Source organism: Pseudopodoces humilis, chromosome 19 (genome assembly GCF_049639895.1).
Source record: "Pseudopodoces humilis isolate 2021_Gansu_Grassland_sample_001 chromosome 19, ASM4963989v1, whole genome shotgun sequence".
Taxonomy (NCBI): Eukaryota; Metazoa; Chordata; class Aves; order Passeriformes; family Paridae; genus Pseudopodoces; species Pseudopodoces humilis.
The window spans coordinates 1,960,949-2,078,116 of NC_142218.1; the positions used below are offsets into that span (position 1 = coordinate 1,960,949).

Consider the following 117,168-nt stretch of genomic DNA (forward strand, 5'->3'; position numbering starts at 1 on the left):
CTCTCACATGGCCAAGGCCAAACACCTTTCAATTAACAGCAAACTTGGTCTTCTCACCCCTCCTGCCAGCTCCAGATATTTAGAAATCTGAACAAGGATTTGGACACCAGAAATTGCCCAAACCATGCAATGTCAATAGAGACAGTGTGGACATGGAGAACTAAAGCTTCCAGGGCACGGAACTCCAGCATGGAGGAAAATCAGCAGCCTCAGTGCTAACTGGCTTTGACATGGCTACAACATCATTTCCTCCTTATTCAGAAGAATGCAATTAGGAAAGTTAAACTGGAAAAAGGTGCTCCTTAGAACTGGTAACACCAGGTGCAAACATAGCTGGGAAATGGCCCTTTGTGGCATCTGCCATTCTCACCAGAAAATCCTTCCTTTCCTTCTCCTGGCCCTCCAATTTCCTCCGAAGATATTCCATCTCCTGACGAACAGTCACAGCCTCTTCCTTCAGGGCAGTGGCCACTTCCTTCAGTCCTGTTCTTAGAAAGATTTTCTGGTGTTCTGCCCTCCATATTGCTGCAGGAGGGAAGGGGAAAGAGAAGGGGAAAAGCAAAGCAAAGTAAACTGATGGGCATCCTGCAGAGACAACATTCACTGTTTTCTCTGCTTGCCGTGGTTTGCCAGGCCTTAAGCCCACAAGATCTTCCAAAACTGAGAGAAATGAAGGAAATTTCCAGGCAGAGAAAAAGCAGGAATGGCAGGGGCAAGGGGCAAGGGGAATAGCAAAGTGTGTTTGCTCTTGGCCTTGTGCAGAGTGAGCAATCCAAGAGAGACAAAGCAGCAGGGATGCCTGTGCAGCCCTGCTCCAGAGGGGCCAATAGCCTGGAGGCTCTGGCAGGGCCTGGAGCTGGAGAGAATTTGCCTCAGGCATCCAGCTCCAGCTGCTTAGCACAGACACAGCACCTGAAAGGCACCAGCTGTGTATGGGATCAGCCACAGCAGAGCCAGTTGGCACTGTCAGCCACAGCATCGTTCTCAAGAAAAGGCTTTCACAGGCACTTGGATGGATAAATCTCATACTGGTTGTTTTTCCTGTCTGCCATCTCTGGGCACAGGCCTTTACCTCTGCATGGGATCAGAGATCCCCGCTGGTGGAACAGGATGGGGCAATGGATGGGAGAGGAGTTGTACCTTGCTGAGTTTCCTCCAACAGTGTCTGCAGCTCCTGATTGCAGGCCTTGATTTGGTTGTTGTCAGCCTCAGCCATCCTCAGCTCCATCTCCATGGCCTCACAGTGTATGGCCATGGCCTCTGCTCTTTCCTCAGAGCTCTGGAGCCTCAGACGCAGCTCAGACACCTCAGCCTCCAGCACATGCACAGCGTCCCTCAAGCTCTGTTCTCCTGCTCGGGACTTTTCCAGCTCCTGCAGCAGCTCCTTCTCTCGAGTGTCCTGCTGAGCTGCCTTCTCTGTCACTGCATCCTGCATAGCCTGGATCTGGAAGATGGATGCAGAGAGCCTCAGGGACTGGGCTGCTCCTGAGGCAGCAGAGCGGGCAGTAGGGAGAGCATTGAAGGAGAAATGACTTCAGGCAGAAATACACCAGAAACAGAAGGTGCAGAACCAAGGATTCCAGTGGAGACAAAGGTAGAGAAAACAGGGAAAGGGAGGCAAGAGGCACCATTGAGGCTGCAGCTCTGAACACGGGCTGAACTGGCTGTGGTGGAAGTGCCCTGCCCAGCCTGCCATAGCCACGTCTGTGTCCCCACATTGCTCAGTGCCTGGCACAGGCAGCAATCCTGTCAGGGACAGCACTGCTAACAGAGGGACAGAGAAGCTCCAGAGGAGTGTGCTGCTGCTTCTCCTCCCAGATTTCCTGCTGGGACCCAGGAGAGAATGGGAGAAAACATCGGCAGCAGACACCAGATCCAGCCTTGGCCTGAGGGTGCAGCCACAGCAGCCCTGGGCAGAACACGGCGGCAGTGGATGCTGCTGGGAGGGGAAAGAGGTTGGGGCCCCCATGCCAAAGGTGGTGTTGTGTGTCCCTGGAGAAGAGGATGGAGTGCACAGCTTACCTGGGTGTTGAGCTCCTGCAGTTGTCCTGCACGGCTTGAAGAGAGGTGTTCAGCCTGCTGAAGAGCAGAATGAAACTGAGACAGCTGATTGTTCAGTGCCACGTTCTTTTCTTCCAGCTCTGTGAGGTGCATATTCCTTTCCTCCAGAGACTGAATCAGCCTAGAAGGGAAGCATGCAACTCATTACTAATGGTATCACATTTTATAAACTCCTATGATTTGCACCATCTTGGAGAAAACTGCTCTGTCCGATGAGGTTTGTCTAAACAACTTGGCTGTTTGTTCCCCCTGCAGTCACAGCCCAGCATGTGCCCACTCTGCTTTTGTTCCTGAAAGAACAGGGAGTTCCTGCCTACATGGCCTACCTTCTATTTGAGATGGGAATGTGAATACAAACCTAACAAAGTCCTGCAATGAAGACATTAGGGGAGAGGGAGAATTTTCTTCTGACTAACCAGGCTCCAAGGGGAAGAGGTTTGGTCAACATGGAAGAGACATTTCCTTCCCCCATCTTGTATGTCCAGGTGGGAGGAGCAGCACCCTACAGCCAGGGGATGTCTGGGAAGTTCCCTGAGATTTACCAGCACCCATCCTACTTTCAGCTGGAGGAACAAAGGCCCAAGGCAGAAGTGGCAACAGAGGCTTGGAGCTCAAGCTGATGGAAGATGCAGAAACCTCCAGGCAAGCAAGAGTGCTCTGCCTTTCCTTTGTCTTCTTCTTGGAAGAAGAATCCTGTGGCACTGAAGACTGGCTTGACTTGATCAGCTGGAGGAGCCCCCCTAACCTTGCTCAGGTTTCTTGCATTCTTTGCACAGTCAGTAACACCTGTGAGTGTGGAGGGTGGCAGGGACCCTGCTTGAGCCCCTCCAGGCACTGGGGGGCATTTTATCAGGAACAATGCACCAGAGACATTCTTGTTTCTCGGGTGCCTCCCAGGGCAATCTCCCAGGGCTGGATCAGCACCCTAAGAAGGTTCAGCCCAGCAAAGGCATCAGATGCCAGGCTGATCAGATCCCAAAGGATTCAAGTTACAGCAGCCAAGGTGGAGCTGATGGATGTAGCCAGCTCTTTACACTGCAGCTCCAGCACTGTTAACACACCCACCTAACCTAACCTAACAGCACAACACTCCCTAGAGGGAAAGAGCTACCCCAAAAGCCTTTGTCTTCAGAAAAAAACTAACTGAAGGCTTAAAATGTTAGAGAATGAACACAACATACAGATCATGAGACGTGTCTTCATGGAGAGTTCAGAATCTGCCACTTAGGAAATGCTGCCAGAGCCCCAGGCAGGTGCAAAGATGGCAAAGAGGGAATGCATTCACCACATTGCAGAGTCCCACAGGCTTTCATTCACCTGTCATTTTCTCTCTTTAGGGAAGTTGCAAAAGCATGCAGTTCTGAATTTTGCATTGCCACTTCTTCCCATTGATTCCATTCCCTCTCCATTATCTGTAGCTGTACTTGGAGCTCCTTCTTCTCTTGTTCTGCCCCCTCCAGCCTCTTCTGGATGTTTTCAGTCTCCAGCATCTTCTGCCGTAACTGTTCCTGCGCCTCACTCACATCGTGCTGGGCTCTCTGGACTGTGCTTTCCAGGAACTCTCGGGAGGCTGCCAGCTGAGATGTCAACTCTTCCACCTCCAGTCAAACAGAACAAAGCAGTCAGAGGTGACAGCCACAGCCTGCTACTGTCAGCCACAGTAGAGGCCATGAGGAAAGGGAAAGGACAACTTTCCATTTCTCCCTGTCCTGAAAGCACCAGATTCACAATGGATATGGACAACAAGTCTCTCTAAGTGGCCCGCTATGGGCACCTAAAACAGCACCTCCCAAACCAAGAAGAGGCCAGCAGGAGTCCATGCTGATGGTTGCTGGCCAACAGCCCAGAGGACTGGCCCAGCTGTCCAGGAGGCAGCAGCTGAGATTCAGTAGAGCACTGAGTGTCCTCCAGAGCAGCTGCCATGGAGCCCCCACAGCATGAGGCAGCCCCAGGGATCAGCCCATCAGCTGCTGCTCTGCCATGGAAAAGCAAGAAGGCTGCGGAGTCCTCCCTGGGTGACTGCAGTGCCACTGCTGTTTCACTCACCTGCTTTTGTACAGCATCCCTCTGCTCAAGGAGGACATTCATCGCCTCTCTGATGCTCTGAAGCTCTTCATTGTGCCTCCTCTGCTCTGCCTGGATTTCAGTATGAGCTTCCTGCAGCTCAGCTTGCAGCTTTGCCTTGATGGTCTGGCAACAAAATGCAGAACAAATTCTTGGGACCTGCCCTCAGGCTCAGATTTTTGCACTTGCTGTCTCGAAATCCCATTTATTCAGCTACTCCTTCTGGCTTCTCGACCCAGCTCTACTTGCACTGCAAGCCCTCCTTCCTGGGGCTGAGCTCTGGAGCTTACCAGGCTCTGTGCTCCCACAGCCTGAGGCAGCCCTTGCCCCCTCAGTCCCAAGAGCTGCCTTTTGTGCCCTTGTCCCTGCCCTGCACTCCATTCCCTGCCTACTCAGACTTACCTGTCCCTTGTCTTGCTGCTCTTTCACCTCCTGCCTGAGCTGCTGGACCTGCTGGCACGCTTGGCTTAGATCTCCCTGAGTTTGGACCAGTGCCTCTGTTAAAGCCCTCTTTTCATTCTGCTCTTCCTGCAGCACCTGCACAGAAGCAAAGAGCAGAGGGTTTCACACTTGCCTGCAACATCTGTGTGGCAAGAGGCAAAGACGGATGGGCTCACGCGCCCTCAGAGCACTTGGCTGCTGCTCCCCTGGGCCACTGTCTGCCCTGGGGAGCCACAGCTGCCCAGGAAGTGACTTAAAACACAGCCCAGAAGACATCTCTGGGTTCCTCTTCAGAAATACTCCAGACAAGTAATTAAACAAATTTTTCTCATCCTTCTCAGCATTCCTCAGGAGCCCTGTGCAGAGCCAGCCAGTGCCACCTCGCAGGCAGCAGAGGACAAGGAGCACCTGTGCTCTGGGCTCAAAGGTTCACAGCATCTGCCCTATGCAGCTCTGATACCCTGGGCTGCAAAAGCCTCTGCCACTGTTACCTTGGAGCTGCTGTGTCAGGCCCTGCTGCCTTGCCTGGGACCTGACAGCTCCTTGCCAACAAACATCCCTACTCCAAACGCGATGTTGTGACCCAAAAATACTGCATCTTCCACATCTGCCAATACAATTTACTCTAAGCACCAGCAGTGCAGCTGCTGCTGCTCAGATCTCCTGGTACAAAACTCTGCTGGGTTTAGTCCATCGCCCTGCTCACCTGCTCCATTCCTTCCCACACCAAATCCAAATCCCCACGTGTTGCCATGATCTTGTGTGGGCACAGGAGAAGCAGCTCCCCATGCCCAGCATTTGGCCTGCAGCTGATTTGAACAGCAAACTCCAGAGCTGAAGCAGTCATTCTGGGCGTGCCAGGAAACAATCTGGCAGTCAATGGTCTCTGGCTGGGGCCAGGCAGACAGACAAGGCTGCCTGCTGCAGCCTGGGCTGCTTTGGCCAAGCAGGCCTGGACTGACAGGGATATAGAGTCCCACTTCTTTATGGGAAACGTCACTGGAATTCTTCAGGGACATTGGAGTGGACTGAAGGTCAGTGCCTCTGCCTACCTGGAGATGAGACTGGCCCATGCAGTTGTCAGGAGATTTTCTCTGCAGGATTACAAAGTTTTTCTTCAGAGTGCCTTTGGCCATTTCGCTCTTCCTCAGTGCAGAAATCTGCAGTTGTCCATTCTCTGTCCCTTTGATTTCTTCTGTTCCTCTCTTCTTCAAGGCAGCAGCAGTCCCATGGTCCAACTCTTCTTGCATGTCTTCCCTCTCCACTTCCAGTTCCTGGGTTATCTTCTTCCGTCTTTGGATGTCAGGTGCACCCATTTCCTTCTTCATTTCCAGATCTCTCAGCTGCTGTTGGTACAATTCCCGTTCATGCTGCCAAAACAGGGAGAAGAAGACTCACTCATTGCCTCTCTTGGTTTGCTTCTCATACCAGATCTGGACTCCTGCTGCAGGGGCAGGCACGTGCTGCCCCTCTCTCTCTCTCTGCCTCTCGGGCTGCTGCAGACCTTGGCTGGGCCCCCCTTGACGCTGCCTCTTTCCCAGCTCGCTCAGCCCATCCCAGCTTCCTTTCTGCCCTTCCCCGACCTCTGGCAGCTCCACTCCCGTGTTCCTTTGGGCACGAGCTGCCAGAACTGCAGCCAGGATCTCAAGTCAATGCTAAGCAGGATTTAGGCAGTGCCATGAGGATGTGCTGTCCATCAGGAAGGAAGGAGAGCAAACACCCTCAGCTTTTCATTCCAAGGCCTTGGGGCAACAGGAGTGCTTTTCCAACACTCCTGTGTAGAGTTTCCAGGGCAGCATCCCCGAGAGCCCCACTGCCCTCTCTTGCAGCACCAATGGCCAGATCAGTCTGTCATTCCCTGCTGCCACTCAGGACGAGTTCTCCCCTTGCAGGCACACGTCCTGATCTGCATCAGCACTTGGCTTTCCTCTCTTCTCTCCCCACTGCCTGCTCTCACATGGCCAAGGCCAAACACCTTTCAATTAACAGCAAACTTGGTCTTCTCACCCCTCCTGCCAGCTCCAGATATTTAGAAATCTGAACATGGATTTGGACACCAGACATTGCCCAAACCATGCAATGTCAATAGAGACAGTGTGGACATGGAGAACTAAAGCTTCCAGGGCACGGAACTCCAGCATGGAGGAAAATCAGCAGCCTCAGTGCTAACTGGCTTTGACATGGCTACAACATCATTTCCTCCTTATTCAGAAGAATGCAATTAGGAAAGGTAAACTGGAAAAAGGTGCTCCTTAGAACTGGTAACACAGGGTGCAAACATAGCTGGGAAATGGCCCTTTGTGGCATCTGCCATTCTCACCAGAAAATCCTTCCTTTCCTTCTCCTGGCTCTCCAATTTCCTCTGCAGTGATTCCATCTCCTGACGAAGTGTCACAGCCTCTTCCTTCAAGGCAGTTTCTAGAGAGGTCTTCTGCTGTTCTGCCCTCCATACTGCTGCAGGAGGGAAAGGGAAAGAGAAGGGGAAAAGCAAAGTAAAGCAAACTGATGGACACCCTGCAGAGACAACAGCACTGTCTTCTCTGCCTGACTGGGTTTGCCAGGCCCTAAACCTCCAAGAGCTCCCGAAACTTACAGAAATGAAGGAAACTTCCAGGCAGAGAAAAAAGCAGGAATGGCAGGGGCAAGGTTCACAGGAATAGCAAAGTGTGTTTGCTCTTGGCCTTGTGCAGAGTGAACAATCCAAGAGAGACAAAGCAGCAGGGATGCCTGTGCAGCCCTGCTCCAGAGGGGCCAATAGCCTGGAGGCTTGGCAGGGCCTGGAGCAGGAGAGAATTTGCCTCAGGCATCCAGCTCCAGCTGCTTAGCACAGACACAGCACCTGAAAGGCACCAGCTGTGTATGGGATCAGCCACAGCAGAGCCAGTTGGCACTGCCAGCCACAGCATCGTTCTCAAGAAAAGGCTTTCACAGGCACTTGGATGGATAAATCTCATACTGGTTGTTTTTCCTGTCTGCCATCTCTGGGCACAGGCCTTTACCTCTGCATGGGATCAGAGATCCCCGCTGGTGGAACAGGATGGGGCAATGGATGGGAGAGAAGTTGTACCTTGCTGAGTTTCCTCCAACAGTGTCTGCAGCTCCTGATTGCAGGCCTTGATTTGGTTGTTGTCAGCCTCAGCCATCCTCAGCTCCATCTCCATGGCCTCACAGTGTGTGGCCATGGCCTCTGCTCTTTCCTCAGAGCTCTGGAGCCTCAGACGCAGCTCAGACACCTCAGCCTCCAGCACATGCACAGCGTCCCTCAAGCTCTGTTCTCCTGCTCGGGACTTTTCCAGCTCCTGCAGCAGCTCCTTCTCTCGAGTGTCCTGCTGAGCTGCCTTCTCTGTCACTGCATCCTGCATAGCCTGGATCTGGAAGATGGATGCAGAGAGCCTCAGGGACTGGGCTGCTCCTGAGGCAGCAGAGCGGGCAGTAGGGAGAGCATTGATGGAGAAATGACTTCAGGCAGAAATACACCAGAAACAGAAGGTGCCGAACCAAGGATTCCAGTGGAGACAAAGGTAGAGAAAACAGGGAAAGGGAGGCAAGGGACACCCTTGAGGCTGCAGCTCTGAACACGGGCTGAACTGGCTGTGGTGGAAGTGCCCTGCCCAGCCTGCCATAGCCACGTCTGTGTCCCCACATTGCTCAGTGCCTGGCACAGGCAGCAATCCTGTTGTTGCCATTTAGTTCAATAAACTGTATTAGTTAGCATTAGTTTGACATTAGTAGTAGTTATGCTAAGGCTTGGTAGGCCACATGTAACCTGCAGATGAACTATACGGCAGATATTGCAATGTAAGCAGTGTAACTAGGAGATAATCTAGGAATGTACTTTTGGCAAAGTTTAAATGTCAGAGAGATAATCGTACCAGGTAGTGAGAGAGAATTAAGAAATTATGATGATGAAGAAATCGTGTAGAAAACATATAAAAACCCTGTGATTTTTCTGTGAAATGGGGCTCTGTCTTTGGACGCTAGTCCACAGGCTCCCGGGCCCTCAATAAAGCACCGCATAAACGACTTCGGTTGTTTGTGTTTTCTTCGGATCGGGCAACACTGTCAGGGACAGCACTGCTAACAGAGGGACAGAGAAGCTCCAGAGGAGTGTGCTGCTGCTTCTCCTCCCAGATTTCCTGCTGGGACCCAGGAGAGAATGGGAGAAAACATCGGCAGCAGACACCAGATCCAGCCTTGGCCTGAGGGTGCAGCCGCAGCAGCCCTGGGCAGAACACGGCGGCAGTGGATGCTGCTGGGAGGGGAAAGAGGTTGGGGCCCCCATGCCAAAGGTGGTGTTGTGTGTCCCTGGAGAAGAGGATGGAGTGCACAGCTTACCTGGGTGTTGAGCTCCTGCAGTTGTCCTGCACGGCTTGAAGAGAGGTGTTCAGCCTGCTGAAGAGCAGAATGAAACTGAGACAGCTCATTGTTCAGTGCCACGTTCTTTTCTTCCAGCTCTGTGAGGTGCATATTCCTTTCCTCCAGAGACTGAATCAGCCTAGAAGGGAAGCATGCAACTCATTACTAATGGTATCACATTTTATAAACTCCTATGATTTGCACCACCTTGGAGAAAACTGCTCTGTCCGATGAGGTTTGTCTAAACAACTTGGCTGTTTGTTCCCCCTGCAGTCACAGCCCAGCATGTGCCCACTCTGCTTTTGTTCCTGAAAGAACAGGGAGCTCCTGCCTACATGGCCTACCTTCTATTTGAGATGGGAATGTGAATACAAACCTAACAAAGTCCTGCAATGAAGACATTAGGGGAGAGGGAGAATTTTCTTCTGACTAACCAGGCTCCAAGGGGAAGAGGTTTGGTCAACATGGAAGAGACATTTCCTTCCCCCATCTTGTATGTCCAGGTGGGAGGAGCAGCACCCTACAGCCAGGGGATGTCTGGGAAGTTCCCTGAGATTTACCAGCACCCATCCTACTTTCAGCTGGAGGAACAAAGGCCCAAGGCAGAAGTGGCAACAGAGGCTTGGAGCTCAAGCTGATGGAAGATGCAGAAACCTCCAGGCAAGCAAGAGTGCTCTGCCTTTCCTTTGTCTTCTTCTTGGAAGAAGAATCCTGTGGCACTGAAGACTGGCTTGACTTGATCAGCTGGAGGAGCCCCCCTAACCTTGCTCAGGTTTCTTGCATTCTTTGCACAGTCAGTAACACCTGTGAGTGTGGAGGGTGGCAGGGACCCTGCTTGAGCCCCTCCAGGCACTGGGGGGCATTTTATCAGGAACAATGCACCAGAGACATTCTTGTTTCTCGGGTGCCTCCCAGGGCAATCTCCCAGGGCTGGATCAGCACCCTAAGAAGGTTCAGCCCAGCAAAGGCATCAGGTGCCAGGCTGATCAGATCCCAAAGGATTCAAGTTACAGCAGCCAAGGTGGAGCTGATGGATGTAGCCAGCTCTTTACACTGCAGCTCCAGCACTGTTAACACACCCACCTAACCTAACACGCAACAGCACAACACTCCCTAGAGGGAAAGAGCTACCCCGAAAGCCTTTGTCTTCAGAAAAAAACTAACTGAAGGCTTAAAATGTTAGAGAATGAACACAACATACAGATCATGAGACGTGTCTTCATGGAGAGTTCAGAATCTGCCACTTAGGAAATGCTGCCAGAGCCCCAGGCAGGTGCAAAGATGGCAAAGAGGGAATGCATTCACCACATTGCAGAGTCCCACAGGCTTTCATTTACCTGTCATTTTCTCTCTTTAGGGAAGTTGCAAAAGCATGCAGTTCTGAATTTTGCATTGCCACTTCTTCCCATTGATTCCATTCCCTCTCCATTATCTGTAGCTGTACTTGGAGCTCCTTCTTCTCTTGTTCTGCCTCCTCCAGCCTCTTCTGGATGTTTTCAGTCTCCAGCATCTTCTGCCGTAACTGTTCCTGGGCCTCACTCACATCTTGCTGGGCTCTCTGGACTGTGCTTTCCAGGAACTCCCGGGAGGCTGCCAGCTGAGATGTCAACTCTTCCACCTCCAGTCAAACAGAACAAAGCAGTCAGAGGCGACAGCCACAGCCTGCTACTGTCAGCCACAGCAGAGGCCATGAGGAAAGGGAAAGGACAACTTTCCATTTCTCCCTGTCCTGAAAGCACCAGATTCACAATGGATATGGACAACTTGGTTAAGTCTCTAAGTGGCCCACTATGAGCACCTGAAAAAGCACCTCCAAAACCAAGGCTAGCAAGAAAAGGCCAGCAGGAGTCCATGCTGATGGTTGCTGGCCAACAGCCCAGAGGACTGGCCCAGCTGTCCAGGAGGCAGCAGCTGAGATTCAGTAGAGCACTGAGTGTCCTCCAGAGCAGCTGCCATGGAGCCCCCACAGCATGAGGCAGCCCCAGGGATCAGCCCATCAGCTGCTGCTCTGCCATGGAAAAGCAAGAAGGCTGCGGAGTCCTCCCTGGGTGACTGCAGTGCCACTGCTGTTTCACTCACCTGATTTTTCTCATTCTTGTCAGCATTCCTGCTATACCCTCCCTGTGCCCACAAAAGAAAAGTCCTACAATCTCACTTTGGCACTGAACACCTACCAGCACACACCAGAAGGGGAGTGGTAAGAGAACAGTGAAGAATCTCTGAGGTATGTTAGAAAAACAGAACACAAGAGCAGCACAAAAATCTCAGCTTAAAGCTGATGTTTCTGCCTGGCTTCCTGTGAGAGGGCTCATTCCTGGTCCCAAAGACAGACCCGATCACCTTTCACCTGCCCAAATTCAATGGAGAAGACATGGAGGACATGCTCCACACAGCCCCCATAGCCTGCCATCTCCACAGCTCCAGCCTTGCAAAAAATTACACCAGTTCTCCCTTCAGAACCATTACCTGTCGCTTGGCATTTTCAAATCTAGTTTGTTCGTCTTGTTGTTGGGCCTGCAGGGTGGCAACTTTCTGCCTCAGCTCAAGCAGCACCTTCTCGTGTTCCCGCTCTCTCTTTGCCTTCTCTTCTTCCCATTGCTCCAGCATCTCCTGTAACTCTGCATGGTGTCTTTCCTGCTCATTTTTCTGAGGAGGGGAGAAAAATTTTCAAGATGAAGTTGCAGGCAAGCTCCTTGCTGAAAGATGTGAAGCTTCATCCATCCCACAAACCCCAACCTGAAAAGACAACAGCACTGGCTTTCTGCACTCCAGAAACCACGTCCTGTCAGGGAATTTAAAAGGAGGCTCAGCAGCTGCAAGAATCACAGCCTCATGGAATCATTTCTGTTGGGAAAAACCTTCACAAGCATTGAGCCCAAGCACTCACAAAAGGAGGTGTCACCTTCCCCTCCCTGATGCCCCAGCCACAAGGACTGAAGGACCAGGGGCCTGTTCCATTGGCTTCCAAGCCAAACCTAATCCCTGTGTGTCAGTCATGGAGGCACAGCAAGAAAGGACCTGAGTTCCCACTCCTGCAGCCAGAAGCACTGATGGCATCTGCTCCATGTTGGCATCTGCTCCACGTTGGCATCTGCTCCGTGGCAGGAGGGACTCAGGGATGATCCTGCCCTGGGCTGTCACACTTTGGGTGGGCACTGCCCAACCTGCTCTGGAACTCGTCTCACGCCCTCACTGGAGCCGTGGCTGCATTTACTGTCCCAGCACCATCCTGGGGGGCTTCACACACCTCCAAGTCTGAGCTGCTGGCTCTGCTGCCCAGCCCAGCAGCAAGAGGCCTCTGGCAGAGGATTGCTGCCCTTTCTCACCCTCAGGCTCTGCTTGTGCTGAACCTTCCCACAGGCCCAGCTTGGACAATTCAGAAGCATATTGTCCCCTACCAGGTCTTGCAGGAGCTTGTTTATTTCCATTTGCTTGGCTGTTCCCTGAAGCCTGAGGCTTTCTTCACACCGATTCTCTGCCTGCAAGAGCTGCTGAGCTCTCTCTTCTTGTTCCTTTCTCCTGAGAGCTCTCTCTGCTTTCAGCTCTCGTTGCAGGAGTTTCACTTGTCCTGCAAACATCACCAACAGCAGGAGTCAGAGTCTTTACTGACTTTACTGACCTCAGGCCCTTTCAGTGCCTCCAGCCCCACCACTCCTCAGAAGCCCTGTGGACAGAAGTGGCTTTACAGGGTGCTGAGCTTCTCTCGGCAGGGGTGGCACCACAACAAAGCACACGAGGTCCTCACCTTCTACCACTGCCTTGGCCTGTGTGACTGTGAGCACTTGAGCCTTCAGATGGTTCCTGCTCATCTCCAGCTGAGATATCTGCTGCTGAGCAGCAGACAGGCTGGATTCCAGGATGTCCTTTGCTGACCTACAAGTTGCAAATACAGAGAGACATGAGCTGCTTGCTCCTGACACCCACAGCTGGTTATTCCAGGACAACAAGGCTCAAGATCCCCACACATCAGTGTGGAAAATGGGTCACATGGAAACTCGTCCAGAGAAGGCACTTTTGTGCCATTTCCATAGCAAAGCAGGGCCCTCTGAGGGAGTGCCCTGGCCTTCCTTATGGCCTGGCACAGCACACACAGCCCAGCCCAACTCGACCTCAACAGCCAAAGCTTCACTTGCTGTTCCTGACCTATGACACTGGGGAGCTGTGCCTGGACAGGATGGGCTGACGAGCAAAGGCTCAGCCTCTGCTCACAGCCCTTCTGTCATCAGCACTTGCAAGCTGCTCTGCAGGGGGACAGAACAGACTCCTGTCCTGCCCGACTCCTGACTTTTTAATACTCTTGAAAATGGACATAAAGGTACATCATCTTCCAGACACCGTGTATTTAAGAGACTTCAGAACTACTTGGCATGGTGCAGAAAAATCTCATGGTCATGGCAGCACTTGTAAAAAATACCAACACCCTTTTGTCTGAACAATAACTACCTGAATTCAGAGACTGCTGTTTAAACTCATGCAAGGTCAAGGAGTAGGCTTGCCACCTTTATTTTAGTGTTGTTGGCTAAGCAGGCAGTAGCCCAAGTGACTTGTCCTTCTTTACAGAGTGAGAGGGACCGTGCAAAGGGACCTTGGTGGGTTTGGCAGGTGGATGCCCATCAACAATCAGCAAGAATCCCCAGAGGTCGTTGAGGATTCCAAAGAGCTTTCCCTGCTGCTCTCTAACCAGCTCCAGCACCTGGCCCACACTTCTCAAGAGTGGGCTTGGAAGCAGAAAGCCTCAAGACTTTCAGCAGGAGCCTCTGGCTTCACCCAGAATGGCAGCAAGCAACAAGGGAAAACATACAGGACTTCCCCTTCTAGAACAAAACACACCCAACGTCCCCAGGTAAGAGCCTGGAATGCTCAAGATGGAGCTTCAGTTCTGAAGACCAGGATCTTGTGAAGCTACTTGGTAAGGAACGAGGGATGTTCAGTGAACCAGGGATGCTCACAAAAAGGAACCAAACGCAAGAGAAACTCGAGGTTTCGCTCAACATCTGCATGGTTTAACTACTAATGAATTCAGGGCTGGGTGGCTTGCTTTTGACTTCCCCCAGGAATGTGCTCAGCAGCACAAACAGGAGCCCAAGGCTCATGAGATCTTTATTGGCTTTAGATGTCAGAAAAATAACCTTCACATTGTGGCATATTTATTTTTATTTGGAGACATTCCCAGTTTTTGTCCATGGATGTAAAAACATCTGAAAGACTCTGCTCCCTGCCTTTACCTGGTCTCTGCCAGCTGCTTGGCAAAGAAAATTTCTATCAGGATCTATTTCAGCACTGGACATTTTCAGGAAGGTTGGGGAAAGCAATTTTGCTCCCTGAAGCACAGGAAAATATACAGGATTTCCCCAGCTAGAACAAAACCCCCATCAAAATGTCACCTCCTCACTTGTTCAGAGCAGCTCTCTGCAACGAGGGGATGCTTGGCAGGGAAGTGGTTCTTGTGGTGAGCAGACATTTAGTGACTGATGGAAGTCTGGCTGATGTGGCCAATGCAGCTGTCTTGGTGCAGCAATTCACACCAACAATACCACTTACTTGTCTTACACAGAGAAGGTGTCTAATGGCCCTTGCTGCTATTCAAGCCAGATGACCAAACCGTGTTTTTGAGCTCTTTTCTTCAAAAGCAAAATCTCTGCTGTGTATTTGCCAAACCTACCACATACCCCAGAACGGAGACTGTCTGAGAGGGACCATCACAAACAAACCCTTCTCTTGCAGCTATCCTGTAACACCCAATCCAAACCTCTCCTGGCACAGCTTGGGGCCGTTTCCTCGTGTCCTGTCCCTTGCTCCCTGGGAGCAGAGCCCAACCCTCAGCTGCTGCACCTTCCTGTCACAGGAAGTTGTAGAGAGCAAGAAGGTGCCCCCTGAGCCTCCTTTTCTCCAGGCTGAGCCCCCCCAGCTCCCTCAGCTGCTCCTTGTCAAACCTGTGCTCCAGACCCTTCCCCAACTCCATTCCCTGCTTCAGAGGCTCTGTGGCTGCCCAAAGCAACAAATTTTGCAGAAGCAGGCAACACTTTGCTGATGAACATGCATATCCCTGGCTAAAAAATGTGTGTGTCATCTTGAGGCAGGTGTGCACAGCAGTGTCCCTGTCTTCTACTGCCAGAAACAGCATCTGGGCTGATCTGGCTGGCACAACTCCCACTCCCACAGGTGCTGCCTAGCAGTGAGGTGTCCAGAGCCATGGTAACATCATCCCTCCTTTGCTCCAGCAGATCCCTCTGAAGCTGCAATTCCTCCAGTGTCTGCCTCTTGACTTCCAGCTCGTTCTGCAATGAGGGGTCTTCTCCCTCCAGTGCAGGCTCCACTGTACAAGAAGGGCCAAGACAAGTTTTCAAGGGAAAACCCGTCCCATTTCCTAAACCAACCTCCATCCTGTCCTGCTGCTGGGCCTTTTCCACCTGGGCTGCTGCTTCCTTCCGCTGCTCGGTGTTCCTTTGACGCAGCCACAAGGCTCCTGGCTCTGGGATTCCGATGCATTGCTGCAGCTTTTCCCTGGACTTCCCAACGTTTTTGCAGCAACTGCAGAGACAAGGCTCAGTCAGAAGAACAAAGAGGCCTCAAGAGTCACCGATCCCATTTCCAGCACTCCAGGCTGGAGCAGGGGGCAGTGGGCTAAGGAAGACCTTGCTCTTTCCCTCCCAAGGAAATCCTCCAGAGGCAAAGGGAAAGGAAGGCAGGATTTTGCCTTCCTTCAGTGAGAAGCAGTGGCTGGGCAGGGGCACGCAAAGAACAGAATTCAGGGAAGTGGTATGGTGAGAAGAAGGAGTCTTCTATTCCAACATGGCTGTGCATGTCCCACACAGCCTTAGGAGTCACAGTAGAGCATGAAAAACCCTGACAGGACTTTGCTCAAGAGCCACACATGGTAGGGCAGGTGATTTCTTCACCCAGGAACCTCTGAACTCCCAGACCTGGAAGCAGATTGCCTCTGGAATGCAGGAGGAGGAGGAGGAGAAGGAAATGCTCACCCTCTGATTTCTTCTATCAAATTCTCCATCTCCTGATAGTGGCTTGTGGGCATTTGGGTTTCTTTGTCCATTTTATCAATACGTTGCTGCAAGCGCCCACAATTCCCTGTGAGTTCCCGAAGCAATCCAAAGGGATGCTGTTTATCTGTGGATGTCAGAGATGAGAGGATGCTGCCAGGATTGTCAGTGTAGATGATGGAATGGGCCATGCTGTCACCGTCGTCTATCAGCGCCTGAAAGCCCACATCCAGCTGTTAGTCAGGCATTCTCTTCCTATTCCAAAGTACCACTGAGATGCCTCTTCTGATCCCACAAGAACCAGTGTCCATTCAGTTTCAAAATCCCAGCCAGCTCAGCACAGTTTACTCACCTCAGGGGCTCGGGAGGATCGTCCCTGGTGAGAAAGTCCTTGAGCTCCCTGCAAGAGCACAGGGAAGAGCACACTCAGACTGCATGCCTGCCCCCAAGGCAGTCACCTCTAAGTGCTTCCCAGCCTGTCCCAGAGAGCAGCAATTCCAGCTGAGCTCTTCCTCCCCTCCTTGGGAATATTTTCAGCCCAGTAGTTTGACAGCAGCACAAACAAACATGCTGAAATGTGTCTCATCATTTCTAAGGACACCAAAATGGGCATTGCCCGGAGACCCATCCAACCTGGCCTTGAACACTCCCAGGGATCCAGTGGCAGCCACAGCTTCCCTGGGCAACCTATGCCAGGGCCCCAGCACCCTGACAGGGCAGAATTCCCTGCAAATATCCTATCCATCCCTGCCCTGTCTCAGTGGGAAGCCATTGTCCCTCGTCCTGTCATTGCAGGCCCCTGCCTTAAGTCGCTGTCCAGCTCTCTTGCAGGCCCTTCCTTCCTGCGTTGATAGGGGCTCTAAGATCACCCTGGAACCTTCTCCCACCTGGACAACCCCAACTCTTGCCTCCTTTGCCCTTGGCACAGGTGCTCCAGATTTTTGGAGCATCTTCTTATTATCCCCATGGCCTCCCCTAGGCCACTGGGGATCATCTCAGAAATGTCTGAGAGAAACCCATGTTTGCCTCTGGGAAGCGCTGAGGCTGCACTGTAAATTAGGCTGAGGGGAAGGCGATGACCCTTGTTTGTGCCCATGGCCTCAATGGTGGGACAAGGATGGAGGAGGAGGAGATGTGGCTGTGCTCTGGGATGGCCAGGTGTCCCCCATTCCCTCCCAGGCCTGACCCCACAGCAAGCACCAAAGCTGCTGGAGCTCTGGAACAGCAACTGTTAAACCCTTGTTATTCCCAAAGGGAACCCTTCCCTGAGGCACAGCCCAGGCCCACCCAGGCCCCTGCAGGGCTTGGCACAAGGAGAGCAGTGGCTTTCTCACTCACCCGTCGTCGCGAGTCCATCCGCTCCTTGGAACGAGCAGTGTCCAGAGTGCAGTGTCCAAAGGCCCTTGGCCTTTGCCGGGTCCAAACCCAAATATTCAAACGTTCTTGGCCTTTGCCCGGTCCAAACCCAAATATTCAAACGTTCTTGGCCTTTGCCCGGTCCAAACCCAAATATTCAAACGTTCTTGGCCTTTGCCGGGTCCAAACCCAAATATTCAAACGTTCTTGGCCTTTGCCCGGTCCAAACCCAAATATTCAAACGTTCTTGGCCTTTGCAGGGTCAATAGCACACGATCCAAGTGCTGTTGGCCGTCGCAAGGTCCAAGCCCAAGCTGGGCAGCTGGGCAGGGACCTGGCTCATAACATGAGTTCCAAGTTGCTGCTCCAGGCAGCACCAGTTTTAAGGCTCAGCATTCTCAAGACCCGCATGCTTTTTTGGGATGCGCTTAGTTCCTGAGTCCCAGGAATTCTTCTGTCTTCCCTGACCAAGGGGAGATGTAAGGAAAAGCCTAAAAAGGTTCTTGGTGTTTCTAAGTATTCATGGAAAGTAAAGCTTTTCCTTTAGAACAGCCACCTGAGGAGGAAAAATGGTGTTTCAGGGACTTTTCAAATTCCTGCACAGAAATGCCTAGAGTTGCAGTGTTTAAGGCTCATTGTTGTAGTATGTTTATTCAGTTCTGTTACAATTGTTAGTATTTCGTCTGTTTGATATGTTCCTGGCTCTCTCCCATTTACTGCTTTGGTTGGTTCCATTTGTCTGTTATGTAAACCCCTCCCAGTTTTTCCGAATGTTCCCCGTCAATCACCTCTACCCTGCCCCAGCTCCCCATCCATCACTGTAAAGCCCACCTCTCCTTCCAGCTCCTTCCATGTATGTCATCCCTTCCTCAAAACACTATTGGTTGTTACGTTGTATTCCCGCCTTCTTTGTATCCCCATTGGTCCCTGCTATTGTAACCTCCTCCCCTTACCCCTCCCTCCGCGAGCTCCCATTGGACCCTGGGCACTGTGGAGCTCGCCCAGAGCTCCGGTGCGGCCGAGAGCAGCGTCAGCTCATAAAATGGACTAAGAATCCTGAGACAGCCACAAGTGCATTTTCTTTGCTCTGCTCTCTGTTTGGTAATATATCGGTAGGTCTTCTTGGCAGAAGAAAAGTCCTGCTGCTTACATCAAAGATTCCTCACTAGGGACAGACCTTCAAGAACCAAATGGATCTGCTTGGAAAAGCTTGGGCAGGTGTTCTTTGCCCTCATCTTTGATAGCGTTTGTCTGTGTCCTAGGGAGGATTTCTGTGCCCCAGTTGACAGGAGCTGCCTTCTGAGCAGGGCACAAATCCTCTGTGCACAAGAGCTGCACCTGCCTTCTCCAGGGCCTGTCTCTCCAGAGACTGATGGCCCAAGGATGTCCCTGCCAAGTCAAGATTCAGAGACTGATGCAGCTTCAAGTCTCTGCTTCCACAAGAGCAGCTCTGGGCTCCTTGAGCACAGCTGCAAAGGAGCAGGACAGCTCCTGGTGAAGGTCTGACAGCCCCTGGCTGGTCCTTGAACAGCTCTCAATGTAGTTCTGCCGGTGCTGTCGGTCTCGGGCCAGCTGTGACTGCAGCAGGGACACCTGAAAGAGGCACAAGGCCCGGCTCAGACAAGCCCACGCTGGCAGCAGCATCCACAGCCCCACGGTACCGGCTGTCAGGGCAGACACAGCCTCCAACTGCAGCCCTCACCAACACTCTGCCCTTGGGGAAGGGGAAAGGAACAGGCTCCCAGACTGGCCCTGAACAGAGCTCAGATGATCAACAAGTCCGGTCCAAGGCTGCCAAACCCTTCCCACGTACATCCCTCAGCCCCCACAGGTCTAGCAGAGAGAGTTCCAACAGCAGTGAGGAACCCAACTCTGATTTCCAAAGGACACATTTGGGCCACTGAGCCCTTGCTCCACAGGCTCCACAGTGCATCAGCAGGAGGGCTACTGCTGCTCCCCTGAGCTGCTGGAGCTTCTTTCAGAAGTTGACCTATTTTGGTGGTCAGACTTGGAGACACTGAACGTAAGGGACTCTGGGGGGAACACTCTCCTAAAAGTTCTGATTCTTCTTCCTTCAGGTTCCACCTGCACATTGGATGGGAGAAAGGGTCACAGAAATCCGTCAGCAAACATGGAGCAAAAGAACCTCTGGACATCAATGCAAGATCTCTGCTCTGAGACCCTGAATTGCACCAGACAACACTGGGGGCAAAAAGCTCTCGCTGGGGGCTGCGCAAGAGAGGCCAGTGTGTGTCCAGGGACACGGGGCCAGGGAGGGAGACAGTGCAGTGAAGGCACCTTTGAGAAAGCCATGGGCTGCCGCAAGAGACAGAACAAACAAAAGGGTGCGCCCACAGCAGGGACAGGGAGAGGCAAGGAAACAAGCAGGGCAGTGCAAAGCACTGCCTGGGCAAACGTGCTGTGTTCCAGAGGAGCCTGAGGCTCTGTGGAGGCACAGAAAGCCCATTTTACCTGCTCAAGGGTTCTCCTGGGCTCAGTGGTTAATTCAGGAGACTCTGTCTTTTCCTCTGCTGATGCAAGCGGTAGCTGAGGTTCCAGCCTGGTCTGTGAGACACGTAACAGCTGCTCCTCTTGTGCTCCAACAGCCTGCTGGGGATTCAGAGGGGAGATGATTGCCTTATTTCAAACACCACAAGAGCTGTCCCTCAGAAATCTCCATCTTGGCAAGCATCCTCGAGGCACCAGCAGTGCAGCTGCTGCTGCTCAGATCTCTTGGTACAAAACTCTGCTGGGTTTAGTCCATCGCCCTGCTCACCTGCTCCATTCCTTCCCACACCAAATCCAAATCCCCACGTGTTGCCATGATCTTGTGTGGGCACAGGAGAAGCAGCTCCCCATGCCCAGCATTTGGCCTGCAGCTGATTTGAACAGCAAACTCCAGAGCTGTAGCAGTCATTCTGGGCGTGCCAGGAAACAATCTGGCAGTCAATGGTCTCTGGCTGGGGCCAGGCAGACAGACAAGGCTGCCTGCTGCAGCCTGGGCTGCTTTGCCCAAGCAGGCCTGGACTGACAGGGATACAGAGTCCCACTTCTTTATGGGAAACGTCACTGGAATTCTTCAGGGACATTGGAGTGGACTGAAGGTCAGTGCCTCTGCCTACCTGGAGATGAGACTGGCCCATGCAGTTGTCAGGAGATTCTCCCTGCAGGATCACTAACTTTTTCTTCAAAGTCCCTTTGGCCACTTCACTCTTCCTCAGTGCAGCACTCAGGAGTCGAGCATTCTCTGTCCCTTTGATTTCTTCTGTTCCTCTTTTCTTCAAGGCAGCAGCAGTCCCATGGTCCAACTCTTTTTGCATGTCTTCCCTCTCCACTTCCAGTTCCTGGGTTATCTTCTTCCGTCTTTGGATGTCAGGTGCACCCATGTCCTTTTCCAGGTCTCTCAGCTGCTGTTGGTACAATTCCCGTTCATGCTGCCAAAACAGGGAGAAGAAGACTCACTCATTGCCTCTCTTGGTTTGCTTCTCATACCAGATCTGGACTCCTGCTGCAGGGGCAGGCACGTGCTGCCCCTCTCTCTCTCTCTCTGCCTCTCGGGCTGCTGCAGACCTTGGCTGGGCCCCCCTTGACGCTGCCTCTTTCCCAGCTCGCTCAGCCCATCCCAGCTTCCTTTCTGCCCTTCCCCGACCTCTGGCAGCTCCACTCCCGTGTTCCTTTGGGCACGAGCTGCCAGAACTGCAGCCAGGATCTCAAGTCAATGCTAAGCAGGATTTAGGCAGTGCCATGAGGATGTGCTCTCCATCAGGAAGGAATGAGAGCAAACACCCTCAGCTTTTCATTCCAAGGCCTTGGGGCAACAGGAGTGCTTTTCCAACACTCCTGTGTAGAGTTTCCAGGGCAGCATCCCCGAGAGCCCCACTGCCCTCTCTTGCAGCACCAATGGCCAGATCAGTCTGTCATTCCCTGCTGCCACTCAGGACGAGTTCTCCCCTTGCAGGCACACGTCCTGATCTGCATCAGCACTTGGCTTTCCTCTCTTCTCTCCCCACTGCCTGCTCTCACATGGCCAAGGCCAAACACCTTTCAATTAACAGCAAACTTGGTCTTCTCACCCCTCCTGCCAGCTCCAGATATTTAGAAATCTGAACAAGGATTTGGACACCAGAAATTGCCCAAACCATGCAATGTCAATAGAGACAGTGTGGACATGGAGAACTAAAGCTTCCAGGGCACGGAACTCCAGCATGGAGGAAAATCAGCAGCCTCAGTGCTAACTGGCTTTGACATGGCTACAACATCATTTCCTCCTTATTCAGAAGAATGCAATTAGGAAAGTTAAACTGGAAAAAGGTGCTCCTTAGAACTGGTAACACCAGGTGCAAACATAGCTGGGAAATGGCCCTTTGTGGCATCTGCCATTCTCACCAGAAAATCCTTCCTTTCCTTCTCCTGGCCCTCCAATTTCCTCCGAAGATATTCCATCTCCTGACGAACAGTCACAGCCTCTTCCTTCAGGGCAGTGGCCACTTCCTTCAGTCCTGTTCTTAGAAAGATTTTCTGGTGTTCTGCCCTCCATATTGCTGCAGGAGGGAAAGGGAAAGAGAAGGGGAAAAGCAAAGCAAAGTAAACTGATGGGCATCCTGCAGAGACAACATTCACTGTTTTCTCTGCTTGCCGTGGTTTGCCAGGCCTTAAGCCCACAAGATCTTCCAAAACTGAGAGAAATGAAGGAAATTTCCAGGCAGAGAAAAAAGCAGGAATGGCAGGGGCAAGGGGAATAGCAAAGTGTGTTTGCTCTTGGCCTTGTGCAGAGTGAACAATCCAAGAGAGACAAAGCAGCAGGGATGCCTGTGCAGCCCTGCTCCAGAGGGGCCAATAGCCTGGAGGCTCTGGCAGGGCCTGGAGCTGGAGAGAATTTGCCTCAGGCATCCAGCTCCAGCTGCTTAGCACAGACACAGCACCTGAAAGGCACCAGCTGTGTATGGGATCAGCCACAGCAGAGCCAGTTGGCACTGCCAGCCACAGCATCGTTCTCAAGAAAAGGCTTTCACAGGCACTTGGATGGATAAATCTCATACTGGTTGTTTTTCCTGTCTGCCATCTCTGGGCACAGGCCTTTACCTCTGCATGGGATCAGAGATCCCCGCTGGTGGAACAGGATGGGGCAATGGATGGGAGAGGAGTTGTACCTTGCTGAGTTTCCTCCAACAGTGTCTGCAGCTCCTGATTGCAGGCCTTGATTTGGTTGTTGTCAGCCTCAGCCATCCTCAGCTCCATCTCCATGGCCTCACAGTGTATGGCCATGGCCTCTGCTCTTTCCTCAGAGCTCTGGAGCCTCAGACGCAGCTCAGACACCTCAGCCTCCAGCACATGCACAGCGTCCCTCAAGCTCTGTTCTCCTGCTCGGGACTTTTCCAGCTCCTGCAGCAGCTCCTTCTCTCGAGTGTCCTGCTGAGCTGCCTTCTCTGTCACTGCATCCTGCAGGGCCCCTGTCTGGAAGATGGATGCAGAGAGCCTCAGGGACTGGGCTGCTCCTGAGGCAGCAGAGCGGGCAGTAGGGAGAGCATTGAAGGAGAAATGACTTCAGGCAGAAATACACCAGAAACAGAAGGTGCAGAACCAAGGATTCCAGTGGAGACAAAGGTAGAGAAAACAGGGAAAGGGAGGCAAGAGGCACCATTGAGGCTGCAGCTCTGAACACGGGCTGAACTGGCTGTGGTGGAAGTGCCCTGCCCAGCCTGCCATAGCCACGTCTGTGTCCCCACATTGCTCAGTGCCTGGCACAGGCAGCAATCCTGTCAGGGACAGCACTGCTAACAGAGGGACAGAGAAGCTCCAGAGGAGTGTGCTGCTGCTTCTCCTCCCAGATTTCCTGCTGGGACCCAGGAGAGAATGGGAGAAAACATCGGCAGCAGACACCAGATCCAGCCTTGGCCTGAGGGTGCAGCCGCAGCAGCCCTGGGCAGAACACGGCGGCAGTGGATGCTGCTGGGAGGGGAAAGAGGTTGGGGCCCCCATGCCAAAGGTGGTGTTGTGTGTCCCTGGAGAAGAGGATGGAGTGCACAGCTTACCTGGGTGTTGAGCTCCTGCAGTTGTCCTGCACGGCTTGAAGAGAGGTGTTCAGCCTGCTGAAGAGCAGAATGAAACTGAGACAGCTGATTGTTCAGTGCCACGTTCTTTTCTTCCAGCTCTGTGAGGTGCATATTCCTTTCCTCCAGAGACTGAATCAGCCTAGAAGGGAAGCATGCAACTCATTACTAATGGTATCACATTTTATAAACTCCTATGATTTGCACCATCTTGGAGAAAACTGCTCTGTCCGATGAGGTTTGTCTAAACAACTTGGCTGTTTGTTCCCCCTGCAGTCACAGCCCAGCATGTGCCCACTCTGCTTTTGTTCCTGAAAGAACAGGGAGCTCCTGCCTACATGGCCTACCTTCTATTTGAGATGGGAATGTGAATACAAACCTAACAAAGTCCTGCAATGAAGACATTAGGGGAGAGGGAGAATTTTCTTCTGACTAACCAGGCTCCAAGGGGAAGAGGTTTGGTCAACATGGAAGAGACATTTCCTTCCCCCATCTTGTATGTCCAGGTGGGAGGAGCAGCACCCTACAGCCAGGGGATGTCTGGGAAGTTCCCTGAGATTTACCAGCACCCATCCTACTTTCAGCTGGAGGAACAAAGGCCCAAGGCAGAAGTGGCAACAGAGGCTTGGAGCTCAAGCTGATGGAAGATGCAGAAACCTCCAGGCAAGCAAGAGTGCTCTGCCTTTCCTTTGTCTTCTTCTTGGAAGAAGAATCCTGTGGCACTGAAGACTGGCTTGACTTGATCAGCTGGAGGAGCCCCCCTAACCTTGCTCAGGTTTCTTGCATTCTTTGCACAGTCAGTAACACCTGTGAGTGTGGAGGGTGGCAGGGACCCTGCTTGAGCCCCTCCAGGCACCGGGGGGCATTTTATCAGGAACAATGCACCAGAGACATTCTTGTTTCTCGGGTGCCTCCCAGGGCAATCTCCCAGGGCTGGATCAGCACCCTAAGAAGGTTCAGCCCAGCAAAGGCATCAGATGCCAGGCTGATCAGATCCCAAAGGATTCAAGTTACAGCAGCCAAGGTGGAGCTGATGGATGTAGCCAGCTCTTTACACTGCAGCTCCAGCACTGTTAACACACCCACCTAACCTAACCTAACAGCACAACACTCCCTAGAGGGAAAGAGCTACCCCAAAAGCCTTTGTCTTCAGAAAAAAACTAACTGAAGGCTTAAAATGTTAGAGAATGAACACAACATACAGATCATGAGACGTGTCTTCATGGAGAGTTCAGAATCTGCCACTTAGGAAATGCTGCCAGAGCCCCAGGCAGGTGCAAAGATGGCAAAGAGGGAATGCATTCACCACATTGCAGAGTCCCACAGGCTTTCATTCACCTGTCATTTTCTCTCTTTAGGGAAGTTGCAAAAGCATGCAGTTCTGAATTTTGCATTGCCACTTCTTCCCATTGATTCCATTCCCTCTCCATTATCTGTAGCTGTACTTGGAGCTCCTTCTTCTCTTGTTCTGCCTCCTCCAGCCTCTTCTGGATGTTTTCAGTCTCCAGCATCTTCTGCCGTGACTCTTCCTGCGCCTCACTCACATCGTGCTGGGCTCTCTGGACTGTGCTTTCCAGGAACTCTCGGGAGGCTGCCAGCTGAGATGTCAACTCTTCCACCTCCAGTCAAACAGAACAAAGCAGTCAGAGGTGACAGCCACAGCCTGCTACTGTCAGCCACAGTAGAGGCCATGAGGAAAGGGAAAGGACAACTTTCCATTTCTCCCTGTCCTGAAAGCACCAGATTCACAATGGATATGGACAACAAGTCTCTCTAAGTGGCCCGCTATGGGCACCTAAAACAGCACCTCCCAAACCAAGAAGAGGCCAGCAGGAGTCCATGCTGATGGTTGCTGGCCAACAGCCCAGAGGACTGGCCCAGCTGTCCAGGAGGCAGCAGCTGAGATTCAGTAGAGCACTGAGTGTCCTCCAGAGCAGCTGCCATGGAGCCCCCACAGCATGAGGCAGCCCCAGGGATCAGCCCATCAGCTGCTGCTCTGCCATGGAAAAGCAAGAAGGCTGCGGAGTCCTCCCTGGGTGACTGCAGTGCCACTGCTGTTTCACTCACCTGATTTTTCTCATTCTTGTCAGCATTCCTGCTACACCCTCCCTGTGCCCACAAAAGAAAAGTCCTACAATCTCACTTTGGCACTGAACACCTACCAGCACACACCAGAAGGGGAGTGGTAAGAGAACAGTGAAGAATCTCTGAGGTATGTTAGAAAAACAGAACACAAGAGCAGCACAAAAATCTCAGCTTAAAGCTGATGTTTCTGCCTGGCTTCCTGTGAGAGGGCTCATTCCTGGTCCCAAAGACAGACCCGATCACCTTTCACCTGCCCAAATTCAATGGAGAAGACATGGAGGACATGCTCCACACAGCCCCCATAGCCTGCCATCTCCACAGCTCCAGCCTTGCAAAAAATTACACCAGTTCTCCCTTCAGAACCATTACCTGTCGCTTGGCATTTTCAAATCTAGTTTGTTCGTCTTGTTGTTGGGCCTGCAGGGTGGCAACTTTCTGCCTCAGCTCAAGCAGCACCTTCTCGTGTTCCCGCTCTCTCTTTGCCTTCTCTTCTTCCCATTGCTCCAGCATCTCCTGTAACTCTGCACAGTGTCTTTCTTGCTCATTTTTCTGAGGAGGGGAGAAAAATTTTCAAGATGAAGTTGCAGGCAAGCTCCTTGCTGAAAGATGTGAAGCTTCATCCATCCCACAAACCCCAACCTGAAAAGACAACAGCACTGGCTTTCTGCACTCCAGAAACCACGTCCTGTCAGGGAATTTAAAAGGAGGCTCAGCAGCTGCAAGAATCACAGCCTCATGGAATCATTTCTGTTGGGAAAAACCTTCACAAACATTGAGCCCAAGCACTCACAAAAGGAGGTGTCACCTTCCCCTCCCTGATGCCCCAGCCACAAGGACTGAAGGACCAGGAGCCTGTTCCATTGGCTTCCAAGCCAAACCTAATCCCTGTGTCACTCATGGAGGCACAGCAAGAAAGGACCTGAGTTCCCACTCCTGCAGCCAGAAGCACTGATGGCATCTGCTCCATGTTGGCATCTGCTCCATGTTGGCATCTGCTCCACGTTGGCATCTGCTCCGTGGCAGGAGGGACTCAGGGATGATCCTGCCCTGGGCTGTCACACTTTGGGTGGGCACTGCCCAACCTGCTCTGGAACTCGTCTCACGCCCTCACTGGAGCCGTGGCTGCATTTACTGTCCCAGCACCATCCTGGGGGGCTTCACACACCTCCAAGTCTGAGCTGCTGGCTCTGCTGCCCAGCCCAGCAGCAAGAGGCCTCTGGCAGAGGATTGCTGCCCTTTCTCACCCTCAGGCTCTGCTTGTGCTGAACCTTCCCACAGGCCCAGCTTGGACAATTCAGAAGCATATTGTCCCCTACCAGGTCTTGCAGGAGCTTGTTTATTTCCATTTGCTTGGCTGTTCCCTGAAGCCTGAGGCTTTCTTCACACCGATTCTCTGCCTGCAAGAGCTGCTGAGCTCTCTCTTCTTGTTCCTTTCTCCTGAGAGCTCTCTCTGCTTTCAGCTCTCGTTGCAGGAGTTTCACTTGTCCTGCAAACATCACCAACAGCAGGAGTCAGAGTCTTTACTGACTTTACTGACCTCAGGCCCTTTCAGAGCCTCCAGCCCCACCACTCCTCAGAAGCCCTGTGGACAGAAGTGGCTTTACAGGGTGCTGAGCTTCTCTCGGCAGGGGTGGCACCACAACAAAGCACACGAGGTCCTCACCTTCTACCACTGCCTTGGCCTGTGTGACTGTGAGCACTTGAGCCTTCAGATGGTTCCTGCTCATCTCCAGCTGAGATATCTGCTGCTGAGCAGCAGACAGGCTGGATTCCAGGATGTCCTTTGCTGACCTACAAGTTGCAAATACAGAGAGACATGAGCTGCTTGCTCCTGACACCCACAGCTGGTTATTCCAGGACAACGAGGCTCAAGATCCCCACACATCAGTGTGGAAATTGGGTCACATGGAAACTCGTCCAGAGAAGGCACTTTTGTGCCATTTCCATAGCAAAGCAGGGCCCTCTGAGGGAGTGCCCTGGCCTTCCTTATGGCCTGGCACAGCACACACAGCCCAGCCCAACTCGACCTCAACAGCCAAAGCTTCACTTGCTGTTCCTCACCTGTGACACTGGGGAGCTGTGCCCAGACAGGATGGGCTGACGAGCAAAGGCTCAGCCTCTGCTCACAGCCCTTCTGTCATCAGCACTTGCAAGCTGCTCTGCAGGGGGACAGAACAGACTCCTGTCCTGCCCGACTCCTGACTTTTTAATACTCTTGAAAATGGACATAAAGGTACATCATCTTCCAGACACCGTGTATTTAAGAGACTTCAGAACTACTTGGCATGGTGCAGAAAAATCTCATGGTCATGGCAGCACTTGTAAAAAATACCAACACCCTTTTGTCTGAACAATAACTACCTGAATTCAGAGACTGCTGTTTAAACTCATGCAAGGTCAAGGAGTAGGCTTGCCACCTTTATTTTAGTGTTGTTGGCTAAGCAGGCAGTAGCCCAAGTGACTTGTCCTTCTTTACAGAGTGAGAGGGACCGTGCAAAGGGACCTTGGTGGGTTTGGCAGGTGGATGCCCATCAACAATCAGCAAGAATCCCCAGAGGTCGTTGAGGATTCCAAAGAGCTTTCCCTGCTGCTCTCTAACCAGCTCCAGCACCTGGCCCACACTTCTCAAGAGTGGGCTTGGAAGCAGAAAGCCTCAAGACTTTCAGCAGGAGCCTCTGGCTTCACCCAGAATGGCAGCAAGCAACAAGGGAAAACATACAGGACTTCCCCTTCTAGAACAAAACACACCCAACGTCCCCAGGTAAGAGCCTGGAATGCTCAAGATGGAGCTTCAGTTCTGAAGACCAGGATCTTGTGAAGCTACTTGGTAAGGAACGAGCGATGCCCAGAATAAGGAACCAAACCTAAGAGAAACTTGGTTTCACTCAACATCTGCATGCTTTAACTACTACTCAATTCAGGGCTGGGTGGCTTGCTTTTGACTTCCCCCAAGAGTGTGCTTGGCAGCACAAACAGGAGCCCAAGGCTGACGAGAGCTTTGCTGGTTTTAGATGTCAGAAAAATAACCTTCATATTGTGACTTTTTTTTTTTTTGAGACACTTCCATTTTATGTCCATGGAATGTTAAAACATCTGAAAGGCTCTGCTCCCTGCCTTTACCTGGTCTCTGCCAGCTGATTGCAAAGCTCTTGTCGCTGCTGCTCCAGAGCTGCCAGTTGTCCCTTAAGGGCAGCCTTCTCCTGGCCCAGCAGCTCCTTCTCTCTGCGCACCTGGGCCAGAGCGTGCCCTTGGCCAGAGGATTGCCGGCGCAGCTGCTCCAGAGCCCTGCTGGATGACTCTTGCTCCTGGGAAACCTGGAAACAGGACAAGGTACAGCTTGAGCCCTTCCTCAGGAGCCCTGTGCAGAGCCAGCCAGTGCCACCTCGCAGGCAGCCAGAGGACAAGGAGCACCTGTGCTCTGGGCTCAAAGGTTCACAGCATCTGCCCTATGCAGCTCTGATACCCTGGGCTGCAAAAGCCTCTGCCACTGTTACCTTGGAGCTGCTGTGTCAGGCCCTGCTGCCTTGCCTGGGACCTGACAGCTCCTTGCCAACAAACATCCCTACTCCAAACGCGATGTTGTGACCCAAAAACACTGCATCTTCCTCAAGTGACACTTGGCAAACAAAATTTCTATCAGGATCTATTTCAGCACTGGACATTTTCAGGAAGGTTGGGGAAAGCAATTTTGCTCCCTGAAGCACAGGAAAATATACAGGATTTCCCCAGCTAGAACAAAACCCCCATCAAAATGTCACCTCCTCACTTGTTCAGAGCAGCTCTCTGCAACAAGGGGATGCTTGGCAGGGAAATGGTTCTTGTGGTGAGCAGACATTTAGTGACTGATGGAAGTCTGGCTGATGTGGCCAATGCAGATGTCTTGGTGCAGCAATTCATACCAACAATACCACTTACTTGTCTTACACAGAGAAGGTGTCTAATGGCCCTTGCTGCTATTCAAGCCAGATGACCAAACCATGTTTTTGAGCTCTTTTCTTCAAAAGCAAAATCTCTGCTGTGTATTTGCCAAACCTACCACATACCCCAGAACGGAGACTGTCTGAGAGGGACCATCAGAAACAAACCCTTCTCTTGCAGCTATCCTGTAACACCCAATCCAAACCTCTCCTGGCACAGCTTGGGGCCGTTTCCTCGTGTCCTGTCCCTTGCTCCCTGGGAGCAGAGCCCAACCCTCAGCTGCTGCACCTTCCTGTCACAGGAAGTTGTAGAGAGCAAGAAGGTGCCCCCTGAGCCTCCTTTTCTCCAGGCTGAGCCCCCCCAGCTCCCTCAGCTGCTCCTTGTCAAACCTGTGCCCCAGACCCTTCCCCAGCTCCATTCCCTTGTTTTAGAGGCTCTGTGGCTGCCCAAAGCAACAAATTTTGCAGAAGCAGGCAACACTTTGCTGATGAACATGCATATCCCTGGCTAAAAAATGTGTGTGTCATCTTGAGGCAGGTGTGCACAGCAGTGTCCCTGTCTTCTACTGCCAGAAACAGCATCTGGGCTGATCTGGCTGGCACAACTCCCACTCCCACAGGTGCTGCCTAGCAATGAGGTGTCCAGAGCCATGGTAACATCATCCCTCCTTTGCTCCAGCAGATCCCTCTGAAGCTGCAATTCCTCCAGTGTCTGCCTCTTGACTTCCAGCTTGTTCTGCAATGAGGGGTCTTCTCCCTCCAGTGCAGGCTCCACTGTACAAGAAGGGCCAAGACAAGTTTTCAAGGGAAAACCCGTCCCATTTCCTAAACCAACCTCCATCCTGTACTGCTGCTGGGCCTTTTCCACCTGGGCTGATGCTTCCTTCCGCTGCTCGGTGTTCCTTTGACGCAGCCACAAGGCTCCTGGCTCTGGGATTCCGATGCATTGCTGCAGCTTTTCCCTGGACTTCCCAACGTTTTTGCAGCAACTGCAGAGACAAGGCTCAGTCAGAAGAACAAAGAGGCCTCAAGAGTCACCGATCCCATTTCCAGCACTCCAGGCTGGAGCAGGGGGCAGTGGGCTAAGGAAGACCTTGCTCTTTCCCTCCCAAGGAAATCCTCCAGAGGCAAAGGGAAAGGAAGGCAGGATTTTGCCTTCCTTCAGTGAGAAGCAGTGGCTGGGCAGGGGCACGCAAAGAACAGAATTCAGGGAAGTGGTATGGTGAGAAGAAGGAGTCTTCTATTCCAACATGGCTGTGCATGTCCCACACAGCCTTAGGAGTCATGAAAAGCCCTGACAGGACTTTGCTCAAGAGCCACACATGGTAGGGCAGGTGATTTCTTCACCCAGGAACCTCTGAACTCCCAGACCTAGAAGCAGATTGCCTCTGGAATGCAGGAGGAGGAGGAGGAGGAGGAAATGCTCACCCTATGATTTCTTCTACCAGATTCTCCATCTGCTCATAGTGGCTTGTGGCCATTTGGGTTTCTTCGTCCATTTTATCAATACGTTGCTGCACACGCTTACAATTCCCTGAGAGTTCCCGAAGCAATCCAAAAGGATGCTGTTTATCAGTGGATGTCAGAGTTGAGAGGATGCTGCCAGGATTGTCAGTGTAGATGATGGAATGGGCCATGCTGTCACCGTCGTCTATCAGCGCCTGAAAGCCCACATCCAGCTGTTAGTCAGGCATTCTCTTCCTATTCCAAAGTACCACTGAGATGCCTCTTCTGATCCCACAAGAACCAGTGTCCATTCAGTTTCAAAATCCCAGCCAGCTCAGCACAGTTTACTCACCTCAGGGGCTCGGGAGGATCGTCCCTGGTGAGAAAGTCCTCGAGCTCCCTGCAAGAGCACAGGGAAGAGCACACTCAGACTGCATGCCTGCCCCCAAGGCAGTCACCTCTAAGTGCTTCCCAGCCTGTCCCAGAGAGCAGCAATTCCAGCTGAGCTCTTCCTCCCCTCCTTGGGAATATTTTCAGCCCAGTAGTTTGACAGCAGCACAAACAAACATGCTGAAATGTGTCTCATCATTTCTAAGGACACCAAAATGGGCATTGCCCGGAGACCCATCCAACCTGGCCTTGAACACTCCCAGGGATCCAGTGGCAGCCACAGCTTCCCTGGGCAACCTATGCCAGGGCCCCAGCACCCTGACAGGGCAGAATTCCCTGCAAATATCCTATCCATCCCTGCCCTGTCTCAGTGGGAAGCCATTTTCCCTCGTCCTGTCATTGCAGGCCCCTGCCTTAAGTCGCTGTCCAGCTCTCTTGCAGGCCCTTCCTTCCTGCATTGATAGGGGCTCTAAGATCACCCTGGAACCTTCTCCCACCTGGACAACCCCAACTCTTGCCTCCTTTGCCCTTGGCACAAGTACTCCAGATTTTGGGAGCATCTTCTTATTATCCCCATGGCCTCTCCTAGGCCACTGGGGATCATCTCAGAAATGTCTGAGAGAAACCCATGTTTGCCTCTGGGAAGCGCTGAGGCTGCACTGTAAATTAGGCTGAGGGGAAGGCGATGACCCTTGTTTGTGCCCATGGCCTCAATGGTGGGACAAGGATGGAGGAGGAGATGTGGCTGTGCTCTGGGATGGCCAGGTGTCCCCCATTCCCTCCCAGGCCTGACCCCACAGCAAGCACCAAAGCTGCTGGAGCTCTGGAACAGCAACTGTTAAACCCTTGTTATTCCCAAAGGGAACCCTTCCCTGAGGCACAGCCCAGGCCCACCCAGGCCCCTGCAGGGCTTGGCACAAGGAGAGCAGTGGCTTTCTCACTCACCCGTCGCGAGTCCATCCGCTCCTTGGAACAAGCAGTGTCCAGAGTGCAGTGTCCAAAGGCCCTTGGCCTTTGCAGGGTTTAACCCTTAATGTCTAAAGGCCCTTGGCCTTCGCAGGGTTGAACCCCAGGGTCAAAAGGCCTTGGCCTTTGCAGGGTCCAAACCCAAATCTCCAAAGGTTCTTGGCCTTTGTAGGGTCAATAGCACACAGGATCAAAGTGCTGTTGGCCGTCGCAAGGTCCAAGCCCCAATGCTCATGAGCTGTCGACAGCTCCAGGGTCCAAACCCTAATAACCAAGAGCTCTGGATTGTTGCCGGGGTGCAACCCCCAACATTCCATGGACTGTTGACGGTTGCCAGGGTCTGGATCCAAACATTCCAGGGACTGTTGGAGCGGCCCTCCCTGGCTCTCCCCCCATCCCAGCTCCCTGCTGGCCCTGGCACCTGCCCTGCCTCCCCCATTTCCCCACAGCCCTGCTGGGCAGCTGGGCAGGGACCTGGCTCATAACATGAGTTCCAAGTTGCTGCTCCAGGCAGCACCAGTTTTAAGGCTCAGCATTCTCAAGACCCACATGCTCTTATGGGATGCACTTAGTTCCTGAGTCCCAGGAATTCTTCTGTCTTCCCTGACCAAGGGGAGATGTAAGGAAAAGCCTAAAAAGGTTCTTGGTGTTTCTAAGTATTCATGGAAAGTAAAGCTTTGCCTTTAGAACAGCCACCTGAGGAGGAAAAATGGTGTTTCAGGGACTTTTCAAATTCCTACACAGAAATGCCTAGAGCTGCAGTGTTTAAGGCTCATAAAATCGATTAAGAATCCTGAGACAGCCACGAGTGCATTTTTTTTCTGCTCTGCTCTCTGGTAATATATCACTAGGTCTTCTTGGCAGAAGAAAAGTCTTGCTGCTTACATCAAAGATTCCTCACTAGGAACAGACCTTCAAGAACCAAATGGATCTGCTTGGAAAAGCTTGGGCAGGTGTTTTTTGCCCTCATCTTTGATAGCGTTTGTCTGTGTCCTAGGGAGGATTTCTGTGCCCCAGTTGACAGGAACTGCCTTCTGAGCAGGGCACAAATCCTCTGTGCACAAGAGCTGCACCTGCCTTCTCCAGGGCCTGTCTCTCCAGAGACTGATGGCCCAAGGATGTCCCTGCCAAGTTAAGATTCAGAGACTGATGCAGCTTCCAAGTCTCTGCTTCCACAAGAGCAGCTCTGGGCTCCTTGAGCACAGCTGCAAAGGAGCAGGACAGCTCCTGGTGAAGGTCTGACAGCCCCTGGCTGGTCCTTGAACAGCTCTCAATGTAGTTCTGCCGGTGCTGTCGGTCTCGGGCCAGCTGTGACTGCAGCAGGGACACCTGAAAGAGGCACAAGGCCCGGCTCAGACAAGCCCACGCTGGCAGCAGCATCCACGTGTTTTGCTGTTTAAGTCCTTGGTTTAAGTCCCTGATAATCTTTTGTACACTAAGATCGAATGAAAGAACCACATCACGAATCCCACCTTGCGGATCGTGACACTCAGATTGATGAGTTTGGGAGACTAAAGCATGTACATGTCTATTGATACTTTTCTCGCTTTGCTATTGTAGCAACTGCACATGCAGGAGAAAAAGCTTTGGATGTTATTCGTCATTTTCAAAGAGTGTTTGCTATTCTAAGAGTACCTCAAAAAATAAAAACTGATAATGGATCTCGTTATATATCTCAGAAAACACAAGATTTTTTGGCTGCATGGGGAATTGTATATGATACAGGTATTCTTCATTCTTCTACTGGACAAGCTACTGTTGAACATGCCTGTGGCACTCTGAAGCATCAGCTTCAAAAAGAAAAAAGGGGAATGCAAGGAGAAACCCCCCAGGCACGACTGCACAAAGCAGTTTATGTGTTAAGCTTTTTATCCTATAGGGAGAAAACTTCTTGACCTCCTTTATTTCCTCGTTTCTCTACTTTGACTTCAAAATCTGAGTTGCAAAAGCCTGCTCGGGTGCAGGTGAGGTGTTGTAATGCCGTTAGAAAAGATGGTATGACGCAAAGAATGTACCCCCGAAAATGTAGAATTGTAAGCTTCTTTCCCTTATCTCTTTCTCCCCAGTTCCCCTCATTGGTTGTGTGAATGTAAGCCACCCTCTTCCCCCTGCCTTCAAGAAGGGGTGCTTATCGATAGCTCTTGCTCTTTCCCTCCTGCTCTTCTCCACGAGACCCCAAGAAATAATGCTGCACTTGCATCTCAGCTAAGGGAAAGGGCCTCGTTTTTAAGTTCTTCTTTTCTATGCTATGCTATCTCCCCTGTTTCCCTGGCTGCAGCTGGGCGGACAGTGGTAACAGAGAAGCAGGGGGACATAGAAATTATAGCAGAGAGGGATTTGGTAAGTGGCCAATGGAGTGGTGCTGTAGATTTAATAACCTGGGGAAAGGGTTATGCTTGTGTTTGCACAGAAAATGGACCACGCTGGATTCCTGCTCATTGTGTCAAGCCTTCTTTGGAGCACACAGGAAGGAACAGGATGGATGGCTCCGCAGCCAAAACGGAACGTGTGAGTGACACTGGCTAAAGCCGTACATCAGGATACGCTGTGTTTAGCAATCGCCAATCCTGAAAAGCCATGCTCTACATGTCTTGTTGGTGTTCCTCCTAACAACTGGCCTTGTCCCCCACAAGCTTTTAATTGTAAATCAAGAAATCCTGTACATAATGTAGACTCCTGGGATAGCATTTAGGCCCTCTTGCCTCAGGTTACAGCTGAGCCACAAGAACTAGAATTGCTAGGATCCTTGCAAATGGATGCTTGTGTAATGTTTAGTTACAGGGACAAAGACAAGACCACAAGGGGGTTACCTCAGAATGTAAATGCAACCTTAGACGTATATAGAAATGCAAGCTGATGGTGTAACTCTACCTCATGCCGTACATCACGTGCCTCTAATGTGCCTTTGCAGCTGCCAAAGGGTGTGTTTTTAATCTGTGGTGATCGTGCTTGGTTTGGTATTGCAAGTAAAATAACAGGAGGTCCCTGCAGGTTGGGGCAATTGACCTTATTGACACCCAACAGAACAATGATAGATCAAGAGGTAAGAAGAACATGATCACTTTGACACACATTCACTTCTTAGTGTCAGGATGCTGTGGCCTTTTGGGGACCTGGTTCTGTTATTTCTGCATCTGTTTTGGCACCTGGAGTGGCTGCAGCTCACACTTTAACCTCAATGCATAGACTTGGTTGTTGGCTAGCCAAACAAAGCAATGACACATCTGTAGCTTTAAGTGGGTTATTAATGGATGTAGATAGCATTAGACATGCCACTTTGCAGAATGCAGCCACTATGATTTTCTGTTATTGGCACATGGTCATGGATGTCAGGATTTTGAAGGAATGTGTTGTATGAATTTATCAGATCACAGTGAATCAATCTACAAAAGCACTGCAAACTTGAAAGGGAGAGTTAATGACACGTGAATGAAGGATGGATAGATGATCTTTTCAAGGGCTGGGCCATCACTGGGTGGCTTGGATCTTTGTTGAAGACTGGATTGCTAATCTTGTTAGTGATTGTAGTTGTTGCTTTGTGTCTCCCCTGCCTGCTTGGATTTTAGCAAAGGGCCCTGCAAAAATCCTTGACAGCTGTGTTTGTAGCTCAAATACAAAAAGGGGGAAGTATGGCTGGGCTTAGCAACTGGTCTGCAGGCTCATCAGTTGGGTTAGCAGAAGAAGAAATTGATAAAATACAAGTTTATCCATAGCAAGGAAGAAAGCAAGGCCTTTAGCATGCAAACCAATAAAACAGATACATAAGGGATAGTTGCAGTGAGGGGAGAGTTATGCCTTAGGAGAGCATATGTGCCTTAATAATCTGTTGTAAGCTCTTGCCAATTAATTATTGACATTAATTGCTTTGTACCAATAAAATACAATGAGCTATTGCTTTGTCCAATGAATATAATGAGCTCTTTTGGTGTAACTAATGACTTCAGACCACGTTTTGTTAAGGGTGTAAACTTGAGATAATGTAATAAAGAGGAGCCATTGTTGTCTCTGCTCAAGTGTGTGGGTGGGTGGGTGGGTGGGTGTTGTGTGTCTGTCTCTACAATGACCCAAGGTGACCTCCAGAAGTGCCTCCAAGCTCACCCAGCCTGAGATTCTGTGACTCTCAGAATAAAGCAGGTTGCAGTTTCCTAAGGACAAATGAAAAAGCTCCACACATGGCAGGAGTCTCCTGACCTCACCAAAGTGGATTATGTCACATGTCTCCCTTCTGCAGAGTCCTCCCTGGAGTGATCATGTCCCTCAGTGTCACTCCTTGAGGCTGAGAGAAATCTTTGCCCATGATCATTGGTCTGGGTGATCAATCTCTAATTCAGAATTGGTTTTCCGGGCTTGAATAGAATTGCTTCAAAGTTGCTTCAAATATAATGCACTATACTGGAAGTTATAGTTATATACCCTGTACTGGGTAGTAAGTAATTCGGATAAAGATCTTTTCGTTTAATTGTGATCATAACAACCTCTTTATTTGTCTATAAATATATCCTACATCCTATGGAACACAGTTGTATAAAGGTTCACTTACACCTATAACTATCCTTTAAACATAAACTACTGACAAATTCTAAGGCTAAGACTACATCCAACTGCACTCTGGCTCCTCTCTGAGAAGTTTAGGAAGCAAGGAGATCCCTTCTGCTCCCTGTGACTCAAGGGGAGTGTCTCGTGCCTGCTCCCTGCACAGCTCTCCAGGTGGTGCTGTCGGTCTCAGGCCAGCTGTGACTGCAGCAGGGACACCTGAAAGAGGCACAAGGCCCGGCTCAGACAAGCCCACGCTGGCAGCAGCATCCACAGCCCCACGGTACCGGCTGTCAGGGCAGACACAGCCTCCAACTGCAGCCCTCACCAACACTCTGCCCTTGGGGAAGGGGAAAGGAACAGGCTCCCAGACTGGCCCTGAACAGAGCTCAGATGATCAACAAGTCCGGTCCAAGGCTGCCAAACCCTTCCCACGTACATCCCTCAGCCCCCACAGGTCTAGCAGAGAGAGTTCCAACAGCAGCGAGGAACCCAACTCTGATTTCCAAAGGACGCATTTGGGCCACTGAGCCCTTGCTCCACAGGCTCCACAGTGCATCAGCAGGAGGGCTACTGCTGCTCCCCTGAGCTGCTGGAGAACTCTTCTCCTTGAGCTGCTGGACAGCCAGCCCAGGCCTGAGGGGAATGCTGTGCTTGGGCTTTTTTGGTGCTTTCTTGAGGCATTTTAGCACCCAAAGCCCCATTTTACACATCCCCATTTCTAAACTATGCATTAAATATGGCTTTAACTGAATTATATGTGCCCACATTTATTATGCTTCTACAGCATTTAATTTTGAGGGATTCTCAAATGGGTTTGGGGGGTTTTCTTGTTTTTGCCAGGTTTTAGTGCAGTCTGCCTTTTCAACCTTCCACTGTTTAAATATATCTAAAAGATAGCCTGAAACATTTCATACTTATTGGAATTTATTCCATTTTTGTCAGTTTTGTTGAAATTTGGAGGAGGTTTTGAGGCTTTTCCCAGCCAGCCAATGACTGAGGGCAGTTTGGCTGAGGCGGGAACCCTCAGCCCCGCCCCCGTCCCGCGCAGCCAATCCCTGAGGGCACTTTTCCCTGCCCGCGGTTTGGGCGGGAGCCGCCCCCCCCATTGTCAATCACTGAGGGGGTTCGGCTGAGGCGGGAACTTCTCCCCGGCCTCCCCTCGCCGGTCACTGCCGCCCCTCCCTCCCCTGCCTCCCTCCCAGTGGCTCCTTGTGACTCTGAATTTTCCCCAGCTGCCCCAGTCTGGACTGGTTTGGACTGGCTTATTCTACCCGCTCCCCAGGTAGAGGAGCTCCTCTACCCCCAGCGCCCAGAGCATACAAGTCATGTCGCTAGAGCTTCCTGACCACAAAGGAGACAGAGGAGTCCTGTAAAAGTCCTGTGATTCGAACAAAGGGAAAGAGTCCATTAGGCGTGTCTCCAATGGCATCTCTCTGAATCAGCTGGAGCAAGAAGCCTTCTTTTCTTCTCATTCCTTTTCCCTGTTGGCTGGGGTACTTGGAAGGTGCTCGGGACTTCCCGATCCACCTACCCATGTCCCTCTTATTATGTGCCCTCTGTAAAACACATGACCCATGATCATTACAACTGGCTAAATCAATTGATATTTTTCAGTGAGCTTTACTAATGGACATGGGCTGCTCCTCAGCCAAGGTCATGCTAAAGTTCTGAACTTTGGGAAGAAGAACAAAGACTTTATAGGATTGTGAGAGATGAGGTGATATTTGCTGAAGCCAAAAGGTTATTAGGTGAAAGAATTATGAAAAACGAGGTTCACTCTCCTGTAACATTTTAAAAGGTTTAATAAAGACAATAAGAGACAGAAAATAAAGCAAAGAGTAAGGGCTGGATGTCGGGATTTACCGGAGCCGCGGAAGACAAGCCTCATGCTCTCATGGTCAGCAAGTCTCGTTTATTAGCAACTCTAAAACCACTTATATAGCATCAGTAATTAGGCTCATACATAGTGCAAAGGAAAGCTCATTATTGGATATTTCTTTTAAGGTCAACCCCACCTAATTCTACATTCCTGTGATCGCTCATCTATGCTGAATCCACATTCTTCTGATCACAGCATCCTGTTCTCAGTTAACAGTTATCACTAAGGCCTTCCTGACTTTGCAACATCTCACACCAACTGTACTCCATTGTCTAACTCTTTCCCAGCTAACTGCTGCATGGGAATATGACCTTTGCTCTCTAGCCATTCCTCCACAATTCCCCTGTTTTCTTTTAAGGCCATCATTGCCACTTGGTGTTTTTCAAACATCGACATTACCATTCGTTGCAAACATTGCATTAAACAGGGTAAGATAATCATGATGGCTAGGATTGCAAGGAGAAAAACTAACCCCATTTGCACCAGATTCTTCAACCACCCAGTAATGCCTAGGGACTGTAACCATCCGTCTATTCCCCATCCTTCTTCTACCCTCAAGTGTGTAGTTAACTCTTGTAACTTTCTGATTTGTGCATGTATGGAAACAGAATGATCTGATAAATTCATACAGCACATCCCTTCAAATTCATCACAACCATGTCCTTGCGCTAATAACAAAAAATCAATAGCAGCTCTATTCTGAAGCGTAGCGTGCCTGATTGAGTCTACATCTAGCAAAAGGTCAGACAAAGCCTGCGATGTGGCGTTAGTTTGTCTAGCAAGCCAACATCCCATTTTCCTCACTGTACTCAAGGCTTGTGCGGTCCCAATGCCAGGGACAAGGGACCCAAAAATTGTTTGCACTGGGCTCCAAAAGTCTGCTTTATCATCACAATCTTTGGCAAAGGCGTGGACAAACCTTTTCTCTCTATGCTTTTGGTATCGATGCAGGATCATTGATGTGTTAGGTGTTAAGAGAGTCAATCGGCCTAGTGTGCATGGTCCACCTTCCATTCGTGAGGGGATTCCTGCCCAAGCTCGATCTCCACATATTAGGAACACACCGCTTGGCAGCCTAATAGGCGTGTTAGAGGATTTGGAGATGTTCACTGCAGTATAGTTACACCATACTGAGTCATTTCTATAGATCGACAGAGATGAGTTAACACTTATGGGTAAAGATCTATTGTATCCCACTCCTCGAAAAACACTCGTCCAATTAAACTTCAAACAAGCATCTGCTAATATGGATCCTAAAATCTCAAGCTCTTGCGGCTCAATAGCTAGTGAAGGAAAATGGGGCATAATTTGATCCCACTGATCTACATAGCTCTGGGGATTAGTAGAGTTACAAAGGTATGCTGCTGATGGACAAGGCCAATTATCTAACGGAAGGCCTACAAGGCAGGTGGAAAAGGGGTTGCCTGTAGAGCTAAGAGCTAAACATATTGCTTCTTGACCAGTTTTGTTAGCTAGCGTAACCCAAACATTTTCTTTGGGTTGTGATGGTACATAAACACAACTGGTCAACGGTAGTATCACAAGCACGAGTAAAAGCCATATCATAATGCTCTGTTGTTTAAGGGGTTGCCTCATTTGATCAGCGGCAGTTTTGATAGGGCCCGGAACGTCGATCGAAACGACGGCAGGTACGTTCCCAGCGATCTGGAGGCACTTGCCAATTTCTCGGAATTCGGACATCTTTTCCACAAACAGTATCAAGTATTACAGAATTACTATCTGCGATGATACGATCTACTGTGTGCCTCACTCTCCAAACTAACTCCCTGAGACGTAGATCTTCCCTGTTCTCAATTCTTTGAACTGCGGTGCCAAATGGTTCTCCCACTAAATCAACTAATGCTCTCTGAGGGGAAGCCCTTTGCCACTCAAAAGAGCAAACAAGGCACCAATACCCTCGTCCAAGCGCACGCTGTGACAACCAAAATGTTTGATCACACCCGCCACACTTAAGTTTAACCCACGCACTGTGTTCAACTGAGTAACAATGAAAGCAATGCCTGGGGAGATAGCGTAAATAATGATTGTTCAAAGCTGGGAGCACAAAGTCCTCTATTTCGCGTTCCGACTCAAACAGAATCCGGGTGCCGAATCTTTTCTCAATCCGTAGTAGGAGAGGTGAGATGGCCTTCTGAAGTCGGAGCGACCTTCGCCTGTCTGGGCTGCTCACCGGGCGGCTCATCAGGTATAGCAGCACGTGTCCACCTTCCGGGTATCCACTGTGGACCTGTAGGGGTGGAAACACACACATAGCCCCGTCCCCAATAAAGGACTTGAGCGGGATTCTGCCAGATGCCAGTCTTGGGGTCCCTATATTTGACAAATATAGGGGGCGAGGGCAATGGATCTCTTTGAAAGTGTACAATAACGGGGGGCACGTCTCTATCCCCAAACAGACATAAATGGTTTAAAACAAACAGACTTCTTAGCAGTCTCTCCGCGGGGCTTTTGATGTCTGTGTATTTTTCTAAATAGCGCTTCAAGGTTCCATTGGCCCTTTCTACGACTGCTTGCCCTGTAGAGACATGTGGAATGCCTTTGGTGTGTTTGATACTCCAAAAGTCCATCAACTTTCTAAATCTCTGACTACAATATGCTGATCCATTATCTGTCTTTATGTTTCTGGGAATGCCCATTATAGCAATACAACTATTTAGATGTTTCTCAACATGCTTAGCTTGCTCTCCGGACTGAGCCGTAGCCCAAATATAATGACTATAGGTGTCAATAGTAACATGAACATATTTTAGCTTGCCGAATGATGGTACATGAGTAACGTCCATCTGCCACAGTTCATTGGGCAGCAATCCCTTTGGATTGACTCCCATGCTAAGTCCCACTCCTTGATTATGGTGACTGCAAACAGGGCAAGTCTTCACAATGGCTCGTGCTTCGCTGAGTGGTAACTGGAACTCACGGGCCAGTCCTTTTGCATTTTGATGGAAAATGTTATGACTTTCTTTTGCTGCTATGGTGCGTGGAAGAATGTTTTGCTGCTGCACCATTACTAATCTATCGGCTCTGGCATTCCCTTCTCCAAGACCTTCTTCCCATTTATGGCTACGAACGTGGATGATAGAATAAGGATACTTTCGGGCTTGTAAAGTTCGTTGCAATTGCATAAACAGTTCAGCCAATCGAGGGTTGGTGACTTCTTTAACACTTGCATCCTCAATTCTTGATGCCACTCCGACGACATACATGGAATCAGAAACTACATTGACAGGCTCTTGGAATGTCTGAAATGCCCATATGACAGCTAAAAGTTCTAGGGTTTGTAAATTATCACGCAAGGTTGCTAGAATGATGTGGTGATACCATTGGCCGCTTCTGTTCCAAGTAACTGCAGCTTTCCTGGAGCGTTTTCCTGCATCTGTGAAAACTGTAACTGCACCTTGGATGGGTTGATTTTCTCTTAATGGTCTGGTAATCCATTGCCACTCTCCAAGCCAATGCAGAACCTTGGGAGCTAAGGGTCCTGTGGTGACACAACTGGGAGCTTGCAAAAGCGCCTCCGTAAGGTCTACTGAATTAAGGAGAAACCAGTCAAGAGTTGCTTTTTCCATGGGTAACTGAATAATTGCGGGTTCTCTTCCACTCAGTTCAATCGTGCGCAGTCTGCCTTTAATGATTAAGGCCGCAAGCCGTTCGATTTTTTGGGTTATTGTTTTTCTTTGTTGCAACTGAGGGCTAAGCCATTCCAAAACCCTTGTCTCCCCTGTTTTCTTTAACTGAGTTATGGCTCCCATGAGGTGATCTTTATTATTCCAGATAGTGAGGCTGACTGGATGAGCTGGGTCGTAACGGCTGACGAATCCAGTGGAGATACACCACGATATGTCTTGCAGGGCGGCGAGCTGGGATGTCGTTAATGTTACTGGGGCGCAAGGATCCGTGCCCTTTAGCAATGGTTGCAAGGTATCTAATAACGTGTTAGGAATGCCGACAATCGGTTTGAGCCATTGAAGATCACCTAATAACTTCTGCGCCTCGTGAAGAGTGGTTGGTACATCTTGGATAGTAAGCTTTTGCGGCCTTACTTGCCTTTCGGTAATTGTCCAGCCTAGGTATTTCCATGGTGGCTGCATCTGAAGTTTTTCTTCGGAGACTTTGAGACCATATTTCTGCAGCAGAGTTATAACAGCATGCACCTGCTCTGTCGTAAATGGAGACTTCTGAGCAAACAGTATATCATCCATGTAATGATAAATGATAGTGTCTGGCATCACTCGTCTAACAGGTTGTAGTGCTGTATCAACATACAACTGACACAAAGTGGGCGAATTTCGCATGCCCTGGGGCAGTGTCGTCCATTCGAATCGCTTGTCTGGTTCTCCTCTATTTAAGGAGGGTAAAGTGAATGCAAATCTTTTCGTATCCTGGGGATGTAATGGTATTGTGAAAAAACAGTCTTTCAAATCTACAATAAGGATGAGCCAATCTTGAGGTAGCATGGCCGGGTTGGGGAGGCCAGGTTGCAAGGCCCCCATGGGCTCCATTTGCTGATTAACCGCACGTAGATCTTGTAGGAGGCGATAATTGCCTGACTTCTTCTTGATGACAAAAACAGGCGTGTTCCAGGGACTTGTGGAAGGTTTGAGATGTTTTAGTTGCAATTGTTCTGCCACTAAGCGATGCGCTTGTTCAAGATTTTCCCTTTTTAAGGGCCATTGCTTAACTACCACAGGTGTATCGGAAATCCATGTCAATGGTAGAGGGAATGTCCAAGCAATGGCCGTCATGATAAAGGGGAGTCTGTGAGTACGTATCCCAATTGCGACAAAACATCTCTTCCAATAACGCAGTCAACCTCCGGTGGGAGCGGGGTAAGTGAAAAAATAGCCGTTGCTTGTTTTCCTTCGATTTCTGCGGTGATCAAAGGGGAACGTTTAGCAAGTCGGATTCCTCCTATACCGGAGACTGTAGTGCTTGCTGATAAAAGAGGCCACATTCTAGGATATTTACCAGTGTCAATGATACAAGTATCTGCTCCGGTATCTAGCAAGGCCTTTTCAAGGGTAACGGTTTGCCCTTGATAACGGAGATGGCATGCTTTTTTTGGTCGCGTGGCAAGGTCAATAACAGGCAGAGCAATGTCCCCTGAGGAACCAAGGCATTTTGTCCGACGTGGCTCAGTAGATCGAGGTGGTATACCAGCAGTCAAGTGTGGTAGGGGTACAAACTGCGCAATTCTTTGTCCTTTTGGAATGGTAAGTGGGGGAAACTGGGTACTAACGATGATAAAGAGTTCTCCTTCAGTATCAGCATCAACTGCCCCTGGCTCGATGGAAAGACCTAAAACAGAACCTGAGGAGCGGCCTAATATCAGTCCTCCAGTTGGTTGTCCATTAACAATCAATGGTCCATAGATACCAGTAGGAATAGTATGTGGACCATTATTGTAGAGTGTGGTGTCTACTGCTGCTGCCAGGTCCAATCCGAGGCTGCCTGAGGTTGCTGGCAGAAGTTGACCGCTTGGCTGTCGGAGGCAGGGGCTACTTGTGTCTCCGCGCGGCCCGTTTTCGCGCTGGCTCTCGAGTTTCCCGGCCCCCGGCGGCAGGCATTGTTGTTATGAGTGCTGGATTGACATTTTCCGCACCACACTCCCGACACATTGCATTCGCGGCGGATGTGCCCCATCCGTCCACATCTGAAGCATTTCATTCTTCCTCCCGCACCGGGGCGCCGCTGCAGTGTCGCCGCTTGGAGGGGTGCAAGGGCAGCTAAAACCTGACTCTGGGCTGCTAGAGTTTGTTCTTTAAAGGCCTGTGCCTGGTGCTGCAGTCCTTCTCTTATTTTTTGCAGAGCTTCTACCATAAACACCTGAGTGCCACTTGGCATAGCTGCAGCCTTATCTAACAAATCTTGGACATTCCAATTTCCTGGTGCTGTGGCTATTAAAGATCGAGTTGTAGCATTTCCATTCTGTAATATACACTGTTTAACTAACGCGTCTTGCATATGCTCAGCTATACCTGCCTTGGCCAGGGCTTCAATAATTTTGTCCACAAAGGAGCCAAGGGCTTCATCTCTACCTTGCTTAATCCCCATATACATGGGGATACCCCCGGGTGCCCTGATCTTATCCATAGCTCTTTTTGCAACTGCCATAGCTTCTCTCAGTTTCTCTCCCCCCAAGGCCGCCTGTTGCTCTAAGCGAATATGGGCTCCATTGCCCATAAGTTCATCTACAGTGAGCCCTGCGAGAGGATCACCAGCGGGGCGAGGAAGTGCAGCACTTGCAGCTGCCTCCTCCCTCCATCGAGTCTCAAACATAAGTCTCTGATGAGGGGTATATATGAGACGAGCCATGCCTCTAATGTCAGCGGGCAGCAGGACGGCTGAATTAAATAGATACTCAATCATCTGTTTCGCAGGCTCACTTGTGACTCCAAATTGTGCCACCGTAGATCTTAATTGAGACAAAAGTTTCCAATCGAGCTGCGTAACTTCAGCTCGCTGCCCCCCCCCCGCAAAGGGTGAAATATCACAGGGAAAGCAAGTGGGGGGGCTATTTGCTCCTGAGCTGCTGCTGCCAATTCCGTATCTCCCTCTTGCAGACCCTGCCGTGCAAGCGCCGCCCATGCCTCACGCCTGCCCCGTGCCATAGCCTCCGCGAGATCTGATAAGGCCCCGGGGAATGGCTCCGTGGCTGCGGCGTTAGATAATGCACCCGGAGGAGGCGGCGGCGGGAGCGGCGGCGGGAGCGGCGGGTGATCCGAGGGGACAGGGGGTGCAGAGGGAGTCGCAGACTCCCTAGAATCTGGCGGGGGCAGATTTACAGAAGCAAATATCGGTGGATTCGGAGCTGAAGGGTCGATATAAGCCTTATTGCGATCTTGTGCCACGCGGGCATTATCGGCAGCTCGCTTTTCTGCCTGACACATGAGTAACTCATTCTGCACAATCTTCCATAATTTGCTCATCTTTTTTGCTACTTTGTCATCCTCTAAAACTAACTCCCAGAGGCGATCACCATACCTGCGCCACTCATGTAGTTCGTGGACTGAGTGAGGGTTAGTGAAAAACCCATAGGAAACAGCATGGGTTAACAGGAGAGGTAAATCTTTCTCTAAATCTAAACCCTTAATGTCCTGCTTCTTCAAGAAGGCGGTGAAAAGATCATACGCCGCTTGCCTGTCCATACTCACCGGTACCGTTGCAACCCCCCAGGCGTCGGCAGCGCGTAGCGGCAGAGCCCACCGATGTGGCGCTCAGGGCGACAAAGCGCCGTCCAAGGGACCCGCCCCCAACGCAGCTCTGAGGAGGGAAGGGAAAGGCTGTTCGGGCGCCAGATGTCGGGATTTGCCGGAGCCACGGGAGACAAGCCTCATGCTCTCATGGTCAGCAAGTCTCGTTTATTAGCAACTCTAAAACCACTTATATAGCATCAGTAATTAGGCTCATACATAGTGCAAAGGAAAGCTCATTATTGGATATTTCTTTTAAGGTCAACCCCACCTAATTCTACATTCCTGTGATCGCTCATCTATGCTGAATTCACATTCTTCTGATCACAGCATCCTGTTCTCAGTTAACAGTTATCACTAAGGCCTTCCTGACTTTGCAACATCTCACACCAGCTGTACTCCATTGTCTAACTCTTTCCCAGCTAACTGCTGCATGGGAATATGACCTTTGCTCTCTAGCCATTCCTCCACAGCTGGATGCCTTGGCTCTCTGCCAAGAGCACACCTGGTGCTTTGGAAACACCCTTTACATACCATTTGTACAGTATGGACTATATGCATATTCAGACTTTTCTAGGAAATGTTTTGCATGGCCACTCTTTGGGTCCACCTTTCTAGAGCATGCGTGTTTCTTGACTTTGTGCATTTAATTTCTCTCTTACCGTCTTTGAATTTGGGCCATGGCTTGTTCTTCCACAGGCAGTAAGTGTTGAGAGCAGCCTGGGCCCCCTCATCTTTTCACTGGAGGTTATCCTGCCCGTTCTGACAGGACTTAAACCTAACGTCTAAAATTCTTCTGACCTACGCCTCAGTTCTAGTTAACAGCAGGAGAGTAAGAAAAAGACATAGCAAAAGCTATTCTAACATTATACATGTACCATTCATCTTAATACTTGTGAAAAGCCAATATCACAGTATGTATTTATAACAGAATGAAAGTTGCTGGTTCTGTGTGTTGCCATTTGTGGTTTGGATATGTTCTGCTTGGTTTGTTGGGTGCTGTTGTGGGCTGGGAGAGGGGAGGGGTTGAAGACCTGATGACAAAGGAAGTAGAATGAGAGAGGAGGGGACAGAAAAGTAGGCAGTTGGGAGAGAATGTAAAGTCCAGTGTACCCAGCTGTGATGGATTAGCATTTAAGAAAACAAAGGGAAATACCTAAGGAAGTTTAGGCTGCTGGAGGCCGATGGGAGTTTTTCTCCTGGCCAATAACTGGCCATTTCTGACAGCTGACAGTAGTTTTCACCATTGAAAAGTGAGATCAACCTGTGAACACCACCTTAAGACCTAAGCCCGAGAATTTCTGGTTCTCTTTGGTTTCCGGCTTTTGAAGAAGTAACAGGGTTTCAGTTCAGCCTCCTCCTCCCCCGACCCAGGCCGGACAAGGCCGCGGTGGGGAGCAGGGCTGGCCAGAGTTCTGCGCTTCCCGGGGAGGATGGAGAGTGTGAAGTGTCAGGAGCCCCTTCTCAGAGGGCTCGCTGGGCCTTGTACAGCAGGCCTGCTGGGCCAGGCCGGTCCCTGGCTTGGCTGCAGTTTCTGCCGCTGCTGAGTTTCACCGGAGACTGCCGAGTAAAGAGGAGAAAGCCATTGACCTGCAGCGGGCTGAGACAGTGGCCACACTCTCCAGGCAGCCATGAAAAATCTTCCATCGCAGACAGCTCCAGCCGCCGCTCCGGCAGAGATCACAAGACCATCTACAAGGCCTGGGCAAGATTTGAACCCTTTCATTACCCAGATGAGACTTGCAGGTTAATATTTTTTTTTTTTTCCCTGAGAGAGGGGAAGAGAGAGTGTGATCAACAGGTAAAGAGGCAACATAAACTATCAAAGACAGTGAAAAAAGGAATTAAGCTTCAGACGGGAGAGAGAAATAAGGAGATGCTTTAATAAGCTGAAATATTCTTTTGCTAAAACTATAGAGATGGACAATAGTGTTCTGAAAAAACTCCTTTAATTCATGAAAGAGTATTTGGGGGGGAATAGAGTATTTCAAAGTGTGGATTTAAGCAAATAGTGAAGTAGTTGTGATCTTATGTGATGCTGGAACAGAAATGGAGAAGTGAGAGTTGTTAAAAATCTGCAGCCTTTATGAGGCAAAGAGAAAGCTTCTGGTTCCAGAAATGCTTACAGAGACAGATGAAGAGAACTTTTGCCTTTGAATAACTCATCCTTGAAATGACACCCCCTCTTGACTCATTAGCCCATAACACACCTCAGAGTGGTGTGAAATGGGAGGAGAGAACTGATGGCAGAGTTCTCCGGGTGGCTGGCATCAGAAAAATAGAAAACCATTAGAAAACGTTTTTCTTCTGAAAAACTCCATAAATCAGCAGAAGAGAACTTCTTTTTCTCTACAAAGACTGATGAAGAGACTATAGCAAAGTTGGGACTCTTTTAACCACCAAGGTTTTGTCTCTATGTTGTCATGTGAACGAGACAATGGTTGTGTGGTTAAGAAAAAGAGTTCTAGAAGTTCCAGTCTGGTTTCTTATTCTTGTAGCTAGGTTAAGAAACCTTCTTTGTTCCTTGTAAGTTTGAAGCCTGTTTTGCTCTTGTTCTAACCCATATCTCACAGCAAGAAATAAGTAAGTTTTCTAGTGATTTTTTAGCTGATGCTTTAAAACCACGGCAGGCTTAGAATGATAATGTGCAGTCACCATCATTGGCAACTATCATTGCAATATCTTTCCTTTTACCAGGGGGAATGGCTGCCATAAATGCAAAAAAATATAGCTCCTCTTGCCTGTTGGGGAGAAAAACAGCTTAATTTGATTTTGAAAATGTTGAGTGAGTTGCTAACTGATGTTGATAGTATTAGGCATGCTACCTTGCAAAATCACGCAGCTGTAGATTTTTTGTTCCCTCGTTCCTGCTGGTGAGCAAAGACTTGCAAGACGTGGTTTGCTCTGGACCCTACACCTGCCCCCTGCGCAGTGGAATTCATCACAATGATCATCAATCTCCTCTGGTTTTGGCCCTGTGCCCCTCGCTTTGTAAAAGACTAGAAAATCACACCCCAAATTTACCTTCCTTTGAGGTCTCCCCAGCGGACAGAAGACTCTGCGTCTTTGGACGGCTGAGTGGACTTTGACGTTGGTAGCTATAATCCCCTTACTCTCTTTTTCTTATGCTTTGCTTTCTCCTCTTTTCCCTCTATCGCATATTAGTGCTGATGAGCACTCAATAAACTGTGTGTTTTGCTGTTTAAGTCCTTGGTTTAAGTCCCTGATAATCTTTTGTACACTAAGATCGAATGAAAGAACCACATCACGAATCCCACCTTGCGGATCGTGACACTCAGATTGATGAGTTTGGGAGACTAAAGCATGTACATGTCTATTGATACTTTTCTCGCTTTGCTATTGTAGCAACTGCACATGCAGGAGAAAAAGCTTTGGATGTTATTCGTCATTTTCAAAGAGTGTTTGCTATTCTAAGAGTACCTCAAAAAATAAAAACTGATAATGGATCTCGTTATATATCTCAGAAAACACAAGATTTTTTGGCTGCATGGGGAATTGTATATGATACAGGTATTCTTCATTCTTCTACTGGACAAGCTACTGTTGAACATGCCTGTGGCACTCTGAAGCATCAGCTTCAAAAAGAAAAAAGGGGGATGCAAGGAGAAAACCCCCCAGGCACGACTGCACAAAGCAGTTTATGTGTTAAGCTTTTTATCCTATAGGGAGAAAACTTCTTGACCTCCTTTATTTCCTCGTTTCTCTACTTTGACTTCAAAATCTGAGTTGCAAAAGCCTGCTCGGGTGCAGGTGAGGTGTTGTAATGCCGTTAGAAAAGATGGTATGACGCAAAGAATGTACCCCCGAAAATGTAGAATTGTAAGCTTCTTTCCCTTATCTCTTTCTCCCCAGTTCCCCTTATTGGTTGTGTGAATGTAAGCCACCCTCTTCCCCCTGCCTTCAAGAAGGGGTGCTTATCGATAGCTCTTGCTCTTTCCCTCCTGCTCTTCTCCACGGGACCCCAAGAAATAATGCTGCACTTGCATCTCAGCTAAGGGAAAGGGCCTCGTTTTTAAGTTCTTCTTTTCTATGCTATGCTATCTCCCCTGTTTCCCTGGCTGCAGCTGGGCGGACAGTGGTAACAGAGAAGCAGGGGGACATAGAAATTATAGCAGAGAGGGATTTGGTAAGTGGCCAATGGAGTGGTGCTGTAGATTTAATAACCTGGGGAAAGGGTTATGCTTGTGTTTGCACAGAAAATGGACCACGCTGGATTCCTGCTCATTGTGTCAAGCCTTCTTTGGAGCACACAGGAAGGAACAGGATGGATGGCTCCGCAGCCAAAACGGAACGTGTGAGTGACACTGGCTAAAGCCGTACATCAGGATACGCTGTGTTTAGCAATCGCCAATCCTGAAAAGCCATGCTCTACATGTCTTGTTGGTGTTCCTCCTAACAACTGGCCTTGTCCCCCACAAGCTTTTAATTGTAAATCAAGAAATCCTGTACATAATGTAGACTCCTGGGATAGCATTTAGGCCCTCTTGCCTCAGGTTACAGCTGAGCCACAAGAACTAGAATTGCTAGGATCCTTGCAAATGGATGCTTGTGTAATGTTTAGTTACAGGGACAAAGACAAGACCACAAGGGGGTTACCTCAGAATGTAAATGCAACCTTAGACGTATATAGAAATGCAAGCTGATGGTGTAACTCTACCTCATGCCGTACATCACGTGCCTCTAATGTGCCTTTGCAGCTGCCAAAGGGTGTGTTTTTAATCTGTGGTGATCGTGCTTGGTTTGGTATTGCAAGTAAAATAACAGGAGGTCCCTGCAGGTTGGGGCAATTGACCTTATTGACACCCAACAGAACAATGATAGATCAAGAGGTAAGAAGAACATGATCACTTTGACACACATTCACTTCTTAGTGTCAGGATGCTGTGGCCTTTTGGGGACCTGGTTCTGTTATTTCTGCATCTGTTTTGGCACCTGGAGTGGCTGCAGCTCACACTTTAACCTCAATGCATAGACTTGGTTGTTGGCTAGCCAAACAAAGCAATGACACATCTGTAGCTTTAAGTGGGTTATTAATGGATGTAGATAGCATTAGACATGCCACTTTGCAGAATGCAGCCACTATGATTTTCTGTTATTGGCACATGGTCATGGATGTCAGGATTTTGAAGGAATGTGTTGTATGAATTTATCAGATCACAGTGAATCAATCTACAAAAGCACTGCAAACTTGAAAGGGAGAGTTAATGACACGTGAATGAAGGATGGATAGATGATCTTTTCAAGGGCTGGGCCATCACTGGGTGGCTTGGATCTTTGTTGAAGACTGGATTGCTAATCTTGTTAGTGATTGTAGTTGTTGCTTTGTGTCTCCCCTGCCTGCTTGGATTTTAGCAAAGGGCCCTGCAAAAATCCTTGACAGCTGTGTTTGTAGCTCAAATACAAAAAGGGGGAAGTATGGCTGGGCTTAGCAACTGGTCTGCAGGCTCATCAGTTGGGTTAGCAGAAGAAGAAATTGATAAAATACAAGTTTATCCATAGCAAGGAAGAAAGCAAGGCCTTTAGCATGCAAACCAATAAAACAGATACATAAGGGATAGTTGCAGTGAGGGGAGAGTTATGCCTTAGGAGAGCATATGTGCCTTAATAATCTGTTGTAAGCTCTTGCCAATTAATTATTGACATTAATTGCTTTGTACCAATAAAATACAATGAGCTATTGCTTTGTCCAATGAATATAATGAGCTCTTTTGGTGTAACTAATGACTTCAGACCACGTTTTGTTAAGGGTGTAAACTTGAGATAATGTAATAAAGAGGAGCCATTGTTGTCTCTGCTCAAGTGTGTGGGTGGGTGGGTGGGTGGGTGTTGTGTGTCTGTCTCTACAATGACCCAAGGTGACCTCCAGAAGTGCCTCCAAGCTCACCCAGCCTGAGATTCTGTGACCCTCAGAATAAAGCAGGTTGCAGTTTCCTAAGGACAAATGAAAAAGCTCCACACATGGCAGGAGTCTCCTGACCTCACCAAAGTGGATTATGTCACATGTCTCCCTTCTGCAGAGTCCTCCCTGGAGTGATCATGTCCCTCAGTGTCACTCCTTGAGGCTGAGAGAAATCTTTGCCCATGATCATTGGTCTGGGTGATCAATCTCTAATTCAGAACTGGTTTTCCGGGCTTGAATAGAATTGCTTCAAAGTTGCTTCAAATATAATGCACTATACTGGAAGTTATAGTTATATACCCTGTACTGGGTAGTAAGTAATTCGGATAAAGATCTTTTCGTTTAATTGTGATCATAACAACCACTTTATTTGTCTATAAATATATCCTACATCCTATGGAACACAGTTGTATAAAGGTTCACTTACACCTATAACTATCCTTTAAACATAAACTACTGACAAATTCTAAGGCTAATACTACATCCAACTGCACTCTGGCTCCTCTCTGAGAAGTTTAGGAAGCAAGGAGATCCCTTCCGCTCCCTGTGACTCAAGGGGAGTGTCTCGTGCCTGCTCCCTGCACAGCTCTCCAGGTGGTGCTGTCGGTCTCGGGCCAGCTGTGACTGCAGCAGGGACACCTGAAAGAGGCACAAGGCCCGGCTCAGACAAGCCCACGCTGGCAGCAGCATCCACAGCCCCACGGTACCGGCTGTCAGGGCAGACACAGCCTCCAACTGCAGCCCTCACCAACACTCTGCCCTTGGGGAAGGGGAAAGGAACAGGCTCCCAGACTGGCCCTGAACAGAGCTCAGATGATCAACAAGTCCGGTCCAAGGCTGCCAAACCCTTCCCACGTACATCCCTCAGCCCCCACAGGTCTAGCAGAGAGAGTTCCAACAGCAGCGAGGAACCCAACTCTGATTTCCAAAGGACACATTTGGGCCACTGAGCCCTTGCTCCACAGGCTGTGCATCAGCAGGAGGGCTACTGCTGCTCCCCTGAGCTGCTGGAGCTTCTTTCAGAAGTTGACCTATTTTGGTGGTCAGACTTGGAGACCCTGAACGTAAGGGACTCTGGGGGGAACACTCTCCTAAAAGTTCTGATTCTTCTTCCTTCAGGTTCCACCTGCACATTGGATGGGAGAAAGGGTCACAGAAATCCGTCAGCAAACATGGAGCAAAAGAACCTCTGGACATCAATGCAAGATCTCTGCTCTGAGACCCTGAATTGCACCAGACAACACTGGGGGCAAAAAGCTCTCGCTGGGGGCTGCGCAAGAGAGGCCAGTGTGTGTCCAGGGACACGGGGCCAGGGAGGGAGACAGTGCAGTGAAGGCACCTTTGAGAAAGCCCTGGGCTGCCGCAAGAGACAGAACAAACAAAAGGGTGCGCCCACAGCAGGGACAGGGAGAGGCAAGGAAACAAGCAGGGCAGTGCAAAGCACTGCCTGGGCAAACGTGCTGTGTTCCAGAGGAGCCTGAGGCTCTGTGGAGGCACAGAAAGCCCATTTTACCTGCTCAAGGGTTCTCCTGGGCTCAGTGGTTCATTCAGGAGACTCTGTCTTTTCCTGAGCTGATGCAAGCGGTAGCTGAGGTTCCAGCCTGGTCTGTGAGACACGTAACAGCTGCTCCTCTTGTGCTCCAACAGCCTGCTGGGGATTCAGAGGGGAGATGATTGCCTTATTTCAAACACCACAAGAGCTGTCCCTCAGAAATCTCCAGCTTGGCAAGCATCCTTTGCCCAAGTAGGCCTGGACTGACAGGGATATAGAGTCCCACTTCTTTATGGGAAACGTCACTGGAATTCTTCAGGGACATTGGAGTGGACTGAAGGTCAGTGCCTCTGCCTACCTGGAGATGAGACTGGCCCATGCAGTTGTCAGGAGATTTTCTCTGCAGCATCACTAACTTTTTCTTCAAAGTCCCTTTGGCCAATTCACTCTTCCTCAGTGCAGAAGTCAGAAGCTGTCCATTGTCTGTCCCTTTGATTTCTTCTGTTCCTCTTTTCTTCAAGGCAGCAGCAGTCCCATGGTCCAACTCTTCTTGCATGTCTTCCCTCTCCACTTCCAGTTCCTGGGTTATCTTCTTCCGTCTTTGGATGTCAGGTGCACCCATTTCCTTCTTCATTTCCAGGTCTCTCAGCTGCTGTTGGTACAATTCCCGTTCATGCTGCCAAAACAGGGAGAAGAAGACTCACTCATTGCCTCTCTTGGTTTGCTTCTCATACCAGATCTGGACTCCTGCTGCAGGGGCAGGCACGTGCTGCCCCTCTCTCTCTCTCTGCCTCTCGGGCTGCTGCAGACCTTGGCTGGGCCCCCCTTGACGCTGCCTCTTTCCCAGCTCGCTCAGCCCATCCCAGCTTCCTTTCTGCCCTTCCCCGACCTCTGGCAGCTCCACTCCCGTGTTCCTTTGGGCACGAGCTGCCAGAACTGCAGCCAGGATCTCAAGTCAATGCTAAGCAGGATTTAGGCAGTGCCATGAGGATGTGCTGTCCATCAGGAAGGAAGGAGAGCAAACACCCTCAGCATTTCATTCCAAGGCCTTGGGGCAACAGGAGTGCTTTTCCAACACTCCTGTGTAGAGTTTCCAGGGCAGCATCCCCGAGAGCCCCACTGCCCTCTCTTGCAGCACCAATGGCCAGATCAGTCTGTCATTCCCTGCTGCCACTCAGGACGAGTTCTCCCCTTGCAGGCACACGTCCTGATCTGCATCAGCACTTGGCTTTCCTCTCTTCTCTCCCCACTGCCTGCTCTCACATGGCCAAGGCCAAACACCTTTCAATTAACAGCAAACTTGGTCTTCTCACCCCTCCTGCCAGCTCCAGATATTTAGAAATCTGAACATGGATTTGGACACCAGAAATTGCCCAAACCATGCAATGTCAATAGAGACAGTGTGGACATGGAGAACTAAAGCTTCCAGGGCACGGAACTCCAGCATGGAGGAAAATCAGCAGCCTCAGTGCTAACTGGCTTTGACATGGCTACAACATCATTTCCTCCTTATTCAGAGGAATGAAATTAGGAAAGGTAAAATGGAAAAAGGTGCTCCTTAGAACTGGCAACACAAGGGGCAAACATAGCTGGGAAATGGCCCTTTGTGGCATCTGCCATTCTCACCAGAAGATCCTTCCTTTCCTTCTCCTGACTCTCCAATTTCCTCCGAAGATATTCCATCTCCTGACGAACAGTCACAGCCTCTTTCTTCAGGGCAGTGGCCTCTTCCTTCAGGCCCGTTCTTAGAAAGATTTTCTGGTGTTCTGCCCTCCATAATGCTGCAGGAGGGAAGGGGAAAGAGAAGGGGGAAAGCAAAGTAAAGCAAACTGATGGGCATCCTGCAGAGACAATGGCACTGTCTTCTCTGCCTGACTGGGTTTGCCAAGTCTTAAGCCCACAAGATCTTCCAAACCTGAGAGAAATGAAGGAAACTTCCAGGCAGAGAAAAAAGCAGGAATGGCAGGGGCAAGGTTCAGAGGAATAGCAAAGTGTGTTTGCTCCTGGCCTTGTGCAGAGTGAGCAATCCAAGAGAGACAAAGCAGCAGGGATGCCTGTGCAGCCCTGCTCCAGAGGGGCCAATAGCCTGGAGGCTCTGGCAGGGCCCAAAGCTTGGTGGAATTGAGCTGAGGCATCCAGCTCCAGCTGCTTAGCACAGACACAGCACCTGAAAGGCACCAGCTGTGTATGGGATCAGCCACAGCAGAGCCAGTTGGCACTGCCAGCCACAGCATCGTTCTCAAGAAAAGGCTTTCACAGGCACTTGGATGGATAAATCTCATACTGGTTGTTTTTCCTGTCTGCCATCTCTGGGCACAGGCCTTTACCTCTGCATGGGATCAGAGATCCCCGCTGGTGGAACAGGATGGGGCAATGGATGGGAGAGGAGTTGTACCTTGCTGAGTTTCCTCCAACAGTGTCTGCAGCTCCTGATTGCAGGCCTTGATTTGGTTGTTGTCAGCCTCAGCCATCCTCAGCTCCATCTCCATGGCCTCACAGTGTATGGCCATGGCCTCTGCTCTTTCCTCAGAGCTCTGGAGCCTCAGACGCAGCTCAGACACCTCAGCCTCCAGCACATGCACAGCGTCCCTCAAGCTCTGTTCTCCTGCTCGGGACTTTTCCAGCTCCTGCAGCAGCTCCTTCTCTCGAGTGTCCTGCTGAGCTGCCTTCTCTGTCACTGCATCCTGCAGGGCCCCTGTCTGGAAGATGGATGCAGAGAGCCTCAGGGACTGGGCTGCTCCTGAGGCAGCAGAGCGGGCAGTAGGGAGAGCATTGAAGGAGAAATGACTTCAGGCAGAAATACACCAGAAACAGAAGGTGCAGAACCAAGGATTCCAGTGGAGACAAAGGTAGAGAAAACAGGGAAAGGGAGGCAAGAGGCACCCTTGAGGCTGCAGCTCTGAACACGGGCTGAACTGGCTGTGGTGGAAGTGCCCTGCCCAGCCTGCCATAGCCACGTCTGTGTCCCCACATTGCTCAGTGCCTGGCACAGGCACCAATCCTGTCAGGGACAGCACTGCTAACAGAGGGACAGAGAAGCTCCAGAGGAGTGTGGTGCTGCTTCTCCTCCCAGATTTCCTGCTGGGACCCAGGAGAGAATGGGAGAAAACATCGGCAGCAGACACCAGATCCAGCCTTGGCCTGAGGGTGCAGCCGCAGCAGCCCTGGGCAGAACACGGCGGCAGTGGATGCTGCTGGGAGGGGAAAGAGGTTGGGGCCCCCATGCCAAAGGTGGTGTTGTGTGTCCCTGGAGAAGAGGATGGAGTGCACAGCTTACCTGGGTGTTGAGCTCCTGCAGTTGTCCTGCACGGCTTGAAGAGAGGTGTTCAGCCTGCTGAAGAGCAGAATGAAACTGAGACAGCTGATTGTTCAGTGCCACGTTCTTTTCTTCCAGCTCTGTGAGGTGCATATTCCTTTCCTCCAGAGACTGAATCAGCCTAGAAGGGAAGCATGCAACTCATTACTAATGGTATCACATTTTATAAACTCCTATGATTTGCACCATCTTGGAGAAAACTGCTCTGTCCGATGAGGTTTGTCTAAACAACTTGGCTGTTTGTTCCCCCTGCAGTCACAGCCCAGCATGTGCCCACTCTGCTTTTGTTCCTGAAAGAACAGGGAGTTCCTGCCTACATGGCCTACCTTCTATTTGAGATGGGAATGTGAATACAAACCTAACAAAGTCCTGCAATGAAGACATTAGGGGAGAGGGAGAATTTTCTTCTGACTAACCAGGCTCCAAGGGGAAGAGGTTTGGTCAACATGGAAGAGACATTTCCTTCCCCCATCTTGTATGTCCAGGTGGGAGGAGCAGCACCCTACAGCCAGGGGATGTCTGGGAAGTTCCCTGAGATTTACCAGCACCCATCCTACTTTCAGCTGGAGGAACAAAGGCCCAAGGCAGAAGTGGCAACAGAGGCTTGGAGCTCAAGCTGATGGAAGATGCAGAAACCTCCAGGCAAGCAAGAGTGCTCTGCCTTTCCTTTGTCTTCTTCTTGGAAGAAGAATCCTGTGGCACTGAAGACTGGCTTGACTTGATCAGCTGGAGGAGCCCCCCTAACCTTGCTCAGGTTTCTTGCATTCTTTGCACAGTCAGTAACACCTGTGAGTGTGGAGGGTGGCAGGGACCCTGCTTGAGCCCCTCCAGGCACCGGGGGGCATTTTATCAGGAACAATGCACCAGAGACATTCTTGTTTCTCGGGTGCCTCCCAGGGCAATCTCCCAGGGCTGGATCAGCACTCAGGGCCTTAAGAAGGTTCAGCCCAGCAAAGGCATCAGATGCCAGGCTGATCAGATCCCAAAGGATTCAAGTTACAGCAGCCAAGGTGGAGCTGATGGATGTAGCCAGCTCCTTACACTGCAGCTCCAGCACTGTTAACACACCCACCTAACCTAACCTAACCTAACTTAACCTAACCTAACCTAACCTAACAGCACAACACTCCCTAGAGGGAAAGAGCTACCCCGAAAGCCTTTGTCTTCAGAAAAAAACTAACTGAAGGCTTAAAATGTTAGAGAATGAACACAACATACAGATAATGAGATGTGTCTTCATGGAGACTTCAGAATCTGCCACTTAGGAAATGCTGCCAGAGCCCCAGGCAGGTGCAAAGATGGCAAAGAGGGAATGCATTCACCACATTGCAGAGTCCCACAGGCTTTCATTTACCTGTCATTTTCTCTCTTTAGGGAAGTCGCAAAAGCATGCAGTTCTGAATTTTGCATTGCCACTTCTTCCCATTGTTTCGATTCCCTCTCCATTATCTGTAGCTGTACTTGGAGCTCCTTCTTCTCTTGTTCTGCCCCCTCCAGCCTCTTCTGGATGTTTTCAGTCTCCAGCATCTTCTGCCGTGACTCTTCCTGCGCCTCACTCACATCTTGCTGGGCTCTCTGGACTGTGCTTTCCAGGAACTCTCGGGAGGCTGCCAGCTGAGATGTCAACTCTTCCACCTCCAGTCAAACAGAACAAAGCAGTCAGAGGTGACAGCCACAGCCTGCTACTGTCAGCCACAGTAGAGGCCATGAGGAAAGGGAAAGGACAACTTTCCATTTCTCCCTGTCCTGAAAGCACCAGATTCACAATGGATATGGACAACTTGGTTAAGTCTCTAAGTGGCCCGCTATGGGCACCTAAAACAGCACCTCCAAAACCAAGGCTAGCAAGAAGAGGCCAGCAGGAGTCCATGCTGATGGTTGCTGGCCAACAGCCCAGAGGACTGGCCCAGCTGTCCAGGAGGCAGCAGCTGAGATTCAGTAGAGCACTGAGTGTCCTCCAGAGCAGCTGCCATGGAGCCCCCACAGCATGAGGCAGCCCCAGGGATCAGCCCATCAGCTGCTGCTCTGCCATGGAAAAACAAGAAGGCCACAGAGTCCTCCCTGGGTGACTGCAGTGCCACTGCTGTTTCACTCACCTGCTTTTGTACAGCATCCCTCTGCTCAAGGAGGACATTCATCTCCTCTCTGATGCTCTGAAGCTCTTCATTGTGCCTCCTCTGCTCTGCCTGGATTTCAGTATGAGCTTCCTGCAGCTCAGCTTGCAGCTTTGCCTTGATGGTCTGGCAACAAAATGCAGAACAAATTCTTGGGACCTGCCCTCAGGCTCAGATTTTTGCACTTGCTGTCTCGAAATCCCATTTATTCAGCTACTCCTTCTGGCTTCTCGACCCAGCTCTACTTGCACTGCAAGCCCTCCTTCCTGGGGCTGAGCTCTGGAGCTTACCAGGCTCTGTGCTCCCACAGCCTGAGGCAGCCCTTGCCCCCTCAGTCCCAGGAGCTGCCTTTTGTGCCCTTGTCCCTGCCCTGCACTCCATTCCCTGCCTACTCAGACTTACCTGTCCCTTCTCTTGCTGCTCTTTCACCTCCTGCCTGAGCTGCTGGACCTGCTGGCACGCTTGGCTGAGATCTCCCCGAATTTGGACCAGTGCCTCTGTTAAAGCCGTCTTCTCATACTGCTCTTCCTGCAGCAACTGCACAGAAGCAAAGAGCAGAGGGTTTCACACTTGCCTGCAACATCTGTGTGGCAAGAGGCAAAGACGGATGGGCTCACGCGCCCTCAGAGCACTTGGCTGCTGCTCCCCTGGGCCACTGTCTGCCCCGGGGAGCCACAGCTGCCCAGGAAGTGACTTAAACCACAGCCCAGAAGACATCTCTGGGATACTCTTCAGAAATACTCCAGACAAGTCATTAAACTAATTTTTCTCATCCTTCTCAGCATTCCTCAGGAGCCCTGTGCAGAGCCAGCCAGTGCCACCTCGCAGGCAGCAGAGGACAAGGAGCACCTGTGCTCTGGGCTCAAAGGTTCACAGCATCTGCCCTATGCAGCTCTGATACCCTGGGCTGCAAAAGCCTCTGCCACTGTTACCTTGGAGCTGCTGTGTCAGGCCCTGCTGCCTTGCCTGGGACCTGACAGCTCCTTGCCAACAAACATCCCTACTCCAAACGCGATGTTGTGACCCAAAAATACTGCATCTTCCACATCTGCCAATACAATTTACTCTAAGCACCAGCAGTGCAGCTGCTGCTGCTCAGATCTCCTGGTACAAAACTCTGCTGGGTTTAGTCCGTCGCCCTGCTCACCTGCTCCATTCCTTCCCACACCAAATCCAAATCCCCACGTGTTGCCATGATCTTGTGTGGGCACAGGAGAAGCAGCTCCCCATGCCCAGCATTTGGCCTGCAGCTGATTTGAACAGCAAACTCCAGAGCTGTAGCAGTCATTCTGGGCGTGCCAGGAAACAATCTGGCAGTCAATGGTCTCTGGCTGGGGCCAGGCAGACAGACAAGGCTGCCTGCTGCAGCCTGGGCTGCTTTGGCCAAGTAGGCCTGGACTGACAGGGATACAGAGTCCCACTTCTTTATGGGAAACGTCACTGGAATTCTTCAGGGACATTGGAGTGGACTGAAGGTCAGTGCCTCTGCCTACCTGGAGATGAGACTGGCCCATGCAGTTGTCAGGAGATTCTCCCTGCAGGATCACTAACTTTTTCTTCAAAGTCCCTTTGGCCACTTCACTCTTCCTCAGTGCAGAAATCTGGAGTTGTCCATTCTCTGTCCCTTTGATTTCTTCTGTTCCTCTCTTCTTCAAGGCAGCAGCAGTCCCATGGTCCAACTCTTCTTGCATGTCTTCCCTCTCCACTTCCAGTTCCTGGGTTATCTTCTTCCGTCTTTGGATGTCAGGTGCACCCATGTCCTTCTTCATTTCCAGGTCTCTCAGCTGCTGTTGGTACAATTCCCGTTCATGCTGCCAAAACAGGGAGAAGAAGACTCACTCATTGCCTCTCTTGGTTTGCTTCTCATACCAGATCTGGACTCCTGCTGCAGGGGCAGGCACGTGCTGCCCCTCTCTCTCTCTCTGCCTCTCGGGCTGCTGCAGACCTTGGCTGGGCCCCCCTTGACGCTGCCTCTTTCCCAGCTCGCTCAGCCCATCCCAGCTTCCTTTCTGCCCCTCCCCGACCTCTGGCAGCTCCACTCCCGTGTTCCTTTGGGCACGAGCTGCCAGAACTGCAGCCAGGATCTCAAGTCAATGTTAAGCAGGATTTAGGCAGTGCCATGAGGATGTGCTGTCCATCAGGAAGGAAGGAGAGCAAACACCCTCAGCATTTCATTCCAAGGCCTTGGGGCAACAGGAGTGCTTTTCCAACACTCCTGTGTAGAGTTTCCAGGGCAGCATCCCCGAGAGCCCCACTGCCCTCTCTTGCAGCACCAATGGCCAGATCAGTCTGTCATTCCCTGCTGCCACTCAGGACGAGTTCTCCCCTTGCAGGCACACGTCCTGATCTGCATCAGCACTTGGCTTTCCTCTCTTCTCTCCCCACTGCCTGCTCTCACATGGCCAAGGCCAAACACCTTTCAATTAACAGCAAACTTGGTCTTCTCACCCCTCCTGCCAGCTCCAGATATTTAGAAATCTGAACATGGATTTGGACACCAGAAATTGCCCAAACCATGAAATGTCAATGGAGACAGTGTGGACATGGAGAACTAAAGCTTCCAGGGCACGGAACTCCAGCATGGAGGAAAATCAGCAGCCTCAGTGCTAACTGGCTTTGACATGGCTACAACATCATTTCCTCCTTATTCAGAAGAATGCAATTAGGAAAGTTAAACTGGAAAAAGGTGCTCCTTAGAACTGGTAACACAGGGTGCAAACATAGCTGGGAAATGGCCCTTTGTGGTATCTGCCATTCTCACCAGAAAATCCTTCCTTTCCTTCTCCTGGCTCTCCAATTTCCTCTGCAGTGATTCCATCTCCTGACGAAGTGTCACAGCCTCTTCCTTCAAGGCAGTGGCCTCCTCCTTCAGGCCCGTACTTAGAAAGATCTTCTGCTGTTCTGCCCTCCATACTGCTGCAGGAGGGAAAGGGAAAGAGAAGGGGAAAAGCAAAGTAAAGCAAACTGATGGACACCCTGCAGAGACAACAGCACTGTCTTCTCTGCCTGACTGGGTTTGCCAGGCCCTAAACCTCCAAGAGCTCCCGAAACTTACAGAAATGAAGGAAACTTACAGGCAGAGAAAAAAGCAGGAATGGCAGGGGCAAGGTTCACAGGAATAGCAAAGTGTGTTTGCTCTTGGCCTTGTGCAGAGTGAACAATCCAAGAGAGACAAAGCAGCAGGGATGCCTGTGCAGCCCTGCTCCAGAGGGGCCAATAGCCTGGAGGCTCTGGCAGGGCCTGGAGCAGGAGAGAATTTGCCTCAGGCATCCAGCTCCAGCTGCTTAGCACAGACACAGCACCTGAAAGGCACCAGCTGTGTATGGGATCAGCCACAGCAGAGCCAGTTGGCACTGCCAGCCACAGCATCGTTCTCAAGAAAAGGCTTTCACAGGCACTTGGATGGAAAAATCTCATACTGGTTGTTTTTCCTGTCTGCCATCTCTGGGCACAGGCCTTTACCTCTGCATGGGATCAGAGATCCCCGCTGGTGGAACAGGATGGGGCAATGGATGGGAGAGAAGTTGTACCTTGCTGAGTTTCCTCCAACAGTGTCTGCAGCTCCTGATTGCAGGCCTTGATTTGGTTGTTGTCAGCCTCAGCCATCCTCAGCTCCATCTCCATGGCCTCACAGTGTGTGGCCATGGCCTCTGCTCTTTCCTCAGAGCTCTGGAGCCTCAGACGCAGCCCAGACATCTCAACCTGCAGCACATGCACAGCGTCCCTCAAGCTCTGTTCTCCTGCTCGGGACTTTTCCAGCTCCTGCAGCAGCTCCTTCTCTCGAGTGTCCTGCTGAGCTGCCTTCTCTGTCACTGCATCCTGCATAGCCTGGATCTGGAAGATGGATGCAGAGAGCCTCAGGGACTGGGCTGCTCCTGAGGCAGCAGAGCGGGCAGTAGGGAGAGCATTGAAGGAGAAATGACTTCAGGCAGAAATACACCAGAAACAGAAGGTGCAGAACCAAGGATTCCAGTGGAGACAAAGGTAGAGAAAACAGGGAAAGGGAGGCAAGGGACACCCTTGAGGCTGCAGCTCTGAACACGGGCTGAACTGGCTGTGGTGGAAGTGCCCTGCCCAGCCTGCCATAGCCACGTCTGTGTCCCCACATTGCTCAGTGCCTGGCACAGGCAGCAATCCTGTCAGGGACAGCACTGCTAACAGAGGGACAGAGAAGCTCCAGAGGAGTGTGGTGCTGCTTCTCCTCCCAGATTTCCTGCTGGGACCCAGGAGAGAATGGGAGAAAACATCGGCAGCAGACACCAGATCCAGCCTTGGCCTGAGGGTGCAGCCGCAGCAGCCCTGGGCAGAACACGGCGGCAGTGGATGCTGCTGGGAGGGGAAAGAGGTTGGGGCCCCCATGCCAAAGGTGGTGTTGTGTGTCCCTGGAGAAGAGGATGGAGTGCACAGCTTACCTGGGTGTTGAGCTCCTGCAGTTGTCCTGCACGGCTTGAAGAGAGGTGTTCAGCCTGCTGAAGAGCAGAATGAAACTGAGACAGCTGATTGTTCAGTGCCACGTTCTTTTCTTCCAGCTCTGTGAGGTGCATATTCCTTTCCTCCAGAGACAGAATCAGCCTAGAAGGGAAGCATGCAACTCATTACTAATGGTATCACATTTTATAAACTCCTATGATTTGCACCATCTTGGAGAAAACTGCTCTGTCCGATGAGGTTTGTCTAAACAACTTGGCTGTTTGTTCCCCCTGCAGTCACAGCCCAGCATGTGCCCACTCTGCTTTTGTTCCTGAAAGAACAGGGAGTTCCTGCCTACATGGCCTACCTTCTATTTGAGATGGGAATGTGAATACAAACCTAACAAAGTCCTGCAATGAAGACATTAGGGGAGAGGAAGAATTTTCTTCTGACTAACCAGGCTCCAAGGGGAAGAGGTTTGGTCAACATGGAAGAGACATTTCCTTCCCCCATCTTGTATGTCCAGGTGGGAGGAGCAGCACCCTACAGCCAGGGGATGTCTGGGAAGTTCCCTGAGATTTACCAGCACCCATCCTACTTTCAGCTGGAGGAACAAAGGCCCAAGGCAGAAGTGGCAACAGAGGCTTGGAGCTCAAGCTGATGGAAGATGCAGAAACCTCCAGGCAAGCAAGAGTGCTCTGCCTTTCCTTTGTCTTCTTCTTGGAAGAAGAATCCTGTGGCACTGAAGACTGGCTTGACTTGATCAGCTGGAGGAGCCCCCCTAACCTTGCTCAGGTTTCTTGCATTCTTTGCACAGTCAGTAACACCTGTGAGTGTGGAGGGTGGCAGGGACCCTGCTTGAGCCCCTCCAGGCACCGGGGGGCATTTTATCAGGAACAATGCACCAGAGACATTCTTGTTTCTCGGGTGCCTCCCAGGGCTGGATCAGCACTCAGGGCCCTAAGAAGTTTAAGGACAGCAAAGGCATCAGGTGCCAGGCTGATCAGATCCCAAAGGCTTCAAGTTACAGCAGCCAAGGTGGAGCTGATGGATGTAGCCAGCTCCTTACACTGCAGCTCCAGCACTGTTAACACACCCACCTAACCTAACCTAACAGCACAACACTCCCTAGAGGGAAAGAGCTACCCCAAAAGCCTTTGTCTTCAGAAAAAAACTAACTGAAGGCTTAAAATGTTAGAGAATGAACACAACATACAGATAATGAGATGTGTCTTCATGGAGAGTTCAGAATCTGCCACTTAGGAAATGCTGCCAGAGCCCCAGGCAGGTGCAAAGATGGCAAAGAGGGAATGCATTCACCACATTGCAGAGTCCCACAGGCTTTCATTTACCTGTCATTTTCTCTCTTTAGGGAAGTTGCAAAAGCATGCAGTTCTGAATTTTGCATTGCCACTTCTTCCCATTGATTCCATTCCCTCTCCATTATCTGTAGCTGTACTTGGAGCTCCTTCTTCTCTTGTTCTGCCCCCTCCAGCCTCTTCTGGATGTTTTCAGTCTCCAGCATCTTCTGCCGTGACTCTTCCTGCGCCTCACTCACATCGTGCTGGGCTCTCTGGACTGTGCTTTCCAGGAACTCTCGGGAGGCTGCCAGCTGAGATGTCAACTCTTCCACCTCCAGTCAAACAGAACAAAGCAGTCAGAGGTGACAGCCACAGCCTGCTACTGTCAGCCACAGTAGAGGCCATGAGGAAAGGGAAAGGACAACTTTCCATTTCTCCCTGTCCTGAAAGCACCAGATTCACAATGGATATGGACAACAAGTCTCTCTAAGTGGCCCGCTATGGGCACCTAAAACAGCACCTCCCAAACCAAGAAGAGGCCAGCAGGAGTCCATGTTGATGGTTGCTGGCCAACTGGCCCAGCTGTCCAGGAGGCAGCAGCTAAGATTCAGCAGAGCACTGAGTGTCCTTCAGAGCTGCTGCCATGGAGCCCCCACAGCATGAGGCAGCCCCAGGGATCAGCCCATCAGCTGCTGCTCTGCCATGGAAAAGCAAGAAGGCTGCGGAGTCCTCCCTGGGTGACTGCAGTGCCACTGCTGTTTCACTCACCTGATTTTTCTCATTCTTGTCAGCATTCCTGCTATACCCTCCCTGTGCCCACAAAAGAAAAGTCCTACAATCTCACTTTGGCACTGAACACCTACCAGCACACACCAGAAGGGGAGTGGTAGGAGAACAGTGAAGAATCTCTGAGGTATGTCAGAAAAACAGAACACAAGAGCAGCACAAAAATCTCAGCTTAAAGCTGATGTTTCTGCCTGGCTTCCTATGAGAGGGCTCATTCCTGGTCCCAAAGACAGACCCGATCACCTTTCACCTGCCCAAATTCAATGGAGAAGACATGGAGGACATGCTCCACAGAGCCCCCATAGCCTGCCATCTCCACAGCTCCAGCCTTGCAAAAAATTACACCAGTTCTCCCTTCAGAACCATTACCTGTCGCTTGGCATTTTCAAATCTAATTTGTTCGTCTTGTTGTTGGGCCTGCAGGGTGGCAACTTTCTGCCTCAGCTCAAGCAGCACCTTCTCGTGTTCCCGCTCTCTCTTTGCCTTCTCTTCTTCCCATTGCTCCAGCATCTCCTGCAACTCTGCATGGTGTCTTTCTTGCTCATTTTTCTGAGGAGGGGAGAAAAATTTTCAAGATGAAGTTGCAGGCAAGCTCCTTGCTGAAAGATGTGAAGCTTCATCCATCCCACAAACCCCAACCTGAAAAGACAACAGCACTGGCTTTCTGCACTCCAGAAACCACGTCCTGTCAGGGAATTTAAAAGGAGGCTCAGCAGCTGCAAGAATCACAGCCTCATGGAATCATTTCTGTTGGGAAAAACCTTCACAAGCATTGAGCCCAAGCACTCACAAAAGGAGGTGTCACCTTCCCCTCCCTGATGCCCCAGCCACAAGGACTGAAGGACCAGGGGCCTGTTCCATTGGCTTCCAAGCCAAACCTAATCCCTGTGTCAGTCATGGAGGCACAGCAAGAAAGGACCTGAGTTCCCACTCCTGCAGCCAGAAGCACTGATGGCATCTGCTCCACGTTGGCATCTGCTCCATGTTGGCATCTGCTCCACGTTGGCATCTGCTCCGTGGCAGGAGGGACTCAGGGATGATCCTGCCCTGGGCTGCCACACTTTGGGTGGGCACTGCCCAACCTGCTCTGGAACTCGTCTCACGCCCTCACTGGAGCCGTGGCTGCATTTACTGTCCCAGCACCATCCTGGGGGGCTTCACACACCTCCAAGTCTGAGCTGCTGGCTCTGCTGCCCAGCCCAGCAGCAAGAGGCCTCTGGCAGAGGATTGCTGCCCTTTCTCACCCTCAGGCTCTGCTTGTGCTGAACCTTCCCACAGGCCCAGCTTGGACAATTCAGAAGCATATTGTCCCCTACCAGGTCTTGCAGGAGCTTGTTTATTTCCATTTGCTTGGCTGTTCCCTGAAGCCTGAGGCTTTCTTCACACCGATTCTCTGCCTGCAAGAGCTGCTGAGCTCTCTCTTCTTGTTCCTTTCTCCTGAGAGCTCTTTCTGCTTTCAGCTCTCGTTGCAGGAATTTCACTTGTCCTGCAAACATCACCAACAGCAGGAGTCAGAGTCTTTACTGACTTTACTGACCTCAGGCCCTTTCAGAGCCTCCAGCCCCACCACTCCTCAGAAGCCCTGTGGACAGAAGTGGCTTTACAGGGTGCTGAGCTTCTCTCAGCAGGGGTGGCACCACAACAAAGCACACGAGGTCCTCACCTTCTACCACTGCCTTGGCCTGTGTGACTGTGAGCACTTGAGCCTTCAGATGGTTCCTGCTCATCTCCAGCTGAGATATCTGCTGCTGAGCAGCAGACAGGCTGGATTCCAGGATGTCCTTTGCTGACCTACAAGTTGCAAATACAGAGAGACATGAGCTGCTTGCTCCTGACACCCACAGCTGGTTATTCCAGGACAACAAGGCTCAAGATCCCCACACATCAGTGTGGAAATTGGGTCACATGGAAACTCGTCCAGAGAAGGCACTTTTGTGCCATTTCCATAGCAAAGCAGGGCCCTCTGAGGGAGTGCCCTGGCCTTCCTTATGGCCTGGCACAGCACACACAGCCCAGCCCAACTCGACCTCAACAGCCAAAGCTTCACTTGCTGTTCCTGACCTATGACACTGGGGAGCTGTGCCTGGACAGGATGGGCTGACGAGCAAAGGCTCAGCCTCTGCTCACAGCCCTTCTGTCATCAGCACTTGCAAGCTGCTCTGCAGGGGGACAGAACAGACTCCTGTCCTGCCCGACTCCTGACTTTTTAATGCTCTTGAAAATGGACATAAAGGTACATCATCTTCCAGACACCGTGTATTTAAGAGACTTCAGAACTACTTGGCATGGTGCAGAAAAATCTCATGGTCATGGCAGCACTTGTAAAAAATACCAACACCCTTTTGTCTGAACAATAACTACCTGAATTCAGAGACTGCTGTTTAAACTCATGCAAGGTCAAGGAGTAGGCTTGCCACCTTTATTTTAGTGTTGTTGGCTAAGCAGGCAGTAGCCCAAGTGACTTGTCCTTCTTTACAGAGTGAGAGGGACCATGCAAAGGGACCTTGGTGGGTTTGGCAGGTGGATGCCCATCAACAATCAGCAAGAATCCCCAGAGGTCATTGAGGATTCCAAAGAGCTTTCCCTGCTGCTCTCTAACCAGCTCCAGCACCTGGCCCACACTTCTCAAGAGTGGGCTTGGAAGCAGAAAGCCTCAAGACTTTCAGCAGGAGCCTCTGGCTTCACCCAGAATGGCAGCAAGCAACAAGGGAAAACATACAGGACTTCCCCTTCTAGAACAAAACACACCCAACGTCCCCAGGTAAGAGCCTGGAATGCTCAAGATGGAGCTTCAGTTCTGAAGACCAGGATCTTGTGAAGCTACTTGGTAAGGAACGAGGGATGCCCAGAATAAGGAACCAAACCTAAGAGAAACTTGGTTTCACTCAACATCTGCATGCTTTAACTACTACTCAATTCAGGGCTGGGTGGCTTGCTTTTGACTTCCCCCAGGAGTGTGCTTGGCAGCACAAACAGGAGCCCAAGGCTGACGAGAGTTTTGCTGGTTTTAGATGTCAGAAAAATAACCTTCATATTGTGACTTTTTTTTATTTTGAGACACTTCCATTTTATGTCCATGGAATGTAAAAACATCTGAAAGACTCTGCTCCCTGCCTTTACCTGGTCTCTGCCAGCTGCTTGCAAAGCTCTTGTCGCTGCTGCTCCAGAGCTGCCAGTTGTCCCTTAAGGGCAGCCTTCTCCTGGCCCAGCAGCTCCTTCTCTCTGCGCACCTGGGCCAGAGCGTGCCCTTGGCCAAAGGATTGCCGGCGCAGCTGCTCCAGAGCCCTGCTGGATGACTCTTGCTCCTGGGAAACCTGGAAACAGGACAAGGTCCAGCTTGAGCCCTTCCTCAGGAGCCCTGTGCAGAGCCAGCCAGTGCCACCTCGCAGGCAGCCAGAGGACAAGGAGCACCTGTGCTCTGGGCTCAAAGGTTCACAGCATCTGCCCTATGCAGCTCTGATACCCTGGGCTGCAAAAGCCTCTGCCACTGTTACCTTGGAGCTGCTGTGTCAGGCCCTGCTGCCTTGCCTGGGACCTGACAGCTCCTTGCCAACAAACATCCCTACTCCAAACGCGATGTTGTGACCCAAAAACACTGCATCTTCCTCAAGTGACACTTGGCAAACAAAATTTCTATTAGGATCTATTTCAGCACTGGACATTTTCAGGAAGGTTGGGGAAAGCAATCTTGCTCCCTGAAGCACAGGAAAATACACAGGATTTCCCCAGCTAGAACAAAACCCCCATCAAAATGTCACCTCCTCACTTGTTCAGAGCAGCTCTCTGCAACAAGGGGATGCTTGGCAGGGAAATGGTTCTTGTGGTGAGCAGACATTTAGTGACTGATGGAAGTCTGGCTGATGTGGCCAATGCAGCTGTCTTGGTGCAGCAATTCACACCAACAATACCACTTACTTGTCTTACACAGAGAAGGTGTCTAATGGCCCTTGCTGCTATTCAAGCCAGATGACTAAACCATGTTTTTGAGCTCTTTTCTTCAAAAGCAAAATCTCTGCTGTGTATTTGCCAAACCTACCACATACCCCAGAACGGAGACTGTCTGAGAGGGACCATCAGAAACAAACCCTTCTCTTGCAGCTATCCTGTAACACCCAATCCAAACCTCTCCTGGCACAGCTTGGGGCCGTTTCCTCGTGTCCTGTCCCTTGCTCCCTGGGAGCAGAGCCCAACCCTCAGCTGCTGCACCTTCCTGTCACAGGAAGTTGTAGAGAGCAAGAAGGTGCCCCCTGAGCCTCCTTTTCTCCAGGCTGAGCCCCCCCAGCTCCCTCAGCTGCTCCTTGTCAAACCTGTGCTCCAGACTCTTCCCCAACTCCATCCCCTGTTTTAGAGGCTCTGTGGCTGCCCAAAGCAACAAATTTTGCAGAAGCAGGCAACACTTTGCTGATGAACATGCATATCCCTGGCTAAAAAATGTGTGTGTCATCTTGAGGCAGGTGTGCACAGCAGTGTCCCTGTCTTCTACTGCCAGAAACAGCATCTGGGCTGATCTGGCTGGCACAACTCCCACTCCCACAGGTGCTGCCTAGCAATGAGGTGTCCAGAGCCATGGTAACATCATCCCTCCTTTGCTCCAGCAGATCCCTCTGAAGCTGCAATTCCTCCAGTGTCTGCCTCTTGACTTCCAGCTCGTTCTGCAATGAGGGGTCTTCTCCCTCCAGTGCAGGCTCCACTGTACAAGAAGGGCCAAGACAAGTTTTCAAGGGAAAACCCGTCCCATTTCCTAAACCAACCTCCATCCTGTACTGCTGCTGGGCCTTTTCCACCTGGGCTGATGCTTCCTTCCACTGCTCGGTGTTCCTTTGACGCAGCCACAAGGCTCCTGGCTCTGGGATTCCGATGCATTGCTGCAGCTTTTCCCTGGACTTCCCAACGTTTTTGCAGCAACTGCAGAGACAAGGCTCAGTCAGAAGAACAAAGAGGCCTCAAGAGTCACTGATCCCATTTCCAGCACTCCAGGCTGGAGCAGGGGGCAGTGGGCTAAGGAAGACCTTGCTCTTTCCCTCCCAAGGAAATCCTCCAGAGGCAAAGGGAAAGGAAGGCAGGATTTTGCCTTCCTTCAGTGAGAAGCAGTGGCTGGGCAGGGGCACGCAAAGAACAGAATTCAGGGAAGCGGTATGGTGAGAAGAAGGAGTCTTCTATTCCAACATGGCTGTGCATGTCCCACACAGCCTTAGGAGTCATGAAAAGCCCTGACAGGACTTTGCTCAAGAGCCACACATGGTAGGGCAGGTGATTTCTTCACCCAGGAACCTCTGAACTCCCAGACCTAGAAGCAGATTGCCTCTGGAATGCAGGAGGAGGAGGAGGAGGAAATGCTCACCCTATGATTTCTTCTACCAGATTCTCCATCTGCTCATAGTGGCTTGTGGCCATTTGGGTTTCTTCATCCATTTTATCAATACGTTGCTGCACACGCTTACAATTCCCTGAGAGTTCCCGAAGCAATCCAAAGGGATCCTGTTTATCAGTGGATGTCAGAGTTGAGAGGATGCTGCCAGGATTGTCAGTGTAGATGATGGAATGGGCCATGCTGTCACCGTCGTCTATCAGCGCCTGAAAGCCCACATCCAGCTGTTAGTCAGGCATTCTCTTCCTATTCCAAAGTACCACTGAGATGCCTCTTCTGATCCCACAAGAACCAGTGTCCATTCAGTTTCAAAATCCCAGCCAGCTCAGCACAGTTTACTCACCTCAGGGGCTCGGGAGGATCGTCCCTGGTGAGAAAGTCCTCGAGCTCCCTGCAAGAGCACAGGGAAGAGCACACTCAGACTGCATGCCTGCCCCCAAGGCAGTCACCTCTAAGTGCTTCCCAGCCTGTCCCAGAGAGCAGCAATTCCAGCTGAGCTCTTCCTCCCCTCCTTGGGAATATTTTCAGCCCAGTAGTTTGACAGCAGCACAAACAAACATGCTGAAATGTGTCTCATCATTTCTAAGGACACCAAAATGGGCATTGCCCGGAGACCCATCCAACCTGGCCTTGAACACTCCCAGGGATCCAGTGGCAGCCACAGCTTCCCTGGGCAACCTATGCCAGGGCCCCAGCACCCTGACAGGGCAGAATTCCCTGCAAATATCCTATCCATCCCTGCCCTGTCTCAGTGGGAAGCCATTTTCCCTCGTCCTGTCATTGCAGGCCCCTGCCTTAAGTCGCTGTCCAGCTCTCTTGCAGGCCCTTCCTTCATGCATTGATAGGGGCTCTAAGATCACCCTGGAACCTTCTCCCACCTGGACAACCCCAACTCTTGCCTCCTTTGCCCTTGGCACAAGTACTCCAGATTTTGGGAGCATCTTCTTATTATCCCCATGGCCTCTCCTAGGCCACTGGGGATCATCTCAGAAATGTCTGAGAGAAACCCATGTTTGCCTCTGGGAAGCGCTGAGGCTGCACTGTAAATTAGGCTGAGGGGAAGGCGATGACCCTTGTTTGTGCCCATGGCCTCAATGGTGGGACAAGGATGGAGGAGGAGGAGATGTGGCTGTGCTCTGGGATGGCCAGGTGCCCCCCATTCCCTCCCAGGCCTGACCCCACAGCAAGCACCAAAGCTGCTGGAGCTCTGGAACAGCAACTGTTAAACCCTTGTTATTCCCAAAGGGAACCCTTCCCTGAGGCTCAGCCCAGGCCCACCCAGGCCCCTGCAGGGCTTGGCACAAGGAGAGCAGTGGCTTTCTCACTCACCCGTCGCGAGTCCATCCGCTCCTTGGAACGAGCAGTGTCCAGAGTGCAGTGTCCAAAGGCCCTTGGCCTTTGCAGGGTTTAACCCTTAATGTCTAAAGGCCCTTGGCCTTCGCAGGGTTGAACCCCAGGGTCAAAAGGCCTTGGCCTTTGCAGGGTCCAAACCCAAATCTCCAAAGGTTCTTGGCCTTTGTAGGGTCAATAGCACACAGGATCAAAGTGCTGTTGGCCGTCGCAAGGTCCAAGCCCCAATGCTCATGAGCTGTCGACAGCTCCAGGGTCCAAACCCTAATAACCAAGAGCTCTGGATTGTTGCCGGGGTGCAACCCCCAACATTCCATGGACTGTTGACGGTTGCCAGGGTCTGGATCCCAACATTCCAGGGACTGTTGGAGCGGCCCTCCCTGGCTCTCCCCCCATCCCAGCTCCCTGCTGGCCCTGGCACCTGCCCTGCCTCCCCCATTTCCCCACAGCCCTGCTGGGCAGCTGGGCAGGGACATGGCTCATAACATGAGTTCCAAGTTGCTGCTCCAGGCAGCACCAGTTTTAAGGCTCAGCATTCTCAAGACCCACATGCTCTTATGGGATGCACTTAGTTCCTGAGTCACAGGAATTCTTCTGTCTTCCCTGACCAAGGGGAGATGTAAGGAAAAGCCTAAAAAGGTTCTTGGTGTTTCTAAGTATTCATGGAAAGTAAAGCTTTGCCTTTAGAACAGCCACCTGAGGAAGAAAAATGGTGTTTCAGGAACTTTTCAAATTCCTACACAGAAATGCCTAGAGCTGCAGTGTTTAAGGCTCATAAAATCGATTAAGAATCCTGAGACAGCCACAAGTGCATTTTTTTTCTGCTCTGCTCTCTGTTTGGTAATATATCACTAGGTCTTCTTGGCAGAAGAAAAGTCTTGCTGCTTACATCAAAGATTCCTCACTAGGAACAGACCTTCAAGAACCAAATGGATCTGCTTGGAAAAGCTTGGGCAGGTGTTCTTTGCCCTCATCTTTGATAGCGTTTGTCTGTGTCCTAGGGAGGATTTCTGTGCCCCAGTTGACAGGAGCTGCCTTCTGAGCAGGGCACAAATCCTCTGTGCACAAGAGCTGCACCTGCCTTCTCCAGGGCCTGTCTCTCCAGAGACTGATGGCCCAAGGATGTCACTGCCAAGTTAAGATTCAGAGACTGATGCAGCTTCAAGTCTCTGCTTCCACAAGAGCAGCTTTGGGCTCCTTGAGCACAGCTGCAAAGGAGCAGGACAGCTCCTGGTGAAGGTCTGATAGCCCCTGGCTGGTCCTTGAACAGCTCTCAATGTAGTTCTGCCGGTGCTGTCGGTCTCGGGCCAGCTGTGACTGCAGCAGGGACACCTGAAAGAGGCACAAGGCCCGGCTCAGACAAGCCCACGCTGGCAGCAGCATCCACAGCCCCACAGTACCGGCTGTCAGGGCAGACACAGCCTCCAATTGCAGCCCTCACCAACACTCTGCCCTTGGGGAAGGGGAAAGGAACAGGCTCCCAGACTGGCCCCGAACAGAGCTCAGATGATCAACAAGTCCGGTCCAAGGCTGCCAAACCCTTCCCACGTACATCCCTCAGCCCCCACAGGTCTAGCAGAGAGAGTTCCAACAGCAGCGAGGAACCCAACTCTGATTTCCAAAGGACGCATTTGGGCCACTGAGCCCTTGCTCCACAGGCTGTGCATCAGCAGGAGGGCTACTGCTGCTCCCCTGAGCTGCTGGAGAACTCTTCTCCTTGAGCTGCTGGACAGCCAGCCCAGGCCTGAGGGGAATGTTGTCCTTGGTCTTTTTTGGTGATTTCTTGAGGCATTTTAGCACCCAAAGCCCCATTTTACAGCTCCGTCTTTTTTAATTATTCATTAAATATGGCTTTAACTGAATTATATGTGCCCACATTTATTATGCTTCTACAGCATTTAATTTTGAGGGATTCTCAAATGGGTTTGGGGGGTTTTCTTGTTTTTGCCAGGTTTTAGTGCAGTCTGCCTTTTCAACCTTCCACTGTTTAAATATATCTAAAAGATAGCCTGAAACATTTCATACTTATTGGAATTTATTCCATTTTTGTCAGTTTTGTTGAAATTTGGAGGAGGTTTTGAGGCTTTTCCCAGCCAGCCAATGACTGAGGGCAGTTTGGCTGAGGCGGGAACCCTCAGCCCCGCCCCCGTCCCGCGCAGCCAATCCCTGAGGGCACTTTTCCCTGCCCGCGGTTTGGGCGGGAGCCGCCCCCCCCATTGTCAATCACTGAGGGGGTTCGGCTGAGGCGGGAACTTCTCCCCGGCCTCCCCTCGCCGGTCACTGCCGCCCCTCCCTCCCCTGCCTCCCTCCCAGTGGCTCCTTGTGACTCTGAATTTTCCCCAGCTGCCCCAGTCTGGACTGGTTTGGACTGGCTTATTCTACCCGCTCCCCAGGTAGAGGAGCTCCTCTACCCCCAGCGCCCAGAGCATACAAGTCATGTCGCTAGAGCTTCCTGACCACAAAGGAGACAGAGGAGTCCTGTAAAAGTCCTGTGATTCGAACAAAGGGAAAGAGTCCATTAGGCGTGTCTCCAATGGGATCTCTCTGAATCAGTTGGAGCAAGAAGCCTTCTTTTCTTCTCATTCCTTTTCCCTGTTGGCTGGGGTACTTGGAAGGTGCTCGAGACATCCTGATCCACCTACCCATGTCCCTCTTATTATGTGCCCTCTGTAAAACACATGACCCATGATCATTACAACTGGCTAAATCAATTGATATTTTTCAGTGAGCTTTACTAATGGACATGGGCTGCTCCTCAGCCAAGGTCATGCTAAAGTTATGAACTTTGGGAAGAAGAACAAAGACATTAAAGGATTTTGAGAGATGAGGTGATATTTTGCTGAAGCCAAAAGGTTATTAGGTTAAACAAGGAAAATTGCTGGTTCTGTGTGTTGCCATTTGTGGTTTGGATATGTTCTGCTTGGTTTGTTGGGTGCTGTTGTGGGCTGGGAGAGGGTTGAGGTTGAAGACCTGACAACAAAGGAAATAGAATGAGAGAGGAGGGGAGTGAAAAGTAGGCAGTTGGGAGAGAATGTAAAGTCCAGAGTACCCAGCTAAGGACCGGGACTGTCCATGCCAGGAAAGGCTATAAAATGTAGCCATTTTGTTGGAAGACGTGTGTTCAGCTCTGGGGAGGGACACACAAACTGAACTCAGTTGAATCACTACTAATGGACAGTTTTCTTTTGCTTTGATGACTTTGTCCCCAGTTAATTGTATGTAAAAGTCCCTTCATTTCACACAGCATTACGAATATTGAGTTCTTTGCCCAGGGTGGATTTAAAGCTAATTAGAGCCCCCCAAACTCCCATGTCACCTCCCTCAGACTTCCACAACATCACCTGAGCCACCACAAACCCTCCTGTCAGCCCCTAGAAACACCCCAGAGACCTCCCACCCCTTGTATCAACCCCCTAGTTGCCCATAGCTCCCCCAAAGTCTCCACATCTCACCAACTCATATGTTCCCCAAAGCACCCCCCTCCCAAAACCCCAGATCACATTCCCTGATCCCAAACAAATCCATATTTCCCCCCTCCCTCTCCCCCCGCCAATGCCACTGCTACTCACACATGGCCAAGGCCTGAGGGCACATGAGGGGGACGCCCTGGTGGTCTTTAGGTGGCAGCTGGTGAGGGCATCCTGATCAAAGACCTGTGAGGCTTCAGCACCTCTGGCTGGCAGGGGCTGCACCCCCAAAATGGCCTTCGCAGCCCCCTCAGCCAGGTGGCTGCACTGGTGGATGACTGGCTCGACATATTTGGAGGTGGAAAGGGGGCTCAGGGCATCCTGGGGCACACTGGTAGGATTTTCCAGGAGGCTACAGGGATGGCAGGGTGGTGGGGGGGGCTGGAGGATTTGGAGGTGCTGGGGGAATCTGGGGAAAGGGGAGGTTGGAGTGTTTGGGGTGAAACAGAGAAATTCAGAATTAGGAATTAAGCATAAAGAAATGCTTGACCAGAATAAGGCGGGGGAAGCTGACAAAAACCTATACTGCTCCCACAAGAGCAAGAAAAGAGAGAGGCTACAAGGTATGATAAAGAGCTAAAATACACAAACAAAATGCAAAGACAAAGGCACCAGAGGATAAGTGGATTCTTTGGACCCCTAAGCCAGAAAGAATGGTATCAAAGTCCAAAAAGTGGTCAAAAGACTAAAAAGGACATGTGCAAGAAGATAAGGTGAAAAGTTCAGCCAAGGAGAAAATTGCTGACCTCGTCCCAAAGACCCCCCCAGATGACCACGGAACTGACCAAAAACGACCAGAGCGCAGCTGCAAAGGGGCATGGAGCTAATTTTAATATGAAGTGAGGACAGGTGGGGTTAGGAAATGAATATGTATTAAGTGTATTGTGTAACCCTAGTTTGTAAAGGATAAAAAGAGAAAGCCAAATCTCAAAAGCATCCATGCTTTTGGAGGAGATATCCCCCATGCACCTCAGCACTGAATAAATTCATACCTACTCTTATAACTATTCTGCGAGTTATAGAGTTTTTCTATCCGCATATCAGTGGGAGCTGGGTGATGACTGGTTCTATGTCTTTGGAAGTGGGAAGGGGTCTTGGGGTCCAGGGGGGCTTCTAGAGGAGCTTTGTGGGGGCTTCAGGGCATCTTTGGGCATGGGGGCAATTTGGAATGGGGGGTATATTGGAGAGCTGGGAGGGCTGGGGGAAAACATGTTCTGTGTCTTTAGAGGTGGGGATGTGTTGTGGAATAAGGACTTTACAGCTAAAATTGTAAAGAGGTATGCTTTATTCCAGCTGGTGACACATGGGAGATTTTCCACAATACATGTGTAGCTGGTCGAGACAGGTTCAGGTTTAAATACACATTGATCCCACAGGCCCACACCTCCCTGCCTGCCCAATCTCTGCCCACTCTCCGCCTTCTTGTGGTTCATATTATAATTAGTTTTCTGTGGTCCCACACTTCCTGGTGGTCGCGGGCAGGTGAATTCTGGTGAAGTAAGACATCTTCCTCAGTTTTTCGCTGTTTGACGCCCGTCTGTGGGCAGGCGCAGTGGAGGTTTGGCTAAATCCCAGCTCAGTTTGTCCTGGCTAAAAGTAGGAGCCTGCATCCTGCTGGTTTCTCAAGCCACAGGTTCTGCTTTGTCTGCTCTTCACCTCAGTCCTGCTTTACTGAGTTTTGACAATATACATCTTATCTTTATGGCATTTACCTAACAACTAAATTCCAATGTGATCTGTTACAAGTTGTTTTTATTTAACAAGTTCCATTCTTATGTAGCCTGTTACAAGTTGTTTTTCTACTTTTACAAAATTGCTAAATAAGCTGTTTATGTTTCTGTTTCCCCTTCTTCCGCATACCCTCATTAAATGCTTCTAAAATTGTGAATTTTCATAAGCATACATGTTTCCCATATAAATTGCACACACTGCCACCTGCCCTGGGTCCGCACCCAGCCCAGACAAAGTGGCCAAGTTTGGAAGCAATGCCTTGGCCCAAGTGTCTCAGACAGCCCAACAGGATCTTTAGGAACAGCTCAAACCATCAGCAAAGGCTGCCCTGCTCTGTGGGCTCAGGGCAGCAGAAGGAGCCCCCTGGGCTGCCGAGGCAGCCGTGGCGGGAAGGGTGCGGGGCCCTCCACAGAAGCCGTCACGGCCTCCTTGGGACATGTCCCACCTGGTGGCCATCCTAAACGTGGCGGTGTGACACAGACCAGGAACGTGTGGGCCAGGGCCCGAGTGCTGCTCTGACCCCACTGAAATCAGCAGGGGTGTCAGAATCCTGCCAAAGCAGGCCTGCCACCCCCTGAGCCCTGGCAGCGCTGGTGCCCATCTCCTGCCCCAGAGACCTGTGCCCTGGGGGGGCTTCTGTGCCAGAGGGCAGCCAAAGCCAACGTGCATTGGGGGCTGTGCTCCATCCTACAGGGATTGTTGGCCAGAGCAAATGGAACAACTGGTGGCAACACTTGGGATGTGTCAGATGATGTTGCTCCTTCCTGGAACGTTGTTTTTCATGGAAGGGACTAGCAGTAGCACAAAAACACCAACAGCTACTGAATTTCGCTGGACAAAGAGACTCCACAGAGATGCTGTCATGTATCCTTGTGCCTTTCTGTCTTTCTTGCATTTTGGAAGAAAAAGAATTGGCCCAGCCTCTGCTGCAGTTGCTGTGTGTCTGCCTGTGGCAGCTCATGTGCAAACACAGCTGGGTGCCTGCTGAGCACGGCAATGGACGGCCACAAACAGGGAGGTCCCCAGTGAACATCGAGGCAGACACCTGGGGAAGTGCAGAGGATAGGGATAACTGGGGATAACTGTGGGAACAGAAGCTGGTCTGTGTCTCTGATCATGGTGCTGATGCCCTAAAGCTGGGCAAGAAAACAGTACTCCATTGTATAAAGGCCTATAGAGCAGGTATTTATTTATTTGATGCTGGGAGTGAGTGGCATAGCTTCAGCACAAACTCACTCCTCCATTCTTCACACAGTACTACCTTTTATACATTTTTTTAACTTAATGTTCACATTATACTTTCCTAACCTTCATATTGCAACCTATTTTATAATCATGTGCTTATGTAAGACTTTAGCACATGCGTGGTTTCTACACAAGCTGGTTATCAGCCTCCTGGAAGGCCCCTAAGTCTTCCTTACGCTTGAACTTCTCAGCCTGGCTTCCTGTGCATGCTCTATAAGATTGTCTGCTCAAATAGACAGTGGTTAGCTTTTTGCAGTTAGCTTGTTCTGCTAAATTTGCTGATTTCCAAAAAATTGTTCACATACCCTTTTACAAAGTAACTAATTCTTTCTGCGTCCAGCTTTTTGCATAGCTGAAGCATTATCTCACTGCCTCGGCACCAGCGTGCCTGGTGTCCAGCCTAGGACACTGCAATAAAATGGAACAAGGCAGTGTTGGTACCTCCAACACAACAGTGGCAGTAGAAAGCAGGGCTGTTGTTATCCCAGGCCAACCATTTGTGTATCCACTGGAGTCACAGAAGCACCTGAGCATTTCTGCAGCTCATTTAGGATACAACTGGGAGGCTCCAACCAAAGCAGCAGGGCTGCAGTTGATTTGTGCCCTGCGCTAGGAACATTTGAAGCCACGGATGGCTGCTGAGGAGACGGGGCTGTGATGCTCACATGCAGCCAAGAGAGCAAGAGCAGCACCTTTCCAGGGTGTGAAGGGGCTACAGAGAAGTGGGAGAGTGACTCTTTGTCAGGAACTGTAGTGACAGGACAAGGGGAAATGGGTTCCAATGGAGAATAGGAGTGGATTTGATGTTAGGAAAATATTCTTTGGTGTGAGGGGGGTGAGGCCCTGGCCAGGCTGTGCAGAGAGGCATTAAAGGCCAGGCTGAACAGGGCCCTGAGCAACCTGGTGAGGTGGGAGGTTGCTCAGGGCTGAACAAGAGGACCTATAGGGTCCCACCCAAGCCAAACCATTCCAGAATTCCATCATTCCAGGCCCTAATGGAAGTGGTCCCAGGACTCCTGTAACATCACTGCTCCCAGAGTTGTGATGTCTCAGCCCGTGTCCCAGCAGCAGAAACGCAAGCAGGGCAGGATCCCCTCGCTTGGCTTTTGTTTCTTGAACAATCTGAGCACGGGGCAATGCAAAGCAGAGGAGGGCCAGAGCTTTTGGGGGCTCCAAGCCCTTAATATCAGCCCCTGCAGCTGCAAAAGCTGCTCCCCAGATGCTGGCTCCAGCAATTCCCAAGGCCATAAAGGCCTTCAGAGCCTGAATGTGGATTTTGCATCCCTGTAGCTTGATGCCAGCTCTCAGCCCAGGAGTCCCTGTGGCTGCAGCAGGAAGGGTGGCAGAAGGTTTCCTGCCTGCTTTGCATTGCTGCAGGGGCTGCTCCTGTCAGAGCCCCCTCTCTGCTGGTGACAGCTTTGCTCTTGGGGACACCGCTCTGCAGCAGCCCAGGAACACGAGCGGTGCCCAGTGCCGGGAGTGCCACCAGTGGTTCCCTCCTGTGCACGGGGACCCAGCCCCAGGGTGGCTGTGCCAGCACCCCCAGGGACCTCCAGCCTCAGGAACCCAGGGCAAGGGGAAACCACAGCTGTGCAAATGCTGCCTGTGCCCAAAGCAATTGCAAAGACAGACAGCCTGTGACAAACAAGGACAATTTATTTACACAACAGCAGTGTAGTGGTTTATACAATAATAATACTATGGAAAGTATGTATGATATGAGAATTCTTATTAAAAAATTATAAAAATACTTACAGTTTAAAGATTATCTAAAAACAGTAACAAACATATTTACAGACTAAAGGACATATATAAAATCAACAGCCTCAGAAATATATTTACAGTATAAGGGCCCTATAGAACACCTGGAATCTAATAAACGTATTTATAGAAGAACCAGACAATGCAGATATCTAAATACAGAAGGGACTGTGTCCATCATCTCTGTTATTCCTGCAAGAGAAGGAGGCATCATGGCCCCTCCAGCCCAGCCCTGAGGGCTGTTCCCTGTGCCCCCAGGTTGGCACACACTGGCACAGTGGGACTCTGCCACCAGCACTGAGCCCAGCTGGGGCTGGGAGCCGGGCCCCAGGCGCTGGGACGGGGCTTGCGTGGAACAAAGCAAGTGCAGGGCAGGACAGGGGTGGTGCTTGTGCCACCACAATCCAAGGACCCCCTGGGCAGCACCGTGTCCCTGAGCGGGGCCACCCAGCCCAGCCCCAGCCTGGCAGCAGGGGACGCACTCTGCCTGTGGGCAGGGCATGGCCAGCACCTGCCTGTCCTGCTGCTGGGCTCGGTCTTCATCCCAGGATCATGTTTTCCACCTCATCTTCCTGATCCACCTCCATGTCCTCCATCTCTTCCTTTGTATCAACTTCCATCATCTCCTCCAGCTCACCAACCTCCATCTCCTCTACAGTCTCTTCTCCATCTACTTCCATGCTCTCTTCATTATCCATATCCACTTGTATCTCCTTCTCAGTGTCTCTGGCTGCCTGCATGAGGCAGCACAACCTCACAGTGGGGTCCCTGTCCCACACCATCCCCACAGAGCTCCAGTCTGCCTGGGCAGTCAGGGGGTGCCCCCCTCCCTGGAATGGCACTGTACCTTCACTGGGACAGGAGTGCACATCCTGGTGGGATTGGTGCTGAGATCAAGGCACAGGATGAACTCAGGACTGATGCCAATAGCAAGAAGCAGCTGAGTCCAGGCTGATGCTACTAGGGTGAAGGGTGGTTGGTCTCGAAGAAGACTGGAAACTCTGCTGGCTACAGGGAAATAGTTGTGTTGTGCTCATCAAGAGATGCTGGAAGTTCCACCTGGAACACTGGCTGTGATACGATGAATCTGGGAGCTGTGATGTGACAGGAGTTCCAGGGCCCCTCCAAACTGGGCACTTTTTGTTGTAAAATGATTGAATCCTTGAATAATTTGGCTTGGGTGGGTCCCTAAAGATATCTCATTCCAACCTGATCAATACCCCACCAGTCCAGGTCACTTAGGGCCCTGTCCAATACGGCCTTGAATGCTTCCATGGATGGCATATCACAGCCGCTCTGCATAACCTGTACCAGAGCCTCACCACCCTCATGGGAGAAAAACATCTTCCTCAGATCAAAGTTAAATTGAGCTCCTCCAGTTTGTAGCCATGCCCCCTTCTCCTCTCGCCACAGGCTCTGCTGAACACTCTGTCCCCATCCTTACCCCCGGCCCCTCCAAGTCCTGCTTGTCCACAGTGAAGCCTCCTCAGGGCCTTCTCTCCTCCTGGCTGAGCAACCTCAGCTCTCTCAGCCTTTCCTCAGAGCAGAGGGGCTCCAGCCTGCAGCATCTCTGCCGCCTCCACTGCCTTCCCTCCAACAGCTCCAGCTCCTTCTGTGCTCAGGACCCAGAGCTGGGGCAGGGGTGAGCCCGGGAGGGGCTGCAGCTTCATGGGCACCAGCAGAGAATTTTGTGTTATCCCTGGAGAGGAACTAAATGCACTCTGGTGTTGAGGGATAAAATGAAAGGAATCAAGCCTGCACTGGGCACCTGTTGATTTACAGAACTCCTTGTATGGTATCAGGTGTGCCAGTGCACCTGCAGCACTCTGAATATTATACAGAAATTCTGCCATTTCCATGTGTACTGATTGTCTGTCCAGGTGTTCTACTGGGATTTCTGTCTTTCTGTGGTCTGTTCACTGTAGGACAGTCACTGAAGATCAGTGGAACTGGAGTCTCAGGATAAACTCTGCACTGAGAATTATTTCAAACTTTTCAAAATAATTTGATGAGAAATTCTTTGTAATTATGAGAAAATCCTCACTCTTACGTATTTCACAGGTTAAAGGAGATATGTGTACAACAGTGTGGCTGGAAAGTTCGTCCCAGTTCATGACTGAGGCTTATGAAAAACGTATTTTAGATGTTAGAACAGAAACAAATGTGTGCATGACCCACAGGCAAGGCCAAAGTGGGGCTGTGCCTCCTGCATGCCCAGTGGGCATTGGCTGTGCCTGGGGGCCTGCAGCCCTGCCCAGCACCTGGCAGAGGGCTGCAGGCTGGGAGGGGAACTGCCTGCAGCCAAGTCCAAGGTCCAGGCTGATAGAGCTGCTCACACCTTGGCCACAGCTCTGCCTGGCATCTCACCAGTTGTATCCTGTCCACTGCCTTGTTCCTCAGTGCAGTGAGAGGTCTGTGTGCCCCAGGGTGATACTTCGCACTGAACATCTCGTGGGATCCTCTTGGGAAAGTGAGACAGGGAGTCCTGCATGCTCAGTGCCCACGGGGCCAGGCCTGGCATTGGGAATCAGGGCTGTTCCTGGCACTGCCCTGGGACCTGCTGCAGCTTTATGTGGCTCTGGGTCACAGAATCCCAGAATGGGTGAGGCTGAAAGGGACCACGCTGGGGCTTCTGAACCCACATCCTGAGTCAGAGTCATCCCACAGCACGGATCTGGAATATCTCCAGTGAATGAGAGTCCACAGCCTCTCTAGGCAATCTGTTCCAGTGAGTGGTCACTTGCAAAATAAAGAAGTTCTTCCTCATGTTCAGGTGGAACTCCCTTCAGTTTCTGCCCGTTGCCTCTTATTCCGTTGCTAGGTCCCACGGAGCAGAACTCTGAGCCATCCCTGCAGATATTTATACACCGGCTCCTGTGCTGGCACTGGTAGCGGTGAGTGCAGCGGCCGCCAGAGCCTGTTCGGGCACGGGGCTGACGCTGCTGCAGAGGCCGTACCAGGGGCAGGTTCTGGGAACGGGACAAATTCTGGGGACGGAGCAGGTTCTGAGGACGACCCAACCCCGCCGACTCCACGCTCTCGCTGCCCTCAGGGGAGGCGGGCCCGCGGCCGACCCGGAGGAAGCGCCGCCCGGGCCCAGCGCCCAAGCGCAACCCGGCCCCGCCTCACGCAGGCGGCGCCGCCTCTACTTAAAGCGCGCTCGGCGCTACTATCGCCTCCTTGTGCCCGCCGGCCCCGCAGCTCCACCATGTCGGATCGGCTGCCCTACAAAGTGGGTGAGTGCGAGCCTCGGGACGGCCCCGCGGGGCTCGACGCCTCCCTCGAACCGGGACGTGCACCGTGCGGGGAGCGCGGCCTCGGCGGGCGCGGCGCCGCGCTCGATGCGGCCGCAGCGGGGAGGACGGCGGGTCCTGCCGGCGGCGGAGCCGGGCCTGAGCCCTCTGTGCGCTGGGGGAGCCACCGCGGGGCTCGGGGGCGCTGCACCACTGGCTTACTGCTCGCCGTTGTGCCGCTCTGCCGGCCCTGCTGCCCCGTCCCTCCCTTGCCGCTCAGAGCCCTTGGCGGGAACAGGCTTAGCTCCGAAGGTGAATTTCCCATCCTGGGACCTTTGAGTCATGCGCCCTGAAGGTTTTGGCGGTTATTTCTGTAGACCTGAAACTCCAAAAAGAGCCTCAGCTTTTAGAAAGAGTTGGGTGTTCCTTGGAGGCTTCATTCAAAGAAAAGGACATTAGTCTGTAAGGCTCAAATTCATAAATAATTTACCCTGGAGGCTCTGGACCTAAAATACTGCAGGATATTTTTTAAGCAGCCCTGGTAAAGCTATCAAGCCCTTAACCCCTTATATACCCCTTATCAAGGGGTAAGATTAAACCACCTCCTCTTAATGTATTTGTTTCCATGGTCTTTTCCTTGCCCGTTTTAAGGCAGTTTTCAGTCCCTGTGGTGTACAGGCTATGTTCTAGTCAGCTCTAGCACGTGCAATAGCTTCAGCGGCCTCAGGCTTCATCCTGCAGCAAAATGCAATTAGCATGTCTGCATTAAACCTGGCAGTCTGACTTGGAGTCCTGTTGTTTCCCAGTGCTCTAAACAGTCTGTGTTTACGAGGTAGGTGACAGAAAAGCATCTCACTATGGTCTAAATCGAATGGTGAACTTCTGAAATCTTTCAAAGAATCTCAAACTGAGTAAGAAGGACGCTGTGTTGGCTGGTGCTGCAGAGTTGATGCAGCTGGGCATTGTGCTTGACCCTTGTGTTTTTAAGGCTGGGGTTGAACATCCGTGGTGAATGCAGTGAGCCTGTCAGAAGTCTCTCTTGCTCATTTTTTGCTGGACTTTTCTGCTGTAGATCCTTTTTACTAAAGTATAAGTAGACTGTAGCTAAGGTAATTACGGTCACTTAAAATAATTTTTGTGGATCTAAGGGGGAAGGACCAGTGAGGAAGGACCTGCAGTTTTGCTGTGAGGAGGGGGGAGATAAGCTGGGCTCAGCTCCTGGTTCACTCTTAGGGAGCATTCTCTGTGTGGGAAGCCGCTGTCCTACAACCAACCCCTCCCTCACATGCAGGTCAATACTATGGAAGCCAGTCCCTATAGGAAGTTTTGGACTCTTGGGGAGTGTCTGCAAGAAGTGTTTAAGGCTCTGGCTTACTGAATTCATGGGCCTTGGGATGTCCATGTGCTAGATCACAGTTGATTTATACCCTCTTGCAGTAGCATGCTTTTTTTTTTTTTAGAGGGGCTGTTAGGTTTGGTCTAAATTAATGTAAGAGCCTGTGTACCTTAGTGAAGAAGCAGGGAGTAACTGGCCTAGGGTTTGTTTTTTCTGCAGCTCTGTCTCCCAGCTGTTGCTGGGTGTTCTGTTCAGCTGGTACAGCCAGGGCCTACCCACAAGTGTGTGAACAGATACCAAGGTCTCAGCTAGTCAAACTCTGACATCTGTTCTGCTTCTCTTGCAGCTGACATCAGCCTTGCAGACTGGGGTCGCAAGGCCATTGAGATTGCAGAGAATGAGATGCCAGGGCTGATGAAGATGAGGGAGATGTACTCTTCATCCAAGCCCCTGAAAGGTGCCCGCATCGCTGGCTGCCTCCACATGACGGTACAGACAGCAGTTCTCATAGAGACCCTCATCGTGCTGGGGGCTGAGGTAATGTGGCTCTGAGTTTCTCCCTCAGCTCTTGGGTAATGCTCTGCCAGGTCACTGCTTCTGCTTATGTAACACCTTATGGAATCCTGGCAAATGTCTGTACTTTTTGGATGAGGCTGTAATCTCCACATGGATGGATTATGTATTCTCTCCTTGAGCAAGAAGCTTGTTGCCTGTCCTCAGCACCCCTGGAGTGTGGGGTGTGTGTGTTCCCTGTGGACATGCTTCAGCTTTGAGTGCCTGTTGTGCCCTGGGCAGTGCTCACAGCTGCTCCCATACAGTCATGCTGTGCTTGGGCTTGCAGTGGTGTGGCTGCTTGTGCTGCAGCTCTAGGGACTGCCTCCAGCACAGATTAGCCTGTATTAAGAACCCCACACTGCTCTGGTAAAGTCAGCAAAATCTAATGAAGTTTTCTGAGAGCTCGTGCTGCTCTTGAGCTGTGCAGGAAAACAGCAGGGATGCAGTGTGGCTCAGGGATTGAGGACGGGCGTCTCCACTGAATTTTTTGTGTGACTGTGGACCAGTTACTCTCATCCATATTAAAGTCTGAGATACATAGAAGCCATTTACTGCCTTGTATCCCATGCCTGACTTGCTAAATGAACTCCAGACATCACAGCTGAGTGTTAGCTGTACAGGGCATGAGGAAAGCCAGGTATCTGAGCACAATCTGCATTGCTTGTGTGCTGAGCAGGGAGCTGACTGGAATTTTGATGGATTGTTAGGTATGTGTATGATCTGAAGTTCCTTCTTCCTGCAGTTTGGCTGCCCAGAGGTGCCCTATGTGGGATCCCTCTCTGGGAACAGTAAAGAATTGAACAGTGTCATGCTGATTGAAAGGCATTGGGAAGAGGAGTTTTCTCTAGCAGTGAAGGTGCTTCCTCAAAAATAGAAGAAGGCAGGTATGGACACTGTGCCAGCTCAGCCTGGCACGTGCTGCTGTGCAGGTGTTCCCCAGCCTGTTCAGAGCTGTCCTGTGGTTCCAGATGGTGCATTGCTGAAGGAGAGCTTCAATGTGGAGGTACATTTCCGGCTTTGTTCCAGCCACTCTTTGTGGAAGAAAAAATCCTGTCCCTCAGCAGGATTCAAAAGGAAGCAGTAGCTGTTGAAATTTGGGAAGCTTCTTGCTGCTCCTTTTGGTTGATGTATCCAGTATTGCTGGCCTAGGAAGTAGCTGTGTGCTTAGTTAAGCATTGCCAAGCTGCTTTAAGCAGAGCATAACCTCAGGTCAGTGTTACATGGGATTCATCCAAGTCATTCAGGGACATACCTGCAGAGACTTGGTTTCTCTAAGATGTGGTTGTACCTTTAAAGGTGTGTGCTGCTGTGTTAACTCCTTGACCTGATGCCTGTGGATTAATTTAGGCTTTAATTTGAGTTTGGATTCGGCCCTGGTTCATCTGTTCTGTCAGAACTTTGGTGCCAGGGAGGGAGGAATGAAACTGATAAAATCATACCCATGTAATGAGGATGTAGCTCACTGCAGCATAGTAACCTTGGTGTCCATTTTTTGGCTGGGTTAACAAATAGAATAAATACTCTACTTCAGAGTATAAGTTCTGTAATATAATAAGAATAAATTCTATAATATAAATAATAAGAATTTGTAACAAAAAATAATCCTTTCTATAACCCTTGATGTAAATACTAGGGTCTGAGCCCATCAGGTGTGCCAGTTATTTTAGCTTCTATGTCACTACCACAGGTCTGAAGTGTAAACAATACATAGGTATTTTGTATACTTTGAATGTCATGACACCTCCTGATGTCATCTCTGCTGGTATGGGGGGAGCTTGCAAAAAACCCAGGTGAGGGGGTGCAGCTTTACGTTATGGATTCTGTTTTCCTGTGCTCCTTCCAGGTGTGTTTTCATGACAAGTGTTGGTAGTGTAGGCTGCTTCCTACTGCACCCTTTACTTGGAAATGTCATTTTTTGATCAAGTGGGATGAGTATCTGAAAACAGGTTGGATGACTGTGTCTCATTGCCCTCTCTACTCAAGGTCTGTAACGAGTGAATGTGCAACTAGCTGCCATTCAGTCCTGTGGGGAGAAGGGGGTATGTGGCTCTGGGTGCTGTGAGCTGGTAGGTGTGCAGATCCTTTTCAGTGCAACTCAGCAACATGCTGTTGCTTTTCTAGGTGCCTGAGCATAGTTATGAAATCTGAGGAAAACAATTAGCTCAGCTGGAAAGGCTCCCATGAGTGGAGCACAGAGGGGGAAGTAGGTAAGCATAATCTTAGAAAATGCCTGGATTGAATGTAATGTTTCAGCTGCATTTCTGACTCTTGAGTGCCAGCAGGTGTGTTGCTGCATGTCCATACTCTGTGGGCACTTGCTATAGGGGTGTTGGGAAAATCTGACCTTCATTGACCAAAACTTCCCAAACCCACCCTGTTGGGCACCCCTGAAGATCTGGAGTATGCTCTGGCTGTCTGGGAGAAGTGCTTGTGAGCAAGGAGGTAGCTGAATATATGGCACAACTAAAGCTAATTCACGTTCTCTCTATGTGACATTATTTTCCCTGATTTAGTCAGACACGCAGTTCTCACCTTATCTTTGCAGAGCTACTGAAAAAGGCAGGAATCTGCACAAATTTCTTTCTGCTCTTGCCCCCTTTTTAACTCCTGTGTTTGATAGAGATAACTCAGAACTTTGTTCAGCAAACAAAACTTGGTTATTTTCCAGGTACAATGGTCAAGTTGCAACATTTTCTCCACTCAGGACCACGCTGCAGCTGCTATTGCAAAAGCTGGTATCCCTGGTAAGTTTTCCATGTTCTGGTTTGGCAGAGTTGGGCTGTACTGCCTGTTCCTGCTAAATCAAACTGTGTACACATCAAGCTCCTCTGAACATGCTAGAGGATAGAAACAGCCCATCGAAGCAGTGGTTGTTACAAGCCAGGACATTTGATTCAGGCTGTGTTGCATCACCCTGTGCACAGGTTTCCCAGCAAAGGCTGCTGTTGGGCTCTGTGTTAGAGCTCATTAAGACGATGGGATGGGTGATGAAATGGAGTAGGATGTAGGTGTGTGTAGCTGGAGGTGTTTGGTGCTTTCCAGCAAGCTCTGTGCTAAATAGGGATTGGGAAAGGTAAGGGAACTGCCTTACACCCTGTCACAGTGGCAGGGTCAATACCCAAGATATTTAAATTCTATTCTAGAATTAGCCTAGCTGTGTTCCTGCCTAATGTCCCTTAAGTGCTGTATCAGGATGCTGCTCTCTTCTTACAGTCATGTTCCAATAAAGAGCAATTCCTCACGGATCAGTATAATACCTGCAGCTGTTTGCTGTGTAACTCAGCTGAAGGAAGCAATCCTCAGTGCTGGGAACTGCACTTCCTGAGCCCAGCTGTTGGCACAGACTAAATCTGGTTTCTGGCAGTCTGCTTTGGGAGGCGTCTCTCATTTCTATTATAATTATCTATTGCCACAAGTCTTTCCCTAGCTGTGGCACATTCTGTGGCAACAAAGTGATCCCTTCATCAGCTCCTTTGGCACTACCAGCTTCAGGCATTGCCTCTGGTGTGGGATGTCAAAGGGCCACATGGGATTCTTTAGATGTTGGGTTGTCTTCCTCACTGCTTTCAACACCCAAAACTCAACTGAAGAGCTATTTACAGGTTGAGTGTTAAAGTATTTGCCCTTTGTATCCTTGTTTTTGGAACTTGCTCTTTGTGTTATTTTTGCACTTCACATACTGAATTTGAAACGGTGGAGGAATGGTGGGTGGTCCTTTGGCTTCAATATGAGATCCTGGTACACATTACTTCAGAATAGGTAACTGCATGATTGGCTCTTCATGGCTCAGGTCAGTTTTCTGTGTAAACAGTGGAAACATAACAATTTAGCCAAGTGTTGGGGTGTGTAAATAATGTGCCCAATATGTGTTTGAGTGGTTGAGTACTTCTAGGATTGAGTATAGTGTGAAGACAGTACAGATGCCTGGAAAGACATAAATCCTGGTGGATGCAGCATGCCAGTGGTGGCAACCTGTTGCTGGGGCTGTACTGGCATAGAAATACACTGCAATTAGAACAGATGAGGCACCTCAACTTGGATTTTAGTGCTGGGCTAGAGACTAGAATTTAAATTCAGTGTTGCTGAAGAGTTTATATTCTGCTGCTTAGCTCATGCTGAAGTCTGGTCCCTCTTTTCTGCTGTGCTAGAAAATCCTGTAGTTGTGTTTTCATTTAATTGTAACAATATGTCCGGTGCCTATTTCTAATGAGTGGGGTGCTGTGGATGTGAGTCTTTTTGAGTTTGCTTTGTCTTCTCCTTTTTAATAGGGAAGACAAATAAGGAAAGTAATGAAGTCTCAAAATTTTGACCTTGTTTGTGATCTGAAACAATGATTATTCTGAAGTCTGTTTTTCAGTGCAAATGTGTTTGTTGCCCTGTGGGCGCAGATAATCATCTGTCTGTCAGCTGCTGCTGGGAGCTGCTGATGAAATCTTCCTTTGGCTGCTTTACTACATGCTGAGTAAGAAACTGGCTAATGTGTTCTGTTTGTTCCCATGCAGTGTTTGCCTGGAAAGGGGAGACAGATGAGGAATACTTGTGGTGCATCGAGCAGACCTTGTACTTCAAGGATGGGCAGCCCCTCAACATGATTTTGGATGATGGTGGAGATCTTACCAACCTAGTTCATACCAAATACCCACAGCTGCTGAAAGGTGACTTATGTTTTGTTTTGGCAGGCATGATTCTGCCTGGGAGGATGTTTGGGGGGGGGGGGGGGGGGGCGCGTGTTTCTGCAGGAATTCACTGCTGGTGTAAAAAGGGGTGGGGGAAGAGGGACAGGCATGTGCAAACAGGCTGTGAAAATTCCTTACAGTTCAAGACCAGAATCTCTTACCTGCAGGAGCTGTTTCTACCTTTGCTCTGTAGCACATAAGCTGCACTGATTTGTCCTGGCCATGTTTCACTGTGCCCATTACCTGAGAATGACCACTAGTTCTGATGTCATACCAAAAGCTTCCTGGAAGAGGGCTGTCTTAGTGCAGTTCTGAATGAAGTTGTGACTACCTGTAGCCTTCTGTGGAAAAGGAGCAGTTTTCTACCTTAAATAGTCATTCAGTTTGTCAGTGAAGATGCTGATGGAGTCAGGGACTCTTGCTTTGATTTGCCTTCCATGCAAGTTAGTAAAAATTAGCAGTGTAGTGTTGCTAGCGTGTGTTTATGTAAAAGATTTATGTGAAGGGAATTTGACATGAGCAGGTTGATCTGTGCCTGGTGAAGTATGACAGACTCTCCTCAGCCCTGCCAGTGTCCATCAGCTGTGCTGCAGCAAGATGTGTGCCTAGGGTTGTTAAAGGGCACATTTGGTCTGGGATGTGAAGGAAATTGGTGGGTGGTACAGTGGGGTGCGTTGGTGCTTTTGTACAGGGGAGGTTGCTGTAGAAGTCTGCTCGATCAGCTCTCCTCTGAGTCGTGCTCTGCTTTAGTAGGAAGATAGGAGGAAAAAATCTGAAGGTGACAGGCTGTGAACAGGGCTGTGTGAGGGGAGCTCCTCTTTGTGCTGCTGCAGGTAGGGTCACCAGGAAGAGGGAAACTTTCTCTGTGACAAGCCTCACTTTTGTCCTTCATCCTCAGCCTGATGTCACTCATAATCCAACGCTCAACATCTTTGTGTTATTTAAACTGTAATGAAAGTTTTTTTATTGGTCTTTGCTTAGCCTCTCTTCCATCAAAGGTCTTACGGTTTCTGGGTTGCCTCTGTGTGATACTCATGACCTCTTGCTTTTCCCCTGTCGGATGCCAAAGAATACCACAATTGATGATCCCTCTGTCTTAATTGTCTTTTCAGAGGCTAAAGAAAGTTTTCCATGTTCATTCTCTGTTTTGCAGGGTTGTTTCCTTGCCATGCACACCTTGGTTGGTGTCCTTGTTCCCAGAATCTTTGAGCTGAGCTCCTTTCATACTTTCAGCCCTCCTGTTGTACTTCTTTCTCCTCTCCAGCCCTTTTCACCCTCTTGCTTGTCTTTTGATCCTGATGTGGGAGGGACTGGCATAATACAATGCAGTAGGACAATGGCTCTTGAACTGTCTGATGTCTTGGTGTCCATCTGTAGCCTGCCTCTGATAAAAAACATCCCTGTGTGGGTTTGCTTCCTGAATTCATGGAAATAACTCTTACTCTGGGGTTTTAAGGAGTCTAGGGAAGATGCAATGCTTGTCAGTGTTTCCCTTCCCAAACCAGCTGTAGTTGAAAAGCTCCTTGCAGCAGTTCAGTAAATTAAGACTGATTTCTGTAGAGGATTGCAAACTTGATCTGTTTTAACTTCCAGTCCATTGCTCCTTGGAAACAGCAAGACTTCCAGAATGGGACTCTGGAGTAGTCTTAGTCCTGATCTTCTTAATCTGAGATCTGTGCTTAGCCCTTTGCTGCAAAGTCTGCTTAAATGAAGCAATGTAGCATCCATTTTTGGTATCTTATAGCTAACAGAGGCTAATATATCCTAAGGGCTTGTGGGAATATCTGACCTCTGTGGAGGTGGAACAAGAGTGGCATTGGCAGACCATGCACAGTGTGTAGATTGTGAGCATAGGAGACATTTTGGCATGAGGCAGCTGAAAATGACATTTTCTGTTTAAAGGCTGCATAAGTTTTCTGGGCTAATTTCACAGGGAATTGTCTTCCATGCTTCAGCTGCTTCTAATTTAAACAGTTTGGTCCTAGTGTGCAGCAAACAGTTGAAAAGTGTTAATTCAACCAGGAGATGTGTTAAATGTGTGTGTGGACCTGCTCAGTAAGCTTCCCCTCTTCTGAAGTGTGCCTGCAGTTAGGGAGAATGGCCTTTGTACTGTTGGCTTATTCCATTAAGCCAAATGCCCTTAACACCAAGATAAACAAAGGAACAAAGGAGGAAAATAACAACTGACCAAAGGTGAAAGTCATCTGTGCAAAGGAGGTCTCTGGCATCTGTGCAAAAGCTATGTGTGGGGAACATTGGCTCATTTGTGATTCATTGATCAGACTTGCTCATTGCTCAGGTGAGAAATACAGGGCAAAGCAAGTCTGAGCATTTAGCAAGGCTGTGTCAGTTTAATTCAAGCTTGTCCTTGCTGCAGACCCTTCTCTGCTCTCCAGTCACTCAGGCATTGACCATGAGTGGTGTAGGCAGTGCTTGGAGCAGCTGCAGAGTGGTTTAGACCAGCTGAAAATGGCAGCAGGGCACTGCTGGGATGCCTCTGGGGAGGGGAAGCTGTTGGCATATGGGATGTGAGGTCTGCTTAGTGCCATGGAAAGATAATCTGCTAAGCTCAGGACTTACCTCTGGAGAGCCTTTGAAGGATGAGGAGAGTCTCCTATTTGCCAGATACACAGGAAGAGAGAGGGCAGGTTTGAACTGGATGTTCCTGATGTGACCTCCAAAAGCTTTCCTTCGAGGGGATGACTGTCCATGACCCAGGCAGATGCTCTGGAAACTGATGCTTTTGGGAAACTGTCTACAGATCCTCCATTTCACTGTGCACTAGGCTGCACTGTGAATTTGAAAGTCTCCTCCAAGCAAGCCCTAAATATGCCAAAGCCTGAATGCGTTCCCATGCATCACCAGCAGGTGACCATCAGGGGAGTGGGGCTATCGAGGGCTCTATGCTGAAATAGAAGTGCTGGGGATCAGTCAGCCTAATCATAGAATCACAGAATGGTTTGTGTTGGGAGGGACCTTTTAAAGGCCATCTATTCCAACCTGCCTGCAATGGGCAGGACACCTTCAACTCAGGTTGCTCAGAGCCCTTTGAATGTTCCCAGGGATAGGGCATGTGGCACTTCTCAGGGCGTATGCTAACCTCATTGTAAAAAAAGCAGCTGTGTTATATCTAGCCTGAATCACTGTCTTTCAATTTAAAACCATTCCCCCTTGTCCTGTTGCAACAGTCTGTCCACATCGTGTAAGCCCACTTCAAGTGTTAAAAAGCTGCAGTGACCTCTCTCTGGAGCTTTCTCTAATCCAGTTCATCAGCCTTTTACCTTCTAGTCCGGTTGGTCTCATTTCCCTCATTTGCTACAGAGCGGTCTGGGGAGGAATGGGAGGGTCTCATGGCTCAGTCTCAGGCTCCACTGGAGAATCTGTCCAAGTTCTGCTGTGAAAACCATGTTGAATTGCATGCAGAATTCTCTGTCTGGGCTTGGACCAGGTTTTTTGAGGAGTGAGGATGGTTTTGGACCAGACTTGGCATCTATGAGTGGGCAGTGCCCTGGAACCAGGAGGACCAGTTGTGTAATGAGGGACATCACCAGCTGGTCGAGGGAGGGGTTTGTCTTGCCCTGCTCTGGGCTTGGGCAGCCTCACCTTGAATATTCAGTGGTTTTGATCACTGCAATATAAGAAAAACACTAAACTATTAGAGAATGTCCAAAGGATGGCAAATGACCTTGAGCCATATGAGGAGGGCTAAGGGCACTTGATCTGTTCAGCTAAAGGAGCCTGAGGGGAGAGCTCATTGCAGTTACAACTTCCCTGTGAGGAGAAGAGAAGAGGAAGACGCTGATTCCTTCTCTGTGACCAGGAACAGGAGCTGTGCCAGGCAGGATCAGGCTGGATGTCAGGGAAAGGTTCTTTCCCCAGAGGTGCTGGCACTGCCCAGGCTCCCCAGGGAATGGGCACGGCCCCGAGGCTGCCAGAGCTCCAGGAGCGTTTGGACAGCGCTGCCAGGGATGCCCAGGGTGGGGTTGTTGGGGGGTCTGGGCAGGGCCAGGGCTGGGCTGGGGGATTCTGGGGGTCCCTCCCAGCTCAGGACATTCTGTGGGTCCGTGTAGGCTGGGGGCGCTCCGGGCTGCCAGCAGAGGGCGCTGCGGCGCCGCGGAGCGCGGCCGGGCCGGGGTTGAGGGAGAGGCCGAGGCCGGGCGGGGGCTGCCCCGGCCCCGATCCTCTCACCCCGGGCAAACCAGCCCCGAGGGGCTGCAAGGCACCCGCCCGCCTTCCCTGGGAGCCGGGCTGCTACAGCCCACTCTGGCAGGTGCAGAGGTGTGTGGCCCTGAAGTGCATCCTCTGGTGTTTCTCCAGTAGTTTGAGGGTTTTCATCTCTTCCTCGCTCTCTGCCAAGGGTTTGTTTAACTTAAGCTTCTGGGGGACGCTCCCAGCACCTGGATGGGCTGGTCTGCACAGCATTGACTCCAACTAAGCTGAATCCCTTTACTCTTCCCACAGGAATTAGAGGTATTTCAGAAGAGACAACCACTGGGGTTCACAACCTGTACAAGATGAAGGCCAGTGGGACCCTGAAAGTGCCAGCTATCAATGTGAATGACTCTGTCACTAAGGTAATACAGACAGAGCCCTTCTGCAGTATTCTGCTCTCTGGCCAGCTTGGTGTTGGAATGTTGTCATTCCCATGAAAGTATTCCTTCTCTTGCTGAGCTTCTCCTGATCTGGTTCTGAACAGAGGTTTCTACCATATCCCAAAAGTGACTCCTTGATTGACAGTGGTTACATAACTGATGCTGAAGATGGTGGCAAGCATCAACAGTTTATTATCCTACAGTAAAATTTTCATTTTCTCATACCTTTTCTCTCCAAATTCCCCTGGGCAGCATCAAGCAACACTGATTCCTTCTTTCAGTATAGCCAACCCGCTCTTTTATAACACACATCCTTATTGGACACAGCTGTGACCTGTTAAGGGCAAGGCTGCTTCCACTCTTTGGTAATTAGTACAGCTGCAACTCATCAGGGGCGAGGTTGCCCGCAGCACCATCTCTATTCTCTTACAATCCATTTTCCTACACTTGATGTCTTTGTAAACTGTTGTCAGGACATTCAGGGTTTTTTTGTATGTAAGGACATCCATTCTTCTGCTGTTTAATAGTGTGAACACACTTCTGGGGATTATGACTCTTGGGCACAGTCAGTACCTGAGTGTTTCCTCACTCTGAGTAGCTTAAAGCCCCCAGGCATGTGTCAGGTACCAGCTGGAAAAGAGAATGTGACCTCCTTGAGCTTGTGCTGGTAAAGGTTGGCTGGTCAGCCTGTGGCTGATCTCTGTGAACAGCAGTTGCAAAGGAGAAGGCAGGAGAGAGATACTTATCCCTTGCTTAGCTTTAGTGCTGCTTCCAAGATAAACCCTGGTGAGTTGAGAATGAAGTGGAATGGTGTTTAAAGGGTGGTGGTGCTTTTTGGCTGCAGATGAATTATAGTGGGAATTAAAGGTGTACTGAAGGTTTATGCATCTTGATGTTTTTTTAAATCTAGTTACTGACTCTTATTTCAAGTTGCCATACAGATGTTATCCTGTTGGGTTGGCAGTTCTCATGTTTGGCCTGCCTTCTCTGCAGTTTGCTGTCTCCTTTCTGCTCACTAAGATGCACCTGACTCTTACTTCTGGAATCCAGTTAATGTTGAAAGAAGTTCTTTACATCCTTTTCACCCAAATTTGTGCCACTTGCATAATAATTATTAATACTGTTCAGTATATTTGGAAATTCGGACGCTTCTAGCAAAGCCTCTTGAGGAGATTTGGGATTCTAGTGCCAAGCAAGGGCTTGTTTTCAAGTACTGTTTGGTATTTATACAGTACAAGATTTGTACTAACCACAATTACAGTTCTCTGGGAAAATGTGCAACTGAGCTGACAAATTCTGCTCTCCCAGTCTGATACTTCCAGGTGGTGCCAAGTTCCTGTGCTAGCATTTGGAGAGAGCAGCCAACTCTGTTCTTCCCCTCTGCCACCCAAATGTTTTGGGTGGGGCAGATAGATGTCTGCATCCAACCCTCTGTACTCTCTTACTTGCATGGAAATGTACAGATACCTGGAAGGCTTTAATTGCAGTTGGGGAATTTGGTGATGAGGAAAGAGGGATACCAACTGGCCCTAGCTCTAGAATTTGGAGGATTGGTAACAAAATTTTCTGATATATTAGTGGCAGCTATGCCTCTGATAATGTTTATAGGCACTGAGTCAGGAACATCTGGATCTGAAGTATAATTTGTTACACTTTGACCATTTTGTGCCATGGGCATTTTATCCCATTTTGATTCACGCAAGAACTGCAGGTGTTGTGGGTGTACCTTCCACTAGACCAGATTGCTGCCTCTGGGAATTTAATCTAAAGATTACCTGTAGCAGACAGTGCTATGTTAAGTGAAAGCAAGAAGGATTGGTACCCTATGTCTGTAGAAAGCCAGGACAGGCTTTGAGAACAGAATTTTGCTGTTAATGGAGATTTCTTAGTATTGCTTCCTTGGGGAGCACAGCACAGCATTAGTAGAAGAGGAAGCATTACAAAAATCAGCACAACAAGGTGTGTTTGAGTTTAGGAAGATGTTAAAGGGGTAAAGTAATATTTGATGAATGACTTCTGGTAGTTTTGATTGGAGGGTCTGGCTGTTAATGTCAGTGTTAGAGTAGGAGGATATTGTGTGATGGGGCATTTGAAATCCAGGGGTTCCTGGTTACAGTGACTGTTATTAAGAATGGCTGCTTGCTGAATTTTTCCAAGTCTTAGCAGTAGTGAGTGACAGTGTTTAAGGTAACTCTTCATGGGGGAAGATGTAATTTTGATCCTCTGGGGCTGCAGGAACCAGTTTCTCCTGGTTGAGGTGGGCAGCTTACCGATCTGCAGGCTGGATGTGTCTTGCAAAGATAGATGATGTGATGCTGGTGTGCTTTGCCCTCCTGTGGCATATGGTTCAGTTCATTGTCTGATAAACAGCAGCAGGGAACTGGTGAACATCTGGTTTAGGAACCCAGACCTACACTGGTGTGAAAGACACTTGATAAATTCAGGTTACCTCTAACAAGTTTTTAGTAAACCCAAGCACTGGTCAGTAGACACAATGTATTTATGAAATGCTTCTCGCCATGTTGAAGCCTCTGTCTGATATAACCCTACAGACTGAAACTGGACAAATAAAGACATCAAACCAAGTTGTCTTGTTCTTATCCCTCATGGTGGTTAAAGTATTTAAGTGACTCTTGTAGTACTTGCATAGAAGTCCATTTTCTTTCTCTAAGGAAATTTCACTTGAGTGAACAGTTTTCATCTGTTCTGAAACTGCTCCTTTTTCTCCCTCAGAGCAAGTTTGATAACCTTTATGGCTGCAGAGAGTCCCTCATCGATGGCATCAAGCGTGCCACAGATGTCATGATTGCTGGGAAGGTGGCAGTGGTGGCAGGATATGGGGACGTGGGTAAGGGCTGTGCCCAGGCCCTGCGGAGCTTCGGAGCCAGAGTCATCATCACCGAAATCGATCCCATCAACGCGCTCCAGGCAGCCATGGAAGGTGGGAGCTCAAGCAGAGCAGGAATTTGAGCATCTGACAGGTTCTCTGCAGTGCAGTGTAGAGCAGTAAATGAGAGCTGGCCAAGAAGGGTTCAGCGGGTTTCAGCCCTGTCCCTGCTGAGGTACAGTTGAATCCAGTTTAATTGTAGGAATTCTTTCCTTGCAGTTAGGGAAGGGGTTTGTCACTAGAGGCCTTGAAGATGTGTTTGGAGTCAAGGATTCAGAGACCATAGGGTGGTAAGGCTGAGGGATTGTCCTTAAGTTATGTGGCTCTAATCTCCATTAAAAAACACCTTCCCCCTTCAATAGGCTTTTTTAAAGAGCAATGCCATACTGTCTTTCCAGCTGAGCTCAGGGATGCTCTGGAGCTGTTCTCTTCTGTGTTTGCCTCATGTTACTGTGCCTGTTGGTATCAATTTATCCCATTTCTGTTCATACCTGCCAAGAACTGCAGGTGTTGTGGGGGCATTTTTGCAAATTCAATGCCCTGAACCCAGTCTGAGTGCTGTACCCCAGACTATTCCTCTGGGCGTTGAATGCACAGACCCACAGATTTGAAAAGGGTTGAGGGATGGATGGTTTTTGTGCCATGTTGGTGTTTTGCAACAGCAGCATCCCAACTACCTTGTATCATCCCTAGGCCAGGCATAGGCAGAAACATTTGACTCATTCTTTCTCTGTACTCTTCTATTTCTGGTGTTGTGTCCCACTTGTTAATAAATGTTGGAGGTTGTTTAGAGAAGTAACTTCTTCTCTTTTCAGGTTATGAAGTTACAACCATGGAGGAGGCCTGCAAAGAGGGCAACATCTTTGTCACCACCACTGGCTGCACTGACATTGTGCAGGGCAGGTATGGCCAAGCCACTTGCTTTAGTGAAAGCATACCTGTACAGTTAGATTTCTTTTTTTAAATACAATCATAACCTGTCAGCAGTGTGGTTAGGGTTACCACACAGTCGGACTTCTGGACATCAGAATTCAGCATGAATTTAGTGAGAAATTAAGTCTTTGGTCAGTTTTGTTGGATTTTGCCACATTGCAGTTGTTCCTGGCTTATGGAATCTAATGGTGCAGAAACAAAAGCTGCAGAGCGATAGATTGACTTTTGGAGAATGAGGGCATCAGGGCTGAATTCTGTGTTAGGCCAGACAAATGTGAACAGAGGAGAGGAGGCAGGTAAAGGTTGAAAGTGATTCCATCAGTGGGTGCATATAGCAGCTGAAACCAGCCTGTTCTCAATGAACTGCCCTGCAGCATTTGGTTACTGCTTTGTAGATGTCAGTTTATAGCCCCAGCTCCACACAGACTCCTTCCTTTCTTTGCCATGATGACTGTACATGTTGTAATGGAAGATCAGATTAGGTAGAAGGAGATCAGGCTATTAGTGTCTAGAGATGTAAAACTGCTGAGAACTTCAAAGTCATGAAGCATTTTTTTTCTGTGTAAAAAGGAAAATAACTGCAGGTATTTGTTTTGACCAATAAAAATTTTATTACTTTCCACACTGGGAAAATACTTTCTCCACTAAACTCTTGTATCCTTGGGAAATGTCCCTCCCTAGAAGCTTGAAAGTCTTTTCCAATAGACTTCCCATGCCTGGAGGGGTTACCGGCCCCACACACTTTGTGAGAGTCAATGCAGTCACTGGGCTGGGCACTAGTCAGGACTGCGGATTAGAGCATCTACTTTTGATTAACTTTTGATGCAACTTTTTTTCTTTTGCAGGCACTTTGAGCAGATGAAGGATGATGCTATAGTGTGTAATATTGGCCATTTTGATGTGGAAGTTGATGCCAAGTGGCTGAATGACAATGCAGTGGAGGCAGTGAATGTCAAACCTCAGGTGAGACAGCCTTTCCACAGGCTCTCCTGCTGGAAAAAAGCAGTGGCTACTCAGTGTCTGTTTCTAGAGAGTATTTCTCTTCAGGTTCTTTGGTGTTTCTGGCTTTGTTGGAAGCCACTGTTGGTCTGGTCAGAATGCAGATTCTGCTAACCTGGAACAAGCTACACATGATATTCTTGGTTTGGCATTAAAGTGATTGTTCCAGCCAGTGCCCAAGTCCCTCTGGGGAGAGGTGCCTGGTATGGGTACATCTTTCTCCATGTGTTCCCAGTTCCTTGAGAGGCAGGAGCCTACCCTTAGTGCTTGTTGTAGAGACAATTAATGTAATCAGGTCCATTCAGCTTTGATATTTGGGGCATGGGGTTTGCACATGTGCTTGCTTTGATAGCCCTGAGCTGAAAACAATGCCATAGCTCAGCTTCAGAAAGCAAGTTAGTTGAGAAATACAGAACAGACCATTAGAGACCCTATAAAACTTAAGAGCAGAGCCCATAGATTGCCTGGTGCCTGCCCTGAATTTCCTCTTTTAGAGCTGTTTGCTCATGTACTGCTCTGTAGCAGAACAGATGTGATCCTAAGGGAATCTCAGTGGAATCTCTTTTGGGATTCTGTCAAGGTTTGAAAAAATTCACACCTCTTTGTTTTCCAAGTGTAGTGTTATTTTTTTTTAGTCTACTCTGAGACTGAAGCCTCAGGAAAGCCTATCTGGATCTCTGCCAAACTTAGGTTTCTCTTCCAGACTTGGTGGCTTCAGTTTAGAAACCTGTGTGGGCAGACCAGGCAGATGTTTTACCCTTGCTCAGCTTGCATGCCCACCATGCATTTGCTTTTAGCTATGGCTGTGGCTACACAAGGAAAATCAGAATCTGAAAATTTCAGGTTTTTAGCTGTGTGTCTTAAAGCAGAAAAACAAAACTGAATTAGATCAAATTTGTTTTCTGACACCAACACTGAGGGAGAACATCACATAAAGCAAACCAGGCTTTATCTGACTTGGTGTGGGACTTGTGGTTACCTTTTGAAGAGGGAGTGTTCTTGCTGATAGCAGGATTCTGGGACAGGTTTTGTACTTTTTAATAACACCACACCCAAATATACCTCTCAGATCTTCATCTGCCCTTCCAATTTCCATAACTCCCCTGTGCCTTCTTGGCCACCTGCATCAAAGTCTTACCAAGTGTTTGTGGGAGGTATGTTGGGACACTTTGCATGGCCTTAACCAGGTATGGAGTTACACCCTCAAGTTCTCACTATGTTCAGGTTTGTTCTTGCCTTAGTGGAACTGACTCTGTTCAGCAGCTCTTGTCCTAGAGGAGCCCACAGGTACCTGCCTGCTTTCTGCTAGCTCAGGTTGTTTTAAAACTAAATCTTGGGCTGCTTGAAGAATAAACACTGTTGAAGGTTTAATTTGGTGTTAATATGACACCACACAAACCGCCCTCACAGAGGCAGTAAATCCCTTTTTATATATTTTGCTTTGAGAAGCAGTCTGGCATTGATAAGGTGCAGTGTGGTCCCAGGTGTGAAAATTGTAACAAGTTTCTGATTGTAAAACAAATAAAATTACCTTTTGAAAAGGATGGAATTTGGGTCAGGGTTGTCCATATGGGTTAATGCTGAAGAAATCTAACTTATTGAATATTCAGATTTTTACTAAAGCTTGGCAGCTTCTTTTCTGTGTCCTGAACCAGAGAGGGGAATATAGTACAAGAGCAAAAATCCCTGACTTTTTGTGAGGACACCTGTCTCTTGATAAGAGGATTAATGCCAGGGCTGAAGGGGTGGTTAACTTCAGCTGGAGGTACAAAGTAATTGAGACTGTCCAGCATGAAAGTTTGAACACTGGGCTGATTTAAGAGCTATTTAGTACTTTAATAAGAACATCTTACTGTGCCATTGTGACTGATGTGTTGCTTTCAGAGGACAGGTGAGGAGGAAATAGGCTTTTTACTGAAAAGCTGGTGGGTTGGTTTGGCTCTGGGTTTGCACTGCAGCCTTGCTCAGCTGTGTTTGGGCATCAGACTGACCTGCAGCACAAACTCAACTCGAGAGGTCAAGCAAAGGTCAAGGTCAAGGAACTTAGGCCTATAAATTATTCCCATATAGTGTGAAGGGAAGTGCACAGCAGCCAAAAAGTCCAGAACTAAGTAAATTCCAATGGGGAAAAGGAGGAGGCATTTGTCTAAGTGTGGAGAGAAGCTTATTGCTTAGGTAATTTGAATTCTACTTCTGGAGCAATTATGTGAGCTTATGAATCAGCCTGTATATGAGATGTGTTTCCACAGTACTGACTTAAGCCTCTGCTGGTACCACTACTATTTTTGTATTTCTGTGGATTAATTTTATATTTTCTATGTTTCTGTGTGCATTGAATAACTCCAGTCAGTACAGGTTGCTGCAGGTGTGGGGTTCTGTGCACAAGCCAGCAGCTGTCCAGGGGCAAGTTGTATGGATATTATGAAAGGATTTAATATTTTGATGTCTAAACCACCCAATTCAGACTTGAAAACTGAAATGCTACTTTAACTGCACAACTATCTTTTGTAGTTCAATCTGTAAATGCAATGTTTGCTATAAGCAATACTGTAGCTGTTCTCAGGGTTTTTCATGTTCTGCTTCCCATCTGGTTCCTTCTTTATTTTTTGTTACTTCCTCCCATAATCTCATGATGGCCCATATGGTGTTTTTTGGGTGGACTGAGCACTGTCACTGGTGCTCCACAATGGAGAACTGGCATCCAAAATAACAACTGCAGCTGCTCAGGGGGGGATCATTCTTACCCCACTTGATGAGTGTTTTTGGGCAGGAGAAATCAAGGCTGACTTAGGGCTGCTCTTTGAGGTGGTTACTTCCTGCATGTGTTGTGCTGAAATCACAATAATCTCTCATGTGAACCCGAGAAGCAGAAAATGGTGCTGTGATTGAAGCATAGCTGGAGCAGGCAGGTGGAGGCACAGACCTGCTCTGAAGGCAAAATGCCTGTTACAGAAAACATGGTTTGTATTGGTTTGTTCTTGGCATCTCTGCTAAAGACCTGCACAAGGATCTTTTTTCAGAAATGGGTATTGTTACAATTACAGTTTCATCACATGTGTCTTTTAACTTACATGCCAAAGCTTTAAGAACAAAATTGAAAATTGTGTTTTACTTAATATTAAATAACTTTTAGCTTCTAAAGTTTAAATAAAGCTGTAAAGAAGGACCCTTTTAGGTCTGTCACAGTTGCTTTGCAGTGCTAGCAGAAGATAAATGGTCTGAAGCATTAAGTTTTGTCAAAGTTGGTTGCTGATTGTTTTAAGTATTTCCAAAGTGCTCTACTCTCAAATACTTGGTATGACATGAGCAGTAAGTACCAGTTAATACTGAATATTCTTGTGACTTTATGGGCCATATTGGTGTTTCATTATTGCTTTAAAGTTGTAACCTCCTCCAGGGTGGAGGCAGGGCAGAGAGGAGCTATTGAGAGTGGAAAGGAGAAGCTGGTTTAAGTTTAACATTGCAGGAGTCCAATCTGCCCTAGGCAGATGGGGCACATGCTAAGTGACATTATCTCCTGAGCTGTGTGGGACAGTGACATTATCTGTCTCCTGAGTTGTGTGGGGCTCTCACAGCTGAGGCCCTGTCTCCTTAGCCCATCTGAGCCTGGATTCTGTGTGCAGAGTCCTGCTGTCCCTGGGGTGGATCCTCCCTTGGGGAGGATCGTGCCTGTGTCCCCCAAGAGCAAAGCAGGGTACACCAGGAGCCAGGACAGCTGTTTATTGTATGTGTTGGCCTTGCAGAGGTGGGAGCAATTCCAGGGGACCTTCAACAGGCTGAGGGCTCTGGCTGTTACCCTGTGTTAGATGCCAAGCCTCTGGACTGCTTCATGCAGAAGGTGTTCCCTCTTCCCTGCCACTACACACCAGTTGAGACCAGTGGGCATAGATGAACTGGTATTTACTGCTAGCAGCACATTCCCATCACAGCTGGCTGGGACTATACCACTACATGTGGAAAAGCCAGGAGAATTGGAGAGCTGGTTAAAGAAATTGGAGAGCTGGTTAAAGAAATTGGAGAGCTGGTTAAAGAAATTGGAGAGCTGGTTAAAGAAATTGGAGAGCTGGTTAAAGAAATTGGAGAGCTGGTTAAAGAAATTGGAGAGCTGGTTAAAGAAATTGGAGAGCTGGTTAAAGAAATTGGAGAGCTGGTTAAAGAAATTGGAGAGCTGGTTAAAGAAATTGGAGAGCTGGTTAAAGAAATTGGAGAGCTGGTTAAAGAAATTGGAGAGCTGGTTAAAGAAATTGGAGAGCTGGTTAAAGAAATTGGAGAGCTGGTTAAAGAAATTGGAGAGCTGGTTAAAGAAATTGGAGAGCTGGTTAAAGAAATTGGAGAGCTGGTTAAAGAAATTGGAGAGCTGGTTAAAGAAATTGGAGAGCTGGTTTAAAGAAATTGGAGAGCTGGTTAAAGAAATTGGAGAGCTGGTTAAAGAAATTGGAGAGCTGGTTAAAGAAATTGGAGAGCTGGTTAAAGAAATTGGAGAGCTGGTTAAAGAAATTGGAGAGCTGGTTAAAGAAATTGGAGAGCTGGTTAAAGAAATTGGAGAGCTGGTTAAATACAAAGCAGATGCCAAGATAGGTGTGCTGTGAAGCTCAGGATTGCTGCAGGCTTTGAAAACACCTGGGATGGAGATGAGAGGGGTGTCTCTGTTATAACTGAAGTGCTGCAGTTGCTGAAGGGGGGAGGCTCCCTGAGCCCCCCAGGTTTGCCCCATGGCTGACGTGGCTGTGGCACTGCTGTTCCCACAGGTGGATCGCTACACGCTGCGCAACGGCCGCCACATCATCCTGCTGGCCGAGGGCCGCCTGGTCAACCTGGGCTGTGCCATGGGCCACCCCAGCTTCGTCATGAGCAACTCCTTCACCAACCAGGTCCTGGCACAGATCGAGCTCTGGACCCACAGTGACAAATATGCTGTGGGGGTCCACTTCCTGCCAAAGAAGGTGAGTGACAGCCACATAAAGGTGCTGGTAAGGAAGCCAACATCAGGTGTGGCTTTGTTTGTGCTTGTACTCATTTTCCTACTGAAGGTTCTGTCCTTCAGAGGATGTTTGGCTTCAGACATGCTGGGTGTGAATGGGCTGTTCTTTGGTGTGCAGAACTGGGACTTGGCTGTCCTGTGACAGAACATCCAGGCACTTTTTGACTTCTCGAAGGTGCTGGGAAGCCCTGTACTGCCTTAGGGTAGTTGGAAAGCTTCTACCCAACCACTTTGTTACTTCTACAAACCTGTCCAGCAGAAAAGTATCATGGGCAGAGTTGAAACTGGAGTGAAACTTTTACTGTGGTTGATAGAGTCCTGATCCCATTTGCACCTGAGAGAGCTTATCACAATCTGGTCCTAATAACTTCACAAGATGCCAGATTTCCTTGGATTTCCCTTGAAACTTATCTCTGCATTCTTTGTTCTTGGAAAAGTCTGGATCATGTCACAGCTTGCACATTCCTTTTAGAAAGCTAACATGGTTTTAATTTTCCAAAACAAGCCTGAGAATTTGAGATGTTCATGGAAAGAGATGCTGGAGTTAAATCCCACTGCCTTTGGAGCACAACCAGGTGGGAGAGTAAATGTGAAAACACTTTCCATTTGGGAAGTAGAATGTGTATGTTTGTACTTAATAATGAGGTGTTTCCTGAAGACCTTAAGTTTGCAAACTCATCAGTTAAGGATCAAGTCAAGCATACCAGAAATGCAGTGTAGGAGTGGATCAGCAAACTGCCAGTTAATTGTCTTCAAAGGAACAGTCTTATTGACAGCTCTCTTGAAAATGAGAGCCCAGTGTTGCTGATAAAATGTGGCTTCATCCTCTCACCGAATAACAATTTTTAATAAGCATATTTGAGGTGGAAATACATAGAAATGAGAAGAAATGCCCAGAGCAGTTAAGCATGAAGTTGCCTGTTAGGGGAGCATGTGGCAGTGATCTCAGGTTCATCGACTGTGATAAAACACCTTTGACCCTCTGTGCTTCACAGAGGGTTTTACTCAAAGAATAAAGCAGTCACCTTGTCAGAAACAACAAAATAGCTTTCTCTGATAATTTTTTGGGTTAGTGCCTATCCTTGTTCTGTGCAATTGTTTTGAGGTCCAAATGTAAGATTTAACAATTACTAAGTACCTTACACTGCACTTTCTTTGACTGCAAGAATATTGCTTTGATCAGCCATTACAAACATGCACACATTTCTGCAATGTGTGTTCCTGGAAATCTAGGAAAACCCTTGTCTCCACATTCTTGGCACCAAATCTGTCCTGCTCAGCTTTGATTTTAAGGTGAGAATGTCTGCTTACCTTCATCTAACTTTGTGTGTCTCTTATGTCCGAGTCTTGAAGTCCCCAAGCTGAAGCAGCTGTGAAACAATTGATCCCTGCTGCTGCTTGAAAACCTCATCTGGGAATTGTCAGGGACTCTGTTCCTTTTTAAGTGGATGCAATCTGTCTTACATTCCCTGGAAATACACCTGTGAGAGCTTCATACCTCAGTCTAATCAACCAGATAAGAATACAATTTCTGACCCTCCTTTTTTTGTTTCATGGCATCCTGACAGAATGTACTAGGTTTAAATACTTGATTCCCTTCTAAACACAAGCCTTCCCCTAAAGTTTTCTTTCTTTCATGGTTTACCTGACTCTTTGGTGGATTGCATGGTTCATTGCCACCATTTCAACCATTTCCCCTTAAGTTTCTGATTTTGTCTTGTCACTTTTGGCTGTACTGGTTCCCAAGAGGCAGGTCCACTGTGGTCATTGTGAGCAGGCTGAGCTGCAGTGAGCTACACCCTGTGTAGATGGAGCTTTTTACCTGGTTCAGCAGGTTTTCTCTGTGCCACTAGGATTTAGACTTACCTTGTATCTGTTTCTTTTGCAATGCTTCCCTGTTTTTTTGCAGGAATTACAAATGGTGGGATTTGTCCCTGATCCCTGCTTGTGCTGTATTTTCTACCTCTGAATATCCCCTCTGGCTGTACATCCCCCTCTGACACAGCAGTTTGTTCGCCACCCTCCTGTTTGTTTTCTGACTCTCCTGGAACACTTAACTGCCTTCTAACTTTATACATTTTTCAGTTTCTTGAGTTTATACATCTGCCTGACACCTCTGGGACAGAGATACTATATCAGCTTTTCTGTGCTTGTGTCCTACAGCCCACCTTGCTTTTAGTCTTCATGAAGACAGTGCCAGTAGATACAAGTAGATCTGCTGAACTGGAGATTCTGGAATGAATTTCATTATTCATGTGCCCCTAGGATGGGATATCTGGAGAATGCAGGAATTTTTTTCCAGTGTTACGACTTACATAATATTGTAGGATATTTGGTATGTCCAGGTGTCTTTGTAGTGGAAACTGGGGCTTTATCATTCTACCAAACTGGGTATTCTTACCTCTGAAGAGTTTGAACTCTGCTCTTTGCTTGCTGGATGGATATGAATTTGTAAATGAGATTGAAATGGATTTGATTATATAAAATTTTGTCTCACTTAAGCTTGACTCCCTCAAAAGCACAAGCTCTTCCATGTGAGTACAAGTCTGTTCTCAGACAGGTGAGGGATATTGGCAGGAAAAAAGCTGTGTCAGTGTATGTCCTCCTTGGGGCTGCTCTTGATTTCCACATATTCATTTCTCCCTATGGACTGTGACTTCCTGAACTAATAAAACTCTGTTCTAATGTTCTTGTCTCAATGTTTTGTTTTCCAGCTGGATGAAGCTGTGGCTGCTGCTCATCTGGACAAGCTGAGTGTGAAGCTGACGAAGCTGAGTGACAAACAGGCCAAATACCTGGGCTTGTCCAGAGATGGGCCCTTCAAGCCAGACCACTACAGATACTGAGCAGCTGGCACTACCCAAAGACCAAAGTGCAGGGATACAACTTTCCAAAGCTCTTGTGTGTGCTGGGCTTCTGAGGACAAGCCTTTTGCCGTTTTCCCCTCAGTGCTGCACAACTCTTCCCCTTACAAGGGAACCTTCAGGGCCCTGTCAGTGGAAGAGGTTCACTGACTCCTGGAATTAGAATTGGTTACTTAGCTAATGTCACAGTGAAAAGAATCCTATGCACCTTTTGTTGGTCTGTAATGCTCCAGTAAGGGGAGCAGGACAGAAGGTGACTAAATGAGAACGTGTAGTCTTGCCATACAAGTGGCTGACAGCTTTGAGCAGGCTCACCAGTCAGGTGGGGAATGGTTTCTGCAGGGAGATGCTTTTGCCATGCCCTGCTCCAATCAGGTGAATCCCATTAGGAGACTGGCACTGTCAGGCCCTCTCCACAACAGTGCCCTGGTAATGTGCATGTTGTGAAACTGGGGGTAATAGGGAGGATATGAGTTGCTTGGTCTCCTTGCTGTAAAATCAACTCAGCCTTCTATTCAGAGGTTAGAGCTGGAGCTTTTTCTTGGGTTAATTTACTCCATCAGCTTTGATCAGAACAAAGACCCATTTTGTGCTTCTGCCATACCAGCTTGAGGAGGGGTGAGGCAAGAGAGACTTTTAGCTTTCCAAGTGTGTTGTGAGCAGCTGAGGAGCCACTGAGGGCGTGGTTTGGGGTTTAGGGTCCCTGTTCAATCCTCTGCAGACACCAGCAGCACACTGCTACCCCCAACTTGGTTCTCTGAGTTGTCATGTCTGCTTATCATGTTTGTCACTGACTTCAAGTGCTTTTATTAAAGATCTGACTGTGGCCTGACTTGTTTTGTGCAGTGAGATGTTTTGGGGTTTACCATGGGTTTGTTTACCTTTGTGTGGTCTTTAAGCTACTGAAAATACTTAGTGTACCCACATGGGGTGTCCTCAAGGCAAAAGCCAGTGCTGTGGCTGCTCTGCATCTCGTGCTGTGGCTGTGGAAAGCTGCTTCTCAGGAAATATTTGAAGGGCTGAATCTTACAGGATGGTCACTCTGCCGACACAGAATTATCTCCGTATGCCATGGAAGTTTTTTCTTGCTACTGTCCTCTTCAGTCAGCATTGTACTGCAGACCACCTCTGTTTATGGATGTAAGAAGATAAAAGGTGATGTTACACAGTGCTTGAAATTCTCAGATTCATGCCCAAACCTCAGTGAGCAGTTGGAACAGATGGTGTGGAGTGTGAACTGTTGGAAGAGGATACAAAAAAGATAAGTAAACAAGGTGTTGCTCAGTGTGCAGATTTTTTCATGGTTTTGTTTTGTTTTGGCCTCTAAAAATCACCAATTTGAACTGAATTTAGGTCCCAGAGGGGCATCATAAATGACTCCATAATTGTTAATGGTGATTGTCCTTTCTAATTTTCCTTTCTAATACCCTTTCTAATAGAAATGTAGGTGATGTGCACCTTGTGCTTCTGACAGAGTAACAGTGGTGGAAAATGTCACTGGGAGAACAAATGCAGTAGGAAAATAAGGACTCCTGGTATCCTTATTCCTTAGTTTCCACTACTTTGGGCTTTGCCTTCTCAATCCACTTCACAGCTGAAATCTGCTATGCTGAAGTCCAAGGCTGTAGTTCTGCTCTTGGATCATGGATTCCTAAAATTCAATTAGGAAGGGCCACCTGGAGGTCTCTGGTTCATCCCTGTCCTCATACCAGGGCCATGCTGAGATGAACTTGCCCAGGAGAGTTTCAGTTGTCTTGGGACTGATCACATCATCTCCTTAGGCTTCTCTCCCAGAATGTGAAGTCCCTCTGGTGAAAGTATTTTTCTGTGCATTTAACTGGAATTTCCTGTGTTAAAACCTGTGCTAGCTGTTTCTGTGCCTGTGGGAAGGGGCTAGTTCCATCTTTGCTACATTCCTGACTCTGTAGACAAATCAGGGAAGTGTCCAGACCAGCTCTAAAAAGGTCTCATCTGCTTTGCAAGGCCCTGGGCCACGGCATTAAAGTACCACTGTGAAAACAAGAACTGCTCTGTGACTTCCTAGCACAGCGTATTCATTATTAATTCATTCATAATTAACCAAACTAATGAAAGTCTGATTTGCTGCTGAAAATCCACTATTGTGAACAAGTTAGCAATGTGGGATGATGATGGTTTTATTTGATAAAATGCAGGATTTATATTTTGAATCTATTTATTAGGTCTTGTATTTATTTTTTGCTGTTGTTGAAGAGGACTAGATCAAGCACAGGCCCTAATAAAACCACTGCCAGAATTTCTGTGCCTTCCCAGTGCAGTTGTAGTTTGGTGGCTGCAGCACTGCTGTGGTCAGTACCTGTCAGCAGAGTGGTTTGGAAACTGGAACTGCAACATGAGCAAGCTGAACGTTTTTGGTCAGCCTTTTTTTGTGCACTTCACATTCTTTAGGTACAGCTGTTCAACCTCAGTGGGGTCATCTTAGTTCTCACTGTGGGATGAGCAGTTTGAACTCTTTTCTCAAGGGCAATTCTGAATAATCTTTGGTAAAATACACAGAATTTTTTTTAATTTCAGAAGCTTTCCAGGATGAATGGAAGACTTTGAAACCTGGCCTTTGGTGTAGCAGCTGATTTCCTTTAAAAAATGCATGTTGTTCCATGTTGTGACTCCCTGCAGGTTTCTTAACGTGTACAGTCCACATTACAGCTGAAGTGTGCCCAGGTGGGCAGGGAGACCAAGGGCACCTGGGCTGTCCCAGGACTGATGTGTCCAGCAGGACCAGGGCAGTGACCGCTGGGGGCCCATCTCAAATCCTGGGGTCAGTTTTGGAGCCACTCACAAGAAAGAAATTGAGGTGTTGGAGTGTCCAGGGCAGGGAATGGAGCTGGGGAAGGGTCTGGAGCCCCAGGAGGGGCTGAGGGAGCTGGAAAGGGGCTCAGCCTGGAGAAAAGGAGGCTCAGGGGGCCCTTGTGGCTCTGCACAATCCCTGCCAGGAGGGGACAGCCGGGGGGGTCGGGCTCTGCTCCCAGGGAACAGGGGTGGGACAAGAAGAAATGGCCTTGAGTTGTTCATGGGAGGGTCAGGCTGGATAGTGAAGGAAGTTTCTTCATGGAAAGGGTGACCAAGCATTGGCAAAGCTGCCCAGGGCAGTGGTTGAGTCTCCATCCCTAGAGGGATTCAAAAGTTGCATGGGTGTGGCACTTGGGGACATGGGTTAGTGGCAGACTAGAGGTTCTGGGGGAATGGTTGGACCACCATGGTCTTAAAGGTCTTTTCCAACCTCAGTGACACTAAAATCACTCAGTCTTGTTGCTTGCTTGCTCTGTAGTGGCAAGAGCAACTCTGATGCCGGCGTTTTGCTAAATTATTCACACCTAATTTCTTTGGTCTTTTCTTTGTTTTCAATCCACACACAATTAATTCAGAGTTCACTCTAGCCTGAGGTTGAGAATGTAGATTGCCTAAATACAGATTGCCAGACCCATTGTGGCTGCTTTACAGTGGTTTTAGCAGGAGCTAAATGAATGAAGAATAGCACTGAGGAAAGCCTGGCATCTGTATGGGCCCAGGCTGGGGAGTGTTCCCTCCCCAGCACCAAAACCCCTCAAATGGGCTCCTCTGGCATCCCACATCTGGCTGGTGAGTCAGAGGACAGTGACAGGCTCCAGCTTTTCTCACTTCTGGGCTTTCTGCACAGCAGATGTCCCAGCACTGGGGCGAGATGTGAGCCATGGGCTCCCTGGATCCAGCCAGGGGATCCTGGAGAAGGAGCTGGGTCACTGCGAGCACAGAGTGCACAGGCAGGGCTGGCAGGGGGAGCAGGGAGCAAAGGTGAGATTCAGTCTCAGACTGGGGAAGCTCAGCCCGTGTTGTGTCTGGGTGAGCAGGGCCTGGATGCACAGAACAGTGCATTTGCTCCTTGTGGAAGGTGAGAGGCTGTCCCAGAGCAGCCCTCAGGCCCCTGTCCCAGCCAGGCTGAGCACATGAACAGTCCCAATGCAGCCCTACCTTCAGTTCAGCAGCTCCTTTCCCCCAGCCTTGTTTGCAGGCTCATTTTGAGGGGCAAAAATGCAAGAAGTGAGATTTCCATGTGTGCCCAAAGGAGGTAAGTTTATGAAAGTGGGCACTGGGAATGAGGAGAGCTGGTGTGTGCTCCCTTTCATACAGTAGCAACTGGCTCAGATTTGCAGCTTCCTCCCACCCCTTATCTCCCCAATACCATCAACCACTGGCTGAGAGCTGGGATATAGTAAGTCCACTCTAGTTAGTAGCTGTTCCTTTGATTTAGCTGTTCCTGACTATTAATTTAGCAGGGCTTTTCCTACTGTTTCTACTTGATCAGGAAAAAAACCTCAGTAGTAAAGTAGTGCTAAACCAGATCCGTTTCCTCACTGGGAAAAGCTTTTATTTCATGCTCTGTCCAATTTCAGGTTGTTATTTAGCACCTTCAAGTAGTTTCACTGTCCCATTGCCTTCAGTAAGGTTGGGTTGTTCTGGGTGGTTACAAACATTGTCATCCTGGGAAATCTGTCCCTGCAAATTGATGGAACCTGGTGATCAAATGAAATCAGTGATGAAAAACTGTACTCCTGGTCTTCATACAGCTCTGATTTGGCCAAAAGTAGTCAAGTATTTCTCAAATGTCTGCCAGACTAAGATTCTGTTAATGTTTTCCTTATTGTTACCAGTGAAAACACACTTCTCTTGTACATAAGGCACCTCCTGCCCATGTTTTCCCTCCATTGTTGAGTCAGAAGTGATAAGAGAGCACAGGCCATACATTTTTCTCCATTTATCTCAATCAGAAATGCCAGACTGAGTTTTAAATTTGCAATATTGTCTTCCTAGGCCCTGCTCTTTATTTTTTTGCAAGGCTTCTATGACATGGAGATTGATGGAGATGCACAGGTTGCCTTGGGAAGTACAGATCACTGCAGAGGAAAACAAGGCATGGCTGAATAGATGTTGCACTGAGGACTCTGAGGTTTATGACTGAGCTTGTTTTCATAGCAGTCTTTCTTCCTGCAGATGTTACGAAGCTTCTCAGAAGCTAATTGTGGGGTTTTTTAGCCTGTGGAGCTTTTTGCTAAGACAAATCAAATGTAGTAAATGTAACCTGGGAAACCTCAGCAGGGCTTGCAGTAGCATTGCTTGCCACTGGACACCTTTGCACTGCTGTAACAATTACAATTATTTTTCTTCTCTTTTAAAATCCCCTTCATGCCTGTGGTTTGCACACCAGATTAGGGGAAGCAAAAACAAACAATTGACTGTCAGAATAATAATAAACTCCATCCCTGTGAAAAAGTACTTCTACAAGCAGATGGGATTAAATAAAATGGGTTTAAGGTTCTGCAGCATCTCTTTTATGGGATGGGGACACCCCAACTTCTTGTCTACTTCCCTGAAACTGCACAGCAGAAAGATTAAATACTTTAGGATACTTAGAAAGTTTGTACTAAAATTTTCACTTATTGTTCCATCTGCAGAGTCCAGAGACACTTTTCAGCAAACCTGGTACTTTTCTGTAGCACCCTGGTTTTGGTTTCATTAACTGGAAAATCATTTCTATAAGGGAGTATTTAATGGGTTACAGTCACAGCTTTGTGCTCTTTTTCCCTGATGGAGCAGCAGCAGTTTGCAGAGGTTCAGGCACTCCTTAACTCCTTATTAATTGGGCATGAGGTTTTGGGTTGAGCCTGGGCTTCCTGTCACCACCTGCCTTTTTATTAACTTGTGTCCACTAAGAACAAACATTTGGTGGCCCTGTTCTTCCTTCTCTCCAAAACTTATGTCCTATATATATTTTATTAACAACTGGCTGCAGACTCCTTTGATCTTTTTTGGGGGTCTGTCCTACCACTGAGATGTCATTTTGGAAATAAAAACCAACATCTCTGACCACACTCCAGACTTAGGGGAAAGGAGCAGTGGTGGAGAATGTTGAAAGGAACACAGGGAAGCAAACCACCCACTCTGCTCACTTGGTGCTCCAAATATTTGCTTCCCAAATGGAAAAATTAATATGAATTGTATCACAGTTTTATAGCCAGGAAATCTTTGAAATACTAAAACCTTTGTGTTTAAAGTGGTCTGGCTCTGTCAGATATTTCTGAGGTCTTTCCAGAGGAGGAAGGACCCCTGGCTGTAGAATTACTTTGAATGCTCCTATTTTCACTTTAGAAGACTCTAAGGTTTGATTTCTTTCATCAACAAGTGAAAGAACATTCTTTCAATGAATTTAAGTATATATTTATAATATATATGTATTTTTAAATGCCACTCTTATGGAACACAAAGAAGAGTGAAGATTCTCACAGTTCATTTCTGGCTATCACTGTTGTAAGTCACGTACTACTGTCCTTCATCTACTTGAGACAGTTGTGCACAGTGAAGGGGAGCCAATATGAGATTTCAAATGACATTTTTGTTGAGGAAACTTCCCAAAATGGCAAAGATACCACAAGAACACTGTTAAGTAAATCTAATGGATTAGCTAAAATGTGGAGAGTGATGAAGGTGTTATTAAAGAGTATATTAAAGTCAATAGATGATTTTCACTCATTCAGAGGGGTCTGCAGTGGACCACTAGGGAATGGTGTATTTTAGTCTTTTCCTGCCTTTATCTGTATTAAATGAAAGCCACATGTGAAGTGTGTTATGACATTAATACAGCCATTTTAGGGCTCCCATATTTCAGGCAGGGTTTCATCTTTAAGGATTTCCTGTATGGAAAGATATGTGCATATGCCATGGAACAATTGAAATAGTTTCTCTCATTTTACTGAAAAAGCCCCAAAACTTGCAGAAATTACTAAAGCCTCCTTTTCCTTCTGGGAGAGTGACTTGACCATATGTTGGCCATCTGCATATCATCTGAGAAATTTGCCAATAAAATCTTTGTATTACCTCATGTGCAGGCCCCACAGATTTCAGAGGGCCCTTGCAGAGTGGGTGATTGTGCTTTCCCGCGTGTCCCTGGCCTGGTGCTGCTCCTCCAGGTGGGAATGCTGTCCCACAGGTCCCCCCTCACATCTGCTGGTCTCGCACGGCCGCTCCTGGGCCTTTGTGGAAATCAGGCAAGGGGCAGGATTTCATCTCCCTCTTCCAACCCTCCCTGCTGTGACTGTGCAAGAGGTGAAGATACTCATGTTGATTCTGAAGGAGCAGGAAACCTTGAACTAGCCCGTCTGACATTTGGGATGTCTGTGTGCCCAGAGCAGGGGTAATTTGCTGGTGAAGGGGGAGGATATCCCACCAAGCCCCTTTCTAGCTGTGAAACTCCATTTTACAGCTCTCAGAGCCATTATTGTGGGTGGGCACATGCACTGAGCAGCCCAGAGCCCCCCGTGTGCCAGGCTCACCCCGCAGCGTGGGCAGCCAGGGGACCCTGCCTCTCTCCCCCCTCTCAGCACACCCCCCTGCAGGGCTGAGCAGGGAGAAGGACAGGGAGCTTTGGAGCTCCAGAGGAGGCCACAAAGATGAGCTGGGAGAGCTGGGGGTGCTCAGCCTGGAGAAGGCTCTGGGGAGATCTAATTGTGACCTTTTAGTACTTTCAGGGAGCCACTATGAAAGATGGGGTCAGACATGTCAGCAGGGCCTGTTGTGGCAGGAGAAGGGTGGTGGTTGTAAACTGAAAGAATATAGATCTTAAGTAGATACAAAGATTTTGCTTTTTATGCTGGGGGTGGGCAGGCCCTGGACCCCTGGAAGTGTCCAAGGCTGGGTTGGACAGGGCTTGGAGCAGCTGGGACAGTGGAAGGTGTCCCTGGCCAGGGCAGGGGTGGAACTGTGTGGTCCCTTCTAGCCCAAATCATTCTGTGATTCTAAGAATGAGGAAATGCACTGTGGGATTGTTGTGTGTATTCCTGTTCTTTGTGCTACCCAGGAGCTGCTGATGCCTTTGAAAAATACCTCTTGGAATCTGGACTCTGGCAAAATGAAAGCTGAGAGAGTGGAAGTTGTACAAAGAGAGGAAAGAATTGTTCATGGAATGCCAAGATTCAGCACTGCCTGTGTATGTGCCCACATGTGATGTCCTCAGTTGTGTTTTTATGACCACATTTATAAGGCTGGGGACTTCACTCATTGCCTTTGGCCAGAGCTTGCCAAAAGTGACGGGTGACTTTCTCACCCCCAGTTAGCAAAGCACGTAGTGCTTCAAGTGGTTTGCAGCTGGCCCAGGAAGCAATTATTTCTTTCCAACTATTAAATTTACTACAAAACCATAAGTTTATATTTCTGGCTGGCAATGAATAGCTGCTTGCTGTGCATTCTTGGTTTTGGAAATAAGGTGCCTGTGGCAAATCTGATGCAGGTATTGCAGGGGTAACTGGGATTTTGGAGTGCAGTAACCACAGCAGACCATCTCATGTGTTTCCTGCTGGATTCTGGAGATTGCTGTGTGGGGAGCACTGTCCAGAAGAGCAGGCTGGAGCTTGGAAAAAGACAGAAAAAACTGTTCCTGGGTTTGTTAGGGGAATCCATCATTGATCATTTTCTTTTCCAGGTCTGACTGTACAACTCAAAGGCACATCTTGGACTTAAATAGATCACTGGGTGTGGACAAGTGTTGAATTGGTCTGTTTAGTGTGTTTATAGAGTCACTTCCGGCCATAGAAAGGTCTATTTAATCTTAAAATGCTATGTTGAACTATGTTATGATTTAATGTTTTTTTGCATTGGCTTTCAGTACCATTTAATGTCTACACTCAGCCAGGGAGTGAGCTGGAGGTGGCAGTAACTCCTGAGGAGCGTGTCCCACGCTGCTCTGAGAGGCCTCTTTGCTGGGATGGATGTCATTTGTGCCCTGTGGAATAGAGCTCCCACAGAGTCACAGCTGTGACACGGCACGCACGAGTTCTTCCTTGGCCCCTTGGTTTGGTTATACAAATCTCCTGTTGCTGCTCCAATCATTCTTTTCATCATGGGTTTAATGCTGTCCTCATCTCAAAGGGGCCTCATTCAGTCTTTCACCACCCTCAGCCAAGGTAGCATCACAGATACTGCTCACTCTCCTAGAGAACTTGGAAAAAGTCATTTTACAGTCCATCAAATCTTCCCTTCTTTCAACAATTCCTACAGGCTTTGGTTGGTTTCCTCTTGGGGACTTCCAGATAATTTGAGCAATTAGCTTGGAAAACTATGATGTGTTTAGAGGTAGTTTGGCCATTAAGGTGTTAATTCTACCACTTGTTTTATCCATCAAGATAAACTTGGATTTTATGGGCCTTGGACGTGACAATAAGCAATCAAGCCAGGAAAATACAGTATCTGTTTTAAATTTACACAAGGCAGACAATATGTGGAGAAGCTAACAGTGATTTATTTCTGTTTCATCCCACTAACCTGTAATTGGGGTAAAATTCCATTAGTCTCTAGGAGGACAATGGCTCTGTCACAGAGCATTCCTGGGACAGTCTCTACTCTTGAATTCCAGTAAGTTTTCAGTGGAGACATTTTGGTGTGTGACAGGTAAAAATTACATACTCCATCTTTGTCATGTGCATGTTTTATAATCTGTGTGCTGATGACATTTCAGATGGGACCCCAGGGGGACTCCTGCACTGACAAACATCCCCTCAGTATAAATAACTGCTCAAACTAAATACATTGAAGCAAACATTTGGTGTACATATTTTGCTGATTTCTGCATCCTGTGTCAATACCTCATGCAATGTGATCTTTACCCAGAAAAGTCAAGTCACTAAGGCTAATAACAATTTCAGAGTACTGGATTATATGTATTCTCTGGTGTGATAGATGAACTGCAAAAAAAGCAAAGCCTCTTTCTAATAAATTCCAGTTACAAAGAAGACTTATTAATAAATCAAATTTAAAAATACACTACAGATAGATGCTGTATTAAAAAGTATGTGCATATATGTTAAAAAACAAATTCCCTTACAGTCGTTGACAGCTTTTTTCCTTTTCCTTCGTTGCCTACATGCACCATCCTGTCTTGTCTGGGTCAGCTGCTGTGTCTGTGGGTCCTTGGGTGGATCTTGGCACTTTGATTCCCTTGTCTGAGAGCCCCAAGTTTGTGCCACATCTCCATCAATGATGTGGACGATGGGGCAGACGCCCTCAGAGGTGTCCAGGCACACAGGCCTGGGA

General features: G+C 49.3%; 5 protein-coding genes and 2 pseudogenes across 6 annotated transcripts; 3 read left to right on the forward strand and 4 right to left on the reverse strand.

Annotated features, from left to right (window-relative positions):
- Positions 1 to 404: 404 nt before the first annotated feature.
- LOC148182789 (uncharacterized) lies at positions 405 to 32,124 on the reverse strand. The gene is made up of 13 exons (XM_088064750.1): positions 32,110 to 32,124; positions 31,127 to 31,174; positions 30,757 to 30,989; positions 30,164 to 30,317; positions 28,532 to 28,725; positions 27,075 to 27,202; positions 26,728 to 26,897; positions 11,389 to 11,568; positions 4,528 to 4,662; positions 4,108 to 4,251; positions 2,023 to 2,182; positions 1,141 to 1,444; positions 405 to 525 (listed from the first exon to the last, which is right to left on the reverse strand). The coding sequence occupies exons 1-11, from the start codon at positions 32,122 to 32,124 to the stop codon at positions 2,072 to 2,074; spliced, it is 1,512 nt and encodes a 503-aa protein (XP_087920876.1). The 3' UTR covers positions 405 to 525; positions 1,141 to 1,444; positions 2,023 to 2,071.
- A 2,419-nt stretch (positions 32,125 to 34,543) lies between these two features.
- LOC148182790 (uncharacterized) lies at positions 34,544 to 35,762 on the forward strand (annotated as a pseudogene).
- Positions 35,763 to 38,595: 2,833 nt separating this feature from the next.
- Positions 38,596 to 40,246, reverse strand: LOC148182791 (syncytin-2-like). Its single transcript, XM_088064751.1, has one exon. The coding sequence runs from the start codon at positions 40,244 to 40,246 to the stop codon at positions 38,795 to 38,797; it is 1,452 nt and encodes a 483-aa protein (XP_087920877.1). The 3' UTR covers positions 38,596 to 38,794.
- A 3,735-nt stretch (positions 40,247 to 43,981) lies between these two features.
- On the reverse strand, positions 43,982 to 45,711 carry LOC148182792 (uncharacterized). The gene is given in 2 exon segments (XM_088064752.1): positions 43,982 to 45,042; positions 45,045 to 45,711. Coding segments are annotated over 2 exon segments (1,728 nt in total).
- A 4,265-nt stretch (positions 45,712 to 49,976) lies between these two features.
- Positions 49,977 to 51,195, forward strand: LOC148182793 (uncharacterized; annotated as a pseudogene).
- A 1,466-nt stretch (positions 51,196 to 52,661) lies between these two features.
- On the reverse strand, positions 52,662 to 71,807 carry LOC148182794 (uncharacterized). Its single transcript, XM_088064753.1, has 15 exons — positions 71,793 to 71,807; positions 70,807 to 70,854; positions 70,437 to 70,669; positions 69,847 to 70,000; positions 68,216 to 68,409; positions 66,759 to 66,886; positions 66,412 to 66,581; positions 65,465 to 65,644; positions 59,001 to 59,135; positions 58,581 to 58,724; positions 56,500 to 56,605; positions 55,564 to 55,908; positions 54,795 to 54,949; positions 53,527 to 53,844; positions 52,662 to 52,802 (listed from the first exon to the last, which is right to left on the reverse strand). Exons 1-15 carry the CDS (start codon positions 71,805 to 71,807, stop codon positions 52,662 to 52,664), a joined length of 2,466 nt encoding a protein of 821 aa, XP_087920879.1.
- An 11,330-nt stretch (positions 71,808 to 83,137) lies between these two features.
- On the forward strand, positions 83,138 to 107,905 carry AHCY (adenosylhomocysteinase). 2 transcript variants are annotated; one of them, XM_005532951.2, is made up of 10 exons: positions 83,138 to 83,253; positions 84,933 to 85,123; positions 87,810 to 87,885; positions 89,644 to 89,796; positions 94,279 to 94,391; positions 97,143 to 97,350; positions 98,112 to 98,199; positions 99,075 to 99,192; positions 103,977 to 104,171; positions 106,924 to 107,905. In XM_005532951.2, the coding sequence occupies exons 1-10, from the start codon at positions 83,226 to 83,228 to the stop codon at positions 107,053 to 107,055; spliced, it is 1,302 nt and encodes a 433-aa protein (XP_005533008.2). In that variant the 5' UTR covers positions 83,138 to 83,225; the 3' UTR covers positions 107,056 to 107,905. The 2 variants fall into 2 exon arrangements, with proteins under 2 accessions (XP_005533008.2, XP_014116936.2); XM_014261461.2 differs by lacking the exon at positions 83,138 to 83,253 and adding an exon at positions 83,461 to 83,562.
- Positions 107,906 to 117,168: the final 9,263 nt, after the last annotated feature.

Bases quoted from the DNA above. Each gene is read 5' to 3' on its own strand.
- AHCY (XM_005532951.2), top strand. From the start codon at position 83,226: ATGTCGGATCGGCTGCCCTACAAAGTGG. The intron at 83,254-84,932 runs GTGAGTGCGAGC...CTTCTCTTGCAG, and splicing joins TCGGCTGCCCTACAAAGTGG to CTGACATCAGCCTTGCAGAC. The intron at 97,351-98,111 runs GTGGGAGCTCAA...TTCTCTTTTCAG, and splicing joins GCTCCAGGCAGCCATGGAAG to GTTATGAAGTTACAACCATG.
- LOC148182791 (XM_088064751.1), bottom strand. From the start codon at position 40,246: ATGTCCGAATTCCGAGAAATTGGCAAGTGCCTCCAGATCGCTGGGAAC.
- LOC148182789 (XM_088064750.1), bottom strand. The intron at 27,203-28,531 runs GTAAAGGCAGGG...TGCAACTTGTAG, and splicing joins AATCAGCTGGCAGAGACCAG to GTCAGCAAAGGACATCCTGG. The intron at 4,252-4,527 runs GTAAGTCTGAGT...TTTTGTTGCCAG, and splicing joins AGCAGCAAGACAAGGGACAG to ACCATCAAGGCAAAGCTGCA.
- LOC148182794 (XM_088064753.1), bottom strand. The intron at 59,136-65,464 runs GTAATGGTTCTG...GCTTCTGTGCAG, and splicing joins TTGAAAATGCCAAGCGACAG to TTGCTGCAGGAAGAGCAGTA. The intron at 56,606-58,580 runs GTGAGTGAAACA...CTTCCCTTCTAG, and splicing joins GGGATGCTGTACAAAAGCAG to GCTGATTCAGTCTCTGGAGG.